At 49.9% G+C, this 106,711-nt stretch overlaps 3 protein-coding genes and 1 long non-coding RNA gene across 11 annotated transcripts; 3 read left to right on the top strand and 1 right to left on the bottom strand.

The window, feature by feature from the left end:
* The first annotated feature begins 5,675 nt into the window (after positions 1–5,675).
* On the top strand, positions 5,676–26,640 carry SGK2 (serum/glucocorticoid regulated kinase 2). Of its 3 annotated transcripts, none has more exons than XM_066234683.1 (15): positions 5,676–6,839; positions 8,699–8,860; positions 10,007–10,049; positions 10,646–10,695; positions 11,216–11,273; positions 11,440–11,523; positions 12,624–12,752; positions 13,785–13,897; positions 14,187–14,223; positions 15,134–15,220; positions 17,439–17,534; positions 18,444–18,599; positions 21,319–21,408; positions 23,748–23,953; positions 25,830–26,223. In XM_066234683.1, the coding sequence occupies exons 1-14, from the start codon at positions 6,778–6,780 to the stop codon at positions 23,910–23,912; spliced, it is 1,332 nt and encodes a 443-aa protein (XP_066090780.1). In that variant the 5' UTR covers positions 5,676–6,777; the 3' UTR covers positions 23,913–23,953; positions 25,830–26,223. The 3 variants fall into 3 exon arrangements, with proteins under 3 accessions (XP_066090780.1, XP_066090779.1, XP_066090778.1); XM_066234682.1 differs by lacking the exon at positions 25,830–26,223 and adding an exon at positions 26,339–26,640 and having other exon boundaries at positions 5,682–6,839; positions 12,621–12,752; XM_066234681.1 differs by having other exon boundaries at positions 5,685–6,839; positions 12,621–12,752.
* A 607-nt stretch (positions 26,641–27,247) lies between these two features.
* Positions 27,248–55,927, top strand: IFT52 (intraflagellar transport 52). 3 transcript variants are annotated; one of them, XM_066236347.1, is made up of 14 exons: positions 27,248–27,638; positions 31,095–31,219; positions 32,231–32,318; positions 33,635–33,764; positions 34,793–34,868; positions 36,223–36,291; positions 37,715–37,841; positions 42,332–42,418; positions 44,757–44,825; positions 47,517–47,671; positions 49,025–49,112; positions 50,111–50,219; positions 52,669–52,814; positions 55,479–55,925. In XM_066236347.1, exons 2-14 carry the CDS (start codon positions 31,101–31,103, stop codon positions 55,524–55,526), a joined length of 1,311 nt encoding a protein of 436 aa, XP_066092444.1. In that variant the 5' UTR covers positions 27,248–27,638; positions 31,095–31,100; the 3' UTR covers positions 55,527–55,925. The 3 variants fall into 3 exon arrangements, with proteins under 3 accessions (XP_066092444.1, XP_066092442.1, XP_066092445.1); XM_066236345.1 differs by having other exon boundaries at positions 27,248–27,665; XM_066236348.1 differs by lacking the exon at positions 36,223–36,291 and having other exon boundaries at positions 27,248–27,665; positions 55,479–55,927.
* On the bottom strand, positions 42,420–57,380 carry LOC136308717 (uncharacterized). Of its 3 annotated transcripts, none has more exons than XR_010726155.1 (3): positions 57,232–57,380; positions 55,949–56,139; positions 42,420–42,580 (listed from the first exon to the last, which is right to left on the bottom strand). It is a non-coding gene; the product is annotated as an uncharacterized lncRNA (long non-coding RNA). The 3 variants fall into 3 exon arrangements; XR_010726156.1 differs by having other exon boundaries at positions 55,949–56,128; XR_010726154.1 differs by having other exon boundaries at positions 55,949–56,029.
* Positions 57,381–60,839: 3,459 nt separating this feature from the next.
* MYBL2 (MYB proto-oncogene like 2) lies at positions 60,840–90,391 on the top strand. 2 transcript variants are annotated; one of them, XM_066234767.1, is made up of 14 exons: positions 60,840–61,060; positions 65,080–65,173; positions 71,881–71,952; positions 72,754–72,846; positions 73,081–73,301; positions 75,267–75,429; positions 77,371–77,658; positions 79,535–79,948; positions 81,613–81,752; positions 85,281–85,380; positions 86,670–86,783; positions 88,053–88,157; positions 89,198–89,347; positions 89,902–90,391. In XM_066234767.1, exons 1-14 carry the CDS (start codon positions 61,041–61,043, stop codon positions 90,028–90,030), a joined length of 2,103 nt encoding a protein of 700 aa, XP_066090864.1. In that variant the 5' UTR covers positions 60,840–61,040; the 3' UTR covers positions 90,031–90,391. The 2 variants fall into 2 exon arrangements, with proteins under 2 accessions (XP_066090864.1, XP_066090863.1); XM_066234766.1 differs by having other exon boundaries at positions 77,368–77,658.
* Positions 90,392–106,711: the final 16,320 nt, after the last annotated feature.

The raw sequence follows: 106,711 nt of genomic DNA, 5'->3' as shown, positions 1-106,711 counted from the left end.
TCTCCTTCCACCTACATCCATCCTTCCTTCTTTCCTAACTATCACAGTGGAAGAGCTGACTTTTCCACTCATCAGAAGCTAAATCTTCAACCAGCCATGGCTGCTATAAGAGGAAAAGAAACATTGAGAGACAAGAAAGGACTTTTGGAAATTTAAAATGTGATTGCAGAACTAAAATAATTGAACACAAGATTGAAAGATAAAGTTGAGACTATTACCCAGAAAATTGCCAAGTTTCAAGCTTTTCCCTCCTCTGCACCCTTCCTCAGAAGGCCATTGGAAGATGTACTCCATCAAAATGAGAGACTAAAGAAAGAGGAAGAGCCTGACCTGTGGTGGCGCAGTGGATAAAGCGTCGACCTGGAACACTGAGGTCGCCGGTTCAAATCCCTAGGCTTACCTGGTCAAGGCACATATGGGAGTTGATGTTTCCTGCTCCTCCCCCCTTCTCTGTCTGTCTGTCTGTCTCTCTCTCTGTCTCCTCTAAAAAGAATAAAGAGGAAGATCCAAGGAATACAGGATAGTTCACCATAAGAAAATCAATCTATATAATACACCACGTTGCTAGAATGACAGGAAAGAAAAAACCTCACAAAATCATCTCAATTGATGCAGAAAAGTCATTTAACCAAATCAACACTGTTTCACAATAAAAACACAGAAAACTAGAAACAAGGCGTCTACAAAAAAACCCAGAGCTAACATCATACTAAGTGGTAGAGGCTGAAAGCTTTCCACCCAAGATCAGGAACAAGACAAGGAAGCCTATTTACCTCTGCTGCTCAGTGCTGGCCTGGAAGTTCTACCCAGAGCAGGTAGGTAAGAAAAATAAATAAAAGATGCCCACATTTGCTTTTTTGTTTTGTTTTGTTTTGTATTTTTCTGAAGCTGGGAACAGGGAGGCAGTCAGACAGACTCCCGCATGCGCCCGACCGGGATCCACCCGGCATGCCCACCAGGGGGCGATGCTCTGCCCATCTGGGGCATCACTCTGCTGCAACCAGAGCCATTTTAGCGCCTGAGGCAGAGGCCACAGAGCCATCCTCAGCACCCGGGCCAACTTTGCTCCAATGGAGCCTTGGCTGCGGGAGGGGAAGAGAGAGGCAGAGAGGAAGGAGAGGGGGAGGGGTGGAGAAGCAGATGGGCACTTCTGTGTGCCCTGGCTGGGAATCGAACCCAGGACTCATGCACGCCAGGCCGACGCTCTATCACTGAGCCAACCAGCCAGGGCCTAGATGCCTACATTTGAAAGAAGTAAAAACTCTATTGATACATGACATGATCCTATATGTAAAGAATCTGCAAGAAAGCTAATAGAACTAGTAAATAAGCAGTTGTAGGATATTAGATCAACACAAAAATCACTTATATTTCTCTATACCTGCAAATCCAAAAATGAAATAAAGAAAAGAATTCCACGTACAATAGCATCTAAAAAAATAAAATACCTAGGAAGCCAATTAAACAAGGAGATGAAAGACACACACTAAAAGCTATAAAACATCGCTGAAAAGAAAGAAGAGCTAAGTAAATGGAGACACACGCATGCTCATGGGTAGAAAGACTTCATACTGTGAAGATGTCAATACCAAAGTGATCTACAGATTCTATGCAAACCCTACCAAAATTCCAATGGCCCTTTTCCTGTAGAAATAGAAAAGCTGATCCTCCTATTCATAGGGAATTACAAGGGAACCTTAAAACCAAAATAATCTTGAACAAAGTTGGGGGACTCAGCCTTGTTGATTTCAAAACATTTTGTAAAGATAATCAAAAGAGTGTGATACTAGCATATGGACAGACCTAAAGACCAATTGAATAGAATTGAGAGTTCAGAAATAAACCCATATGTCTATGAACAGTTGATTTTAGAGAACAGGGTCAAGTCCATTCAATGGGGAAAGACATTTTCTTCAAGAAATGGTGCTGGACCTGACCAGGCGGTGGCGCAGTGGGTAGAGCATTGGACTGGGTTGCGGATGACCCAGGTTTGAGACCCTGAGGTCGCCAGCTTGAGCATGGGCTCATCTGGTTTGAGCAAAGCTCACCAGCTTGGACCCAAGGTCACTGGCTCGAACAGGGGGTTACTCGGTCTGCTGTACCCCCCCGTCAAGGCACATATGAGAAAGCAATCAATGGACAACTAAGGTGTCGCAACAAAAAACTAATGATTGATGCTTCTCATCTCTCTCCGTTCTTGTCTGTCTGTCCCTATCTATTCCTCTCTCTGACTCTCTCTCTGTTCCTGTAAAAAAAAAAAAGAAAGAAAGAAAAAAGAAATGGTGCTGGGACAACTGGATGTCCACACACACACAGTTAAATGATGTTCAATGCCTACCTTACACCATATATAAAAATCAACCCCTAGCCCTGGCTGGTTGGCTCAGTGGTAGAGCATCGGCCTGGTGTGCAGGAGTCCCGGGTTTGATTCCTGGCCAGGGCACACAGGAGAGGCGCCCATCTGCTTCTCCACCCCTCCCCCTCTCCTTCCTCTCTGCCTCTCTCTTCCCCTCCCACAGCCAAGGCTCCATTGGAGCAAAGTTGGCCCGGGCGCTGAGGATGGCTCTATGGCCTCTGCCTCAGTCGCTAGAATGGCTCTGGTTGCAACAGAGCAATGCCCCAGATGGGCAGAGCATCCTCCCCTGGTGGGCATGCCGGGTGGATCCCTGTCGGGTGCATGCGGGAGTCTGACTGCCTTCCCATTTCCAACTTCAGAAAAATACAAAATCAAAAAAACAACAAAAAAACCTGGCTTTGGGAATGCAGGGGAGGAGGGGCTTGGTGGAGCTGAAACAGGACAGCTCCAGAAAGGGGCAGGCCCCGGGGCTCGGCCCTGATTTGCTTGGTGCGCTTGGGCCAGCTGCCACCCGTCACGTGCTGATGGGTGTGTGGAGGGGGGAGTGGAGCATACAGGGCCCCTTCAGGGCACATTTGAGCAGGCAGGTTTTAAAGCACTAGAATGACTGGGAAGTTGCCGTTTTAATGAAAAACGTAATCAGAGAAAGCAGCGAGGCGGTCAGATGGGGTTGCCTGCTGAGGAGGGGTCTCTGGCTGGATGGAGGTTTTCTTACCTGTCCAGCAGGCCCGATCCTGTCCCTCCCCTGAGTTAGAACCCTCAGCCTGGGCACCTTCAGCTCAACCGGGGAAACTCTTCCCTTTGTGAGAGCTGGGGAGGCTGAGCCCTGGTCCCTGGGTCTCAGGTCTCTGAAAGGCCGAGTGTGGCATGGCCTCTGCCAACTATGGTTCTCCCAGGAAGGTGCCCGGATGGTGCCAGCACAGGAGAGTTCTGGACGACAGGCTTTGGCTCAACACGAGAGAGCGTGGGAGGTGTCCGGCATGAGCAGCCCCTCCCTGGAGGTGTCCACAAAAGGGCTAATCACAGAGGCTGGTGGTCCTGTAAGGCAGTGGTCCCCAACCTTTTTTGGGCCACAGACCAGTGTAATGTCAGAAAATATTTTCACGGACTGGGCTTTAGGGTGGGATGGGTAAATGTATCACGTGACCGAGACAAGCATCAAAAGTGAGTCTTAGACGGATGTAACAGAGGGAATCTGGTCATTTTTAAAAAAATAAAACAGACCCTGGCCGGTTGGCTCGGCGGTAGAGCGTCGGCCTGGCGTGCGGGGGACCCGGGTTCGATTCCCGGCCAGGGCACATAGGAGAAGCACCCATTTGCTTCTCCACCCCCCCCCTTCCTCTCTCTCTCTCTTCCCCTCCCGCAGCCGAGGCTCCATTGGAGCAAGGATGGCCCGGGCGCTGGGGATGGCTCCTTGGCCTCTGCCCCAGGCGCTAGAGTGGCTCTGGTCGCGGCAGAGCGACGCCCCGGAGGGGCAGAGCATCGTCCCCTGGTGGGCAGAGCATCGCCCCATGGTGGGCGTGCCGGGTGGATCCCGGTCGGGCGCATGCGGGAGTCTGTCTGACTGTCTCTCCCTGTTTCCAGCTTCAGAAAAATACAAAAAAATATATATATATATATATTGTTCAGACTTAAATATAAATAAAACGGAAATAATGTAAGTTATTTATTCTTTCTCTGCGGACCTGTGTACCAAAATGGTCCACGGACCAGTACCGGTCCGCAGCCCCGGGGGTTGAGGACCACTGCTGTAAGGGACCAGCAGACAGGAAGCTGTGTGTGACAAGCCCATTGGGTGGTCAGTTCTCCAGGCTCTAAGAGAAAGAGAAACGGATTCAGCTGATGAAATCAGGGAAGGCTATGTGGGAGAGTTAGCAATTGAGCTGAACTTGGGAGGGCGAGGGTGAGAGTTCAGACAAAAGACATGTGACAGTCTTGAGAGGGACTTCAGAGACCCTCCCTGTGAGTCAGGACACACAGCATATCACCAATTCCCCTGAGGCTCAGGAAGCTGAAGTCACTTGCCCAAGGTCGCCTAATTTGTGCAGTAGCTTTTAAAAGTTCAGAGGGTCCCCAGAGCAGGGCCTTTGAGGAGCCACTGGGTGCAGCCAGCATCGTGATTCAGATCCGGTGGTTAATTAGTAACTGGAAGGCCCTGCAGTCAGCTGTCAGCTGGTAGGGCCAGGCGGTTGAACTTGAGCCGGTTTGGGAGTCTGAGTGAGTGAGTGAGTGACAGGTTGCTCCTGACTGGGAAGGTTGTTCCGGCAGTTCAGGACTGAGGGGACCATGCAGAGAGCCAGGAGGTCAGAGCGGTATTTGAGGCTGCTCCCCAGGACCTGAGCTGGGACCCAGAGTTTCAGGTGAGAGGCTCAGCTGTGAGCACAGCACCAGCCCGCCAGCCTGATGGTCCGCCAGATTGACTAACTGGTTACCTAGCTAACTTCCTTCCTAACTGCCTCCTTACTTCCTTTCCTTCCTAACACCCTTCTTTCTACTTCCCATTTTTTCTTCCTAACTCTTCTCTCTCTCCCTTTCTTGCTTCCTTCTTTCCTGATTTTCTTTTTTCCCAACTTCTTTCCCCCGATCCCTCTTTCCTTTGCCTCTCCCTTTCAGCTACCCAACTGTCTTCCTTCCTAACTCACCAGTCTACATCCTCACTTCCTTCCCACTCACCTCATGCCTTCCTTTCCTAAATTCCTAACTCGTTCCTGACATTCCAGGCTTTGGCGTCAGACTGCCTGGATTCCCGTCTCAGTTATGTCATTTACGCGTTATGTGGCTTTGACCAAGTCACTTCACTTCTCCAAGCCTCAGCGCCCTCCTCCTTCAAACAGGGAAGATGATAGCTTCCTAACCCAAGGCATTGTGGGAACAAAATCATCAAGCTGGCACTTGGGTCGCACTGTCACTGATGGGTCATTGGCGTGGCCTGGGCGGGCAGGGGTGTAAATGAGTCAGTCACAGTAGAGGGAACGCAGCTGCAACAACAGAAGCAGGTGCAGAGAAGGGGGCAAGAAGCCTTAGGAGCAGAGAGCTGCTCAGGTGTGGGGGTCACAGTCAGGGTGACGGGAAGGTGATGGTGGGCAAGGGGCACGTCAGAGTTCCCACCAGGACTTAGAAGCTTTACACAGAGGTACAGAGATTTAAAAGGGAAAATAACCTAAGCCACTATCACCTTGGGTCATGGTTCCTCCAGACCTTCTCCTGTACACTAATGTCTGTGTGCATGCTTTGTCTCGGCTTTCTGGGACTCCTGGCATTTTGAGAGCTGTTTTTATTGTTGTTTTGTTTCACTTGACACTGTAGCACATACGTGTGCCTGCTTCAACTTACATAGGCTCGTATATTGGTTTTGTTTGTTGCTGGGTAACTTTCCAATTTATGTGTGTGTCCTGTAATTTATCTTATCCATTTACTCCTTGATTCATTAGTCCAACATGTACAGCACCCTGGCTGTCTTTCAGGCCCCGTTCTAGTTGTTGGGAAATCAGAGGTGGCCCTCGTGGAACTGATGTTCTCCTTCCAGGCAGAAAGTAAAGTGTCGCATGAGAAGGTGACAAATAGTGATGAGTGTTACAGAGTAAAATGTAAAGCAGGACTGGCTTGGGAGAGAATGAATGGCCGTCCTGGCCTGCTCAGGACTGTACTGGTTTTAGCGCCAAACGTCCCACATCCTGACAAACCTGGAAATCCCTGACAAACTAGGACAGCCAGTCACCAGCAATCAGAAAAGGCCTGTCTGAGAGGTCACCTGTGGGCAGAGACCTCTATGATGTCAGTGGGAGGCAGCCGTGTGTGCCGATGGCTGGGGGACGAGCATCGTAGGCAGAGGAAACGTCGGCGCAAGAGGCAGGAGGCCGGAGGCCACTGTGTGTTTGGGGGCGGGGCAGCCAGGAAGCCAGAGAGGCTGGAGCTCCGTGAGAGGAGAGCAGTGGAGATGAGGTGGAGGTGGAGGCAGGCGCCAGGCCAGGTGGAATCTCGTAGACCTTAGTCAAGACTTCGGATTTTGATCCTCCAAATGATGGGAAGTCACGGGAGTTTGGGCAACAATATCACATGATCTGATTTACATGTTTAAAGAGTCACTCTGGCTTTTCATGGGGAAAGATGATATTGGGTAATGATAGAAGCAGAACCCCTGGGGCAGCCATCGCAGTAACCCATGCAAGCGGTGCTAGTTGCTCAGGCAGGGCGGTCCAGCAGTGGGTCTCTGGATGCATCTGGCAGCTAGAGCCTAGTGGGATTTCTCAGAGGCATGGAGGCGGGGTGAGGGTGCCAGCTTTCTAGGATAATCCAGGTTGCTGGCCTGAACTTCTGGGAAGGCGGCAGTGCTGTTACGGAGCAGGAGGAAGCGGCCGGGAAGAGTGGACGGAATGTAGTGGAGACTCGGTTTAGACGCGTCAAGGCTGAGAGGCCCCCGGATGTCTAACTGGTCAAGTGTCAAGGAAGCAGTTAGCATTGAGGAGGAATCCAAACCAGAGAGGTATGCTTGGGTTGGAGAGACCCAGAGGCTCCTGAAGTCATGTGGGAGACATGGGCATGTCCCATCCTTCCAAGATGCTAAGATGAGATGAAGAATTCATCTCTGGTTCTGGTACATGGAAGTCACTGTTTTGGTGCCGTTTGGGATGAAAGCCTGTGTGTAATGGGTTCAAGAGAGGAAAGAAAAGGCATGGAGACAGTCTAGACCACTCTTTCAGGGAGCTGAGCTTGGGGGACAGAGAAACGGACAGTATCTGGATGGGGATGTAAGGTCGAGAGAGAGAGAGCTGCTACAGCCGGCGGGCGATGTTCCGAGGTGCCTCATGGTGGCACATTTAGGTTATGATAATCACCGCTATTGTTTTCCTGTTCTCAACAGTGCTGCTGAATGAAGGGCAGTCAGGGTGTTGTTATTGAAAAGAAATGTCCTTGTTTTGGGTATGTGTTTTGTCAACACACATCTCGCCCATCTGTGTATTGGTTCAACATTTCTGTTTGGTTGGAAGATGGTAGGCTCTGATATTGTTCGCTTGGGTTTCAATGGCTGACACACCAGAGCCCACAGAGAATCCCCAAGGCCACTAGGCTCAAGTCCCCCCCGACCAACCCCCTTGGCCCAAGCCCCGTTGATCTCTCCACTGTGGTGAATTGCAGAGGTCTGGATGTGGCACGTGGTAGCCACTCAGAAAGTTCCAGAAGAACAGGGGCTGTGTCAGGCCTTGTAAACTGCATTTCTCAGAACACCCCTGCTGAGCTCCGGGGCAGAGGAGGGCCCCTGTGAATATCTAATTATCACACCAGGCGGCAAGCGCTTCCTGAGCCAAGTGCCCGCTGGGACCATGTTCCCTCCTCTTACATAGCCGGGGAGCTGTGGGCCAACTGGCCCTGTCCTGGGGTCAGCAGGCCAGAGCCCTGGAGAGGCCAGCAGGGAAAGGCCCAAACAGCCAAGTGCTCGGCAGTCAAAGGCCAAGGCCAGCTGGACTGAGCCAGACACCTGGGCTCCAGGTTTCTCTCGAACATCTGCAGATTCTCAGGAGGTGAAGGGCTCGCAGCTGCCATGGTTGAGGTCCTGGGACCTCATCTTCAGTCCCAGATGGTTTCCATCAGGCCTGGATAGGCCCCAGGGAACGTGTCTTCCTACAGACAACACCCCCCCCCAATGTTCCAATATGCACCAACATGAATATAAACACCCAGCGATGACATATATATATATATATATATATATACACACACACACACACACACACCTGAGGTTACACTGTCCCACACACGTATCCATAGACATTCACACTCATCTGCACACTCACACATGTAGACATCCACACGCAGACTCACATGTAGATACCTACATGCAGACTCACACAGGTAGATAACTACATGCAGACTCACATGCATACACACAAGCACACTAACACACATAACCATACACCCGGACATAGCAATACATTATGCAGAAACCCCCTGAAGCACACACACATACACACTGAGAACACATAGTCCCAGATGCACAGACGGACACACAGGAATATTATACAGACACAGTCACCATGACACACACTACCAACAGAACACAGGCAGTCATCTACAGGGACTCACATGCAGACACAAATACCTTGACATATAGGGACACACAGGTATACCAGACAGACAGACAGACAGACAGACAGGCTGAAACACATCTGCACAGGAAACACCTGCTCTCACACCCAGACCCACTCGCACGCACTCTGACAAGCCCGGAGTCTCCAGGGCCCTCTTGCAGCTGTTGCCCACCCCTGGGGGAGGCGATGTCCCGAGGGAACAGAGGTGTCTCCCTTCCCATCTTAAGCTCTGCTGGGGCCTGCGTGACATCAACAGCCCCCTGGATGCTGCTGGGAGCTCCGAGCTGGGATCGGGCCGGCGCCAGGCACAGACACTCCAGCCCTTGTTGGGAGAACAGAAAGAGGCTCTCTGTCCACTGCCCATCCTCCAGCTCCCACTGCTGTTTCTCCCACCCCCCCCCTCCTCGGGCTGGTGCAGGTACGTGGGGCCGGGGAGGCCAGGGCCTGGCAGGGGGCCACAGGGTCAGCACAGGAGAGCGGGTGGCAGCACCGCGGGCCCAGGCCGCGCACACCAGGCTGCACTCCCTATCGGGCAGTTCTGCAGCTTGCTGTTTCGGGACTCCGCAGAGCCGGAGGACCCTCTCCCTTCCCCTGTGGTCACTGTTTTGGCTCCCAAGGGGGCCAAGGGGTGTTGCTTGCCAGTGTCCCCTTGTAATGATGTGCAGTGTCTACCCAGAGAGGCCGGGCTGCAGCCTGCCTCACAAAGGACCAAGGCTGTGGTCTTGGGGTGCACAGTACCCAGCAGCTCCCGCAAGCAACCGGGATGTGAGGTGAGGTATCAGCTTTTGGCCTTGACCTTCCAAGCAGGGCTGGAGCCTGGGGCCCTGGACATCCTAAGCCAGGGCCTAGATATGCCAGACTCCTCCAGCCTGCAGGGTGGGGGCAGGAAAGACATGAATGGCTGCACAGACCAGCTGATCTGTTTAGTCTCAGCTAGACACTGGCCAGTCTGGGGTCTCTTCATGGCATCAGCCCACGGCCCCCAGGGCAGGTGCCCTTCAGGGGCACTAGGCAGACGTCCTTGTGGCAGACAGACGGCACAGAGCCTGTGCGGGGCTGTCTGCAGGGATGCAGGGTGGCACCAGGCCTGTGTCAGAGCCTGGGGGGCCCCGCCTGCCCCTCACTCGCCACGTTGTCCTGGCAAGCCCCTTTCTAGGCCTCGGGCTCCTCACCTGTGAAATGGGGGGAAGGATGCAGGCTTTATGCTCTGCTAGGCTCCTTCCAGGCCTGGCCATCCTGGACTTCGGGAGCTGCCCGGCCTCACGAGGATCTTGCTGCCCTGGCTGTCCCCAGCCCTTGAAGAAGACTCAGCCTGGGAGGGGCCACCCCCGATCATCCTCTCTCCCTCCCTCCTGAGCTGTCTGATTGGAAAAGCTGGGTCCAGTGGGTGTCATTTCTTGTCCCATGCAGGGGTGCTGGCTTCAGGGGGAGAAGCTTGGGCTGTGGCAGGTGCACGATGGGGCTGGGGAGGGTTGGGGAGGGCAGGGAGGGTGGGTTCCTGAAGCCCTAGCTCTCCTGCCTGCTCCTCCTGGTGCCCCCAGCACCCACTGTACCACTGTTATAGGATGGACTCGACTCCTAGCCCGACCGGGTCCCCCAGTACACAGGTGAGTGGGTCTTGGTTCCCCTACCCACCACCAGGGGGCTCACTTCCTTACATGGCTCAGGAACTCTATGGAAGCACCTGCCAGGCAGGTGGGCTATCACAGACAGGACTGGGGGGCCAGCAGGGGTCACTCTGAGCTCACAGAAATGGGCCATTTCCGGGGCAAATAGAGAAGAGCCTTGTGAAAGGCTTCAAGGAGTACATGGGGTGGGAAAATCATGGGATCAGCCCTGAGGACCCCTGGGTTCTAATAATGCCCTGGAGCTGCTGTGAGTCCTCAGCCTTCTCTGGGCCCCAGTTTCCTCACCTGCACAATCAGCACGAAAGCCAGCAGCCTCCCAAGGCTGTTGTGAGAAGCAGATGAGATGGTGGGTGGGGGTGGGTGGGCAGAGGGGTAGAAGGGAGGAAGGGAGGGAGGGAGGGAGGGAGGGAGGGAGGGAGGGAAGGAGGGGGAGAGGGGGCAGGGAGGGAAGGTAGGAAGCAAGCAGCCTAGTAGAGATGTCAGAGAATGGGTCAGGGCCTGGGCCAGGGAAAAGGGAGAGGGCCAGGAAGTAGGGACCTTTCACCTTAATCACCTCTTTCTGTAAACATCTCTAGGCCTCAAGGGCCAATGGAACTATCAACCTGGGGCCTTCAGCCAACCCAAAGTGAGTTCTGGTCTCTCCAGCAACTTCCATTCCCGGTCCTCTCATACCTGGCTCCCCCAGCCTTGGGAATAAAGTCCAAGTTCCCTGGTCGACCTTCAAGACCCTCTGCCATCTGGGCCAGAACCACCCCCCAGCTTTGCCTCCCACTAATTCCCTAGCCTCCGCCCATGCGGAGAAGAGCCCTGGGCCTGACACCCCCAAGTCTGCACTGTTCCCAGCTCCCCACCCTTCAGGCCCTTCTCGGGCTTTGCAGCCAGATTCCTCACCTTCTACTCAGTTGCGTCTGGTTTTCTCCCCACCTTATCTGTTGTTTACTGGATCGTGGGATTCCCCAGGTGCAGGGGCCGGTCTCGTCAGCCGCCTCTTGGCTGGAAGAGCGTGGCATTCTTCAGTGGGGAGGAGGCTTGGCTATAGGCCTGTATCCCCCCACCTTCAGAGTGAAAAAGAAGACTGGGTTTGATCTCAGGACCAGGATTCGCAAGCTTGCAAACGCTGACTCATGTTCTTCCTCTCCCCCCAGTGCCCGGCCCACCGACTTCGACTTCCTCAAAGTCATTGGCAAAGGGAACTACGGGAAGGTGAGTGGCATGGTGCGAGCGGGAGGCCTGGCTCGCTCCTCCTCCAGCCTCCTCCACCCCCGCCTGTCACTCGCATGTGCAAAGCGTGAGCTCACAGCCTGCAGAGTCAAGGCGGCCATCAGAGGAGTGGTCACCTGTGGGGCCCTGTGTTTCTGCTTCCGCTCAGGTCCTGCTGGCCAAGCGCAAGTCTGACGGGATGTTCTACGCCGTGAAAGTGCTACAGAAAAAATCTATCTTAAAGAAGAAAGAGGTACCAGAACTCAGGCATAAGAACTTCCTTTTTTTTTTTAAAGATTTTATTTATTCATTATAGAGAGGGAGGGAGGGAGGGAGGGAGAGAGAGAGAGAGAGAGAGAAGGGGGGAGGAGCAGGAAGCATCAACTCCCATATGTGCCTTGAGCAGGCAAGCCCAGGGTTTTGAACCAGCAACCTCAGCATTTCCAGGTTGACACTTTATCCACTGCGCCACCACATGTCATGCCAAGAACTTCCTTTCTTCCTCCTCAACCCCCAGGCTAAGGTGGCTTCCCAAGATGGGTCCCAGCTGTGAGGGGTCCATGGGTGCAGAGGGTGTCACAGCAGGGGGCCAGGTGATGTCCAGCATGCTGACCCTTCTTCAGGAAGGCAGGCCAGAGCCGCTTCACGCACAGGCCTGGAGGAGGGGCCAGTCCCAGCTCTGTGCCTTCCCCTGGGAAACTGAGGCCCACACGGTGGACAAGTCCTCCGCCCTGTCTAGATGCCCGCCTCCCCATCTGTGTAATCTGGGGTCACACTTCCTACTCTGCAAGGTCCTCCAAGCCACAGCCATCCTGAAGTTCCAGATGCTTTAACTGACTTGAGTCTTTAACTCCAACCCCTTTAGCGGGGAGAGCAGGCCCTGAGAGAGGGTTGAATGTCCAATCAGAGGACTCAGGAGAGGAAATGAACATTAACAAGGGCATCATGAGGGTGGATCAGGGAGGTCTTCCTGAGGGAGGTGGCCTGGCAGCAGACCTTGAAGGTAGGGTTCAATAGTCTGAAACGAGGGTGCTCACACAGGGGAAACAACATGTACAAAGGCAGGAATGTGGCCTCGTTAAGTCAGTAATCATATATGCTTTGCTTATCATCCCAGCTGGGGGGTGGGGCAGGGGTTTCTGATCTGGGGGCTGGAGCTGCACCCATGTGGCCTGGCTGGGGATGAGGCTGACCACACAGAATCCTGAGTTCTAGACAAGGAGCTGGGCCTGGCAATACGGAGCCAGAGAGGGTGTCTGAGGAGGGGCACGGGAAGGTCCTGGGCAGGGCGGCCCCTGCCCGTGGGGCCCGGTGGGCTGTGACATATCCCCCGTCTGTGTGACCCCACAGCAGAGCCACATCATGGCAGAGCGCAACGTGCTTCTGAAGAACGTGCGGCACCCCTTCCTCGTGGGACTGCACTACTCCTTCCAGACCCCCGAGAAGCTCTACTTCGTGCTCGACTACGTCAACGGAGGAGAGGTGGGTGGGGCGGCAGGGAGCTGCCCATCCCGCGTGCCCGGTGTACCAGGTTCCGGAACGACCTCGCGGCACCCATGCAACACACCCACTTTGTAGCAGAGGAAGCCCAGGCTCAGGAGCTGACGCCCTGGCTCAGGGCCCCCAGCCCGTACCTGGCAGAGCCAGGACTGGAATGTGGGTCCGCAGAACTCCCTCCTGCAAAGCTACCCAGGCTGACCCAGACTGGCCTGGGACAGACAGGTCGATGTCAGAGGAGCCCTGTGGTCAAGATTTGGAATGCCCCCGTTCTACACAAGAGGCTGCTGGTGGGGGTGACCTGTGACTGTGGCCAATGGAGACCTGAGGCCCCCTGGTGACCGAGAAGCTGGAAGCTGAGCTCCTCCTGGACTTCACTCTGGCTTTCTGGGCAAAACTCAGTGGGGCCCCTCAGTCGACCCAGATTTAAGCTCTGTGACCTCATGCCTTTTGGCTTGATGCCGAGAGGAGAGCTCTGTCCTGCATCCCTAAGTCCCCTGGTAGAGGGGAAAGGCCTTTCGAGCCAGCAAAACAGAAAGCAATTGGCCCATGGGCTGTTCTCACCTGGGCTGAGTTTGACTCAGCGGTTGTAACCTTTTCACCTGGGTTGGAGGAAAACGTATCTTTGAACCAGCACTTTCAAACCCCAGCTCGGCCGGCCCGTTGCAAGCTACCTGACCTTGGCAAGTCATTTGACAGCTCTGACCCCTCCCATTTCCTCTAAGAGACCAGCATATCTTTGATGCCTTGAAGGTGGTCCTGAGGGTTAAATGAGACAGGAGCTGTGAAAGCTTCCGGGTTAAAGCTTGGAACACAGTAGGTCCTCAAACCATGCTAATGACTCTCTCCTGCTGACGCTTTGGACACCCCCGACCTCTGTACAGGCTGGGGGCCAGTATGCCCTTGGTTGTCTGCGTACACTGCAGCTCAGAGAGGGGGTGCCTTGGCCAGCTCCTCCCCCCCCCCCCGGGAGCTGGAACCCCAGGAAACCCTCTCACAGGCGACCTCCCCCTCCAGCTCTTCTTCCACCTGCAGCGGGAACGCAGGTTCCTGGAGCCCCGGGCCCGGTTCTACACCGCCGAGGTGGCCAGTGCCATCGGCTACCTGCACTCCCTCAACATCATCTACAGGTGAGGCCTGCCTGTGGCCCGGAGCCAGGCCCGGCCCTCTGCCCCAACAGCCAGGCCTTGTGTGGGCCCCTACATCCTGATGGAATCCCGAGGAACCTGGTCCTTTGAGGAGAATGCCCCCAGTGGGCGGGGGCTCCTCCTTTCTAGGCTCAAGTGCCCATCCTTCCTGGGCTCCCCCGGACATCTCTGTGAGCCTCCATGAGCAGTCCTCCTCCAGGACCCTAGGTCCTCAACTGTCCCCACTAAGTGGCTGAGCCATCACAGCGTGCTTTTCTCTCGTGTCCTGCAGGGACCTGAAACCAGAGAACATTCTGCTGGACTCCCAGGTTTGTGTGTGTGTGTGTGTGTAGTGGCACGTGTGTGCTGTGTACCCACAGTGTGTGTGCATGGGTGTCCATGCATTGTGTAGGGATGCGTTCAAATGTGAGTGTGAACATGTGCCCACACCTGTGTACATGCATGTATGTGTGCATCACGTGCACACCAGACCATGTGTATAGGAACATGTGTGTGTACAGGAGGTTTACAGAGGGCAGGGGTGGAGCCAGGTGGAGGCTCAGGGATCGTGTAATCCCTCTTTGTATTAGCCTGGGGTCCCTGGAAACAGACCCTGAGATGAAGGCAGGACTGGGCAGAGGAGGAGGCTCATCTGCATTGAGGTTGCAAGTGCGACCTCCGTTGACCTTATAGGCTGGGGAGGGCCTGAGCTGGAGTGGCTCTTTTAGAACTGTTCCAAATTGAGGCGAGTAGGCGGGGCATTTGTGCCCTGCATGTTAGTCATTGGGAGGGGATCGCCCTTTGGGAGGGGCATAGCGGTGGGTGAGAGCAATGTCCTGGCATGGGGGGGATGGGCAGGACAGTTCCTAACAGGGAGATTCAGCAGAGCCCAGCAGTCTCCACTCGCTCTAACCACCTGCCCACAAGGCGCGGCTGCTCTCAGGGTCCTCAGCCCTCTGTGAAAGGGGCTGCTGCCACCAGGCCCCTCTAGCGAGCCCATTCTGGAGCTGCCAATGTCGTAGGACACGGACCGAGTCTGTGATGAGCAGGGAAGACGGTTGAAGGCCATCTCCCCAACTTGTTCCCCCGTGCTGCTCCCAGTCCAAAAGCCCCGGGCCCCTGAGTAAAGCCTCAGCCTGTGCAGGGACACCAGACCCACAGCTGCCGCCCTCAGGTGTGGCCTCTGGGCTCTGGGGTTAGGCCTGCCACCCCTTTATCTTAGACCACCCGCCTCTGCAGGGACACGTGGTCCTGACTGATTTTGGCCTCTGCAAGGAAGGGATGGAACCCGAGGAGACCACGTCCACATTCTGCGGCACCCCCGAGGTGAGCTAACCCTCCCAAGAGGAGGCAGGCCGTGAGAGGCTGAGGCCACAGCTCCTGATCAGAGGCGACAGGTTACACCTCAGGGGTTTACCCCTTCCGCCCAAGCACTTCCCTCGGGCTGCCTGGGCACTCAGCCATGTTTCCTCACCTGTGTAGTGAGGGCATCAGCTCTGGGGGCTGCTGGGACCCGGCCAGCTGCTGGTGACTCCACCAAAGTGATGTCCAACAGAAATAGAGAAATGCAGACCACATAGGCAATTAAAGGTTTTCAGCAGCTGTGCTTAAAAAGTAAAAAGAAACTTGTGAAATTAATTTTAATAATATATTCTAGTTAGGACAATATGTACAAAATAGTGTCATTTTAACATACAATCAAAATAAAGTTGTTGAGCCATTCTTTTTTTTTTGACAGAGACAGAGAGAGGGACAGCTAAGGACAGACAGACAGAAAGGGAGAGAGATGAGAAGCATAAATTCTTCATTGTGGCTCCTTAGTTGTTCATTGATTGTTTTCTCATATGTGTCTTTTTTTTTTTTTAACTTTTTTTTTTGTTGTTGTATTTTTCTGAAGCTGGAAACAGGGAGGCAGTCAGACAGACTCCCTCATGCGCCCGACCGGGATCCACCCAGCACGCCCACCAGGGGGTGATGCTCTGCCCATCCGGGGTGAAGCTCTGTTGCGACCAGAGCCAGTCTAGCGCCTGAGTCAGAGGCCATGGAGCCATCCCCAGCGCCCGGGCCATCTTTGCTCCAATGAAGCCTTGGCTGAGGGAGGGGAAGAGAGAGACAGAGAGGAAGGAGAGGGGGAGGGGTGGAGAAGCAGATGGGCGCTTCTCCTGTGTGCCCTGGCCAGGAATTGAACCGGCACTTTCGCACGCCCGGCCGATGCTCTACCACTGAGCCAACCGGCCAGGGCTCATATGTGTCTTTTTTTTTTTTTTACATTTTTTTTTTTTTACAGGGACAGAGAGAGAGTCAGAGAAAGGGATAGACAGGGACAGACAGACAGGAACGGAGAGAGATGAGAAGCATCAATCACCAGTTTTTCCTTGTGACACCATAGTTCATTGATTGCTTTCTCATATGTGCCATGATCGTGGGGCCTTCAGCAGACTGAGTAACCCCCGCTCGAGCCAGTGACCTTGGGTCCATGCCAGTGAGCTTTTTGCTAAAGCTAGATGAGCCAGCGTTCAAGCTGGCAACCCCGGGGTCTCAAACCTGGGTCCTTCCGCATCCCAGTCCAATGCTCAATCCACTGCGCCACCGACTACTCAGGCTCATATGTGTCTTGATGGGGGGCTACAGAAGAGCAAGTGACCCCTTGTTCAAGCCAGAGACCTTTGGGCTCAAGCCAGTGGCCTCGAGGTTTCTAACCTGGATCCTCTGTGTCCCATTTTGGCACTCTATCCACTGCGCCACTACCTGGTCAGGCTCTTTTTTTATTATTACTGTATTATAAATCTTTGAAATCAGGGTGCATTTTACACTGATGAGCCATCTCAGCTCAGACCAGCACATTTTAAGTGTTTGGGGGCCACATGGGGCCAGTGGCTGCTGTACTGGACCACACTGTCCTTCCTACAGGGTCAAGTCTGTGTGCAACAGAAGAGCTGAGCCTGACCATTAAGAGCAGGGCTTGCAAGAAACACTGTTCTTCTGCCCTCTTCTAGCCACCACGAGCCTGGAGGCTTGACGTTTGTGGGTCTCAGCAGTAACTCACACACCTGTCTGTCCTGCCAAGGTTTCCACGCACTGTCCTTCCACCAGTCATGACCCTTGGACCCGGGATGGAAGGGGTCACTAGTTGCTTGGACAGACATCTGGGTGGGGTTGTGGGCTGACGCTCCTCCCAACCTGGCCAGGGGCAGGACTTTAGCTGCTTTGTTTTTCTCCCTGTTCTAGATAATTGGGTTTCAGATCTCAGCTGGGCCTCCTCGGTTTGGTTTTAGGGTAGCTAATGGACAGATGACCTCTCTGGGCAGGAGCCATTGCATCTGGCAGGGTGTCTGGCCGGCCTCCCAAAGCCTGACAGCCCAGCCATCCCTTCCTGGGACATCACCAGGAGCAAAGAGCAGGGGATATGGCTCCCTGACTCGTGTAGGAGACATGTGGCCCCAATATGTCATCTCTTCCATGATTTTTTTCTCTAAGTGCCTTGTTTTCAAATGGGGAGACTGAGGCTGAGGGTCTTTCAGATAAGTGTGTTTCCCCTCAACAGTACTTGGCTCCTGAAGTGCTTCGTACAGAGCCTTACGATCGGGCGGTGGACTGGTGGTGTTTGGGGGCCGTTCTCTATGAGATGTTGCACGGCCTGGTGAGTAGGGTGCAGCTCTCGGCAAGGGACACCTGGCTCTGGGAGAGAGGGGGCGGGGCTCTCCCTGGCATCACCTGCTCAGGCTCCTGCATCTCGTCACTCTGAGCTAGAAAAGATGATACCACAGTGAACGTAAGGAGATATATATATTTACTCATGTCTGTTCAGTACTTTGTAATACGCTCTCTCCCATGTTACTCCTTTGGTGCCTCGAAATAGCCTTTGGAGGGTGGCTGCAAGAAATGGAGTTGTTCCTAATTTGCTGACAGGGAAACTGAGGCCCAGAAAGGTTGCAGCGCTGGCCGGCTGTGGACTCAGCCCTGGACCCGATCGTAGGCTGCCCGCTTAGGTGGAGGCCCGTGGAGGCTCTCCCCAGGCCAGGCTGCACCCTGGGGCGGCCTCACCCTCCGAGCTCGGTGGGTGCGAAGGAACAGGCTCTGAGAGTCTGGGGAAGGACAAGCTGGCAGAGCAGAGAGGAGCTGGGGGGCAGAGTATCAGGAAAGACGGGCTCTGGATACGGTTTGGGGCCCGGCTCTCCTCCTAGCCATTCCACCGGCTTTAATGTCGCTGAGCCTCGTCTTCTCGTCTGAAACATTGCTACCTGTCTCCAAGGATGGTTGTGAGGCTGGGATGGAAAGATGAAGGGGAGGGTGGGGACTTGGCAAAGTACAAAGTTGGTACACAAGCCAGAGTTAGAGGTGGGAGAGAGGATGCTCCTAGGAGGTCCACAGGTCTCCACTGTGCTGGGAGCCCAGAGTCCTTGTTCCTCTCCAGTCAGCCATGTGAGCCATTGTATGAGACACGGGTCTGGCTGGATCCCTCCAGTGACCCAGCTCCGCCCCAAGTCTCTCTGAGACCCGTGTCCACTTGAACATGGATGACCCTCCAGCTCTCTCCCTCTCTCCCCAGCCACCCTTCTACAGCCGAGACATATCCCAGATGTATGAAAAAATTCTGCACGAGCCACTGCAGATCCCGGGAGGCCGGACGGTGGCCGCCTGTGACATCCTGCAAGCCCTTCTCCACAAGGACAAGAGGCAGCGGCTGGGCTCCAAATCAGACTTTGTAGGTGACTTGCCAGAGGAGGACTGGCCCCTTCCTGCAGAGGCAGCTCAGAAGCACAGTGACACGCATCCAGCTGTCCTGTGAAACTGAGCACTGCTCATTCGTTCATTTGGAAATTCACAGCTGCTGTTGCCTGATTACTTCCTTCAGTCTAGTTCTTATAGTCAACCCATATTTACTGAGCACCTACTCTGTGCCAGATGTTGAGTTAGGTGCTAGGAATTCAATAGACTTGGTCTCTCTCCTTATTAAGTTTTATTGGAGGGAGGGCAGACAACTAACAAACATCATATATAATTTTTACAGAGTGTGACAAGTATCAGGAAATAAGTGGACAATGAGCTGAGATAGACAGTATTGAGAGGTGGTGAATTCCCACTGGCATGGTCAGGGAGGTCTTCTCTGAGGAGGTGACAATTAAGCTGAGACTTGAAGTATGTGAAAGAACCCCTCCTGCAGAGCTGGGAGGAGGCAACCCAGACACAGGGCAGCATGTGCAAAAGTCCTGTGGTAGGAATGAGGAAGAGAGTGATACGCTTTAGGGTATTTTGAGCAGGGGTGCAGTAAAATCCAATTTAAGAAATTCCTCTGCCTGACCAGACAGTGGCGCAGTGGATAGAGCATTGGACTGGGATGCCGAGGACCCAGGTTTGAGACCCCGAGGTCGCCAGCTTGAGCGCGGGCTCATCTGGTTTGAGCAAAAAAGCTCACCAGCTTGGACCCAAGGTCGCTGGCTCGAGCAAGGGGTTACTCGGTCTGCTGAAGGCCCGTGGTCAAGGCACATATGAGAAAGCAATCAGCCCTGGCCAGTTGGCTCAGTGGTAGAGCGTCGGCCTGGCGTGCAGAAGTCCTAGGGATTCCCGGCCAGGGCACACAGGAGAAGCGCCCATCTGCTTCTCCACCCCTCCCCCTCTCCTTCCTCTCTGTCTCTCTCTTCCCCTCCCTCAGCCAAGGCTCCATTGGAGCAAAGATGGCCCAGGCACTGGGGATGGCTCCGTGGCCTCTGCCTCAGGCACTAAAATGGCTCTGGTTGCAACAGAGCGACACCCCAGATGGGCAGAGCATCGCCCCCTGGTAGACGTGTCAAATGGATCCCGGTCGGGCGCATGCGGGAGTCTGTCTGACTGTCTCCCCGTTTCCAACTTCGGAAAAATACAAAAAAAGAGAGAAAGCAATCAATGAACAACTAAGGTGTTGCAGTTTGCAACAAAAAATTAATGATTGATGCTTCTCATCTCTCTGTTCCTGTCTGTCTGTCCCTGTCTATCCCTCTCTCTGACTCTCTCTGTAAAAAAAAAAAAAAAAAAGAAAGAAAGAAATTCCTCTAGCTTCTGTGCAGAGTGGACTGGACTGGCTTTTCACAAATATCTGAGTACTTTCTCTTCGCCAGTTCCCCGGCTGGGCACTCAGGATAGAGAGAGGAATAATTCACAGTCCTCTCCCTTAACAAGTTTATTATATATGTTTTTATTTAAGTAGCATTAAAAAGACAATCTTACATTCTCTACTCAACAAAAAATCACTTGGGTTAATGACAGGAAGCTCACAGTACTCTCTTCCCTAGAAGTCTATTTTCTCTTTGAGCATCATGGTTGAGATGCCTGGCCTAGGACACAGGCTGCCTGCATTCAGACCCCTCCTCCACCCCTTACACTTAATGTCTCTCTGTGAACTGTTTTCCCGTCTGTAGTAACAGCTCTGAGCTCGAAGCTGCTACAAAGATCAAATGGATTAAGATATGCAAAGCACTGAGGCCAGTGCCTGGCACATAGTGAGTGCTTTTTAAGTGTTTTACCAACAGCCCTACGTATTAGATACTATGAAGTGTAACAATATTTAGGGCATTTGCCTACCTATCCCTGGCCCACTTAAGGAATGGGGCTTTCATGAAGGCTGGTCCATGCCTTCCAGGTGGAAATTTATATCTTAAAAAATTTGTAGGATTTCAATAATAAGATATACTTTCACATAGATCAAAATTCAAAGAATATTCAGAAAAAAGTCCCTCCAGCTACCTAGTTCCTTAATTTAAAGACAATCAGTGTTAGCAGTCATTGGGTATCTGCAATATTTTGGATCTGGCTTTAACAAGCCCAGAAAGTGGTATTGTGATATAGAAGAATTGTCCTTGGAGAAACACAGATGGACAGAGGTCCTGCTGGGTGGGACATGAGGAAGTCGATGCTGACCTCGGTCTGGAGTAGGAAAGCAGTGCTGAGACACGCCTGGGGCCGAGTCCTAGGGTCTGGGACTCTGAAGCTCTTCTTGGGGCTTTCCTTCCTAACCTTCCATCGTGAGCTCCCCTGTCTGTCTCTCTGGGTTGCATTCTGGAAGAGTCAGAATGCACTAGGCAGCATGAGACAGGACCCCCAAGACCCTCCAGGAACCCCAAAGGTAGGGTTTGCTGTCTTGTTCAGTGATATAGCTCCAAAGCCTACCATGGTGCTGGCACAAAGTAGGTGTTCAGTCAATACCTGTGGAATAAACAGATGTCATCAGGGAAGAGGGTTTGGGTTCCTGACGATGGCAAAGAGGAGAAGACGGCTGCAGAATGCTCCATCGTCCCAGGAGGCCAGCCGGAGGTGCAAGTTACTTTCTCACTAAGTGTTTAGGACTGGACAGCTGGTTGCCAGTAGAGTTGGAGCTCGGGGTCAGGCGGGGTTGGGGTGGGAGCACCGAATAGTGAAGGCTGCTTCTGATCAGCACGTTCTTCCCGCAGCTTGAGATAAAGAACCACGTATTCTTCAGTCCCATAAACTGGGATGACTTGTACCACAAGAGGCTGACTCCACCCTTCAACCCAAACGTGGTAAGAGGTCACCGCGTTGCAGATCCTGGGTTGGCAGGGCTGGTGGGTGTTGGGAGGGTATCCGGGCCAACTCTCTACAGACGGAGAAGCCAGGGGTCCAAGAGGCTCCATGATTTGTCCAAGGCCACGCGGTGAGTCAGAGGCAGAACTGGTCCAGAACCCAGCAGTCCAGACCGCCAGTGCAGCACTGTGTGATGAGCCATCGTCCGCTCCCTTCTTTTTAGCACCAATAACTCTCAATGCACAGCCCTTTGCAGTTTTTAAAGTGCTCTGTGTCACATAGCACACCCAGACGGAGCCACGCCCTGTGAAGGCATTTTTTTCCCTACGGTTAGTTTTTTCCCTGATAATAAAAATGGCATGTATTCATTGTAGGAAGTATGTAAAACACAGAAGTTTAATGTAGCAAGGAGAAAATTATTATCTCACTACCCAAAAGAAACCATAACTGGCATGTTTCCTTCCAGTTGTTTTTCTTTTTTTTTTTTTTTTTTCATTTTTTTTCTGAAGCTGGAAACAGGGAGAGACAGTCAGACAGACTCCCGCATGAGCCCGACCGGGATCCACCCGGCACGCCCACCAGGGGGCGACGCTCTGCCCACCAGGGGGCGATGCTCTGCCCATCCTGGGCGTCGCCATGTTGCGACCCTCCTGGGTGTCGCCATATTGCGACCAGAGCCACTCTAGCGCCTGGGGCAGAGGCCACAGAGCCATCCCCAGCGCCCGGGCCATCTTTTGCTCCAATGGAGCCTTGGCTGAGGGAGGGGAAGAGAGAGACAGAGAGGAAGGCGCGGCGGAGGGGTGGAGAAGCAAATGGGCGCTTCTCCTATGTGCCCTGGCCGGGAATCGAACCCGGGTCCTCCGCACGCTAGGCCGACGCTCTATCACTGAGCCAACCGGCCAGGGCTCTCCTTCCAGTTGTTTTTCTACGTGTTTTTTATATGTCATATTTTATTTCTTTATTTTTAAAATTTTTATTGAATTTATTGGAGTGACACTGGTTAATAAAATTACATAGGTTTCAGGTGTACCATTCTATAATACATCATCTGTACATTGTATTGTGTTTACCACCCCAAACATAGGTCACATTTTATTTATTTATTTATTTATTTTAATTTATTCATTTTAGTGAGGAGAGGGAGAGACAGAGAAAGAGAGAGAGAGAGAGAGAGAGAGGAGAGACAGAGAGAGAGAAGGGGGAGGAGCTGAAAGCATCAACTCCCATATGTGCCTTGACCAGGCAAGTCCAGGGTTTTGAACCAGCGACCTCAGTATTTCCAGGTCGACGCTTTATCCACTGCGCCACCACAGGTCAGGCCATATTTTATGTATATAGATCTTCTCCCACCTCACCTCCATTTTTTTTCTAAAAAGTATGTTATTATTTTCCCAAGTCACATAAAATTTGATTAGGATCATTTTAAGTAGCTCATACTATTTCAACCCTATGTTGGTGACATAATTTATCCAACCGTGCTCCTTATGGTGAACTTTACGGTATTACCATATTTTATTTATCATAATATACAAATGAACACCTTTAAGTGTCTTTGTTTGCCTAAAGCTCTGATTATTTCCTTGTACGGATTCCAGATGGGGAATGACCAGGTCAAAGAATGTGCATGTTTCTAGGTTCTTGACTCATCCTGCCCTCGCTGTGTGTCAGGGGGTACAATCTACTTCTGACCAGTAGAATCTGCTGGAGAATTCTCATCTTACCCTCTGTAGCACATGTGTTGTTTTTTACTTTGCACATTTGTTAAGCATTAACCCATATTAAACGGATGGAGAAAGAGACTCCACTTCTGGATGGGAACGGAGAATTTGTGACCATCTTTATAGCACCTCCCTCATAGGTCTTCCTGCAGAATAGCTGAAGCAATCTCTACCATATGACCCTATTTGATGTTTTTTTATAAGATCTATCAACATCAACACCCAAAATTATCTATCTGTGTACATGCTTATTATCAGTCCTCCTACCCCCTGTATAATATAAGCTCCATGAAAACAGGGGCCCACTCTGTTTTGTCCTCCTGTATTCCCAGGGCCATGGACAGTGCCTGGTAGGCATTCTATAAGTACACATTGACTAGACTAGTCTTAGGGCTATTGTAGAGCAGGCAGGGAGGGGGCAGGGGGTTAGAGGAATTGATATGTGGTTATTGGACCTTGTGGAATAAAATAAGCGATGTAAATGCATGAGTAAGTGACAGTTAAGTAAGGGTATCCAGAAGGCACTCAGAGTGGGAAGCTAACGTCCCTCTCAGGGCTGGTGGGTTTCTTTGGCAGCCCTGACCCCAGTGCTCCCTTCTCATCATCGGCTTATATCACAGGCAGGACCTGCTGACTTGAAACACTTTGACCCAGAGTTCACCCAGGAAGCCGTGTCAAAGTCCATTGGCTGCACTCCTGACACCATGGCCAGCAGCTCTGGGACCTCGAGCGCGTTCCTGGGATTTTCCTATGTGCCCGAGGATGATGCGGTCCTGGATTCCTAGAAGAGAAGTGTCCGTGAAACCTCTGAAGACGGCGGGTGTCTGTAAGGAATGGCCTTCAGCTGCTGGAACAGAGACTCCAAGTGACGAGGGCTTAACTAAGATTGGTTTTCCCAAGCACATAAAGAATCGTGTTTGGTGGTCCAGGGCTGGTACAACGGGTCATCAGCTACTCAGGGGCTTTCTGTATGTTGCTCTGCCATCCTTGGCAAATGGCTTCAATTCAGTGGCTACATTACCATAAGGTGGTAACTGGAGCTCTAGCCACTGCTCTTGTGTTCTGGGCAGGGGGGAAAAAAGGGAGGAAAGGAGGGAAAAGCAAAAGGACACTTGTACAGAGTTTCCCAGAAGCCCAACCCAATGACTTCTGCTCATTAACCACCCGTGCCCACCTGGAATGGAGGCTGGGATGTGTGACTTACTAGCTGGCACAGCATTACCCCTAATAACATAGGCATTCTGACACTAAGGGAGGAGGGGCAAAACATTGGGTAGGCAACCAGTGAGCTTCTTGGCCTTTAGATTTTGATCTCGAATTGTAAAATGACAGAGAGGCGATCAGCCTATATATATAGGGCATCACCCAGTATCCTCTTATTACGCTATGCTGATGGCATCTTCCGTTGTTGTGGGAAGTACTAGACATTTGTAATCAGGTTTGTCTGCCTGGCATTGGAACCCGTTCCTATATTCAGGGAATTGCCTATGGAAGAGGGGCCATAAATTCCTCCACTTACAGTAGCTGAAAATCTAGTGACTTTTCCAGCCTCCCCTGTAGCCAGCCAGGGCCAGGCATGTGACCCAGGGATGCACCTGTGCCAGACTGTGACTCAAAGAAGGGCCGGGGAGCTCTCTTTCATGTGGTGGCTGTGGTGAGGGCACCCACAAAACCAAGTTCCTGGTGTCGAAGTGGCAGCAGTATAAACTGTAGTAGCTGAGACTCAGTGGCGGCGGCAGTGGCAGCAGCGTCTTCATATCAGTGCTGAGCTGTCATTCCCGTCATTCCTGGGAAGCCCTGAGTCTCTTCCTCTAGCTCTTGAATGATTTTGAGAGCTTCTGATCCTGTTAACACCCTCCTTTTGGGCTTAATTGGCCAAAACCAGCTTCAGAACCCCAGCCTAGCTGTACCAGTTTCTGTGCTAGACTCTTTCAAGTCTACTATCACTTTTTATCCAAACAGCCCTAAAGTAGGAACTATCACTGTCCCCTTTTTACCAGTGAGAAAACAGGGTCAGAGAAGTTGTTCCTTGCCTGAAGGTCACCTAGCTAATAAGGGTCAGAGCTGGGACTTAGAGCCACATAAGCCAACTCCAGGGCTCTCACATGGAACCTTTGTGCTTGTCTGCCTCTCACTTTATGAGGTGCAACAGAATGGCTGTCCAAATCTCTAATGAGAACCAAGTCAGGGATTGATCAGAATAAGCTAGGTGGTGGGAAATGGGGTGTTGAAGTGGAAACATTCAACTGGATGCTCATGGTCTGAGCCTGGCTGCCAAGTTCACGCTGTGCTCCACCTCACCTGCCCCTCTATGTTTGGCATGTCTAAGGCCATGGGGAACCCAGGCCTTGGACAGGGCTGGATGCTAGTGCAGGCTTGGTGACCAGAGCTTCCCAGCGACCCATGGAACCCCATATACTATTCAAGATTAGTCATTTTTCAAGATAATTCTGGACAGAACATGAGCACGTCACCTCATGAATTCAGAACACCATGCACTTGTAGGATGGGTCATGCTGCTTTATTTCAGTGGAAAGTGGTTTCTTTTGCACAAACCTGTGGTTCGTCACCTACTTTTGAGCGATCTTATCAGCTTTTTGGTTTGTGGATGAGAGAGGAACTTTCTTAACATCAGTGTGTGCTGTGGTTTTCGTTGCCTTTTCTCTTAACTCAGTCCCACTCTCTCCCTTCCACTTTTCCAGGGCAGCTTCCCTGCCCCAGGGATTATAGGGAATGAAGCCGGAGACCATGGGAAACATACCAACGGCACTGACACTGACAGTGGAGACCGAGCTGGGTCAGGAAGAGCTGTTCTTACCCTTTGACATGCACTGAGAACTCTAAAACACTCTGATTTGATTTCTAGCTTAATAGTGTCTGTTAACTGAGAAATATGGAACATTAAGGAGGGGCCAGAATTCCCCTGACTTCCTACAGCAAAAAGCAAGAGATATAATTATCTGAAACATGCTAGTACTGTCAAAAGTACACAGTCTGCTATGGATTGTGAAATGCACAATGGTTCTATCTGTTCTAAGACTGTAAGATCACACAATTTTCACAAGGTTAGAAAATAAAAATGAAGAAAAACTATGATATTGAATTGATCATGCTATGCTTATGTTTACTGAGCACATACTGAGTGTTACGTGTATTATCTACAATCCTCAAAGTAAGTCAGCACTTAGAAATTATTAACCTGTCTTTATAGATAAGAAACGTTTGCCCAGAGAGATTAAGCAACTTGCCCAGGGTCACCCAGCTGGTATAAGGCACAGTCAAGAACTGAACTTGGTGGCAGCAGAAGGATCCAGAGACCTGTCCCAGCACTCAAGTGGCACAGCCTACTCTCTCTATGGTGGAAATACATCGTTTCCATTTTTATCCCTCACTGAAGACTGTATTCACCCCATTTTGCACTAAAACATAGTATCCCCAGAAGAGAATTTTGAATCCTCTTCCACTTTTTAACTTTGCAATGACAATACTTGTGTAACGGCAGCAAGATTTGTGTGTGTGTGTGTGTGTGTGTGTGTGTGTTTCAAGATCCCCAAACTCCTACCACTCTGTACATGTTAAGATGCTAACGAACAGAAATTCAAATCGAAACTGTCCAAAGTCTTTGCTCTCATCGGGTAAGTGGCACTGCACAAACCCCGCACGCTCAGCGCACGGAGCTCTCGGCATCTGGTTTCATGCACAGGGCAATGGCTCTTTCGCATAAGCAGCTCCTCCAGCCAGGAACTCTCTTCCCAGCCCATGCCTTAATGAATACAACTCTTCTTTCACATCTGTGCTCATCGGGGGCGCCTTTCTGCCCAGCTCCGGTCCCTAGCTATTCCCTTAAGACAGTTTATATATTTACTTTTATGTAGGATCTGGACAGGTCTAACTCATCAAAGACAACTATCTAATGCCACCTTTCTCACCGCTAAATGTGCCCTCCCTACTTCGGGAAGTCATCCCCGACCTCCCAGGGACCCGAACCATTCCGCATCACGCTACAAATCTCTAATCTGGAGTTGTTAGCAGTCCGACCCCGCCTCGGGTCTCAGCTGCAAAGCTCCGCCCCTGCTCCCTCGCGCCTGCGCTGTTGAGATCGAGGCTGGGGGTGGTGCCTCACCCCTGGAACCCGTCAGTACTCTCCTCCGTTTCTTGGGGTCCAGCGAAGTTTAGGCCTTTGGAACCTACCATTTTTATTAGTCTCTAAAAAGAGTTGGTACTGAAGACACAATTAAGCCGGTTTATCCTTAGTTAAGATTAATCCACGTCTTGTTTAGATTTATCCCTCACCCAAAATAATGGTACTGTACAGTTCCGTATTAGCCCTGCCCCCTACCTCCGCCACTTTCCCTGTGCCAGAGGCGAACGGGCGACTTCCGTTCTGTGGTCGTCACGTGGCATCGGAGGTGCAGCCACGCCCGCATCCACGCCTTCCCAGCGCGCCGCTGGGCCTCTGCCGTTGCTAAGCGGCCTTGGATACCTGGCCACCGGATGCTGGGCGGCATCAGGTAAAGATGGTGGTCACTGGGCCTCAGGTAAGAAGAGCCCCAACTGTGATGGGCCGGCCGGGGCGTTGGGCGGCTTGGCGCTGGCGAGGACCTCGCCGGGCTGCCCTCGGGACCTCTGGGCAAGTCCTATGGAAAATAGAGGTCCACTGGGGTCAAGTAAGGTGGGCACGGATCTAGGGCTGAGTTCCGGACCCTGGACCGGGTTCGAGTCTCCAGAGCCTCCTGCTATGCCGATTTTCAGGGGCGTAGAGTATGAAGAGCATTGGGACCAGGACCCTTTTCCTAGGAATCCTGCTCTTAGGATTCTGTCCTAGGGCAGAAATAGTCGCAAAGCAGAAATATGTAAATTCCAGTAATATCTATGATGACACAGAGTGGAAAAGATGCCCATGAAGGCTCACTATTCAGTTCACTATTACATAACCGTGCAACAGATCATGCAGCCACTAACCTGATCATGAAGCCTTTTCCTGTAAGAAACGGGAGAAAGCAGAGCACAGTGTTGTGTATCACACTTGAAAACAAGCGCGCACAGGGATGGAGTGAAACAAAAGATCGCTGTGGTGGGCTCATGGGGGCTTTTTTTTTTTTAACCTGACAAAATGATTTTAAAATTAGAAAAAATAAATATGTGAGACTATCCAGGAAAATTTACACAGATTAAGAGTAATGCCCTGGCCGGGTAGTTCAGTTGGTTAGAGCATCGTCTGGATACACCAAGGTTGTGGGTTGGATCCCCAGTCAGGATACATAAAAAAATCAACCAATGAATGCATAAATCAGTGGAACAACAAATCGATGTTTCTCTCTCTCCCCCTTCCTCTCTCCCTAAAATTAATAAATAGCCTGACCAGGTGGTGGTGCAGTGGATAGAGCGTCGGACTGGGATGCGGAGGACCCAGGTTTGAGACCCCGAGGTTGCCAGCTTGAGTGCGGGCTCATCTGGTTTGAGCAAAAATAGCTCACCAGCTTGGACCCAAGGTCGCTGGCTCGAGCAAGGGGTTACTCGGTCTGCTGAAGACCCGTGGTCAAGGCACATATGAGAAGGCAGTCAATGAGCAACTAGGGTGTTGCAACGAAAAACTGATGATTGATGCTTCTCATCTCTCTCCATTCCTGTCTGTTCCTATCTATCCCTCTCTCTCTCTCCCTGTCTCTGAATAAAAAATAAAAAATAAATTAATAAGTAAATTATAAAAAAAGTAATAATGGGGATTAGCTCTTCAGTACCACCAGAAATTATAACATATTATAAAGTTATAATAATTAAAATTGTATGTAACTGAGCAGGAATTCACAGGCACATAGAACATATAGAATTCAGAATAAGAGGCAAATATTTATAGGAATTTGTTATATAGTCAAGGTGATTTTTTTTTTTTTTGCATTTTTCCGAAGCTGGAAACGGGGAAGCAGTCAGACAGACTCCCATATGTGCCCGACCAGGATCCACCCGGCATGCCCACCAGGGGGCGATGCTCTGCCCATCTGGGGCATCGCTCTGTTGCATCCAGAGCCATTCTAGCGCCTGAGACAAAGGCCACAGAGCCATCCTCAGTGCCCAGGGCCAACTTTGCTCCAATGGAACCTTGGCTGCTGGAGGGGAAGAGAGAGACAGAGAGGAAGGAGACAGGGAGGGTGGAGAAGCAGATGAGCGCTTCTCCTGTGTGCCCTGGCCAGGAATCGAACCCGGGACTCCTGCACGCCAGGCCGACGCTCTACCACTGAGCCAACCAGCAAGGGCCAAGGTGATATTTTAAGTCAGCATTGAGAAGTTAAGTTGGAGTTGGGCAGCTTTCTAGTAAAAAAAATACTAGAAATAAATAAATTCATTTTGAGTGAAATAAATTCCAAATGGACCACAATTTAAATTTTAAAAACTGATATAAGACTAAGATGAAAAAAACAATAAAATAAATAAAATAAAAAATGATATAAAGTACTAGAAGGAATCATTGTTGGGTGTATTCATAATCTTAGAATGGCAAAATTCTTCTAAATATGTCATGCAGTCCAGAAGTGAGAAAGGAAAAGGTTAATACTTTTGACCCTGTAAAACCTAAAACCTTCTGTATGGTCTGCAAAATTTCTTCAAACGAAACCAAAATAAGCTTCCATAAGTTATGTCTAAGGACAAATTAATTTGGGAAAGTATTTTTTCAATGATCAGAAAAATATTAAACTCAATAGAAAAATAAGGAGAGTCTATGAACAAGAAAATCAGAAGAAATACAAGTGTCCAATACAAACAGTGAAAGATGGCCATCTCACAAATTTTAAAGTACTAATTAAAACCATAAAGGGGGGGGGTTTGCCTATCTTATTAGAAAAGATGAAAAAGATTAGAAGTAGGATTGTATTGCTATTAGTGGAAGTAAAAATCACAATATTTTGGAGGGCAGCTTGACCATAATTTACCCATTTAATAGGTAGGAATTTATTCTGCAAATATGGAAAGTGCACAAAAACATGTCAAGGATGATTGATATTTGTGGCATTGTTTTACTAGCAAAAATTTTGAAAACAAAATAGAGCAATCTGTATAAAACAAATTAGTTATGATACATCCATAAAATGGAATGCTGTGCAGCAGTTTTTAAAAAAATGATCCCTGTGTACCAACATGGAAAGATGTGAAAGACCTTCAGTGAAAAAAGTGTGTTGTAAAATGGTGAATATGATAAGATTCTATTTTTTACTTCTTTTTTTTTTTTTTTTTTTTTCCAAAGTTGGAAATGGGGAGGCAGTCAGACAGACTCCCGCATGCGCCCGACCGGGATCCACCCGGCATGCCCACCAGGGGGCGATGCTCTGCCCATCTGGGACGTGGCTCTGTTGCAACCAGAGCCATTTTAGTGCTTGAGGCAGAGGCCACAGAGCCATCCTCAGCACCTGGGCCAACTTTGCTCCAGTGGAGCCTTGGCTGCGGGAGGGGAAGAGAGAGACAGAGAGGAAGGAGAGGGGGAGGGGTGGAGAAGCAGATGGGCGCTTCTGTGTGCCCTGGCCAGGAATCGAACCCGGGACTCCTGCACACCAGGCCAACGCTCTACCACTGAGAGAACCGGCCAGGGCCTAGATCCTATTTTTAAAATAAAACTATGTTAATGTATGTATTTAAAAAATCTAGAAGACTATACCTCACAGTTAGCAGTAGTGAGCACTGAGGAATCAGTGTCTCCCACAGGGGTAAGGTGTGGGTAGGGCCAGGGAGGGAGGCTGGTGGGAAGGCCAGGGCAAGAGACAGGAGGTCACCAGGATTGGCCTTAGGTTTTTGCAGCTACGATTATGCATATACACTCAACCTTTGAGAATTGCAGAGCTTTCATAGCTAGGTTGCAACTTTATACCCTTTCTCATTAAATTAGAAGTAGATGCTGTGTTCCTTTTGGGATCTTTCTTTTAGAATACTGTATTATTTATTGTTTTTCTTTTTCTGATCCCTTCTTTTTCCCGTAGGTGACCATGGAGAAAGAGCTTCGGAGCACCATTCTTTTCAATGCATACAAAAAAGAAATATTTACCAGCAACAATGGCTATAAGTCCATGCAGAAGAGACTTCGGAGCAGTTGGAAGATTCAGAGGTGACCTTGTGAATTCTTTTCCCTTCCAGATAATAATGGCCTGCCGGTAATATTGAAAGATAGATTGTTTAGGTGAGAGGAGCTCAATTTAAAGATCATTCAGAAGTAAATAAATTATTTTTTGTGATGTTTGATTTAATATAAAGTTATTTTGAATAAATAAGTTATTAAAGCATCTCTTTTGAAAATTGTCAATTAACATTAAGTTGTCCCCCAAATTAAATAAAAATTATTCTGATAATACATATACAACTTTTTCTTTTTTGTGTGTGTGTGACAGAGAGAGAGGGACAGATAGGGACAGACAGACAGGAAGGGAGAGAGAGGAGAAGCATCAATTCTTCGTTGTGGTACCTTAGTTGTTTATTGATTGCTTTCTCATATGTGCCTTGATGGCGGCGGGGGGAGGGGGCTACAACAGACCGAGCGACTCCTTGCTCAAGCCAGCAGCTTTGGGCTTAAGCTGTTGAGCCTTGATCAAACCAGATGATCCCGCGCTCAAGCTGGCAACCTTAGGGTTTTGAACCTTTGTCCTCCGCATCCCAGTCCGACACTCTATCCACCGCACCACTGCCTGGTCAGGCACATATACAACTTTTTAAGAAGTTACAGGCTTTTTCCATATTTTAACTTGGGTTAATACTTGAGTTTAGAGAAAGGGAAAGTGAGAAAATTCCTCTGCTTTTCTGGATGTGTAGTTTTTCTTAATGGATGAGGATGTATAATCATTCAAGCTAATGGTAGAGCTGATTGCATTAGTAATTGGGGGACTTCTTTCTACTCTCACATAGTTTAATTTGACTCATAGGAAGTATTTGAGTGGAGGCCAGAGACTCTGGTGCATGCTGTAGAGGGGATCCTCACTTGGGGAGAGAGGCTGGACTGGGTACCTCTAAATTCCTTCCTCTCTGGGCCTCTGTGGCCTCCGGTTCCAGGCAGTCTAAGGCTAAAATGACTTGTAAATTGGTTGAATTATGGGTCTAACACTTGCCTTTAAAATCCTATTTGTAGCTTAAAAGATGAAATCACATCTGAGAAGTTAATTGGGGTGAAACTGTGGATTACAGCTGGGCCCAGGGAAAAATTTACTGCCGCTGAGGTAAGACCTCCCCATAAGGAAGAAACACAACGGGATGGGGCGGAGCGTGGGCTCCGTGTCCTGACGTAAAGAGCAGACTCTTACTGCAGGCTGATTAAATATCAGCCACGCTTCTTTGCCATATTTTTGCTTTGAAAATAGGAAAATGCCATTTTAAGTAAAGCAGTTTTTTATTTTATTTCATGGAACAAAGAATGATAAATGTACAACCCAAAATACATATAACATAACAAGTGTTGAAAAGATGTAGAGAAATTGGAAGCCTTTTGTACTGTTGGTGAAACATAAAATGGTGCAGCCTCAAACATTATGGAAAACAGTGTAATGGTTCCTCAGAATTAAAACTAGAATCATCTTCTGAGCCAGCAATCCCACTTCTGGATATACACAGATCCAAAAGAATTGAAAGCAGGCTCTCAGAGAGTTAGTTACTTGTACACCCATGTCTGTATTACTCACAATAGCCAAAAGGTGGATGCAACCCAGGTGTCTACCAAGAGATGACTGAGGCAGTCCAAGGCCCCTGCTCGTACTTTGGGTGGGACCACGAGAGGAGGTCCACAGGAGAGCATTTCTGTTGTCCTTCGTTTCTCAACCCTACTGCAAGCCCACCTCATCTGGGAAGGCACAGAGAGAGACGTAGCTGTAACTGATCGGGTGAATGGAGAGGAGTAGGAATTACCATCAGGGATGTGGAGGTGACCAGCTACCTTACCCAGTGAGACTCTGAGGGAAGTGTTTACACAGCTGGTAGTGGCCTGCAAAGGAATGCTTTATTACTTGTTCGGCTTTAGCCTATCTCCAATGTAGTTTCTCCCCTCTTCCACCTCCCTTCACCACCTACGGAAGACAGAGAAGTGACAGGTCTTTGTCAAGGAACAGGAAGCTTCAGGAAAGGGAGAGCATCCAGAGAGGGTCAGAGACCAGTGCCTGGGGACACTTGGCAGTGTCTGGAGACGTTTTTGGCTGTCAGGAGAGGGTAGGTATAATTGGCATCCGCTAGACCAGGGCTGCTGCTGAATGCAGGAGATTGGTGAGCTTCCTTTAGTTAATAGTGTTCCACTTTCGGTTTGCTGTCTAGATAGTGAACTTGGAAAGTATCAGTTTTGTTTGAGTATTTTGGAGCTTTAGATTTAAAGACAAGCTTAGAATCCTACATAGAGAGTAAATTGTATAGTATCTTATACATATTTATAGTGAAGTGCCTTATAGATTTGAAGTGTTTATTTTTCAGGTAGTTATGGTCTGATTCGTAGTTATTTTGGACAAAAGTGTTTCGAATCTATTCATAGATTGTTTTTTTTTCCTTTGCGTAGTTTGAGGTCCTGAAGAGATACCTCGACGGCGGTGGAGATATCCTTATGATGCTGGGAGAGGGTGGGGAGTCCAGATTTGACACCAATATTAACTTTCTCCTAGAAGAATATGGAATCATGGTTAATAATGGTAATTATTATTATTATTAATTTAATAGAGGCAGTTAATTTCCTATTTATTATTTGTATTATAGCCCTCTGGGCCTAAGAGTCCTATGGAAATGCTGTAAGGGTACATGGTCCAGCATTCTGGCCTCACTGGAGTCTGAACCCCCTAGGCCAGGTGTCGGGAACCTATGGCTCGCGAGCTAGATGTGGCTCTTTTGATGGCTGCATCTGGCTCGCAGACAAATCTTTAATAAAAAAAATAATAACATTAAAAATATAAAACATTCTCATGTATTACAATCCATTCATTTCCTACCGCTTATGTTCATGGTAGAGGGTGGCTGGAGCCAATCACAGCTGTCCTCCGGGACAACACCAGATTTTTATTGGATAATGCGTAACGTACACGGGTCGTTGTATGGCTCTCACGGGATTACATTTTAAAATATGTGGCGTTCATGGCTCTCTCAGCCAAAGAGGTTCCCGACCCCTGCCCTAGGCCTAGGCTCCTGTTTATAAAGTGGGAAGGATTGGAACAGAGCACCAGGGTTCCTTTCAGGTCAGAGTTGTCAGTGTCTCTAATATCAAACTCACTTCTTTTTTTTTTTCTTTTCATTTTTCTGAAGCTGGAAATAGGGAGAGACAGTCTGACAGACTCCCGCATGCGCCCGACCGACCGGGATCCACCTGGCACGCCCACCAGGGGCTACGCTCTGCCCACCAGGGGGCGATGCTCTGCCCATCCTGGGCGTCGCCATGTTGCGACCAGAGCCACTCTAGCGCCTGGGGCAGAGGCCACAGAGCCATCCCCAGCGCCCGGGCCATCTTTGCTCCAATGGAGCCTTGGCTGCGGGAGGGGAAGAGAGAGACAGAGAGGAAAGCGCGGCGGAGGGGTGGAGAAGCAAATGGGCGCTTCTCCTGTGTGCCCTGGCCGGGAATCGAACCCGGGTCCTCCGCACGCTAGGCCGACGCTCTACCGCTGAGCCAACCGGCCAGGGCTCAAACTCACTTCTAATCTAAAATATGCCTTCCTTTCTTTTCCCCTTAAAGATGCTGTGGTTAGAAATGTTTATTACAAGTATTTTCATCCTAAAGAAGCTTTAGTTTCCAATGGAGTCTTGAATAGGTAAGCATGTTGAAAGTAGAAATGTCTTTATAAACGACTCTCATCTTTCCTACACGAATCTCCCCTCATCTCTTCCCACACTTTTATTTCACTGACACTTTTCAAATTTGATTTTATTGTATCATAACTTACAACTTACTTTACCATGCCTGACCTGTGGTGGCGCAGTGGATAATGCTGAGGTCACAGGTTTGAAACCCTGGGCTTGTCTGGTCAAGGTACATATTGGAGTTGATGCTTCCTGCTCTTCCCCTCGCTTCTCTGTCTTTCTCTCTTCTTTCTAAAATGAATAAATAAGGTAAAAAAAATTGTAGAACAAACAAAAACTGTATTACTTTTCATCCATGAATTTATATTCCTCCCATCTTTTTTTTTTTTTTTTTTTTTACAGAGACAGAGAGAGAGTCAGAGTGAGGGAAAGACAGGGACAGACAGACAGGAACGGAGAGATGAGAAGCATCAATCATTAGTTTTTCGTTGTGCATTGCGACACCTTAGTTGTTCATTGATTGCTTTCTCATATGTGCCTTGACCGTGGGCCTTCAGCAGACCGAGTAACCTCTTGCTTGAGCCAGCAACCTTGGGTCCAAGCTGGTGAATTTTTGTTCAAAAACCAGATGAGCCCACGCTCAAGCTGGTGACCTCGGGGTCTTGAACCTGGGTCTTCTGCATCCCAGTCTGACGCTCTATCCACTGTGCCACCGCCTAGTCAGGCTATTCCTCCCATCTTTTGAAGCCTTGCTCCACATTCACCCTTGTGTCAGAATACATTCAGTTGCAAGCAACAGGAATCCCTAGTCAAATGGGATTAAACAATAGAGATTTTATTGATTCATATAATTGAAAAGCCCACAAATAGGGCAAGTTTCTTTTTTCTTTCTTTTTTTTTCTGTATTTTTCTAAAATGAGAAGCGGGGAAGCAAGAGACAGACTGACTCCCACATGCGCCCAACTAGGATCCACCCAGCATGCCCACTAGGGGGCAATGCTCTGCCCACCTGGGGCGTTGTTCCACTGCAATCGGAGCCGTTCTAGTGCCTGAGGCGGAGGCCTTGAAGCCATCCTCAGGCCAACTTTGCTCCAATGGAGCCTTGGCTGCGGGAGGGGAAGAGAGAGACAGAGAGGAAGGAGAGGGGGAGGGGTGGAGAAGCAGATGGGCGCTTCTCCTGTGTGCCCTGGCTGGGAATCGAACCCGGGACTTCGCACGCCAGGCTGACGCTCTACCACTGAGCCAAACGGCCAGGGCCAGCAGGTTTCTTTTTTTTTTTTTATTTATTGTTTGCTATTTAGAGAGAGAGGAAAGGAGAGAAACATGGAGTTGTTGCTTCACTGGATTTTACTGTTTGTCTTCGAGGGCAGTGAGCCAAGCCGCAGGGAAGGCCGTGCCGGGGGTCACTGAGGAGAGCAGCGGGAACGACGCCCAGTGAGTGTGTTCTGAGGCCACCCGGAGATGACGGCTTTGTCACTGTGAAGAGTTTTCTTTTTCAAAATGCAGAGCTTTTGATTACAAAAGTAGTTCTCACCAAAAAAGCAGTTGAACAGTTCAAAATATATGATTGTGTAACTACGATGTTATACACCTGGAACCAACACAAGATAATATTAGCTATAAAAAAAAGAAAGCAGAAGCAGGTATAAAAATGTAGCTTTTCAACAAGCCAAACATTAAAGGAATTGGATGAAATATTAAAAAAAAAATTCTTCTGAAGAAAATTTTAAAAAAGGAAAATAGATGTCTTTCACTGTAAATCTATGCCAAAGGTAATTGGTCTTAACAGTATGGCATTTAGACTTCTAGATTTCTTTTCATATATAAAAAATTTTAATGACTAGGTAATATTGGATTTATCCGAATTTATCTGACTAATCTCCTATTATAGAACATTTAGGTAATTTATAATATTTTGCTTTAATAATATCACCTGACATTTATCAAGCATTTGCTGTGTGACTGACATGTATTACCTCATTTAATCCTCAAAGAAATCCCTTGCGGTCAGAGACAGGTTAGCAGAGGCTAGTTACCCAAACTCACTTGACTAAGTGTCAGAACTTAGTTTCAGACCTAGCCGGTCTGCTCTTGGGCCTGCAGTTATTATTTATTTATTTAAAGCGAGAGAAGGGGAGGCAGAGAGACAGATTCCCACATATGCCCCAACCAGAATCCACTCGGCAAGCCCACCAGGGGGCGATGCTCTGCCCATCTGGGGCCCTTGCTCTGTTGCCACTGGAGCCATTCTAGCTCCTAAAGCGGAGGTTATTTAGCCATCCTCAGCAAGTCATTTAGTCATCCTCTGCGCTGGGAGCCAACTCGCACCAGTGGAGCCCTGAGGGGAGGGGAAGAGAGAGAGGTGGAGAAGCAGATGGTTGCTTTTCCTGTGTGCCCTGGCCAGGAATCAAACCTGGGACTTCCTCACACAGGGCCGACGCTCTACTGCTGAGCCAACCGGCCAGGGCCATTGGCCTGTACTCTTTAACTTAACTTCTGGTGTCAACATTCCTGTTTTTCCTCATTGTGAGAGCACGTCCTTCAAACATCTACCTTTGCAGAGCTCCAGCTTTCTTTCAGTAAAACCCTAGTCCCTCCTATGTGGGTTGGCCTTACCCCATGATCTGTACATTCATTTGCACATGATTGTAAATTGTTGATTTACATTCTTATCTCTTGAAGTGCTTTATTAAACTTTAGACTCAAGTTATCCCAAATAAATTTAGGCTCAGATTTCCTCTATTTTTAGAGGAAATTTTGTGTTTGATGATAAATTGCTGAAGAAATACTGAGATTATCTTCAAATAGTTTTTATTCATTATTTTTAAACCTGGAGTGTTTCTTTAACGTCTTACAGGGCTCTCACCTTTGTGTACCCTTTCGGTGCCACCCTGAGTGTCATGAAACCCGCGGTGGCTGTTCTGTCCACGGGCTCCGTCTGTTTCCCGCTGAACAGGCCCATTCTGGCTTTCTTTCACTCCAAGGTACAGCCTTTATTACTCTGAGTGGATATGTTCTCCTTATTATTGAAATGTAAAAACTGCTTTACTCTTCTTCCAGGGATTTCATATATTTCCTCCTTGGCCTTCACAACAGTCCTGCCAATTAGATTTTCAATTATGTATATTTTACTTATCTTAAATCCAAACCTTTTCCACTATAGCAGGTGGATACTTGTAACTCTTTATTTTATTTTAATTTATTGTGTTTACATAGATTCAAGTGTCCCATCAAATATCTCTCCCTCTCCCCCCACCCCCATGTTCCCCTTGGTACCCCTATGTCCCCTCCCCCCAACGCCCTCCCCGCCTCCCTCCAGGATTTACTGTCCTGCTCTCTTTGTCCCTGTGGTATGTATACATAATTTCACTAATCCCTTTCCCCTCTCTGATCCCATCCTCTCTTCCCCTTTCCCTCTGGTCCCTTTGACCCCGCCTCTGCCTCTATTCCATTCCTTAGTTCACATTGTTCATTAGATTCCTCATTATATAACTTTTTTTTAATTTATTTTTTATTTATTTTAGAGAGGAGAGGGAGAGAGAGAGAGAGGAGAGATAGAGAGAGAGAAGGGGGGAGGAGCTGGAAGCATCAACTCCCATATGTGCCTTGACCAGGCAAGCCCAGGGTTTCGAACCGGCGACCTCAACATTTCCAGGTCGACACTTTACCCACTGCGCCACCACAGGTCAGGCAGATTCCTCATTATATAACTCTTAAAATAACTTTTCATGCCTGACCTGTGGTGGCGCAGTGGGTAAAACTTCGACCTGGAATGCTGAGGTCACCGGTTCAAAACCCTGGGCTTGCCTGGTCAAGGCACATATGGGAGTTGATGCTTCCTGCTCCTCCCCCTGTCCTCTCTTTATCTCTTCCTCTCTCTCTCTCCCCTCTCTCTCTAATAAAAATGAATAAATAAAATCTAAAAAAGTAAATAAATAAAAAAAATAACTTTTCATCCTTTCTGTGACAGACTACATCAAATTGCATAGAATTAAGGGGGCGGGGTGGGAGTGACTTCACTTATATGTAGACTCTAACGAATGAAATAAACTAACAAATGAAATAGAATCATAGATACAGAGATCAGACTGACAGCTGTCAGAAGGGAGGGGGCTTGAGAGGCTGAGTGGAAAAGGTGGAGAAAATAAGCAAAGAAAAAAACTCACGGAGACACAGTATGGTGATTATCAAAGGGAAAGGGGGCGGGAGAGGTGAAGAGGGTCAAGGGGGATAAATGGCGATGGAAGGAGACTTGACTTGGGTGCTGAACACACGATACAATACACAGATGATGTATTATATTATAGAACTGTACACCTGAAACCTATAGAATTTTATTAACTAGTGACACTCCATTAAATTCAATTAAAAAATAAATTTTAGCCTGACCAGGCGGTGGCGCAGTGGATAGAACGTCAGAGTGTGATGCAGAGGACCCAGGTTTGAAACCCCAAGGTCGCCAGCTTGAGTGTGGGCTCCTCTAGCTTGAGCGCAGGGTCGCTGGCTTGAGCATGGGATCATAGATATGACCCCATGGTTGCTGGCTTGAGCCCAGAGGTCGCTGGCTTGAGTAAGGGGTCACTCGGTCTGCTGTAGCCCCCAGGTCAAGGCACATAAGAGAAAGCAATCAATGAACAATAAGGTGCCACAACAAAGAATTGATGCTTTTCATCTCTCTCCCTTTCTATCTGTCCCTATCTGTCCCTCTCTTTGTCTCTCTGTCTCTATCACTAAAAAAATAAAAAAATAAAAAAAATTTTTAAAGAATGCACAAAATTGTGTTGCTGTTATTTTAGTTTATCCCAGGAAAACATATCAGAAGACTGCTTGGCCAGCACTCATCCTGGGAACCCTCCCAAAATGTGGGAACTGGTAGTCCCAGAGGACACAGCTCTCCTCATTTTTTTTTTTCCAGAGACAGAGAGTCAGAGAGAGGGATAGATAGGGACAGACAGACAGGAATGGAGAGAGATAAGAAGCATCAATCCTTAGTTTTTCGTTGTGACACCTTAGTTGTTCATTGATTGCTTTCTCATATGTGCCTTGACTGTAGGGCTACAGCAGACCGAGTAACCCCTTGCTCGAGCCAGCAACCAAGCTGATGAGCTTTGCTCAAACCAGATGAGCCCCGCGCTCAAGCTGGCAACCTTGGGTCTTGAACCTGGGTCCTCCGTATCCCAGTCCGACACTCTATCCACTCTGCCACTGCCTGGTCAGGCACCCTCCTCATTATGACTGAACTTTTCCACTGCTTTTTTTTTTCTTTTTCTGAAATGAAAAGCAAGGAGGCATAGAGACAGACTCCCACATGTGCTTGACTGGGATTCACCTGGCAAGCCCACCAGGGAGTGATGCCCTGCCCATCTGGGTGGGGTATTGCTCCTTTGCAACCGGAGCCATTCTAACACCTGAGGCAGAGGCCATGGAGCCGTCTTCAGTGCCCAAGCCAGCTTTGCTCCAATGGAGCCTTGGCTGCAAGAGGGGAAGAGAGAGACAGAGAGGAAGGAGAGGGGAGGAGTGGAGAAGCAGATGGGCGCTTCTCCTGTGTTCCCTGGCCGGGAATCGAACCCGGGACTTTCACATGCCAGGCCGACACTTTACCGCTGAGCCAACTGGCCAGGGCCTCCACTGCCTTTTAAATCATATTTTGCTGAATTTATCTTCATCTGTTCACCAACACAGAATTCATCAGTTGACCTTTCATTTTTTCTCCAGAGACATTGATGTCTCTAGTTTCTCACAACCCCATTTTCCTTTGTGGGATGTAGGTATTTCCTTTGTGTGCCTTCTTGTATTTACTTATATACATAGATTCAGATCATAGCACAGTTCATTCAGTCACTTGCCCTTTCTGGAGAATTCCACCCAGTTCACTTCTCATTCTTGGTAGCATCTATTTTCAGTGGTTATGGTCTAGTAATAGTATTACTTTTCCTATGAAGCATTTGACTTTAATGTGGTATGAGTTTATTTTGCAAAATTTGTTTATGGAATTTATATATTTGTATCTGTTGACATCTCTAGCTTAGAGCGTTACAACTATGTCTTTTCCGTGTATGTGATGTTGCTAGAAACACTGATTTTGTTTTGTATTTTTAATATTATAATGTTTTTCTTATTATAAAAGTAATATATGCTCATTGTAGAAAAATTGAAAAGTACAACGATGAAAAACAGAACGCCTCCGTGTACTAGCCGGAGGCTGCAGGCTGATGTTTTGATCATTTTCTTCCACTCCAGCTTGGGCCTCATTTCTAAATGTTTATTTACCCCCAGGCTTTAAACTAGGACAGCTGTACAATTTACGGTACACTTTTTTTTTTTCAAACCTAATGTTATGACAGAAGCATTTTCCCCTGTTACTGAAAACCCTTCATAATGCATAATTCAACAGTTGGAGCAAGTTTCATTATTCTTAACCATTTTTTAAGGTTGAATATTTAGATTTATTTCTAATTTTTTGTGATTACTGACTATATAAAGCAGTGTGCATAGTTTTTGTATATTTCAGATTGCTTTGTTGCGTGTTGACAATTTCAGCAGGAATGTGTGAAAGAACATACCTCACTGAAACCTGACCAACACTGGTTTTTGTCATTTTGTAGTATTTATTAACCTGATGAGTAAAAATATTTTATTTTGATTTGCTTAAAATTACTAATATTGAGATTTTTTTTTTGTATTTTTCTGAAGTTGGAAACGGGGAGACAGTCAGACAGACTCCCACATGCGCCCGACTGGGATCCACCCAGCATGCCCACCAGGGTGTGATGCTCTGCCTATCTGGGGCGTCGCTCTGCTGCAATCAGAGCCATTCTAGCATCTGAGGCAGAGGCCATGGAGCCATCCTCAGCGCTCGGGCCAACTTTGCTCCAATGGAGCCTTGGCTGCAGGAAGGGAAGAGAGAGACAGAGAGGAAGGAGAGGGGGAGGGGTGGAGAAGCAGATGGGCACCTCTCCTGTGTGCTCTGGCTGGGAATCGAACCCGGGACTCCTGCACACCAGGCCGACACTCTATCACTGAGCCAACCGGCCAGGGCCTATTGAGATTTTTTATTAACCATTATTTCATCTGTGAATTTTTCATGCTCATGGCTTAGTTTTCTGTTTGGATCTTAGTTAACTAAATAATATTTTTGGTACTTGAAAATGTCTTCAACTATCTTTGGATTTATCTTTTCCTTTAAAGTCACGAGATCTTAATTTATAAGGTAACAATGGGAAGATGCTGTAGAATCAATTCACAGTGTTTTTTGTTAAAATCAAATAATATAGAAGTGTCCAAAAGGAGAAGCAGATTGGGATGCAGTTGTCTGTCATAGTTGATATTTCCAGACTGTTAAAATTCTGATGAGAATTGGTGATTACTTGTATATAAAACAGTTGCTTACATAATTTTGGTCAGTGTTTGGAAACCAGGAAGCATGCCCTGTGTTTTGGGATTTGAGTATCTGACACTGCTTTGTCATCCACAGAACCAAGGTGGGAAGCTGGCAGTGCTTGGCTCGTGTCACATGTTTAGTGACCAATATTTGGATAAAGAAGAAAACAGCAAAATCATGGTAAGCTTTTCTCTTTCATCACTTTAATGTGTAGTGTGTAAGTGCGATTTCCATGTCACTTAAAACAATGCTACCCAAGTTCTTGGTTCATCGAAAACCAGCTGTTCAGAGCCCATCTGTGCCGGGCGGAGTGGAGTCCGGTGTCGTCTCTGCTCTGACACTCTGTAATACAACAAGGCGGCATGAGAGACCAAGAATAAACCCAGAGGGGCACAGAAAGCATTGGTAAGCCTGCCAGCTGGGAGTGAGAGGCGACCCTAGAAAGTGGTAAGGGACAGATCCCGGTCAGGGGCTCATGTATAAAGTTCAGGGGCTTTAACTTTCTGCCAAAAGCTTTGGGGAGCCCTCATAGGGTGTTGAGCAGCCTTGGGTATTGTCAGACCCGGGTTTTAGAAAGACCTGTCTGCCAGGCGTATGGAAAATAGAAAGGAGGCCTGACCAGGCGGTGGCGCAGTGGATAGAGCATCGGACTGGGATGCAGAGGACCCAGGTTCGAGACCTCAAGGTCGCCAGCTTGAGCGTGGGCTCATCTGGTTTGAGCAAAAAGTCTACCAGCTTGAACCCAAGGTCGCTGGGTCCAACAAGGAGTTACTCGGTCTGCTGAAGACTCGCGGTCAAGGCACATATGAGAAAGCAATTAATGAACAACTAAGGTGTTGCAAGCGCAATGGAAAACTAATGATTGATGCTTCTCATCTCTCTCCGTTCCTGTCTGTCTGTCCCTGTCTATCCCTCACTCTGACTCACTTTCTGTCTCTGAAATAAATAAATAAATAAAGACTTAAAAAAAAAAAAAAAAAAAAAAGAAAATAGAAAGGAGGAGGCAGCCTGGAGCCAGTTGGGAGGCTGGTGGAGTCAGCCAGCTAACGGGATGAGGGCCTTAAGGAAGGCATTGAGGTGTGCATGAGGGGCAGGGCTGGCGGACACCAGTGCTGTTTAGGAGGGGTTATGATAGGACGGTCACTGACTGACTTGGGGAGTGAAGTTACAGGCATGGCCACTGCTTGTCAGAATAGTGTGAAGGAAACCTGTGAAGGGTGACAGACCGTGTGTGCCAAAGCTGCACATTGATGCGTCTCCCGTGACTCACTTGCCAGAGGACGAAGCTCCCACTGAGCTTTTTTTTTTTACAGGGACAGAGAGAGAGTCAGAGAGAAGGATAGACAGGGACAGACAGACAGGAACGGAGAGAGATGAGAAGCATCAATCATCAATTTTTCGTTGCGAGACCTTAGTTGCTCATTGATTGATTTCTCCTATGTGCCTTGACCGCGGGCCTTCAGCAGATTGAGTAACCCCTTGCTCGAGCCAGTGACCTTGGGTCCAAGCTGGTGAGCTTTTGCTCAAACCAGATGAGCCCGCGCTCAAGCTGGTGACCTCGAGGTCTCGAACTTGGGTCCTCTGCATCCCAGTCCGACGCTCTATCCACTGCACCACCGCCTGGTCAGGCCCACTGAGCTTTTTCATTAATGAATTGAAGTCCTTCATCTTGGAGACCTTGAGGCCTGCAGGACTGTGTTGGGAGATAAAGTGGGGTTTTTTTTGTTTTTTTTTCTGTATTTTTCTGAAGCCGGAAACGGGGAGAGACAGTCAGACAGACTCCTGCATGCGCCCGACCGGGATCCACCCAGCACGCCCACCAGGGGGCGACGCTCTCCCCACCAGGGGGCGATGCTCTGCCCCTCCGGGGCGTCGCTCTGTTGCGACCAGAGCCATCCTAGCGCCTGAGGCAGAGGCCACAGAGCCATCCCCAGCGCCCGGGCCATCTTTGCTCCAATGGAGCCTCGGCTGCGGGAGGGGAAGAGACAGAGAGGAAGGAGAGGGGGAGGGGTGGAGAAGCAGATGGGCGCTTCTCTTGTGTGCCCTGGTCGGGAATCGAACCCGGGACTTCTGCATGCCAGGCTGACGCTCTACCACTGAGCCAACCGGCCAGGGCCTAAGTGTTTATTTCTGTGGCATCCATGTGAGGTTTGAATGTCACCAGACACATTCTGGGGAGATCTGTATATATTCTGTTTTAAATTCAGACTGTTATTAGCACATTAGGTGGGGATTGCTCCAGGTCTGGGAACATATTTTAATGACTCCTGGCTTGTGGTTAAAGGTCAGAGTGGCCTAAGATAAAGTATACATTTCCAATCATAAAATGGCATTACAGTGAGGAAAACTTAAGTTTTTATGATTTCACAAAGAGGAGGGTGGCTACCCTCATGTGAATCACTGGTGCATTCTTTTTACCTTTATCAATTTTTCTGTATTGACTTAATTTTTTTTATTCCTGCCTTCGGCTTTCTCAAATAACCAAGTGTTTAATTCTGGTTTATGTTTTAAAATCCAGGATGTTGTTTTCCAGTGGCTTACAACAGAGGACATTCACCTAAACCAGATTGATGCTGAGGACCCAGAGGTAGGAGTTTGTGACTCATTGAAAAACTTTTAGCCCGACCAGGTGGTGGCGGAGTGGATAGAGCATCAGACTGGGATGCAGGGGACCCAGGTTCAAAACCCCGAGGTCGCCGGCTTGAGCATGGGTTCACCAGCTTGAGCACAGGGTCACTGGCTTAAGCAGGGGATCATAAACGTGACATCATGGTCATTGGCTTGAGCCCAAAGGCTGCTGGCTTGAGCAAGGGGTCACTTGCTCTGCTGTAGCCCCCCGGGTCAAGGCACATATGAGAAAGTAATCAATGAACAACTAAGGTGCCGCAACAAAGAATTGATGCTTCTCATCTCTCTCCCTTCCTGTCTGTCCCTCTCTCTCTCTCTCTCTGTCAAAAAAACAAACAAAAAACAAAAAAACCTTTTAAATGAAAAATGAGTTCACCTTCTCAGCACTACGTTTAACAGTTCCAAAGGAATATATACCTCTTACTTTATCTGTAAGACAGATGGCAAGATGTGGTTTTTGGGGAGATGAAGGCTATGTTATAAAAAATAATAATACATTATATAATTAATTACAGAATTTATTGGCATGGGAGCCCCTCCTGATATGTGTATAACAATTGGAATTTAAAATATGATCCCTAGCCCAAACTTTCAAAATCAGTATCTATAAATACTTCTTTCAGAAGTATGAAGAATATGAAAATAATTTTTTCATGGAAGAAACAGAGATCATCCAAATTGAAGTTTTCAACTGTTAATTGTGTTGCCTTTGGGAATAACAGTCCTTAAAGGAATTACGATAGTATTTATCAGACGAGAGTGGTAAAACCAGCTCTGGTCTGGGAACTATGACTTCACCACCAGTCCTTGGACCTTAAACAGGTTGTATTTGTCCTTTTTTCCATCCTAGTTTTCTAGGGGACACTAATACCTGTGCTGTCTGCCTCACAGGATGATTGTGAGGCCTATATTCATAGATGTAAATTTGCTTATTAAACTAAGTGTAAAAGGTGCTATATATTCTCTGTAAGACTTTTTAAAACTTTTATAATTACTGTGTAACAGACATTGTATATAGCAGTGGTCCCCAACCTTTTTTGGGCCACGGACTGGTTTAATGTCAGAAAATATTTTCACAGACTGGCCTTTAGAGTGGGACGGATAAATGTATCACGTGACCGAGACAAGCATCAAGAGTGAGTCTTAGACGGAGGTAAAAAAGGGAATCTGGTCATTTTTTAAAAATAAAACATCATTCAGACTTAAATATAAATAAAATGGAAATAATGTAAGTTATTTATTCTTTCTCTGCGGACTGGTACCAAATGGCCCACGGACCGGTACCGGTCTGTGGCCTGGGGGTTGGGGACCACTGTTATATAGTATACTTCCATATAAATTATCGCATCTGAGTCTCACAACAGCCCTTGGAGGTAGATGGTGTTACACTCATTTTATAGATGAAGAAACTAAAATTCTCTAAGATTGTAGTGTTCTCAAAGTTTAAACAGTGTAGAATCAGGACTCAAAGAGGTGAGGCTGTTTGTCTTATTTCTGTGGTGCTTGGCTGTGTCTCCTCAAGTGCTGGTGCTCAAGAGGGTGGGACAGGACGGACAGGTGACTTCAGAGGACTGATTTTCAAACTGGTACCAAGTTGGCCTTGTTAGAATCAAGGCTAAATGCAGCTCCAAGGGCAATTAGTTCTCGTTGCCAGCATGTATTTATTTAAATTTAAGTTTTGAATTGGTAATGTGTTCACACAGTTTGGAATTCAGTAGCATATATAATAAAGTCTTCCTTCCGTGTTCCCCAGACACCTCGCTCCCTCCCCAGTGCCGGTGATATTAGCAGTTTCTCACATGTGTATATTACACTGACCAGGGCCTTACTTTTTAAATTTATCATTATGTCTTGGAGATGTTTCCGTATTTATACATACACATAAAGAGCTTTGTTTTTTTGTTTTGTTCTGTTTTTAAAGACTGTGTTTTCCACTGTTTGTACTGTAGTGTATCTAGCTGGTCTCCTATTGATGGACATTTAGGTTCTCCTGATCTTTTACTGTTACCAACACACAGCACATGTCATCACTAAGGGCTCTCAGCAATGCAAGAGGCATGTCCTTGGGCAGGTGAAAGGGCTGGGGTCTAGTGTCTAAGTGGAGGGCTGTCTGTGCTGGGGTCACCAGGGCTCGCACATGCGACAGGAAAGGAAGCAGTGTATGCCCCAGATGCTGGTGGGTGGGTCGATGTTGTAGTGGAAGTTTTTGGACTTTTATGATTGCATCTGTTTTCTCACTGAAATAGGAAATAACGTCATCAGCTAAAATTAAGAAAGGAAAAGTCGCCGTAGATGGTTGAAGTGACAAAAGGGAAGCAGGAGAATGGGAAAGGGAGTGGACTAGGGGATGGTGTCGGGTGCTGAGCACCCAAGGTCAGCGATCACGAAATTGGAAGCAGACCAGTCAGCCTGGCAGTGTTTCTTCAGCTGTGCTCAGTGCTGTGAACACCAGCGTGGGTAACTGGAGACTTGGCCGGCACTGGGCTTGAGCCAGGCAAATTTCATTCCTTTCCACAAAAGAGGTTTAGTTGTCAATGATCATGAAGAGTGAAATCTCTTGGTGAGAAGGTAAATATTGTAGATTTAGACTTGAGCCATTGGAGACTTGACAGATTAATTCTTGCTGAAAGGAACCCCTTGTGGCTTTCAGATTTCCGACTACATGATGCTGCCTGACACAGCCACCCTGTCAGAACGGCTCCGAGTGTGTCTCCAGGAGAGCGACGAGAACCCCCGGGACTTTACCACCCTCTTCGACCAGTCTGTTTACCAGCTGGATATCAGCTCCTTCGCCGAGGTCCTCAAGTCAGTACCTGTGGCTCTGAGCTGCACTGCATTGCATTCGGAGTGTCTGGTTTGGAAATATGAGCCTGGGCACGGGAGTTGGGTTCACGGCAAATGTGGGATGCAGAACACACTCTCAGATATATGGGGTCGACAGAGAGAGCTGGGATATTGGGGGGGGGGCGTTGATGCAGAGCCGTTGTTAGCCCTTACTGTGTCTTAGGTGCTGAATCAGGCACTTAAGGAGACCAGCTCATTCTGGTTTGCCCAGGATTCCCTGCGGTTAGCACAGAGCCCCACGCGGCAGGCATCCTCTCAGTACAGCCAGGAGCTTAGTCACCCTCTGAGCACTCCGCATTGTTACTTCCTTAATGCTTTCTGGAGGCCTCTGTGCTACCTGTCCTGTTTCCAGCTGAGGAAACAGGTTTAAAGAGGGTAGGACTCCTCCCAGGTGGGAGCCCAAACGATTGTCCGGCCAGGGCTCTACCCCGTTTCACCGCTTGCTTTGCAGTTTTTCATCCCTAATGTCAGGGACAGGGACTCACACTTCTGAGTGTCTTTGGCCTGGCATGAGATTTACGTCTGGATACTCCAAAGGCTAAGGGTGCAGCTATAGAGATAATTGTCTAACTTCCTACCTCTATACTTATGTTCTCAAATTAAACAAAGCCTTACAGAGCTCCTACTCTGCCAAGCACCATACCTAAAGTGTATGGTTTATGGAAGAGACAAAAACTAGGATACAAGGTTACTATAGTAATGCTAAATGTGAAACATAAAACTGGGGAAGGCCCTGGCTCAGGTAGCTCAGTTGGTTAGAGCATCATCCTGACACGCCAAGGTTACAAGAATCGACCAATGAATGCACAAATAAGTGGACTCGTAAGTTGAGGTTTCTCTCTTTCTCACTCTCTCTAAAATCAATCAATAAAAAGTTTTTTTAAAAAGAATCAGTGTTCAGCCCGAATGGTGGCGCAGTGGATAGAGCGTCGACCTGGAGTGCTGAGGTTGCAAGTTTTGTAACCCCGGGCTCGCCTAGTCAGGGCACATACTAAAAGCAACTACGAGTTGATGCTTCCTGCTCCTCCCCATTTCACTCTCCTCTCTCTATAATCAACAAATAAAATCTTTTAAAAAAAGCATCAACGTTCATTGGGTAAAAATGGAAAAGCTCTTTAGAAGCACGATTTGAAACCTGACAGAACTTGCCCTTTCGGGTCTCAGTCCAGTGGCCCTGGGACACAGTAAAGACTCACGGGGGGTTTCCATACACAAGTGCGAGCGCCTGCTTTGATGGAGAAGAGCAGTGTGATCAGCTAGGGGGTCTTTCCAGTGTCTCATCTTGATCCCTGCTCTTCTGTCTTCTTAACACAGGGCTTATGAACAGCTAAACGGGAAGCATGAGCCTCTCCAGCTCATCCAGCCTCAGTATGAGACGCCGCTGCCTGCCCTGCAGCCGGCGGTGAGTGGGTGTGCTCGGGGTCCCCCTGCAGGACCCCACTGTTTGCCCTGCCCTTGCCCACCGGGCCCTTCCTGAGGATGCCATTTGTGCCACTCCTCGTGGAGGCTCATTTCTCTGGCCTTCAGCAGGCACAGAGACCAAACCTGCTAGTATTCTACAGGGACTTCCATTTGGTGTAGTTCTCAAACGGGATTTCAAGGGCATGGACCTTTTTTGGCTGCTCAACATTGCCCATCTGTGGGGCTGGAGGGCACATGTGGCAACTCCTGGGCAAGCAGGAGGAAGAGCTTTGTGCTGCAGCTTTCTGGGCAGCAGCCCCCGAGTCAGCACATGCTGACAGCCCAGGGCATCGCCATGTGCAGAAAGTGACTCCTAATGTTCTAGCCCAGCATTTATCAACTTGTCTTCAAAATGTTCTTATCACACCACACTCTGGACTTTATAAACCATTTGGTTTCATTTTGGTAGTGTGAAGTGGGCCATGTGGAAGTATTTCCATCACAGGACTCACAGATGCTACAAATCATGCCTTCTGTTCCGAGAGCTGAGTTAAACATTTGTCAGCACACCACTGGTTCATAACCTGCGAATTCTGGCTCCAAGTTCAGCACTTCCTACACTAATTTACATCTGCTTCCCCAATTTCTATCCCTAAAGAGCTCACGATTAAATGGGAAACAAGTTTTACAGTCAAGTGTTCACCACAGATAAGCCTAATGACCTGTACACTGTGTCCTTGCATGAGCTAATGGGCACTGGTATGTCGGCGTGGTCAGCTCAGTGGTGTAGATATTGCTGACTCTGCTCCGCTGTTTACAGTGGCCTAGTTGTCCCGCTTAATCCGGTCTGATGGGTTAGGACAGGAGGAAGTGACAGCGTTTGGGTGGCTCCTCCCAGGGAAGGGCAGGGTTGGCCTCTCATTTCCCTTACGTGTCTCATCACTGTCCGTTCGGCTTTGGACACGCTCCTTCAGGACAGACCCTGTTTTTTCCTTTTAGGTTTTCCCTCCCAGTTTCAAGGAACTGCCGCCGCCTCCACTGGAGCTGTTTGACCTGGACGAGACGTTCTCCTGTGAGAAGGCACGGCTTGCTCAGATTACCAATAAGTGTAAGTTCCGCCCAACTGTTGTGTTCTTTTGTGAGTTTTATTTAATTGTGAACTTCTGAGATTTGCCATGAGAGAAAGCTTAACATTTGTTTACGGAGAATAAAATATGAATGGCAGTATAAAGTTACACTTTTGTTTACTTCATGTAATTGATGTTATTTCTCTGCAGGCCACTTAGCTCAGTGACTTAGAACAGGGGTCCCCAAACTTTTTACACAGGGGGCCAGTTCACTGTCCCTCAGACCATTGGAGGGCTGGACTATAAAAAAAACTATGAACAAATCCCTATGCACACTGCACATATTTTATTTTAAAGTAAAAAAACAAAACGAGAACAAATATAATATTTAAATTAAAGAACAAGTAAATTTAAATCAACAAACTGACCAGTATTTCAATGGGAACTATGCTCCTCTCACTGACCACCAATGAAAGAGGTGTCCCTTCCAGAAGTGCGGTGGGGGCCAGATAAATGGCCTCAGGGGGCCACATGCGGCCCGCGGGCCGTAGTTTGGGGACCCCTGACTTAGAACATGGTGGTGAGCAGAAGCCAAGGTTTCAGCTGTCATCCCTGTCGGTCCCTAGTTTTGACCCACTGAGTGACAGTGGAACGAATTCTGAGATGGCTACCACACAGCAAATCTAGGTCACTAATCAGAGGAGCAGTTAAATAGGAAAATGCAGTCAGGGCCAAAAGAATTATAGAGACTTGAAATGGGATCCTTCAGAGGGATCCTAGAGAGGTGAGCATGCGTTCCTCGATCTGTGGATGAGGAATGAGGTGGCCACATGGCCACACAGGGAGTGGTACCCGACTCTCTGTCCAGGGCTGCCCCTCACAGGCACTGCCCGCAGCACAGCAGAGAGGCATATAATTAACCTTTTTTTTGGGGGGGGGTATTTTTCCGAAGCTGGAAATGGGGAGAGACAGCCAGACAGACTCCCTCACGCGCCCTACTGGGATCCACCCGGCACGCCCACCAGGGGGGCATCGCTCTGTTGAGACCTGAGCCACTCCAGCGCCTGGGGCAGAGACCAAGGGGCCAACCCCAGCGCCCAGGGCCATATCCACTCCAATGGAGCTTCGCTGGGAGAGACAGAGAGGAAGGAGAGGGGGAGGGGTGGAGAAGCAGATGGGCGCCTCTCCTGTGTGCCCTGGCCGGGAATCGAAGCCGGGACTTCTGCACGCCAGGCCGATGCTCTACCACTGAGCCAACCAGCCAGGGCCTAATTAACCATTCTGAGGCAGAGACACCACTCTGAGACTAAGGAGATAAGCTAGGGTATACAGATGACTGCTACATTATTTACTTAAAAAAATACAACTGGGAATGTCTTAGTGTTCACCTGCAAGGTAATGGTAGTAAATTTTGCCCCATTTAATCGATAGGACAACATGCAATCATTATAAAAGAGGTTTACAAAGGCCAGGGAGTGACACTGGTAGAATTTAAGTGGGAATCCTAACTGAAGAGAACAAGAGAGAAACTGCATGTCCACTAGGATCCCAATTATGTGAACAACATCTTATGTTCCCAGAGACCAGAAAGGAATATGCAGCTGTAAGGTTTGAATATTTTAGTTAAGAATGTAATTTCACCTGACCAGGCGGTGGCGCAGTGGATAGAGCGTCAGAATGGGATGTGGAGGACCCAGGTTTGAGACCCCAAGGTCACCAGCTTGAGCGCGGGCTCATCTGGTTTGAGCAAAGCTCACCAGCTTGGACCCAAGGTCGCTGGCTCGAGCAAGGGGTTACTCGGTCTGCTGAAGGCCCACAGTCAAGGCACATATGAGAAAGCAATCAATGAACAACTAAGGTGTTGCAATGAAAAACTAATGATTGATGCTTCTCATCTCTCTCCGTTCCTGCCTGTCCCTGTCTATCCCTCTCTCTGACTCACCCTGTCTCTGTAAAAAATAAATAAATAAAAATTAAAAAAAAAAAAGGCTAATTGGAGGGGAAATAAAGCAATTATAGGCAAGAAGGGCAGTGATGGCTGTCCATCCTTGAATATGGGGCAGCTGGGGATGGCTTCACAGAGATATGCTGTCGATGGAATTATGGGTGATCTTTCCTTCTTTCATTCCCTTTTCTACATTGCTATAATAAATTCCTATTTAAAATACCCATATGGCCTTCTCCTAAGGTCCTTGCTGCATTCAGAGAATGGTAATTTGATTTCCTACTGGCTGCTGTTCTTTGTAATACAGGAATGCTGGATCTGGGAATAGGAGAGTCAGGGTCAGTCCAGCTTTATTCTAATTAGGAGTGTCATACTTTTGTCCTAATTTATAAAACACCACACCTGGGATCTTACAGTGTGTCCTGGGTCACATGGAGTGATCTTGAGGGATGCAGGAACCTGACCAGGGTACCTAGATCACAGTAAGTTTGTACTTAGGGAAGGACAGAAGGTAAGGGTTAACCTAACTGCCCAACTGTACTTAGGTACTGAAGAAGACCTGGAATTCTATGTCAGGAAGTGTGGTGACATTCTTGGAGTAACCAATAAACTACCGAAGGACCAGCAAGATGCCAAACATATCCTTGAGCACATCTTCTTCCAAGTGGTGGAGTTCAAGAAACTGAACCAGGTACAGAGCTAGAAGGGCCCACTTGATGTGGGAGCCCTTCAGGTGGGGTGTCATCATAAACTGAGTTTATACCATTCATTCACCCTGCAAGTATTTAAGTAACTACTAAGTGAACAAAACAATCCCTGCACTCGCAGAACTTCTATTCTGGATGGAGACAGTAAACAATACATGTAACGTGAATGAATACAAAGTATGCTAGAAGATGGTAAGTGCTGTGGTACAGCAGAGCAGAGCCGGGCCGCAGCTCAGCCGGTTGAGCATCTTGCCGACATTGCGGTTCAGTCCTGGTCAGGGCATGTGTAGGAATCAACCAGAGTACATAAATAAGTGGAACAACAACTGATGCTTCTCTTTCTCTCTCTCCCTCCCTCCCGCCTCTCTCTCCCTTGCTCTAAAAATTAAAAGAAAAAAGGAGCAGTGTGCTGAATGTGGCAGTATTAAAAAGGGGGTTTGGTAGGCCTCACTACAAAGCTGTTACTGGGGCAAAAGCTTGAAAGTGTTGAAAGATTTAGCCATGCAGATAGCTGGGGAACGAGTGTCCCAGGCAGAAGGAAGACCTCTGCAAAGTCCCTAAGGCTGGCTTTTGCTGGAGTGTCTGAGGAACAGTGATGCCAGTGCGGTTAGAGGGAACTGAGCAAAGGAAAGAGCAGCAGGTGTGAGGTCAGCACTGTGGGTGAGAAACCATCTTCCACCGGACTAAGGACCAAGAACCTTGAAATTATACCTGGCCTCTTTTCTTTATGCCTTGACAGGATTTCTAACATTAAATGCCAACCACCTGTTAAAAGTGCATTCATACACTACTGATGCGAGAATCAATTGGTCCCACTTTTCTGGAGGTATTGGTTTATAACAGTGGTAGTCAACCTGGTCCCCACCGCCCACTGGTGGGCCTTTCAGTTTTCATGGTGGATGGTAGCAGAGCTACCAAAGTATAAATAAAAAGATAGATTTAACTATAGTAAGTTGTTTTATAAAGATTTATTCTGGCCTGACCTATGGTGGCTCAGTGCATAAAGCGTCAACCTGGAACGCTGAGGTTGCCAGTTCGAAACCCTGGGCGTGCCTGGTCAAGGCACATGTGGGAGTTGATACTTCCTGCTCCTCCCCCCTTTCTCTCTCTCTCTCTCTCTCTCTCTCTCTCTCTCTCCCTTTCTCTCCTCTCTCAAATAAATAAGTAAAATCTTAAAAAAAAAATAAAAAAAGATTTATTCTGCCAAACTTAGCAAAAATCTGACATAAAGTACTTGGTAAGTAATTATTATTATATGCTTTAACTTGCTGTAACTCTGCTTTAGAAATTTTATAAAGTAAAGTTACTTCCCTACTTTATAAATCACCATTACTGTGGAACCGGTGGACGGTCAGAAAATTTTACTACTAACAGAGATACAAAAGTGGGCAGCAGGTATAAAAAGGTTGACTACCTCTGGTTTATAATATTGTTCAAAATCCCTAAAAATGTGTATGCCTTTGATCTAGCAATTCTAATCCTCAGAATTTGTTTTAATGATATAATTCTGAATGTGAATAGATTCAGCCATCTGGGTTCTCAGTGCAGCAGCACCGTTCTAATAGAATAAAATCATCAGTAGGTCACCAGGCTGCATCCATAAGATTAAAAATGTTTAGAGGGAGTGTTTAAGGAACTGGGAAGACATTCATGATACAGTAAATGGGGTGGCAGGTTAAAAAACAGCATAAGTGTCCATTTTTCTTCATTTAGGAATTTAGATGCTGAATTGGGAAGTCTAGTCACTTTGAGCCTTGACTGGCAGGGCCTGGTGCTGCTCAGTGGTCATACTGTATACCTTGTATGTGCCAGGTATATGCTAGATGTTAGGGTTATGTCATTGAGCAAGATGAATACAGTCCTTGCTGTCTCTGAGTTACATGTAATTGGGCAGATGGGAATATATATTTGCATTTACAGGGCTCTGAGATAAATGCTATCAATGGAATCTAGAGGTGAGGTGTTGCTATATTGTAGCTGCTCAGCACTGAAATGTGGGACCGGGGCTCAGGTAGAATTCCAATAGGACTTTCCCTGGTGGCAAGGCAGGGACAGGCCCCCAAGGCCCAGGGAAAAAGTCTAGTGGGTCTGCCTGACTGGTGGTGGCACAGTGGATAAAGTGTCAACCTGGGACAATGAAGTCCAGGTTCAAAACTCCAACGTTGCTGACTTGAGCACAGGCTCATCAGCTTGAGTGGGGTCGCCGGCTTGAGCATGGGATGATCCCAAGGTCGCTGGCTTGAACAAAAGGGTCACTGGCTCAGCTTGAGCCCCCCAGTCAAGGCATGTATGAGAAGCAATCATTGAACAACTAAAGTGCCAGGACTATAAGTTGATGCTTCTCATCTCTCTTCCTTCCCCTCTCTCTCTTATGTGCAAAAAAGGAGAAAGAAAGAAAAAAGTCTGGTGGGTCTTTGCATCAGTGCCTTCAATGGTAATTTGCTCCCTATTAATCATGAGCAGTGGTCAAAAGCCCTGACCTGGTAGTGAAAGCTTCACCCTTGGGTTAGATTCAGTCTTAATGCCAGAGATTACCTATGTGTCCCAATTTATGATGTTTCAAAATCTGATCAAAGTCCAAAACACTGAAGAGTTCACAGTTCAGACTCTACTGAAATACTAAAATTCTGCTTTATTCCCTCATCTAGGAACAGGACATTGATACAAGTGAAACTGCATTCCAGGACAATGTCTGAGGATCGTGCCTCTTGAAGCATTTTCTGCCTCCTGATTTATAAACTCTTTTTCAGTTGTTCCTCAACTCCTTTATCAAAATTGTCTATTCTTTTTTCTATGAGCTGTAGAAGGTTTTGTGTATCCTCAATAGTGCCCAGATAGGTATAACATTTCTAAATTAGATCCTCATGTAAGATATTCAATTTTTAAATTAAATATGATTATATCTGTACTTTTATAATTTATGAAATAGTCTCTCACTGAAGTCTTTTCCTTCAACAGCAGGTCTGGATTTGAATCTATTTTATCAAAGGCACAAATAATTTTCAAGCTTGTGGATACTGTACAGCTTTTGGACTAGTTCAATGGACACAGTCTTTTTGCCCCATTGCACCTAATGAAAAAATAAAATAGTAGATACCTTCTTACATAGATCACTCACCCCTTCATCTCCCGGCTGCCCACAAGACACAACTTTTGGAGGCTCTTGTCTCTGCCCACAGATGTCTCCTCTTCTAAGTTCCTGAAGCACGCAATTCTTTCATCATTTGAGGTTATAATGCAGGATAAATGTGATTGTCCTGAGGACAATGGGAGAGACTCTTCCTGCTTGAACTCCGACCTAGTGCAAAGCTTTCAGAGTAGCTAAGTGAGAGCAGGAATACTGGGGGAGGGGGAGGTCCCTTTGCTCACAGGGCACGATCTGGGGGCCAGCAGAGACAAGCTACTTTAGAACAGGGTAGTGCTGTGGCAATGTAGTATTTGCAATGCATTCCCAAAGAGTCCCAGCAATTCTCTCTCAATCTGTATCCTCTTCTCTTCCACTGTGGGTTTGATGCTCCTACCATCCAGAGGTGAGGTCTTAAATTCCCTCCCTCTTAATCTGGTACTATGGTGGAAGTGACACACTGACTCTGAGACTAGGTCATAAAGGGCTATACAGCTTCCTCCTGGTTTTCTTGGGACACTCATCTTTAGAGCCACAAGCCTCCATACAAGAAGTATGAAGCCACTTAGACCACGTGGACAGGCCATGTATCGGTGTTCTGGCTGACAGCAGAGGTCCCAGTCTGTACCAGCCAGCATCACCTGCTAAACACGTGAGTGAAGATGTCTTCAAATTGATTCCTGCCCCAGCATCAAGTCTCCCGTAGCCTTTGAGTAGTCCTGAGGCCCCAGGTGTCACGAAGCAGAGACAAGCTGTCCTTGCTGTGACCGTTCCGAATTCCTGACCCACAAGATCCAGACATAATAAAATGGCAGTTTTAAGCCATTAATTTAGAGTAATTTTAATGTAGCAGTAGGTAACTAGAACATGTACCAAAGAACTTTTTGGATCTATCTAATTATGACCCAATACTTCACTTTCCAAAGGAGACAACGCAGTCCAGGGGAAAAGCCTGCCTAACCTAGAGCTGCTCCCACCACTCTCAACTAGAGTAGGCATCTCAGAAGGTCAGCAATACACTTTAAAGAGAAAGTTCTTGCTTACACTGAATTTTAACATGAAGCCTACTCATGTTTCATCCCAGGGCTGCGTTTGTGCAGCACACGATCTAATCGAGGAGAGATTAACTTCCTAAGAGTCTCAAACGGTTACAGCCCGAAGGAAACCTGTAGGGCTAGGAGCTTGTCCAGGCTGCGGACTCACACCGGGAGTCCCAAGACCGCCACGTTGGCGGCGGCCGGTGGACCCGCCCTGCCCCTCTCATTCCCTGGGCTTGCCTTCCTCTGCACGACCTCACAGGGCAGCCGTCAGGGGACGCCTCCCAGCGACGATGAGCCCGTAGATGCGGGGCTGTAGAGAGCAGTGGGGGTTGAGGCTGCCGGAACCCAGAGGCTGCAAGCCGAACGGAGAGCAGGCGCGGTTCGGCGCTCTCTGATGACGTCAGACAGCGGAACTCCCGCGATGCCTCGCGCGGCTCCTGAGTCTTGGGCGCGCGGCAGAATTGAGTGCTTTGTACCCGGAAGCGTTGGAGCTACGGGATCCGCAGTCAGACTGCGGGGTCTTAGGCGTCAGCTTACCCTGGGGTCCCTCGAAACAGGTCGTGGTACTGTCCCGGGTCACCGCGCATAGCGAGAGACTGATAATGTGCTGTGTGCAAGGCAGTTTACTGGACCTCAAAGGACAAACATGGGAGCAGCTGAATTGTCACAATAGTAAGCTGAGGAGTCGCAAAAACAACCTAAGACTATATTATTTATTATGTACCAGGGATTGTTTTCAGAGGTTTACACGTTTATTTAATCCTACAACCACCCTACTAGAAAGCCCAGCTCTGAACGCCTGCTTTGCCACTTACCAGCATTGTGACCTAGGGAGGCCTTTGTCTGTTTCCTCATTTGCTAAAAGAGGATAACCCTAATGCTACCTCATAAGGTTGTGATGAGGGTTAAATGAAATATAATTTGTAAAGCATACATAACAGTAGTTGGGACACTGTAAAAGCCATACAAGTTTTTATAAATCTTATTTTTACAGATGAGAAAACTGAGGCTCAGAGAAGTTAGGTACCGTAGTTCCCCAGGTATAAGATGCTCCCATGTATAAGACGCACCTTAATTTCGGGATCCGGAATTTGAAAAAAAAAGTACTACATAAAGTTATTGAACTCAAGTTTTATTCATCATAAAATTCATACAACTCCTCATCACTGTCAAAACTCTCATCCATTAGCTTGTCCTCATCTGTCTGATGACAATTCACTGTCTTCAACAACGAGGACAAAAACAAGTGCGAAAAAGCGGGAAATGCAAGTAAAAAAGACTACAACCACTGTATAAGACGCACCCAGTTTTTAGACCCCAAGTTTTTTCAAAAAAGGTGCGTCTTTTACATGAGGAAATACAGTAATATGCCTAAGACCTCACAACTACTATACGACGGAGCTAGGAATCAGACATCAAGAAGTGTGGCCTCAGAGCCGGCACTCTTAAATATTGTGCCCTACCAATGAAGCCGGGATATCCGTATGAATTACTTTAGCAGGGAGGTGGGTGGGGCAAGCCCTGAATGAATGGGGAAATTTCTAGCACTTAAGATGTCAGTGTTTCTTCTGCTGTGGGAAATTAAGTTTTCACCAGCTGGCTAGGCTGTACCCAGGTGTCCAGAAGTTTCTGGAAGAGGAGTCTGAGGCATAAGCAGGGTCTAAGAAGGCTAGGTTGCAGCCAGGCCTCTCCAGGCTCCTGTTCCTTCACCTTCCTCTCAGCATGCCTCCCAGGGAGCTGCTGTGTGGGAGGTTATTGGTAAATGGCAACTTAAAACGGAAAATCCTTGCTAAGCCTCTAGGAGTTTGTTTAAATGGAATTCAACTCAACAGTTGATTTTGGGGCTTTGGGAATACTGCAGTGAATTCAGGGACTTCTTGGACCTCTGCACGCCCACAGTTTTGTCAACATAAGAAATGTTCAAACCTGTAGTGAATTTTTATGTTTATTTGAGCCAAACTGACAATTGCAAAAGCAAAATCTAAATGGATTGAGAAAAATACTACAGAAAATGGCAGTTCTTACCAGTTATTTTTATACATCAGAATCAGAGAAGCTGTAAAGGGGATACTACTGGAAATCCATTGGTGACAGATTAGGGAGACTGGAGAAAGTGGGGAGATCTGTGGGACTGGATAAAAAACACATTTCACATTTGTAGGTAGTCAACAATTAACATGATACCAATAACAACGAGGGGATTTGTGGTCTCTGCTCTGGAGCAGAGTGTTGGAATCCATGGGAGTCCGAAAGATCAGAGTAACAGGCTTTATTGAAAGGAAGAAAGGAACCCTGCCGGGCACTTCTCCTGGGGGAGAGGAGCACTGGTTACAGACTAGGGGCGAGTTATATAGTGTTTGGGAGAGCCTGAGGGGATACTGAGGCAAAAGTCCTGGTATTTCCGGAATGCTCCTCCTTGGGGGGCTTCGAGCATGTGGGTGTTGAATCAAAAGTCCTGGTGTGTCCGGAGCCCCTCCTTGGGGCGGGTTGTCAACTTTTTGGAATTCCTTTGTCTCAGGGTCAATAGTCCAGTAAGGGTGAGGTCTGACAGATAAGCGGAACATCAAGAGGGCAGTTTGGAATTCACGTATCTATCACAGAGTTTGTGCCCTGAGGGGCCTGGAAGAAAAAGGAAATTACCTTGAGGTATGTTATTATAGATGCAAGAGGACAGGCTCAGTTAAGGTAAATAAAGACTGACCTTTGTCAGGGAAGGTATCGGCCTTGGAAGAGACAGCATAACTTTTTAGTTAGAACACCCTATATGGTTACCTTTGGATAGGAGTTGGGAAGGTTGCTCTGAAAGCTTCCCTTGGGAGTGTCAGGTTTAGTATGTGACTCTTTCCCCCGCCCCGTTCAAAGACAGAAATGCAGGAGTCAACAAGCAGATTATGGGTAGTGCACCCTAAGAATAAATAGAATAGGTGGGAGGGGCCCTGGCCAGGTAGCTCAGTTGGTTAGAATATGGCCTGATACACCAAAGTTCAGGTTTCAATCCCAGGTCAGGACACAAACAAGAAATAATCTGTGTGCCTGACCTGTGGTGGTGCAGTGGATAAAGCTGAGGTCACAGGTTGGGAACCCCAGGCCTGCCCACTCAAGGAACATAGAGAAGCAACTACTATGAGTTGATGCTTCCAGCTCCTCCCCTCCCCCACACACCCTTTCTTTCTCCTCTCTCTCCAAAATCAATAAATAAAAGAAATAAAATAGGCGGGAGGGGCGTGCCCCAGACCCAAACAGGCTAAATTTCTTTTGGCTCAGGGTGGAGGTAGAGATGTGGCAGAATCCTATAAAGCTGACTATGGAGTATTCTGCCCTGAGGGAGAGGACGGAGGTTTTAAGATCTGGAGAAGCTAATCAGGTTTACAATTTTGGGGGTTTCACTGGGGCTCACAGGCAGTAGAGCAGAGGAACCAGAGCCACTGTGAGGCTGAAGAGGAAGCAGGTTGGAGGACACAGCCCTGGTCTAGGGAGGGGAAAGGGGACCGCTTTAGGGCCGGCGGCTGTAGGCCCAAGGAAAGGCTTGGACTAGCCCTGGGGTCTCTGCATCCGGCATAGGCAAGTTTCCCCGACCTGACTCTCCTTGTGGATCACTTTCGTGGCGCAGTCTGCTCTGCGGGCTACTCCGGGACTGCCCTATTCACACCTGGCTTGAGCCGGGTCTTAGTCTCGTGGCGACTGGTTTGGACCGGTAGCTACCCGACCCTCCTAGCCCTGCAGCTTCTGGGCAGAGGCTGTGCACGTCCCCGGCGCGGCGCGGCCCCGCCTCCGCCAGGCCCCGCCCAGAGCCCGCCCGTGGGCCTGCGCGCCAGGCCCGGGCGGTGCCGAGGCGCTTGGCGGGAGATAGGAAAGTGTTTCTGCGCGCGCTAGCGGCTGCTGCAGTGCCTGCGAGCGGCGGCGCGACCTGCGGACACGCTGACGTCTCCCCGCGCGGCCCCAGGGCCCGGAGCGACCCGAGCAGCCCGCGCCCTGACCCCGGCCCGGCTCCCGCTCCGGGCTCAGCCGGTGGGCAAGCGAGCGCGGCGCGGCCCGGGCCGGGGGGCATGTCTCGGCGGACGCGCGGGTGAGCAGAGAGGGGTGGCTGAGTCCCCCTCCCCCTCTCCAGGACCCACCTCCCTCTACTCTGACCTCTTTCCCCACCTTCTCCGTAGCCCCTCCGAGTGGGGCGGGGGTCAGGGGTTCCCGCGGGCAGTGCTGCTTCTTGGGCCGCCCTTTGCTGGGCCTGTTGGGCCTCGGAGTCGGGGCAAGTGGGTCTATTGGGACCTGGGCCAAGCCCTGCGTGATGTCATTTTGTCTCCCGCCTAATTGCGGAGTGGGTGTGGGTCAGCGCTGGAAGAGCCATTACTGGTGAGGGAGGCGACCCCTGGGGAGGGCAAGTGCTTCTCCAAGTCAGAGTGCGTAGAGGCCAAAACCGGGAAGACACATCGTTGAAGCTTAATAGCGTTCAGATTTGCCGGTGGGCATTTCTTCTCAACATTCGGGGAAACGCAAGAGCACCCTGAGTCCTGTCCCTGGACTGAGAAGTGTGCGGGGGTGGGGTGAAGGATGGGGAGAGCCTCTTTGGTTTCCCAGCACCTGGGTTCCGGGACACAGCTGGCTTTAATTTCAGAGACCTGTCTTCCTGTTCCACTTGAAGTTCTAGGGCAGCTGGAGTTGAAGGTTAGGGAAACAGAAACTGATGTTTGTGAAGTTACTGTTTGTTCCAGCAGCCCCTGGGTGCAAGGGAGAATGCGGTTACTTATTCCCCCAGAGAATAAGTGGCAGGGTTGAACCCGAAACGCAGTGTCTGCTGGTCCCTTTCTTTTCTTTCTTTCTTTTTTTTTTTGTGACAGAGAGTCAGAGAGAGAGAGAGAGACAGACAGGAAGGGAGAGAGATGAGAAGCATCAATTCTTCGTTGCAGCACCTTAGTTGTTCATTGATTGCCTTCTTATATGTGCCTTGACCAGGGGGCTACAGCAGAGCGAGTGACCCCTTGCTTGAGCCAGCGAGCTTGCCAAGCTGATGAGCTTTGCTCAAACCAGATGAGCCCGTGCTCAAGCTGGTGACCTCGGGGTCTCAAACCTGGGTCCTCGGCATCCCAGTCCGATGCTCTATCCACTGTGCCACCGCCTGGTCAGGTTCTGGTCCCTTTCTTAACACCACTAGCTCTGGGGCCTGAGCTCTGGGCTTTTCCGCTAGTCTGGGAGGCAGGGTTGACAATGGGGCCCTCCCCTTTTTGCTCCCTGGATTTATGCAGCCCAGCCCAGATAACCTTAAAGCCTCTGGAAAGTGTTTGCTTTCTGTGATGGGAGGATATAGACTTGAAAAGCTGTGGTTGCTGGCTTCCTTTGGAGTTGCTCTCAGTAGGGAAGCATCCATCTGATCCCTGGGCAGTTGTCAGGGTACTTGGCACAGGGTCTCTCGTTCTCACACCACAATTTCCCAGGTGAGCCCCAATTCCCAGGAGTTCTCTGGTCAGGCACTCATCATACTCTGTCCTGATTTTTGGTTCAGGAAGTATTACTCCAGGGAACCACAAAAGCCCTAGACTACCCCCAGGCCCTCCGCCACTTCTCCCCTGGGACTCGATGGAGGAACTCCCCTCCCACAGGAGGGACGGTTTCTGCACACCGGCACCCACCAGTTCTCAGCTCCGTTCTTGGCCACTCAATGGAACTTTCCCCTTACCAGTGCCCCACTTCCCGCCCCTTCTGAGTCACCCCCACCTGGAGCAGAGCCAGCACATTGAAGGGCATAGAAAGGGTGTGTTGGACACACATGTGGTTGCCACCATTGACTTGGCCTCTGCTTCTTTAGCTGGGACGAGGTGAGGACTTGAAGGTGCAGGTCTTTTTTTTTTTTTTTTTTTTTTTTCCATTTTTCTGAAGCTGGAAACGGAGAGACAGTCAGATTCCCGCATGCGCCCGACCGGGATCCACCCGGCACGCCCACCATGGGGCGATGCTCTGCCCACCAGGGGGCGATGCTCTGCCCATCCTGGGCGTCGCCATGTTGCGACCAGAGCCACTCTAGCGCCTGAGGCAGAGGCCACAGAGCCATCCCCAGCGCCCGGGCCATCTTTGCTCCAATGGAGCCTTGGCTGCGGGAGGGGAAGAGAGAGAAAGAGAGGAAAGCGCGGCGGAGGGGTGGAGAAGCAAATGGGCGCTTCTCCTGTGTGCCCTGGCCGGGAATCGAACCCGGGTCCTCCGCACGCTAGGCCGACGCTCTACCGCTGAGCCAACCGGCCAGGGCCTGAAGGTGCAGGTTTTGAATCTGGCTCTGAACTTGGCAAATGGCATAACCCCTGCGAGCCTCAGTTTCCACAGCTATTATATTAAATGAGGATAATGAGAATACTTGGGAAGGGGACAGTCAGCGCCCTGTTGGTGATGGCATGGCTTATCAGGACAACCCTTTAACCAACTGAGCGCCACCTGGCCAGGGCTGGGGAGTAGCAGATTTTAAAGCCGGCTTCCTTTGGTCATTAATATCTTATAGAATTGTTGTCTTCTACCCTGAGATGATGGGGGGATCCCACCATGAATTGGATCAGGAATTACCAGGCAAGGCTGATTTCTAGCTACTTATGTGACTGAGATTTTGCTAGGTTTAGAGGTCTTTTATCCTTCTAAAAAATTTGTTAATTGGCATTTCTTATCTACTAATAGGCAACATTGTGTGTTTATGCATTCATTCCTGAATCTGGTCATTCTCTGAACAAACATTTAGGGCCTTTTGATCTCAACCAAAGGCCCTGCAGATAATGGGGGTGGAGCTGATCTCTGTCATTGACGTCAAGGAAACAGGAAGCCTAAGGGCCTACATTCTGAGATGGGAGAATTTCCAAGGTGCCCCCTGGGGAGCATAAGAAGATGGTGACTTTAGGAAAGATGTTGAGTCCTGGAGGAGGGAGAAGGAAGATGGACACATGATACTGGCCTTTCAGACTATGCCTGTACTTGCCTTGCTTGCTTGTTTGGAGAAGTGTAGGCTCTTCCCACTGCGAGTGCCTGACTTAGGAATGTACTTGGTGGAGGGAAACTGTTGCAGGTCCCACCACGAGGAGTTGGGAGCACCTGACATCCCGGAAATGGAAAGTGTGGTCTCCATTTTCCTAACTGATTTAATTCAGCCTGATTAAATATGGAGATTTGTGGAACAATTTGGAAATTTAAACTGTTAGAGAATAAAAACATCCAGATTTCAAAGCTGCTTGTGCTTTTTTTTTTTTTTTTTTTTTTTGTATTTTTCTGAAGCTGGAAATGGGGAGGCAATCAAACAGACTCCTGCATGCGCCGACCGGGATCCACCCGGCATGCCCACCAGGGGGCGATGCTCTGCCCATCCAGGGCGTAGCTCTTGCGACCAGAGCCAGACCAGAGCCACTCTAGCGCCTGGGGCAGAGGCCAAGGAGCCATCCCCAGTGCCCGGGCCATCTTTTGCTCCAATGGAGCCTCAGCTGCTGGAGGGGAAGAGAGAGACAGAGAGGAAGGAGAGGGGGAGGGGTGAAGAAGCAGATGGGCGCTTCTCCTGTGTGCCCTGGCTGGGAATCGAACCCGGGACTTCTTCACGCCAGGCCGACGCTCTACCACTGAGCCAACCGGCCAGGACCCTGCTTGTGCTTTTGATTATTCTTTCCATAAACTATGCCGGTGTGCAGGCAAGGATTGAGAAGACATGCAAAAATATTTCCACCAAATAACATTCTGGTGCTTCACATTTACATATATCATCTGCTTCAATCTTTAAAATAGCCATGCACATTTAAAAAGTTATTGAAAATATTAAATGAGTATCTGGTATTGAATATCATAATCTTAGTGAAATCTCAACTTCTTATTTCTTGTAGCTTTTCCGATCTTTATGGTGTTCCTGAAAATAAAAGAATATAGAAGAAAAAGAAAATAGGTTATAACCCTGTTTCATTAAAATTTTTAGAAAGAGAAGGGTAGGAGTACCTATGTTTTGGGAAGCAGAAAGTAAACACCTAGTTCCCCCGAACTTTGCCCTAGAGGTCACTGGCCCCTGTCCACACACTGTCCGTCTGTCATGTAGCAGGATGTGGAGACACGTCCTTGACCTGTAGCTTGCTCTGTCTGCAGTGAGGAGCTGGATGAGCTACACTACCAGGACACGGATTCAGACGTGCCGGAGCAAAGGGACAGCAAATGTAAGGTCAAATGGACCCACGAGGAGGTGAGTGACATTGAGGCAATTACAGCGCGGGTGATGACAGCTGGGGGGTGTGCCTGATGCCCCGCTGGGTGCTATGAAGAGGAGCTGATGAAAGAAGTGGACGGGTCCTCTGGTTCTCCCTGGTTCCTTTCCTCAGCGTTCCTGGGGACCCTCAATATTGAGGGCTCTTGCGGTGAGGGGCAGGTTGTGTCTTGGGACCAGCAATCCAGCAGTCACTGTTGTATCTCAGAAGCTGGTGTGTTCCACATTGTGGACTATAATTATGCTTCTTGCCCTTTAATTGCTTTGGGCTTTAGCCAAGTCTGCAACCCCCGCTTATTATTATTGTATCTTGTGATATCAAGTTCTGAATTAACTTTCTTTTTATTCTTGAAGCAACTTTATGGAAGCATAATTCATATATAACCAAATCCACCTTTAAAAAGTGAATAGTTCCGCCTGACCAGGTGGTGGCGCAGTGGATAGAGCGTTGGACTGGGAAGTGGAGGACCCAGGTTCGAGACCCCAAGGTCTCCAGCATGAGCGTGGGCTCATCTGGTTTGATTAAAGCTCACCAGCTTGGACCCAAGGTCACTGGCTCGAGCAAGGGGTTACTTGGTCTGCTGTTGCCCCCCCCCCCCCCCCCCCGTCAAGGCACATATGAGAAAGCAATTATGAATAGCTAAGGTGTCGCAACGAAAAACTGATGATTGATGCTTCTCATCTCTCTCCATTCCTGTCTGTCTGTCCCTATCTATCCTTCTCTTTTTCTCTGTCTCTGTAGAAAAAAAAAAGTGAATAGTTCCAACAGTTTTAAGATTATACCCATGTGAACACCACCCTATTTATCTCAAAGTGTTCCCTTTGAGCCCGACCCGGTGGTGGCGCAGTGGATAGAGCATTGGACTGGGATGCAGAGGACCCAGGTTCGAGACCCCGAGGTCGCCAGCTTGAGTGCGGGCTCATCTGGTTTGAGCAGGGCTCACCAGCTTGGACCCAAGGTCACTGGCTTGAGCAAAGGGTCACTCGGTCTGCTGTAGACCCCTGGTCAAGGCACATATGAGAAATTAATCAATGAACAGCTAAGGTGCCACGACAAAGAATTGATGCTTCTCATCTTTCTATCTTCATGTCTGTGTGTGTCTCTGTCTCTATCAAAAAAAAAGTGTTCCCTTTGTGGTTCGTCTTCCCCATCTCCAGGCAGTCACTAATCTAATGATACTGTCTGTTAGCTTGATTCATTTGGTCAGTTTGATCAGTTTTTTTGAGGACTGTTTTCTCTGGGCAGGATGCATAGGTGTAGTCCTGGGGTAGGTGTATATTTAGTTTTGTAGAAACTGCCAGGCCTTTTTCTAAATTGATTGTATCATCTTAGGCTCTTGCGGGCCTTCTTTTTATTCTACCTCTGTTTGCCTGGATGTGTTTAGTGTTACGTCTTTGTTTACTTATTTATTTATTTACTTTTCTTACTGGAAGAGTTGTGTTAAGCCTAATCCGGAGGAACTTGAAACATTGAAGACACCAACAAAATCTGTCGATTCCACACCAAAGCTTTTTTTCTTTTTTTACACAGGTTTTTTTTGTTTTTTTGTGTTTTTTTTATTTATTTATTTTTATTCATTATATATATAGAGAGAGAGACAGAGAAGGGGGAGGAGCAAGGAGCATCAACTCCCATATGTGCCTTGACCAGGCAAGCCCAGGGTTTTTTTTTTAATTTTTAATTTTATTTTATTTATTCATTTTAGAGAGGAGAGAGAAAGGAAGAGAGAGAGACAGAGAGAGAGAGAGAGAGAGGAGAGAGAGACAGAGAGAGAAGGTGGGGAGGAGCTGGAAGCATCAACTCCCATATGTGCCTTGACCAGGCAAGCCCAGGATTTCGAACCGGCGACCTCAGCATTTCCAGGTCAACGCTTTATCCACTGCGCCACCACAGGTCAGGCTTTTACACAGTTTTTAAAAATGGTTTTATTTAACAACCAGCTCACAAAATTCCTAAAAATCTTCACAATCAGTTCTGAAATGATATAAGCCAATGCCAGCACACTACTGATTGGAGGGAACCAGGAGAGAGTCACACTGACCTCTACACGTGTACAAAATATTTGGAGATGGGAGGTAGTGATGGCAGATATTTGGATCAGGTCGTTGAACTGCCCACAAAGATGTACATTCACACTTAATCCTGGATATTAGACGGGTATGGCTGCCCAGGTCTGAAGCTCTCCAGCTCCTCACTGACTGTGAATTTGACCTGTTGAACATCCTCAACGATATACCTGGCTGGACAGCTTGGTTGGCTAGAGTGTCATCCCGAAGTGCAGAGGTTGTCAGTTCAGTCCCTGGTGAGGGCACACACAGGAACAGATCGGTGTTCCTCTCTCTCTCTCTTTCTCCCTCTCCCCCTCTCCCCCTCTCTCTTTCTCCCTCTCCCCCTCTCCCCCTCTCTCCTAGAGGCCTCTTTTTTTTTTCTTTTTTTTTTTTAATTTAAATTTATTCATTTTAGAGAGGATAGAGAGAAAGAAGAGAGAGACAGGGGGGAGGAACTGGAAGCATCAACTCCCATATGTGCCTTGACCAGGCAAGTCCAGGGTTTTGAACCGGCAACCTCAGCATTTCCAGGTCGATGCTTTATCCACTGCGCCACCACAGGTCAGGCCAATCTCCTAGAGGCCTCTTTAGGGTTCTTGTTCATGGGCACTTCAGTCTCAGAACAGCAACAGGACAGCAAATCCTTCTCGGGCTCGGAGTCTCCCTGCCTACCTTGTCCTCTGCACCTCTCCAACTCCACACCAAAGCTTTATTGTCTAGCTTGGCCAAGCGGCAGCAACTCTGACAGAAATCTGAGGGAGAGCGCGCCGGCCCTTTGTTCCACCTAGTTTTTATAGTTTTACAAGTGGGAAGTATTGAAGCAAAAATTGCAATTAGGTGCCCTTCACCATTATTGGTTATAGTCATATGCCCTTAAACATGATAGGACCATGTTCAATTTGCAAGCCATACATTATTTTGGAGAAAATAAAATTTACAAGTCAAGACAATGATAGAAAGATGTCTCTTTATATATTAAAAGACATTTCTATATTTTTCTCATGTTTATCAGCCATCTCTTTGTCCAGGGTCACACACATTAACTATATGCATTCACATGGGAGAGGTAGTTTCTGTGGGGACAAATGTCCGCAAATGGCTCATTATTATAAGAAAAGGTTTATTTTGGCTTTTTTCTTCCTGCACCTGGCTAGCCATTCACCCCTTTCCCCGCAGGTGTGGTGGAATGTCAGGGAATCCATGTTTTCCTCCCCTTTGCATTTATTATGCCAAGGGCCATCCTGGTTTTATGCCAATCACACAGTACAGAGATTATTTACAAAATTTCTCTGCACACCTTAACCCAAATTAATAAAATGTTTTTAAGCCTCTTAAAATATTAATATCGATTCTGTAGCTTTTACAACACCTGCGGGTGAGGTGGCGCAGTGGCTCCTCAGGGCTCCTCAAGTTGTATATCCCTCATCATAAAAGGAGCTTCTTTAGAGGAGTGCTGAGCCAGCCTTAGCTGTTCATCCCACGTGGTCCAGGGATTTGAAGAACAAACCAGATGTTTGTTCTGCCTGGGAGGGAGAGAGAAGACTGCACGGGCCTGTGGACCTGCCGTGCTGTGTCATCCACGGCACCAGCAAGACCGGTGACCCTGTGTTGCACCAAGTCTCTTAGCACATAGGAGGCACTAGTAATTGTTGAAATACTTTTAGGAGGAGAGGTTACTGTTCTCTAAAGAGATTAGGGGAAGTTTCATGGATAAGGGTTTGGAAATTCAGCAACCCAGGAGGTAGTTGTTGAAATACCTTTAGAAGGAGTGGACACTGGTCTTACAAGGTTAGGGGAGGTGTCGTGGATAAGGATTTGGAAATCCAGCCGTCAGGGAAGTGTGCAAAAACGGTAGGCAAGCGAGAATAGGAAATGGGTTGGAGGTGGAGTGGAGAAAAGCCAGTAGAGAAGCCCGTTTGGCTGGAGTGAGGCGTTGTTTAGGGGAAGAGTGGTTGGAAAGGACCGATCACATCCTGAGGGCTCTGAATGTGTTGGGCTATTCAGCTGGCCGTGCGGAGCCATTGAAACCTTTCAAAATGGAGGAGTGACATGTAGCCAGTGTTCAGAGGAGCTGACCTGTGTGTAGGGCAGTGTGGGGCCCAGACAGTGCTGGGAGCGGGCGCGGGCACTGCCTGGGGCAGGCAAGAGAAGATGGCTGTGGAAAGACCGGGCAGTGCAGGGTGCCGTTAACAGGCCTAGGAGGACCGGAGGGCCCGGGGGAGTTGGAGAGGGAGAAAGTATCCATGCTAGTTGTCGGGAGGGTGGTGGTCCTGGAGATGGACATGGGAGGAAGGCGGGCTGCCAGGGGCTGGCTGGGTGGGTGTCAGCTGGCTCAGCTGCAAGATTTATGGGGACTTGGTCCACCTGGTGCTGGACTGTGGCCAAGCTGCAGCTGAGAGTCTGGGTTTCTGTGACGGCCTTTCTTTCTGTCTAGGGGCAAGAGGGAGTGGGGAGAAAGTGAGGGAGAGAGAAAGAACACATAACCTTACATTTATCATTGTACTGCCTTTTTTTTTTTTTAAGTTTTAGATTTTTATTTAATCTAATCAGCCAACAAATCTTTGGGCAGCAAACAGATGAAGGAAGATCAAAAGAATCTTCAGTATACTAATCTAGAACAAATCTAGACCAACCGGCTCCTCCTTTGAGCCACTTGATACTTCTGCCCCAGTTTCTCAGTGTCGCCCATTAGACAGTCAGTTATACAAAGGGATACACTTGGCATAGTGACAGCCCATCGTTGACTGCACGAAGTTCAGTTTGGCCTTAATGGAAAAGCTGGTAATGTTGATATCAGCCAGGATGTGCTAAGGTGGGCCACGTTGGAAGAAGAAGCAGGAAGACTGTTGGGGAACGTCTCTTTCCTTAAGTGCACTGGGATCTTTCTTTTTAGGTTTTAATCTGTCCTTTTCTTTAAGCTTCTGGTCTCTGGGACCAAGCATTTAGTTCATGGTCACCTACTTCTTTGTTTTCTTTTGCTTTTCCATGTTCACGCCTGCCCTGCTCTTGTTTCTTCTGGAATCACCACCTTCATTGTAATGCTTTTTTTTTTTTAAGATTTTATTTATTGATTTTAGAGAGAGGAGAAGGTAGAGGAGGGAAAGAGGGAAGGGGGGTGGTGGGAGAACAGGAAGCATCAATCCATAGTACTTGGCTTCTTGTTTGTGCATTGACCGTGCAAGCCCAGGGTTTCAAACCGGCAACCTCAACACTCCACAGATTGACAGTCTGTCCACTGTGCCTCCACAGATCGGGCTCACTGTACTGCCTTTAAGAATACAGATCAGTATTGTTCCAATACAGAAGTGTGTTCCAATGTGCAGCTGATATTTAGAACTTTCTCATCTTGCAAAACTGACTCTCTCTGTACTTTTTTGTGTGTGTGACAGAGAGTGACAGGTACAGATAGGATAGAGACAGATAGACTGGAAAGGAGAGAGATGAGAAGCATTAATTCTTTGTTGCAGATCCTTAGTTGTTCATTGATTGCTTTTTCATATGTGCCTTGACGGTGGGGGGGGGGAGTTCCAGCTGAGAACAAGTGATTTTAGCTACTTTGTATGGGTGGAGTCATACAGTATTTGTCCTTTTGAGACTGGCTTGTTTCGCTTAGTATAATGTCCTCAGTTCTTCTATATTATAAGCATGGGTCTGAATTCCTTCTGTTTTAAGGCTGAGTAATATCTGATTGTATGGCGATACCACATTTTCATTTTTCATACAAATTTTAGAAATCAATTTGATGGAGAAATACTTTGCATACAATCAACTCCAGCCACTTAAAATATAATTCAGTGAGTTTCTACAGATGAGTTCCTGTGAAGCTCCCAGTACCTTCACCCTGTAGGACTTGTCATTACCCAGGCATCCCAGCTCCCCTTTGCTGTCTGCCCCTCCTCCCTCCACCGCTGGCCTCAGACAACCACTGACCGACCGACTGCAGTTTTGTCCCTGTGGGTTAGTTTGCATTTTCTAGGATTTCATCCGCATGGAGCCACACAGTGCTTACACTGACGTCTGGCTTCTTGCACTTGTCATAATGATACTGAGATTCCATGCTGTTAGGTGAATCAGGAGTCCTTTTCAGGAGAATGTTTCTGCAGACACTGTTCTGCCTTCTTACTGCTCTGTATTCTGCCCATGTCTCCCCGTCTCCAGCCCTTTTTTTTGCAGCTGCCCAAGTGACCTCGACAACGGGCACGTTGGACCATGTCCACCCAGTGCTCAGATGTATGGGGCTTTGCACGATAGAGCATGCATGTGGTCTGGCCCCTGCCAGCCCCTCCGGAGCCAGCTTACGTCCTTCTCTCCTTTGCTTCCTGCCTTCTGGCTATACTAGACTTTGGGCTTATCTCCCCTGCCCCTGCCCCGAATAGGCAATCCATTCAGGGACTCTCCGTGCTCCCCTCCCAGCACAGGGGCTTTACTTTTGTTTGTGGGAGACTTGGCTTAACATCCGTTCCCCCTCTGGACTGTAAGTCCCACAAGGTCTGTTGTTTCCTCATCTGTAGCACCTGGCGCTTGGGGAGGTCATGACTGAGTGGGGGAATGAGACCGTTCCTGGAGAGGGCCCCGTCCTAAACAGCTGCTTTCTGCGCCCGTGTGAGCTGAGCCCCCTTTCTCTCTGGTGTTGGCAGGACGAGCAGCTGAGGACCCTGGTGAGGCAGTTCGGACAGCAGGACTGGAAGTTCCTGGCCAGCCACTTTCCGGTGAGTGCAGCCCTTCTGTGACCTCCTCCCCCAGGGGTAGGGTTCTGAGTGACCAGGCAGCAGTCTGGGACAGAAGAAAATGGAGTTCCTTACCAACCCCTGCCCCCCGGCCCTTCCTTCTCAGCTGGAATTTGAGGCACCTTTAGGCTCTGACATTTGTAGCATGTGATCAGTGGCATATTGGCCTGTTTTTCTGGAAGTCAGGAGTAGATTGGTGCTCAGTTTCTCAACACAGACTGGAACTGAGGGGAAATGGTACTTCCAGAAGGCTGCACGGTCAGCCCCCCTCTGGGGTTTCCCTCAGACCCCCACTCCCAGGACTGCATGTGACTGCTTGGGAGGGCTGTGTAGCTGGAGCTGCTGTCTGGCTCTTCTTGGGTCACTCGGGGAGCTCAGGGACCAAGTCCCCAGGCCCCTTCTGTCCCATTTTTCATCTCCCTCTCCCGCGGGATCTGAAATAACACGGTCAGGGAGATCACGCTGTACCAGAAGCAAGCAAGGGTCCTTGACACACCCCACCAGCTTTGACAGGGGTTTTAAGGCTCCCAGGAGCTGCCCCCTTCCATTAGAATGTCGGAGACGCTTCCCACGGGGTTCTTAGTTCGCCCAGTTCTATTCACATCCTCTGTAGCAAAGAGGAACCACATGTGTTCGGGCATGTGGTCTGTGTGTCATGTGGTTGGTGCAGGAACAAGACAAAACCCATTCAAGGTCGGCCTGGCCCCGGCCACAGTCCTGAGCCCAGTGATCCAGCAGGATCCAGGGCCACCTGCCCAGTCCTCACGGTCCCTGTCCTTCCAGAACCGCACTGACCAGCAATGCCAGTACCGGTGGCTGAGGGTCCTGAATCCTGACCTTGTCAAGGGGCCATGGACCAAAGAGGAAGACGAGAAGGTAACTATGGGGACAGTGCCTCAGACCCCGTGGCTCTTTACTTTCCCAGTGAGTTGGGAAGGGGACTGCCAGGCTGCCCTTGCGTTTGGCGGGGGTCAGGCCGAAGGTTCAGTGTGTGACCTCGCTGGTCAGGGAGCTGAGCTCTCGGGCTGCCGTGAGGCTGGCTTGCGTGGAGAGCAGGTGCCGTGGTGCAGCATGGCCAGGTTCACTGGCTTCACGAGCCTTGTCCCCAAGGTCATCGAGCTGGTTAAGAAGTACGGCACAAAGCAGTGGACACTGATTGCCAAGCACCTGAAGGGCCGGCTGGGGAAGCAGTGCCGTGAGCGCTGGCACAACCACCTCAACCCCGAGGTGAAAAAGTCCTGCTGGACCGAGGAGGAGGACCGCATCATCTGCGAGGCCCACAAGGTGCTGGGCAACCGCTGGGCCGAGATCGCCAAGATGCTTCCGGGGAGGTGAGCCGCCTTCCGGAGGCTGGGGGTGGGCACCAGCAGGGTGAGGTTCCTAGCTGAGGCAGAGCCCTGTGGGTCAGTATTCCTGGGGTCTCTGCTGGGGTTGTTCACTTCCTCCAGAGCTGCGTGTGTCCTTCAGACTCTGGCCCTGGGCCAGGCAGGGAGAAGGGGCGCTGGGGACCTCCCATTCACAGTGCAGGTTCTCATTCAGTCTCCATCTCAGCTCTGTGTGCCATCCCTGGTTCCTTTTCTAGGGAACGAACCTCCCTCCTGCCTGTGAGGTCAAGGCCAGGGAGCTGGACATCCTAACCACTGCTCCGTGTTCACCCTGCTCCTCGCTGGGCCTGGACCCTCTAGGCCCTTGAGCCTCTTGGGGTTTGCAAGGAGCATTGGGAAAACATAGCTCCATTCTTTTTTTTTTTTTGTATTTTTCTGAAGCTGGAAACGGGGAGAGACAGTCAGACAGACTCCCGCATACGCCCGACCAGGATCCACCCGGCACGCCCACCAGGGGCGATGCTCTGCCCACCAGGGGGTGATGCTCTGCCCCTCTGGGGCGTCGCTCTGCCGTGACCAGAGCCACTCTAGTGCCTGGGGCAGAGGCCAAGGAGCCATCCCCAGCGCCCGGGCCATCTTTGCTCCAATGGAGCCTCGGCTGCGGGAGGGGAAGAGAGAGACAGAGAGGAAGGAGGGGGTGGGGGTGGAGAAGCAAATGGGCGCTTCTCCTATGTTCCCTGGCCGGGAATTGAACCTGGGTCCCCTGCACACCAGGCCAACGCTCTACCGCTGAGCCAACCGGCCAGGGCCCATTCTTTTTTATTTTTTATTTTTCTGAAGCTAGAAACCGGGAGAGACAGACAGACTCCCGCATGCACCTGACCGGGATCCACCCGGCACGCCCACCAGGGGGCGACGCTCTGCCCACCAGGGGGCGATGCTCTGCCCCTCCGGGGCGTCGCTCCACCGTGACCAGAGCTACTCCAGCACCCGGGGCAGAGGCCAAGGAGCCATCCCCAGCGCCCAGGCCATCTTTGCTCCAATGGAACCTTAGCTGCGGGAGGGGAAGAGAGAGACAGAGGGGAAAGTGCGGCGGAGGGGTGGAGAAGCAAATGGGCGCTTCTCCTGTGTGCCCTGGCCGGGAATCAAACCCGGGACTTCTGCACGCCAGGCCGACACTCCACCACTGAGCCAACCGGCCAGGGCCCATAGCTCCATTCTTGCCAGAATTTTCCTCTGGGTCAACTCCCAGTCTTCTGAGTTACTGACTGCTCCGCTGCTCTCCATCTTCTGGGAGCTTCTAGAAATCTTTTGTTTGCTGTCGTCTTCTACCCTGTTCTCTTTGCCCTTGTGCCTGCCACATAATAGACATTTCATAAACATAGTTGTGAGTAAAAGAATGAGGTACATTACAGCTTGGAGCACCCCAGATACGAGCGTGGTGGGTGGGAGGACTGGGACGTTTTGGGTTAGGTTTCTTAGAAACGGAACCTGAGATGCAGAGATTCAGGTACAGGGAGTTTATGGAGGACGAACTCCCACCTGTGAGAGGTGGTGTGGAGAAGAATAGGGAAGGGTCCACACTGGGGACGCAGTCTGGCCTTGACCTGGGGCATGCTCTGTGTTTCCTGATGGTCTGCGGTGGGAGTGACCAGAGTGCAGGACGTCCTTAACCCTCGGCCAAGCTGTCGTCCTCTGTTCACAATTCAAGGGGAAGAGCACTGGGCCTGGAGCCGCAGAGCAGTGCTGCTGTGTGTTGGCAGTTCCGCACTAACTGCGTGCTAGCGCTGCGCCGAGGTGGGCGGCACACTCCGAGTCGTTCGGGGCGAGAAACGTAGTGCTTCATCTTGGAGCTAGAGAGACCTCTGGGTCCTTCAGGTTGAATCCTCATGGCAGAGATTAGGGAGGTGAGTGACGTGTTTGGTGGCACACGGGCCACAGGGTTCAAACGTTTCTCATTTGACCCCACAGGACGGATAATGCTGTGAAGAATCACTGGAATTCCACCATCAAACGGAAGGTGGACACGGGAGGCTTCCTGAGCGAGTCCAAAGACTGCAAGCCCCCTGTATACTTGCTGCTGGAGGTTGACGGCAAGGAGAGCCACCAGAGTGTCCCCCCCACGGAAGCCCAGGTGAGATGGCGGCACGGGGGGGGGGGGGTGAACACCTGCCCCTTCCCGTTTCACCTTCCCCACTGCTGGTCATCAGTTCCTGCGGAGGGTCTCGGGGTGGCTCGTGTCTCTGACTAGGGCCTTTCCTCGTCACACACGTCACACGTACCTGTCGCTAGTCGGCCCCCAGGTGAAGCAGGCAGAGCAAGCCGACGGATAGAAGTGGGATCGTCCTCGGCCGACCTCTGGCCTGACCAGCAGCTCCCTTCCTGCCTGCTGCTCTTCCAGCCTTTCACACTGAGAGCATGTCCGCAGTTTTTAATAATCAGGTTTATTGAGGTATAATTCACATACAGCAAAATTCATTGTGTTTAGGGATATAGCGCTGAATCTGATAAAAACATAGCCATGCCCTGGCTGGATAGCTCAGTTGGTTAGAGCATCCTCCAAAGCGCAGAGGTGCGGGTTCGATCCCCGGTCAGGGTACATGCTGGAACAGATGTTCCTGTCTCTCCTTCTCTCTCCCTTCTCTAAAATCAATAATCATTAAAAAAAAGTGAAGTGACTTTGTCCTCCAGACTGGACTCCAGTATGTCCCCTACCCAGAGGGGTCCTATGTTGCAGTCCTTTCACTTCTGACTGAAGAAAAAGCGTGCATGCCACAAAGAGAACCCGTGGGCATCTGCAAACACAGAGCAGCTGTCTCTTAGGGTAGAGCAGAGTGGCCAGACCTTCCTTCGTCTCTGAACATCCTACTTGGCTTTCGACCCCAGCACTCTGTCTGGAGGCTGGCCGCGCGGGGCCGGGATGAGCCCAGCCTTGACCCTGAGCACAGGTCCTCTACTAACCTTCACCGGATTCTTTAGTGTTTTAACAGTTGCCAGATTTGCTTTATCTTTCTTACATATATGTGTGTGTGTGTGTGTATTTTTTTTTTTTTTTTTTGTATTTTTCTGAAGCTAGAAATGGGGAGAGACAGTCAGACAGACTCCCTCATGCGCCCGACCGGGATCCACCCGGCACGCCCACCAGGGGGCAACACTCTGCCCCTCTGGGGCGTAGCTCTGTTGCGACCAGAGCCACTCTAGCGCCTGGGGTAGAGGCCAAGGAACCATCCCCAGCGCCCGGGCCATCTTTGCTCCAATGGAGCCTCGGCTGCGGGAGGGGAAGAGAGAGACAGAGAGGAAGGAGAGGGGGAGGGGTGGAGAAGCAGATGGACGCTTCTCCTGTGTGCCCTGGCTGGGAATTGAACCTGGGACTTCTGCACGCCAGGCCGACACTACCACTGAGCCATCTGGCCAGGGCCTATATATTTTATTTTATCCGAGCTATTCGAAGGTCTCGGTTACATACATTGTGCCTCTTTCTCTGTTAATATTTCAGTGTGTGTTTCCCAAGAACACAGGGATGCACTTTCCTAACCACAGTGCAGTTCTGTCTAATGCAGGGAGTTTAGTACTGACTCAATTTTCTTCTCTGCTTCTGTCTGATCTATAGTCTGTGCTCCATTTTTAAAAATTATTTATTTATTTATTTTAGAGAGGAGGGGGGAGATAGAGAGAGAGAGAGAAGTAGGAGGAGCAGGAAGCATCAACTCCCATATGTGCCTTGACCAGGCAAGCCAGGGTTTTGAACCGGCAACCTTAGTGTTTCCAGGTTGACGCTTTATTCACTGCGCCACCACAGGTCAGGCTGTGCTCCGTTTCTCCTGCTCCCGATCCCATCTAGAACTAGACATTGCATTTAGTTGTCGTATCTCTTTTGTCCACTTAGAACAGTAACCAGCCTTTCATCGTCTTCCACAGTATGGCTGATTTTTGAAGTCTGTAGTGAGGGTAACCACAGTTTGGGTTCATCGGGGTTTTCTTACCCGATTCAGGTTGTGTGTTGTCTGGCTGGCATACGGCACAAGCTTTATGTCCTAGCAGAAACTCCAAACTGTCTTGCCCTTGTGTCCAGCAGGGAAGTCTTGTGGCTGGCTGGTCCCCGGTGCTCCCTGCCATGAAGGAAGAAGAGAGCAGTGAGGAGGAGGCCATGGCAGCCACCCCTGCAAAGGGGCAGGGGGCTGTCCCTGCAGAGCTGGATGGAGTACGCGCACCAGAGCCCTTGGACGGCACCCCGAAGCAGGAAGAGGAGGAGGGTTCCTCGCCAGGAAGCAGCCTGCCCTATAAGTGGGTGGTGGAGGCAGCAAACCTCCTGATGCCAGCCGTGGGGTCCAGCTTCTCGGAAGCCCTGGACTTGATCGAGTCGGTAATGTTGGTCCTTCACAGCGGGCCCAGAGCACCCCCCACCCCAGCAGGGATCGTTCTGTCGTGTGTGGGCATCCTTCTGTTCACTCACTGTTCCAGTGACGTTCGCTGAGCTGATGTCAATTGCCCAGCCTGGGCCTGGGGATGCTGAGACAGTTGCTGTCTGGTCCCTGCAATCCGGGAGCTCCTGACTCCTGTGTAGCAGGGGTGAGCTGAGGGAGGACTCCCCAGAGGAGGTGGCGTTACACTGGGTCCTCCCGGATGATGGGGCGGTGGGGGGTTGTGTGAGGCCAGTAACAGCGCAGTTGAGGGTGATGTTTGCGGCACCACAAGTGGTTGGGTGTCACTGGAGAAGGGCCTGGGGACCAGTGGGGCTGACGTGGTGAGTGGATTCTGATGACTCGGGTTTTATAGTCCCCGAGGCCGAGCTGGCTGTGGATTGTGCCCCTGGGGAGAGAGCTCCGTGGTGGGGGCCGCCCCTCCTGATGTGATGTCCCCAGCTCTTAGCTGCATCAGCCTGGTGTGAAAAGTGTGTCAGGAGGTGATGGGCAAGAGGCCTGGCCACCAGAGGCAGCAGGGTTCAGGGGAGGCACCCCAGTTCACCTTCCACTTGGCCTTCCCCTTCTGTTGGTAAAAACAGTGACATTTACTGAACATCTATCAAATGCCAGCCTCTGAGCTTAATGTCCAGTCCACCCAGTATTTATTTGGTGAGGAGTATCCTTTCCCTGCTTTATAGATGAGACCGAGGCTCAGAGGTCAAGCCCTTACTGGCTACCTACAGGCACGCTCTCTGTTAGTCCTTTAACTGCCCTGAGAAGTGGGTGGGAGGCTTCTCACCAGTTGGGGAGCCCCAGGCTCAGAGAGGTTAGGCTGGTCCAGCACCACACAGCTAGTGAGCCAGGGCTGGGAGTCAGGCCCAGCAGTCCATGAAGGAGCCGCAGTATTTATAGAAACAGCTGTTCTCGGCCGTTCCCCTGAAGCACCTGCAGGACGACCTTGCAGGATGTGCCACTATGAGATGCCATCAACTCGGGGCTCCCCCCACGTTGTGGGGTTTGCTGCCAGAAGTGTGAGCCTGGGCCATAGAAAGGGAAAAACTAAAAATGCGGGAGAAGATTATATCCAAGATGTTCATAAAGATGGTTTTTTAAATGGGGGGGGGCGGCTAAATATTCAACAGAAAGGATAGTTAAATGGCTGATAGTCATACGATGGAATATTTTCCAGTCATAAAAGTTATTATAAAAGTTGGAAAAATTTCATCATACTAATAATTTATAGTAGACATTTACTTCAGAGGCAGTAGAGTTGGGCACTGTTATCCTGCTTTGCAGGAATTTTAAATGAAACAAACAGTAGGATGTAGAAGTGATTTATCCTAAGGTTAAAAACATGCAAAATACCGAATGTCGTTTAGGGACACGTCTAAGTGGTAACGTGATACAGGGATGCCTGAGCGTGGTCAGTTCTAAATTCCAGTCGTTGTTCCTTACCCAAACACAGTGGACGTGAGCGGGCCGGTGGACGTGGGGCTTCAGTGATGAGGTTTTATTTTTTTTGGCTTATTGATAGGTATCTGGGTTTTTCTTATTAGTATTTTTGTTTGTGCTTTTTTGTGTATCTTAAAATATTGCATAGAACATTTGTTCAATAACAAGCTAGCATCCATATGCACAATATGTCTTCCATTTTATTTACAAACATAGATATGCAGACATAGGAGGAGGTGGGAGGAAGTGTTAACGCTCATTGTTCCTGGGCTGTGGGATCACACTTGACACGCGTGTGTTTTCCTGTAATGATGGAGTCCTCTTGCATCCGCTGGAGGAAGAGCAGAAACAGTGCGGTGATTACTAACCCGTCCTCTCCGGCAGGATCCAGACGGCTGGTGTGACTTGAGTAAGTTTGACCTCCCTGAGGAGCCGTCCACAGAGGGCAGCAGCAGCAGCAGCCCAGAGCAGCCGCAGCCATCGCAGCAGCGACAGGCCCCGCTGCCCCGCCATCCCGCGGCCCCCGGGCCCAGCGTGACCGAGTACCGCCTGGACGGCCACACCATCTCAGACCTGAGCCGGGGCAGCCGGGGCGAGCTGATCCCCATTTCCCCCAGCACTGAAGTGGGGGGCTTGGGCATCGGCACCCCGCCCTCTGTGCTCAAGCGGCAGAAGAAGAGGCGTGTTGCCCTGTCCCCTGTCACGGAGAACAGCGCCAGTCTGTCCTTCCTGGACTCTTGCAACAGCCTCACCCCTAAGAGCACACCCGTCAAGACCTTGCCCTTCTCACCCTCCCAGGTGTGTGGACCCCACCCTGACTGCTCACGGGGTTTCGTTTACAAACTCCCGGTACCCAGTGCAGGGCCTGGTGTGCCAGGCACACATCATTCATTCCAAGTACTCATGGACTGTCTGCTGTTGAGTGAGGTCTGGAGATGAAGGGATGATGAGCCGAAACAGGCCTGGCCATGCCCTCCGGAAGGAAGGCCATTCTGGCAGGAAGACCAGTTAATTGAAAAGACCCAAATAAACATAATAAATGGGAGTGATGGAGAAGGGTGATAATGCATCTAGTCTGGGGGGAGGGTGTCATCCAGGAAGGCTTCCATAAGGAGGAGGAGGAATTACTTGAGCTGAGGATAGTAGATGATAACTGGGCAAAGGAGGGAAGGGACTCAGTATTTGTTAAAAGAATCAATTGATCGGGCATCTATTTCATGCTGGGTTTATGATCACGGGAGCAAACGTGAAGAGGACAGCAAGTGTTGGGGCCAAGCGTGTAATGAGGTGACCCAGAGCGCAGTGTTTGAAGTGCTGTGATGATAGCAGCTGGGAGCTTACAGGGCTTAGGAGGGGCCCTGTCTCTCCTAGAGGTCGGGGGAGGACCTCAGGCTTTCTCTAGGGGTGTCTGAGCTGGGTTCTATTGGTCAGTTGACTTGAACAAAGGTGCAGAGACAGGAGAGCAGAGTGGTGTGAAGTCCAGAGCCAGGAAGGACTGGTAGGGGGCAGTATGGGGCCTTAGGTGTAACGGAGGGGTGTGGACTACCCTGGGAGCTGTGTGTGGGGGGGAAAGAGTCAGGTCCCTTGTCCCAGTCAGGAACAGGGTGGGTGGAGGCTCCCTGAGAGAGAGAGGCCCAGAGGTAGCACATTCCAGTAGGCGATTCCATCATTGGCAGTAGACGGAATGAAGCCGGCCCAGGTGTTGGGTGTGGTTTTCCCAGAGGGATGTCCCGTGTTAATTTGCTGGGGCTGCCGAAAGGAAGTGCCACACGCTGCAGTGCTGAGTGGAAATTGGTTCCTTGTGAGGCGTCTCACTCTGGCTTGCTGGTGGCTGACTTCTCCCTGCATCGCATGCGTTCTTCCCTCTGCGTCTGTGTCCTCATGTCTTCTCGTCATCTCTTATCTTTTATACGGGCCCAGACTTACTGGATTAGGGCCCACCTCATTTGACCTTAATTATCTCTTTAAAGGTTTTATCTCCAAATATAGTCATGGGATTTTGCACATAAATTTTGGGAGACCACAGTTTAGCCCTTAAGGGACCCCTAGTGAGGTCTACGGGTGAGAGAAGGAAGACTGGAGATTTGAGCTGCCCACACAGCAGCCCGAGGTGATGGCCACTCTGTTCCCAGGATCCTGCATTGGGCAGTGGACCTGAGGGCCTCAGACAGCCCTGAGCCCCCAAGAGCAGCTGCAGGGCAGAGACAGGAAGAAGGGAATGCTTCAGCCTTGGCTCAGATCTGGATTTGAGTCCCGCCTCTAGGCCCAGTGATCCGCATGAACCTGCTTGGTGGGTTCCGGCTGATCTGTCTCGACCTTTGTGCTCTGGTGCCTGCCTGGTGGGAGTCTCCTGTACGAAGAGGGGACCTCTGTCAGAGCGGCCGTGCTTTGGGGAGAAGGGCGGGTCCCGCCGCACCCCACAGGTCACCGCTTTGTCTTGCTTCCTTTCTCTTCCCTGCCAGTTTTTGAACTTCTGGAACAAACAGGACACACTGGAGCTGGAGAGCCCCTCGCTGACCTCCACCCCGGTGTGCAGCCAGAAGGTGGTGGTCACCACGCCCCTGCACCGGGATAAGACACCCCTGCACCAGAAGCACACTGCGTGAGTGCTGTGCTTCCCCAGCCACCCACTGGCTGCGGGCCCTGGGGTGGAACCAGCTCCTCCCCCAGCAGGGGCCAGCCTGGCAGGGTTGGGGCCGTAGGGTTGCTGCCAGGAGAAGAGACAGGCTTGGAGAAACACCTGACACTGTTACGAGAGAGCAGCCTCCTTGCTCCCACCCCTCTTCCTTTGTGTCGGTGTGGTCTGGTTGTTTGGGATTTCTATTTTAATATGGGGGCTCTCTAATCTCAGGGATGGAAAGTCCAATATGCCGTGAAAAACTTAAATCTCAGCACAGATGCCCTGTGTGTGTATAGCCTTCTGTGAAGGAGGGAGTTGCCCCCATTCTGTCTGGGGCTCATGCGGGAGTGAGGGCCGCATCCTGCCTGCCCAGCTTCTGAAGCCTGTGCAGGCTGTGGGCTTCCTTGCATAGTTGTGGGGGGGGGGGGTTAAAAAAATTTTTTTATTTATTTACTTTTTTAGATTTTATTTATTCATTTTTATTAGAGAGAGAACGGGGAGGAGCAAGAAGCATCAACTCCCATATGTGCCTTGACCAGGCAAGCCCAGGGTTTTGAACCGGCGACCTCAGCATTTCAGGTCAATGCTTTATCCATTGTGCCACCACAGGTCAGGCCTAGTTGTTTTTTGTATTTTTCTGAAGCTGGAAATGGGGAGAGACAGTCAGACAGACTCCCGCATGCGCCCGACCGGGATCCACCTGGCGCTCCCACCAGGGGCAACGCTCTGCCCACCAGGGGGCTATGCTCTGCCCCTCCGGGGCGTCGCTCTGCCGCGACCAGAGCCACTCTAGTGCCTGGGGCAGAGGCCAAGAAGCCATCTCCAGCGCCCGGGCTATCTTTGCTCCAATGGAGCCTTGGCTGCAGGAGGGGAAGAGAGAAACAGAGGAGGGGGGGGGGTTGGAGAAGCAAATGGGCGCTTCTCCTGTGTGCCCTGGCCGGGAATTGAACCCGGGTCCCCCGCACGCCAGGCCGACGCTCTACCGCTGAGCCAACCGGCCAGGGCCTAGTTGTGTTTTTTTAAGTGTTAGAAATGTTAATGCCTGACCAGGCAGTGGCGCAGTGGATAGAGCGTCGGACAGGGATGCAGAGGACCCAGGTTCGAGACCCCGAGGTCACCAGCTTGAGCATGGGCTCATCTGGTTTGAGCAAGGCTCACCAGCTTGGACCCAAGGTCACTGGCTTGAGCAAGGGGTTACTTGGTCTGCTGTAGCCCCACAGTCAAGGCACATATGAGAAATCAATCAATGAACAACTAAGGAGTTGCAGCAAAGAATTGATGTTTCTCATCTCTCTCCCTTCCTGTCGGTCTGTCTCTATCTGTCCCTCTCTCTGACACTGTCTCTGTCACACACACAAAAAAGAAAGATCCCATAAGGTCACGTTCATACAAATCAAACTGAAGAAAATTCCAGGCGTACAAACTACTGTCTCTGTTAATATGCCATGTTCCATCTCCAGATGTTAAAAATGGACTTATTTATTTATTTATTTATTAACTAGAAAGCCCGGCGGTCATACAAAATGACCGCTGTTCTAGATATTATAAATTGTAATTAAAATGATTTGTGCAAAGGTGTCTGCTAATTCAAACTGAATTACCCAGGGCAGGCGGCGAGGACGTCCCTTTGCTTAGTGCCCCACGGGGTTCCCCCCTTCTACTTTCTTAATTGCTTAAAGTAGAGTGCAATGAAGGAAACCACTGGCGGTACATTTCTTAAGATCCACCGCTAGCTCAATAAATGTGATTTAAATAATAAAATGTTAATTCACATGTCAAAGATCTCTTTGTACACAACATTTCTTGTGTAGATCTTTCCATCATTTTTAAGCTCGCCTTGGAGAGGACCATCAATTATTTTTAATTTTACATTCATGTCACCAGAGGAATGCTCAAAAATTAAAGTTTCTCCGTTTGAAACTATTTTAATCCTTTTTGTGTTTCGGTCAGCATTACTCTGTCGTTTTTTTGCATTTCTCTCCTGCCTTTGTTCAAGGGACTCATTTTGTCGAGACAGGCTTTTTTGTCTTGCATCTGAAGCAAGCCTTGTTTCTCTATGCTCATCAGTCTCATTTTGCCGAGAAAGACGCATTTGCTCTGTGACTGAAGCAAGCCTTGTCTTTCTCTGCTCAGTGGTTTCTTTTTGTCGAGAAAGCCGTTTTTGTGCAGCTTTAGCTCCTTTTCTCTCCTCTTCAGTGCTGTATTTTGTAGGAGGCATTCTTAAAAGAAATTACGTTAAGACGTAGTTTTTATGTAAAACAGATGATTACCAATGCAAACAAATGTTCACCTTCCCCTGACACGCTCAATATGTGTTCAGCCGTGGCAACTTCACCCCATTGGCTAGTACAGTTACGCAAACAACCAATAAGCTATCGGCGACAAACAGACACTTAAGCCGCATATAATAAAGAAGATACAGAGAGAGTCAGAGAGAGGGATAGACAGGGACAGACAGACAGGAACGAAAAGATGAGAAGCATCAATCATTAGTTTTTCATTGCAAGACCTTAGTAGTTCATTGATTGCTTTCTCATACGTGCCTTGACCGCAGGCCTTCAGCAGATGGAGTAACCTCTTGCTCAAGCCAGCGACCTTGGGTCCAAGCTGGTGAGTTTTTTGCTCAAACCAGATGAGCCTGCACTCAAGCTGGCGTCCTCAGGGTCTTGAACCTGGGTCCTCCGCATCCCAGTCCAACGCTCCATCCACTGCGCCACCGCCTGGTCAGGCTGGACTTGTTTTAATGATACAAAAAGGCTTTAGAAAGTTGGCCCTGGCCAGGTGGCTCAATAAATAACGCACTGACCCCGCATGCCAGAGGTTGTGGATTCAACACCTCACCCCTCCCTTTCTGTCAGGGCATATAGGAGAAGCAGTCAGTAAGTACACAACTAAGGGAAACAGAGTTGATGCCTCCCTCCCTTCCCCTGTCTTCTCTTAAGTCAAAATGGAGAAAAAAAATTTTTAAGAGGCCTATACAAAGTCCAATGTCCCTTTGAGTTGGGTAAGAAAACCTATTGTCTTAGTCATTTCATGAAACCCATGTTGAAAGAACCCCGTGTTGGTTGTGAAGTATCAACACTTATGACTCCATTTGTCTCTGTTCCCCGTAGAAAACTTACTGTCTTCCCTTCGCATTAAACCTGTGCATTGGCCTCACTGCCTCACACCTACCGTCTGCCCCGCCTTTCCCCAATGACACAGCTTGCTGTGTGGGAGGTCCTCATTTCTGATGACCCAGCAGCATTCTCAGCTGATCTTTCCTTAACCTGGGTCACTAGGACCTGCTTAGACTGGATCTTGTTTCCGAAGATGGATGGCCCCTTCCTCTCGGTCCCTGATTAGGACCCTAGGGTGGGGAGGTGGGTGGGCGAGCGCTAGGGGACGAGAGCCCGTGTGGGGTTTCCTCCCTGCTGCCAAGGCCAGAGGTCCAGGCTGGGGGCTGGGAGAACAGCTGATGTCTGTCCTGTCCCCAACCCTGTCACTATGTGTCCTCTCTGGCCCTGGCAGGTTTGTAACCCCAGATCAGAAGTACTCCATGGACAACACCCCCCACACGCCAACTCCGTTCAAGAACGCCCTGGAGAAGTACGGACCACTAAAGCCCCTGGTATGTGGTGTGGACGGGCAGCTCTGTGCCGGGGGCGTCTCCTGGGTTCGTCTGTCCATTGCAGTTCACAGAGCCCTCTCTGAGGTCTGATTGGGCTCTTCCAGCATCCCTGAGAAGTTGCAGATGATATACCCTCATTTTATAAATGGGGAACTGAGCCTGAGTTCCTCATCAACCCATCCGACCTTTCCTGAACGCCTGTGTGCCAGGCAGGCGCTGGCTGGTGTTGGAGGTACAGATTTCCAGCATCGTGGTGGAACTCTGAGTGTAGGGTGGTGCAGACGGACACAACACACACGAATGCATAAATTACGAAACCCGTCCAGCGCATCGGGAGTGCTGGAGGGAACGGGCAGGTGCCGGGTGGCAGACCTGCGCGGAGCTGGGGCTGACCCGGGAGGAGGTGGCTCCATCCTCAAACAGAAGCCCATGCCAGGCTGCTGGTTCCTTACGAGAAGCAGGAAAGCCTCTCCCAGGCGAGCTGGCGATGGGCGGGGAGGACTTGTGCAAACCGCCCGCTCTCTGCTGTTCCCAGTTTGTGACCTGGTCATGCTTTCCCAGTGACAAAAGAGGCCTGGCACCCGAGGTAGAGGCAGCTATTTTAGATACCAGTGGAAGGAGAGAGAAAGGCTGACCTTCCTCTCCCCTCACTGCATAGGGTCCTCATGATAGCCTGGCTGCGGTGCTGGGTGTCCCCTCCCGGTCAGGCAGCTGATTGAGTTAAACGGGCCCAGGCCAGTTGTCGTTGAGCACTGCCCTTCCCTGTCCATGGGGCAGGTGGTGCCGTTACCCGCGTGCTCTTCAGACAGGTGGGAGAGGGCAGATCTCATGCCAGTCTGTAAGACAGCACGCAGGGGCTCTCAGTGACTTCTGAGGTGTCAGTGTACCCTCCGCCTGGAGCCCCCAGGCAGTGAGAAGGGGGAGTGGAACCAAGTGTCCCCATTAGTGTCCAAGGGTACGCTTTGAGCATGTCCAGGTTCCGATTCCACAGCGGTGTGACTGGGCCAGGCTCTTGCTCTCTGAGCTTCTGTTGCTACCCTGTGGAAGACGACAGCTGTTGCACGGGGTTGTAGGGAGGGTTGCTCTGGTGACTTGGGGACGCTGCTGGGCCATGGTGGCCCTCAGCACGGTGAAGCCAGTGTCTGCTTGTCCAAGGCGGGTCAGTTAACCGTGTATGTGTGAGGCCAGCATCTCCCGCACTGCACCTCCTACGTGCATTTTCCGGGGCGGCCAGGGTGCGGCTGGGCCCTGGGGCCGACCGCCGGGAGCCTCACCTGCCCTGCCCGCAGCCCCAGACCCCGCACCTGGAGGAGGACCTGAAGGAGGTGCTGCGCTCCGAGGCCGGCATCGAGCTTCTCGTTGAGGATGAAGTGAGGCCCGAGAAGCAGAGGAGGAAGCCGGGGGTGAGTGGGGGAGGCCGGCGGGTGGCGGCAGGCGTGGGGGGGTGAGAAGGGGCAGGGCTGGGGAGTGGGTATGGGCATAGCTGGTGAACGTGAGATGCCAGGGGAAGTGCAGCTGCCCCAGGCCCGGGTTCCCTCACAGTGGTCGTTCATGGAACTGGCCAAGGTGAGGCCCTGGTGTCTAAGACCCTCCCCTCTTTGAACTGTCCCTTAACTATTCAGTGTTGTGTCCCTTGTGAAGTGGGCTGTGGGCTGGGTGCGGCGGGTAGAGCAGAGAAGACCCTGATGTGGTCGCTCCCTCCCGGAGTTCAGTGGCAGGGACACACTGGTGACTTAGTAAGTACACTGGCAGGAGGGGCACAGGGTGCCCCGAGGGAAACCCTTCGGATGGCGCGGCCAGGCATTGGGGCCCTGAGAGCCAGGCAGCGGGGAGTCGGGTGAGGCAGAGAGCTGGCAGGGACACCTGAGCGCAGAGGACAGGGCAGGGGCTGTCCCAGGCCAGCCGCCCTCGTGCCGCCCTTCCTGTGCTTTCCCAGTAGCAGGAGGACTTGGTGTCTCTTTTTCTCTGTGCCTCCTTTTCCCCGGACTCTCTCTGGGGAGAGGCGGGAAGATGGGAATGGGCCAGGGTGGCAGGTGCCGGTTTTGGGGGCGAGTGAGGGAAGGTGGGCAGTCAGGCTGGGAGGGACCGGCTCCACTGGCAGGGGCCCCTGGGGGTGGTGGGCAGAGAGCTTGACCCCAGGTCTTCCTGGGCCTCTCCTCCATGTTGGATGGTGGTTTTGAGCCATGACCATGCCTGTGTGGAGCACACGGCTGGGTTGGGGGTGCTGTTCGTCCCAGAGCCCCTCACTGGTATTGGAGCTGATCCCAGACCTGTGGGTGGGAGGTGTTGGGGGAGAGCCTGTTCGTGGGGTTTATATCTCCATGTTACTGCTCATTGGTGAGAGTTTGAGGTCTAATTTCGGTGATTTGGGCCTGTTTTGGGGGTGTTAGTGACATGGCTATGCTGGTCCTTTCAGGGAAGAGGAGCGGGTCTCTGGGTGGAGGTTGATGCCTGTGGCCCTGCTCCCTGTGGTGGCACCTGGCAGGAAAGGCTACCCTGGGCACAGTCTCATCTGGGGCCACTATTGCCGGGTCCTTCTGACCCCTGGCCCAGCCTCCCCAGCCAGGCCAGGCTTGAGGGCTCTGCTGCAGTGCCAGGTTCTGTGAGGGCTGCCGGGCCCTGCAGGAGTCCCCAACCCCGCCCTGACCTCTCCTTCCTTCCCGCGTCCCCAGCTGCGGCGCAGCCCCATCAAGAAAGTCCGCAAGTCCCTGGCTCTTGACATCGTGGATGAGGACGGGAAGCTGATGGTGTCCATGCTGCCCAAGGCTCTGTCTTTGGTAAGGGGTCTGGGAGAAGCTGTCCCCACCCAGGATCAGGGGCGGGGGGCACTCTCCCTGGAAGCCTCTGCCTTTGGGACCCTGTAGCCGTTGGGGGTACCCTGGAGGTGGGACAGTCTGGTGGTTCTTGGAAGTGGCTTCTGTGAGCCAGGCTCTGGGCTCAGCATGGAGGGGTTAATGGGAGGTGGGGGCTGGGCACCCGCCCAGCTTCAACCAGAGCAGCTCTGCTCCTGTCCTTCCTGAAAGTTTCACTTGGCAGGAGTTGAGTTTCTAGAATACTTTGGAAAACCAGGGTTCTGGGTCCCCAGCACCTTCGTTGGGGCCAGCTCAGAGGGGCGACTCCAGAGAGGGTTGATGACATGTCTCAAGTACAGCCAGGTGGTTGGGGCACATCAGCCCTGGTGCTGATTGCTGTCTGGTCTGGTGCTGTCCGGTTGCCAGGCTGACCTCGGGAAGGGGGCAGTTACCTACACACAGACTAGGTCCCCAGAAACCATGCCACAGTGTTGGTCCCTTGATGACGGGGCAAAGCGTCCTTCATCTGCTTGTGGTGTTTCTGGTCCCGGGAGGAGCCAGTGCACCCCACCCCCCCAGGCTGTGGGGGAGGAGCCAGCTTCACATTAATAAAAGACCCACCATTATTGAGCATTTACTAAGTAAATGGCCCTTATAAATACTTTCTTTTAAAGATTTTTATTTTGGGGGGGGGCAGGGAATGAGAAGTAGGTGCTTCACTCATGCTGTTTATTGGTTGCTTGTCGTATGTGCCTTGACTGGGCAAACCCAGGGTTTCGAACCAGCGACCTCAGTGTTCCAGGTCGGTGTTTTCCCACTGCGCCACCACAGGCCAGGCAGTATTTTCTTAATCTTTAAATGGTCTTCCCATCTGGAGGAGAAAACAGGCTTAGAGGAGTTAATGTCTTGCCCAGGGTCGCACCAGCTGGGAGGTGGGGGTGCTAGGACGTGACTGCTGGGTTTTTTACATTTTATTTCTTAGCGTGTGGCACAATGGTGAGTTTTTAACTTGGTTTTGATTTCAGCCGACACATGTCCCATCAAGCTCCTCCAGCCTCACCCCGCCAGGCGTCAAAGGTGACAACAGCCTGCTCAACAAGGGCTTCCTGCAGGCCAAGCCTGAGAGGCCTCTGTCATCCCAGAAACCCCGAAGCCACTTTCCAACGCCTGCGCCCGTGAGTGCTAGCCAGGAATGTGGCAGCACCCTTAGGGACTTGCTCTGTCACCCTTTACACCTCAGGGCCTTTGCACAGGCTGTTGCCTCTGCATGGAGTCCTAATCAGTTTAGGTTTCGGATCTGTCCCGATGCCACTCCCTCAGGGAGCCCACATACTGGAGACACCCACTCCATACACCTCTCTCTGTGTGGCAGGGGTCTCATTTGTGATTGAGTCGTCTCTAGTTGCTTGGCAAATGTCTGTTCTCCTGCTGTGGTGGGGGTTGCCCTGGCTGTTTGGGTGTGAACTCTTCCCCACCAGCCTCCCTAGCTGTAGCCTTTTCTCACCTGGAGGCTGGTGACAGAGGGGTTTGGCCACGTCTTCTAGCCCAGCCTCCATGCTGGGAAGGGAAGGGACTTCCCCAGGGCCACCAGGAAGGTGGAGGAAGCACAGGGAGACTGTCTTCCAGAGGGAGGGTCATAGAAATGGGCCCCACACCTCCTGCCAGGCTCACTAGAGCTCACAGGGAGCACGCTGCCCGTCTGGATGGTAACCCTCTTGCCTCCCCCCAGATGACCAGTGCCTGGAAGACAGTGGCCTGCGGCGGGACCAGAGACCAACTTTTCATGCAGGAGAAAGCCCGGCAGCTCCTGGGCCGCTTGAAGCCCAGCCACACATCTCGGACTCTCATCCTGTCCTGAGGGGCTTGGCAGTCTGAGCCTGTTCTCATGTTTACAGGGGGCTGTTTACAGACCGAGGTGGTCTGTGCATTGGAAATTCACACTCAGGTGACCGCCTGCGGGAAGCCTTCTGCCTGCCTGCTCCATATCTCAGGTGGAGACGTCAGGGCCACCACTGTCCTGTCTCTGCAGCTGTGCCTGTGGCAGTTTCTGGTGCTAACAGAACAAAGTCCCACCCCAGGGCCTACCCGGGTCACAGGGAGCCCCAGCTCTGGTCGGGCCGCTCGGGCTGGGCCTCACCTCAGACCCCGGCTTAGGACTGGGCACGGTGGGCATGCTTTCTCCTCACCCTGTTGGTGTTTTCTTAAAAGAATAAAATTGTTTTTCCTTGTGCTGTTTGGTTCCATCTTCCTACTGGGCCTTACTCAGTGACTGTCCTTGGTCCCCAAGGGATGTGGGGCCCTGGGCCCTGAGGTATAGCTGTGTCTGCACAGCCTGGGCCTGGGGCTGTGGACACCCTCCCCCAGAGGGTCCCTTTCGTCTCAGAACCCAGTGGGTGTCTCCAGTCTGAGGACTTTGGCTGTTGGGTGGGGATGGATGGATGGATGGTACCTGAGGGCCTTGCTTGGCTCTTGCCGTGGATGACTGCCCTGGCCTGTGAGGATTCTAGTCCCCAGGTCCGACTGATAAAGGTAATTGGTGGCAACTGGGCTGTAGCCTGCCCTGGCCATGGCTCAGTGGGCAGACTGGTTCTTGGCTTATCCCTGGGAAGATTATCTGGGGGTTGAAGAGGGGCAGGTGCCAGGTCCAAGGCCTAAAGGGGTGATGTTTCCACCGGTGGGATTCAAGGGGCCAGCCCTGTGGACTGAGGTCTCAGTTTGCTGCAGGACAGGCACCAACCTGGCACAGGCTCTACAGGCAGACTTGACTGGTCCCTTTTTTTTTTTAAATTGTATTCATTTGAGAGAAGAGAGAAGGGGGGGAGAAGCAGGAAGCATCAGCTCCCATATGTCCCTTGAACAGGCAAGCCCAGGGTTTTGAACCAGCAACCTCAGCATTTCCAGGTCGACGCTTTATCCACTGCGCCACCACAGGTCAGGCTTGGCTGGTCCTTTTACCTGGGGATGGTGGCTCAGCATGTGGCAGGTAACTTGGCCCAGAGTAGAAGGTGAGAAGGGTTAGAGGCATAGATGCTGAAGGGGAGTATTCCGGGAGTGGCTCTACCCTCTGCAGCCATGCTCTCAAGTCACATGACTTGCTTTGTGCGATGTGAAGGACAATTTCCAGTGGGAGGGCCTGTTGGAGGCGAGACTTCCCAGGGGTTCCAGCTGATTCCAAACAAGAGAGGCTGTCCCAAGCCATCCAGCCCAGTTCAGAACTGTCCAGCTGAGCAGACTTGTGGAAATATTGTTTTAAGCCACTAAGAGTGGCATTCTTAAAGAGGGAGCTGTAGGGGGAGGGGGTTGGGAGTAGGCTGGCCACCTTGGTGAGAAGGAGTGGGGGAGGTGGACATTCAGTTGGTCTCAGACTTGTGGAAATATTGTTTTAAGCCACTAAGAGTGGCATTCTTAAAGAGGGAGCTGTAGGGGGAGGGGGTTGGGAGTAGGCTGGCCACCTTGGTGAGAAGGAGTGGGGGAGGTGGACATTCAGTTGGTCTGTGGGGAAACATTTGGGTACAGGACATTTATTTGCAACAGTAGAGATATGTAGTGAACATTCGAGTTTTTTAAAGGAAATTGTTTTCGCCTGACCAGGCAGTGGTGCAGTGGATAGAGCGTCGGACTGGGATGCGGAAGACTCAGGTTCAAGACCCCAAGGTCGCCAGCTTGAGCACGGGCTCATCTAGTTTGAGCAAAGCTCACCAGCTTGGACCCAAGCAAGGGGTTACTTGGTCCACTGAAGGCCCACGGTCAAGGCACTAATAAGAAAGCAATCCATGAACGACTAAGGGGTCGCACGCACAACGAAAAACTGATTGATGCTTCTCATCTCTCCGTTCCTGTCTGTCCCTGTCTATCCCTCTCTCTGACTCTCTGTTTAAAAATAAATGAATATGGCCCTGGCCGGTTGGCTCAGTGGTAGAGCCTTGGCCTGGCGTGCAGAAGTCCCGGGTTCGATTCCCAGCCAGGGCACACAGGAGAAGCGCCCATCTGCTTCTCCGCCCCTCCCCCTCTCCTTCTCTGTCTCTCTTCCCCTCCCGCAGCGAGGCTCCATTGGAGCAAAGATGGTCCAGGCGCTGGGGATGGCTCCTTGGCCTCTGCCCCAGGCGCTAGAGTGGCTCTGGTAGCCGCAGAGCGACGCCCCCTGGTGGGCAGAGCGTCGCCCCCTGGTGGGCGTGCCGGGTGGATCCCGGTGGGGCGCATGCGGGAGTCTGACTGTCTCTCCCCGTTTCCAGCTTCAGAAAAATACAATAAAAATAAATAAATAATAAATAAATAAAGGAAATGTTCTTCTAAGATGCTTTTATTAATATTTCTTTTAATCAGAAAAGATCCTGCTTTCAACCCTTTTGGATATATACCCAGAAGTGGAATTGATGGATCATATGGTAATCTTATTTTTAATTTTAGTTTTGTTTCAAATTGGGTTCTTGGTGTTTACAGGAAAATGGTCTGCGATACTAAAAAGCCTTTGCAATGATGGTGCAACTCTGTCACCACCTGGTGGTCATTGGTGTGTTTGCAGCAGCAGGTAAAGCAGTGCTCAGTAAATGTCTCATCCTACCCTGACATCATGTGGGGGAAAGAAAACGCTAGGGCAGCGAGGACCAGCGGGGTGAGGAGGGCTTTGTCATAAGCTGCTGATTTCTAGCTTAATCCTCCTGTGTTCGGGGACTTCGGTCTGTGTGGTTTCAAATCTTTGAAATGAGTTGAGACTCACTTTATGATGGAGCATCTGATCAATTTTTTTTTTCCTGTATTTTTCTGAAGCCGGAAACGGGGAGAGACAGTCAGACAGACTCCCGCATGCGCCCGACCGGGATCCACCCGGCACGCCCACCAGGGGGCGACGCTCTGCCCACCAGAGGGGTCGCTCTGTTGCGACCAGAGCCACTCTAGCGCCTGGGGCAGAGGTCGAGGAGCCATTCCCAGCGCCTGGACCATCTTTGCTCCAATGGAGCCTCGGCTGTGGGAGGGGAAGAGAGAGACAGAGAGGAAGGAGAGGGGTGGGGTGGAGGAGCAGATGGGCGCTTCTCCTGTGTGCCCTGGCCGGGAATTGAACCCGGGACTTCTGCACGCCAGGCCGACGCTCTACCACTGAGCCAACCGGCCAGGGCCGCATCTGATCAATTTTGTAAATGTTCCCCTACAGCTGAAAAAATAAAAAGTGTCATTTTCAGACATTGCTAATCCTATTGTCTAAATATTGAATATCCTGGTTTTTTCTTTGTTTTTTGTCTGCCTTCCATGGACCTAAAGTAACTAACTCCTAAATGACACAGCATAAGACTGTTGTTTCAAAACAGTCACTGAGTGTTAGGGTGTTTGTGACTCAGCATTATTGTGGCAATGACCAGCTGGTAGAGAGATGAACGTGTGTCCACTAAAATACCCTGAGGAAAATGAGCATTTTGCACCGTGGGCTCACCAGGGGGAAGGAAGGACTTACAGGGTTCAGAACTTTGCTGGACAAGAGTGGATGAAAGATTCTGGAATCCAGAGCCGTTGTGACGATGCCTGTGCCTAGCCTGTTCCCCAGGACACCTGCAAGCTGTCCCCGGCTCTCCTGCCAGCCGTGGATACAGCTCTGATTTTGGATCAGACAGATGTGAACCCGGCTTGGCTGTTACTAGTTGTATCTCTCCTGCTAGGAGTGTTGGAGCCCTTGGCTGTGAAATGGGGAGAATCCTTCACCTTTTGGAATTGTTGAAGGGACTGGAGAGGATGTATTTAGGACTCAGAAAATATGGGCTCTTATGATAGTTCCAGAAAAGCTTTTTCATTCTTATGCATAGAACACCCTGCAAAGATGTCGTGTCCATGCTTCGGTCGAGTGCTGCGACTGGAGGTTACTAGGTGGTGGTCCGGTCAGGACTTGAGCCCTGTCTTGGACTTCAAGGCTGCACTGGAAGCATCTGTTTCATATTATAGTTAGCTAGGGAAGCTGGGTGGTGCAGAAGAAAAAGCATAAGCATTAGATGTAGGTCCAGTTTTTAAAGACTTTCCATGAAAGTTCAACACAAATCCCAACTGAACAGCGGGAGGAATTTCCACAAAGTGAGCACACCCATGTGACCAGCACCCAGATCAAGAAATAGAACATGACCAGCAAGCTAGAGACCCCCCTCTTATCCACGGTGACTGTCCTCCTGACTTCAACTTCAGACACCACGGGTTTTTTTAATGTGCAAACTGCATTTCACGTCACGCGAGATCGACTCGTGTTGGTTTGGATAGTTAAGGTGTGTTGGTTCCCCTGACCGCATGGCATTCCACTGGGGGGGGGTCTCCCCCAGTCTCCCCACTCTCCTGCAGGGCACGTGGAGTGCTTCCAGACTGGCTGTGACAAATCGTGCTGTTAGGAACGGCTTGTCCTCACCTTTTAGCACGCGACGAGTTGAGTCTATTCTGGGGTCTCGAGCGGGAAAAAGTATGCAATTCAATAAATGATAGAGACTTAAAGATATTTATAATACATACAGATGGGTTCGGGAGGATGGCATGGTGAACAGTCTCTACTGTTCCTCAGCTGTAACATGGCTGCTCCCACAAGCTTATCTGTCTTTATTCAGGGAAAAAAAATGGTCTATTAGCAATTCAATTGTTTCCAAGACAACTCAAAGACAACCCCTACCATACCATTGAAATCTAACAACACCAATAAGAAGCTAGCTTCTAGTGTCCTCCGGAAACATGGGTGGGACAAGCGAGAATCAGGTGTAGCTCTTTGTTAACTAGGCAGGTGAGGTGGGGATTAGTTTAGGCCCAGCACCTCTGTCCCCATGATATCCAGATTGCAAAAATACCCTGTTTATAGTTCAGTCTCCAACAACATGTACCTTGACCAGGCAAGCCCGGGGTTTTGAACCAGTGACCTCAGCATTCCAGGTCAATGCTTTATCCACTGCTCCACCAGTGTCAGGTCCCTGGCTTATTTTTGTCTAGAAGTTTTATCATTTTAAATGCAAAATTGATGATTTTCTCAGTTGATTGAATTTGTTGACATATTTTGTAAATTCATGGTTTCTCTTACTCCGTTCCATTTCCATTTCGCGGAGCACCACTACCACCATTACTTCTCGCTGAAGAGAACTTCCTACGTATTAGACACCCTCTGAAGTCCTAATAATCCTACACGTGTTAAGTCCCTTAACCCTCCACACAATCATAATAAAACGTTTTTAAAATTATTGCAGCCCTGGCCGGTTGGCTCAGCGGTAGAGCGTCGGCCTAGCGTGCGGAGGACCCGGGTTCGATTCCCGGCCAGGGCACACAGGAGAAGCGCCCATTTGCTTCTCCACCCCTCCGCCGTGCTTTCCTCTCTGTCTCTCTCTTCCCCTCCCGCAGCCAAGGCTCCATTGGAGCAAAGATGGCCCGGGCGCTGTGGCCTCTGCCTCAGGTGCTAGAGTGGCTCTGGTCGCAACATGGCGACGCCCAGGACGGGCAGAGCATCGCCCCCTGGGGGGCAGAGCACCACCCCTGGTGGGCGTGCCGGGTGGATCCCGGTTGGGCGCATGCGGGAGTCTGTCTGACTGTCTCTCCCTGTTTCCAGCTTCAGAAAAATGAAAAAAAAAAAAAATTATTGCGTTGACATGGTTTCAAGTGTCCCTTTCAGCATCACACCCTTTACACTCTGCATGGTGCCCCCCACCCTGAGTTATTTTAAATTTTGACCAGATGGTGCATTCACATGTGTTCACATGTAAATGGTACTAATGGAGTAGAAACCCATACCTGTTTTGAGTAAAAAGATCAGCATACTTTCTGTAAGGGGTCGGACAGTGGCCATGGTAGGCTTTATGGGCAGACCCGTTCCCATAAACAGTCAAAGTTTGAGTGTGTCCTCAAAGAGAAATTTTATGCAAATACAAGCACATGCCTATATGTGTCCTCTCCCACCACTTGACAGAAATGGTGGCATAATACGTAGCGTGTTCTGGATTTGGCTAAATCCAGCTCGTTTATTGGAACCTATGTTCATGTCCATATGTTGTGGCTGCTACCAAGGCAGAGCCAGGTAGTTGTAATGGAGACTGTATGGCTCACAAAGCCTGAAATACTTCCTCTCTGGCCCCTTGGAGAAAAATTTTGCTGGTCTCTTCTCTGAGTTAATAAAATACGCCTTTTCCTTTTCGTATCAGTACAGAGAGGGCTTCCCCACTCTTTTTCAGGGCACCATGCTATTCCCCGGCATGACCACACCATCACTGACTTAATCTAACCCTCCTGGTGGATGTTTAGATCATTTCTGACCTTTGCTGCCACAAATAATGCTGCAGTGAAGAACCTTATACTTACCTCACTTTCCTCAAGTGTGACTGTATTTACAGGATGAATTCCTAGATGGGGAAGTGCTCAGAGAAAGCAGAGTGCCTCGATCACTTTGATAGCTGTTGTCAGATTGCCCTCCAAGGAGGTTTGTTGACTATCTTCTCACCAATGTTATCCAAGTGTTCGTTTTGCCAGCAGAATGTTTATAAGCCTTTTGATCCTTACCAGTCTGCTTAGGTGAAAAAACAAAAACACCAAAAAGCATCATTTGCTCTGCCTCCTTTTATTCTGGTGACCTGTACCTGCTCTCATGCATTTAAGAGCCTCCACCCCCACCCCCACCCCAGCTCCCCTCAGCTGCTGCTGGCTTACTCTCCTAGGGGGGGAGGAGGAACTTTTGGGACATGGTCAGAGATGCGTAGGGGCTGTCCTGTCTCTGTGTTGGTGTCACAAGCGTTTGGGGGAATGAAAGTCTTTTTTTTTTTTTGTATTTTTCCGAAGCTGGAAACCGAAGGCAGTCAGACAGATTCCCACATGCGCCTGACCGGGATCCACCCGGCATACACACCAGGGGGCGATGCTCTGCCCATCTGGAGCATTGCTCTGTTGCGACCAGAGCCATTCTAGCGCCTGAGGCAGAGGCCATGGAGCCATCCTCAGCGCCCGGGCCAACTTTGCTCCAATGGAGCCTTGGCTGCAGGAGGGGAAGAGAGAGACAGAGAGGAAGGAGAGGGGGAGGGGTGGAGAAGCAGATGGGCTCTTCTCCTGTGTGCCCTGGCCAGGAATCGAACCCAGAACTCCTGCACGCCAGGCCGACGCTCTACCACTGAGCCAACCGGCCAGGGCCTGGGGAATGAAAGTCTTAAGGACAAACACGGGGTGGTTGTTGGCATCATTGACATTCCAGACGTCAGGGTTGGGGACTCAGGGTGTCACGGGAGGGGCGTTTCCACGCTGCTCCGGACTTGGAACGCTCACTTTCAGCGGATCTCCGCTGTACTCTGGGCTTCTATTGACACAGGCTGCCTCGTGCTCCGCCAGCTTCTGAATGGGAGTCACGTGGCAGGCGTTCTATCTGCAGCTGGCCATCTTCCTGGCTTTCTGGGGGTTCTTCCTGCACGAGGCCAGGTGCTCTTGGAATCTGCTGAGACGGATGCGGGGTGAGGATTGTGACGGCACATTTCTAAGGTTCCTGCCTCCGTGATGGGTTGTCCTGGAAGCGGAGCCGCTCACCGCCCCTCCTGGAAAAGTCCTTCGGTTCGAGGGTGGAGCGGTTCTCTGCCCGGCGTTGGCCCTCGGACTTCTGTGGCCGAACGTCTTAACTCACATCCCCTGTTCTCTGGGACCACGTGCGGTGGGTTAGAAAAGGGACGTGGCACTGTCACGAGCTGCTGGACAGAGGGCAGCGCTACCAAATGGTGCCTGAGCCGGAAGAACTGTATGAAGCAGACACGAGCCGAAAGCCACAGCGGCCCGGCACAGAGGTGAGGAAGGAATGTGCCCGCCCTGCTCGGCACTGAGAGTCACACTGCGATGTCAAGCGGTCGGTTCGCACGGTTCGCACGGTCACAAAGGGCAGCGCAGTCACCAGGAACCGGCTACTCGTCCTTCACTTTCGAGGGTGGGGTGGCTTTGAGGAGGCTGCTATTTAAAACCCATTGCCATTTATCTGTCTTTCAACTTAAATATTTAATATAATTTCCAATATATTTAGGTTTAAATTAACTGTCTTATTTTGTGCATTCTAACATATCCTTTGGCTTATTTTTCTCCTCTTATTTTTTTATTATTTTATTTTTATTTTTTTGAGAGAGAGAGGGACAGATAGGAAAGGAGAGAGATGAGAGCATCAACTCATAGTTGCAGCACCTTAGTTGTTCATTGATTGCTTTCTTATACGTGCCTTGACTGGGGGGCTCCAGCCAAGCCAGTGACCTTAAGCTTCAAGCCAGTAACCTTGGGGTCATGTCTATAATCCCACACTCAAGCCGGATGAGCCTGTGCTCAAGCTGGTGACCTTGGGGTTTTGAACCTGGGTCCTCAGCATCCCAGGTAGATGCTCTGTCCACTGTGCCATCACCTGGTCAGGCTCTTATTTTAAATAGTTATGAAAAAAAAACCTTTACATTTCCCCTGTATTTTGTAAGTTATACATTCATCATTTAGCAGTTACAAAGTAAAGCATTCATAGATAACTTACGAAGATTTCAAGTTAATTAATAAAAGTTTTACCCTCTTCCTAAATTACACAGGGCTTTTTCTTCAGTTACTCCCCTCCTGACTGATGTTGTTACTCCCTGTACAGGGGTGGGGTAAAAAGAGGTTTACAGTTGTTCATATGGTAATACAACGATTAACATAATAGAAGAATAAATTGTGTTTCCCCATACTCACAACTGTAAACCTACTTTTGCCCACCCCTGTATTTTTAAGCCTAAGGTTTAAAACTTGACAAGGTCTATGGCTGTTGTCATTTTACATGGTCAACATTTGTTAATACTGGTTCTGTTGACTGCCCTCTGCTTGTATCCTGGATCAACCACATGGGATCAGGTGGTTTCTGTTAGAAGCTTACCTTTTAGACTTTCCTTTGGACAACTCTTTTTGGTTTTGTTTGTCTGGAAATGTCTTCATTCCACCCTCATTCTTAAAAGATACTTTTGCTGAGTACAGTGGAGTTCTCTCCTTTCTTCGCATGGTCGCCGAGTTCAGCTTCCTCTTACTTCCACTCTGGCCAAGAATTCGGAATTCCACTGACGCCTAACTTCTTTGGAAGGTAATCTCTTTTCGTACATCTGTCTTACAGGCTTTCTCTTTGGTTTTCCTACAGGGTTGCACTGGTGTTGAACGGTGCATTAAAAAAAAACAAAAAAAACTTGTGCTTTCTTTTTCTTTTTTTAAATTTTTTAATTTATTTTTATTTTTTCAGAGACATAGAGAGAGTCAGAGAGAGGGATAGACAGGGACGGAGAGATGAGAAGCATCAATCATTAGTTTTTCGTTGCGCATTGTGACACCTTAGTTGTTCATTGATTGCTTTGTCATATGTGCCTTGACTGTGGGGCCTTCAGCAGACCGAGGAACCCCTTGCTCGAGCCAGTGACCTTGGGTCCAAGCTGGTGAGCTTTTTGCTCAAACCAGATGAGCCTGCGCTCAAGCTGGCGACCTCGGGGTCTCGAACCTGGGTCCTAGGCATCCCAATCCAACGCTTTATCCACTGCGCCACCGCCTGGTCAGGCTCTTTTTATTTTTTTATTAGGCCTCTTGAATCTGTGGATTAGTGCCTTCCATTGGTTTTGGAAAATACTCAGCCATAGTATCTGCAAATACTGCTTCTTGTCTTATTTTCTAATTTCCCCTGCAATAACAGATATCACTTCTGCTGACATGGCAGGGTCCAAAGCGGGTCTCCTGGCCACGTCTAATGTCAAGGGTCCAGAGAAGTACAGTCTTTTCCCATGTGCAGAAGGAGGAAGATAGGGACTTTGTCAAGAGTGCTAAGGACCTCCCCAGCCTGTCCCTTTCGTCACTAGCATTCATTTCTCTTCTCTCCACAAGTACAACGTGCTTCCTCCTCCTTGTGGGAGAATACCCAAAGTCTTAGCCATGGGGCATCCGTGGCTTGGTCAGTGCTCACTGGGGTTTCTTAGGTTCAGACAGGACCTCACTGTGGACTGGTGGGAATCCTAGTGTCTCCAACCAAGCTGTCTCCTGTGAGGAATGAGAGGCCCACGCAGTCATGTTCACTGTACCTCCCCCTTACACACACCTCCGCAGCCACCCACTCCAGGGATATTTCCTGCCATACTTTGCCAAGGGGTTGTATCCTTGGTAAATTGTAACTTCCACCCCATTTATGGTGACAGAGAGCCTGTTTTCTCCAAAGCTGCGATTAAGATTAAAGGCACTGTGCCATTGGTCCTCCCGGGAGTGAACAGGTGATTTGGCATCTGCTCTTACATACCCCAAAGCCCAGCACCGTGTTTGTTGCTAACAATTCTAGCCCCATACCTTTCTTCCTGCTCACAGCCAGGGCTGGCCCAGGCTAGTATTTAGGCATTTGTAAGTCTGTGAATGGAGGTGATAATGAAAACACTGCATCTGTCATTGAAATCCACACAGTAAAGAGGAGGGCATTAGCTGTTGTCAGTTTCTTTGCGGCCAAGCACGCATTAGTGTGGCAGGCCAACACTCAGTCCATTATGGGGAGAGGGAAGGCCGGGCTTGTTAATGCTTCTAATGGACATCTTGAATGGTCCTCAAGCCTGCAGCCTTCTTTTAGTATCTGCTCTGAGCCTGAGACCTGACAGGTCGCTCACCATGGCAACCAGAGGGGAGAGGCGGATGCAGACAAACCTGTCTGCACATACATGACCGATAATGCCAGTGAGGTCAGGCCTGCTCTCCGCTCCCTCCCCACTCACACCAAACATCTTGAGGGACTGCTGCCGAAAGACAGTAATGCGGGCGTGGAGGGGAGAAGGCCACGCAGTGTGCGGAAACTGTTTTCTGGAAATGGAAGGTTGTGGGTCCTGGCCAGCCAAGTCTGCAGTTGCCATTATGGGTTAGGAGAGAAGGCCACGCAATGTGCGGAAACTGTTTTCTGGAAACGGAAGGTTGTGGGTCCTGGCCAGCCAAGTCCGCAGTTGCCATTATGGGTTAGGATGGAGCGCTGGAGGATAAGAGTCTCTGTGAGTCTGAATCCTTCAAGCTTGGAGAGACTTATAACGAGCTTCTCTCCCGGTGCTGGTGTCCCCCGCCAGAGCATCTCTAGAGGATGGTCCCACAGTGACAGGGACTGCCTCCACCTCCCCCCCAGGAGGCCCATTGTTAGGTTTCTCACACTGAACTGAGCTGAGCTGCCTCCTCGTAGCCTGTAGCAGTTAGAATCAACTCTGCCCTCAGCCCCGGGGGACATCTAGGATATAAGGCTATCCCAAGCCTGCCAAACTCATGCAGTGTGTACGTGGCACTGGGGTGGCGGGTGTCCTCTCCATTTCCGACTCCTTGTGTCTCCTTGCATGTGCAGCAGATACGGGTGGACAGCCTTGGGGTTCTGGCCCAGGGCTGCCCCACGCTTTCCTCTACGGGCCACTTGTTCAAGGCTGCCCTGGTCTCAGCCTCTTTGGGCTCCTGCTGGCTCCATCGATTAGGTCAGGGGTCGGGAATCTTTTGGGGTGAGAGAGCCATGAATGCTACATATTTTAAAATGTAATTCCGTGAGAGGCATACAATGACCCGTGTACGTTACGCATTATCCGATAAAAATTTGGTGTTGTCCCGGAGGACAGCTGTGATTGGCTCCAGCCACCCGCAACCATGAACATGAGCGGTAGGAAATGAATGGATTGTAATACATGAGAATGTTTTATATTTTTAATGTTATTATTTTTTTTTATTAAAGATTTGTCTGCGAGCCAGATGCAGCCATCAAAAGAGCCACAGCTGGCTCGTGAGCCATAGGTTCCCGACCCCTGGATTAGGGCTTCATTTTGATCACCTCCCATGTTGTGTTGTGTTGTGTAGTGCTTCTCAAAATGTACTGTGGGATCTCATTAAGGTGCCAGACTGAGTGGCGTTCAGGTTCATGTGTGAATCAGAACGCAGTCTTTTTTTTTTTTTTTTAAATGTGGTGCAGTTTTTATCTTCTTTTTTTTATTTTTTATTTTTTATTCATTTTAAAGAGTGGGGAGAGAGAGAGAGAGAGAGAGAGAAGGGGGAGGAGCAGGAAGCATCAACTCCCATATGTGCCTTGACCAGGCAAGCCAGGGTTTTGAACCGGCAACCTCAGTGTTTCCAGGTTGACGCTTTATCCACTGCGCCACCACAGGTCAGGCAGTCTATCTTTTTTTTTTGTTTTCTGGACAGTTTAAAGAGTCTAGACACATTCTTTGACAGTTGGAAAGAACTTTTAACTGAACTCTCTCTGATCCCCCACCCCCTTTTAGGAAATAGTTCTATGTCTGTTTCAAGTTGGCTCATGGTTTTCTACTTGTCTTGGCAATTCTTGTTTTTCTAGAAAAGTATGCTGTTATGGAATGAATTGTGTCCCCCTGCCAAGTTCAGTGTGACTCTATATGGAGAGGCATTTAAGGAAGTAACTGAGGTTATAGGAGGTCATAAGGCTGGGGCCCTCATCCAATAGGACTGGTGTCCTTATACGAAGAGGAAGGGACAGAAAAATTTCTCCCTCCATGGACAAGTGATGTGTGGACACAGTGAGAAGGTGACCACCAGCAAGACGGAGCGATAGGTCCCACCAGAAACCAACCCTGATAGCACCTGGATGTGGGACTTCAGCCTTCAGAGCCGTGAGATAATGAGCCTCTGTTGGTTAAAGCACCTCGTCCGTCTGTGGTATTTCGTGATGGCAGCCAGAGCTGACTAGTACACAGGCATTCTCCACTGCACATGCACAAATCCACTAGCATACCATGTGTATTTGGTATTCTCTTAATCTGAGAATTCTCCTCTGCATCGCTGGTTACATTTTCCTTCTCTACTATTGTGTTTTTTAAATATTTATTTATTTATTTATTTATTTATTTTTTACAGAGATAGAGTCAGAGAGAGGGATAGACAGGGACAGACAGACAGGAACAGAGGGAGATGAGAAGCATCAATCATCAGTTTTTCACTGTGACACCTTAGTTGTTCATTGATTGCTTTCTCATATGTGCCTTGACCGTGAGGCTACAGCAGACCGAGTAACCACTTGCTCGAGCCAGTGATCTTGGGTCCAAGCTGGTGAACCTTGCTCAAACCAGATGAGCCCACACTCAAGCTGGCGACCTCGGGGTCTCAAACCTGAGTCCTCTGCATCCCAGTCCGACGCTCTATCCACTGCGCCAGCGCCTGGTCAGGCTCTACTATTGTGTTTTTATATTCTCTCTCTCTCTCTCTCTCTCTCTATCTTGCTTCCTTCCCCCTCCTTTTCTTGGGCTTTTATAAGTCTAAGATCTTACAAATAGCCAATTCTTAGATTTATTCTTTCTACTGATTTTTCTGTTTTCTATTTCATTAATTTTTACTTTTAGTTTCAATTCTCTCTAAATTTTTTTTTAATTTTTAGAGAGAAAGAGTAAGAGCGAAAGAAAGAGAGACATCGATTTGTTATTCCACTTATTTATGCTTTACATTGATTCTTTTTTTTAAGTCCTATCTCAATACTTTATGTTTTTATTTTATTTATTTATTTATTTATTTTAGAGAGGAGAGAGAGAGAGTCAGAGAAAGAGAGAGAAGGGGGGGAGGAGCATGAAGCATCAATTCCCATATGTGCCTTGACCAGACAAGTGCAGGGTTTTGAACCGGCGACCTCAGCGTTCCAGGTTGACATTTTATCCACTGCGCCACCACAGGCCAGGCCTACATTGATTCTTGTACGTGCTCTGACCGGGAATCAAACCTGCAACCTTGGCTTGTCAGGATGACACTAACCAACTGAGCTACCGGGCCAGGACTCTCCATAGGTTTAGCTCATGGCTTGTTGTCTAGCTTCTGGAGTGGGATGCTCAGTTCACTGGCAGTCTCCCTTGTTAATGACAAAAACATCCAGAACCACGGGGAGTGCTCCGGTTCCATTCTGTGAATTTTGCAATGTGGAGTTTCAGTTGTCACTATGTTCTAAATGGCCGATAATTGCAGTTTTCGCCTCTTTCTTTGACTCGAGTTGTTGAGGGATTACATTTCACAACGATTTAATTTTTTGTTTATTCCTTGGTTTTTAATTCCTGCTCTGATTGCTTTGTGGTCAGATCATGGCGGCCTGAGAAGGAGCGCTTGCCAGTCCCGCTGAGGTTTTCTTTGTGGCCAAGAATCCGTTTCAGTCATTTCCTTACAGAGGTTTGAATTAAACATCGTTTCTGTTTCTGTATTCATTAAAACGGAGCTTGTTTTTCCGAGCTGACATTCCTTGGAACAGAAGTTCTACAAAGTCACTTGGGGAAATGGTCGCTCTGGTGGCTTCCGCAACAGTTGTGGAAGCTGGAGGCCTCCACCTCCCTCTGGGGGGTCACGGTGCCCATCAGCGTGACCTAAGAAGACCTAAGGGTGAAACGACCCGTGTTCCTTTGTTTCACTCAGTGTCTCCTGAGTGTGGGCTGGTTTTCCACGGAACATGGCCCCCCTCAGCCTGTCGTGGGCTCTGTGCTCTCTGTCACCATCGGGCCTTGGCCCCTCCAGGTGTGCTAGTCCTCTTTGCCTAGTGAAGCTCCAGCTGTGCTGGGGAGCTCAGCCCCCTCTGGGCTCGCTGTTAGGTTACACTCTACATTCATTATCCTCTGTCTTTGGTGGTGAGTGTCGGGGCCCCCTGGTGGACCGAGCTCGGCAACGGTGTGGGCCCTGTCTGCTTCAGCTTCCTGCCGAGTCCTCTGTGCCCAGCACAGCACCCGGTCTGTAGGGGGCACTCAAAGAGGGATCTGCTGGCCCTGGCCGGTTGGCTCAGTGGTAGAGCGTCGGCCTGGCGTGCGGAAGTCCCGGGTTCGATTCCCGGCCAGGGCACACAGGAGAGGCGCCCATCTGCTTCTCCACCCCTCCCCCTCTCCTTCCTCTCTGTCTCTCTCTTCCTCTCCCGCAGCTCTGGGCGCTGGGGATGGCTCCTTGGCCTCTGCCTCAGGCGCTAGAATGGGCTCTGATTGTGGCAGAGCTACGCCCCAGAGGGGCAGAGCATCGCCCCCTGGTGGGTGTGCCAGGTGGATCCCGGTCGGGCGCATGCGGGAGTCTGTCTGACTTGTCTGACTGCCTCCCTGTTTCCAGCTTCAGAAAAATACAAAAAAAAAAAAAAAAAAGAGAGGGATCTGCTGACTGGGTGAGGAAGCGAGTGACTCAGAGCTGGTCTCAGCTAGTAGTGCCAGTGAAGATGATCGGTACTGTTAATGACAGGCCTCCAGGCTGAGACCCCAGGGAAGGGAGGACCCCTGAGAAGCCTGGAGGGCAAGAGGCAAATGTCAGAATTTTGAGTTCCAAGGTGCTCTGTTTAAAAAAAAAATTTTTTTTAATTGAATTTATTGGGGTGATATTGGTTAAAATTATGTAAGTTTCAAGTGCAGTCCACAGGGCCAAGCTTCCAGGGCACAGAGCAGGGCAGGAACATGGGCGAGGCGGGGTTTGGGACAAAGAAGTGCTGGCACACCCTTCTGCTTGACTAGATGGGGAGACTGAGGCCCGGGCAGGGGAAGGACTTGCCGAGGGCCCCGGAGCAATTGGGGGGCAGAGTGAAGACTTGAGACCTCATTCTCCATAATGGAGCTTGTTGTCCCAAACCGGGCTGCTTTATTTCCTTAACACGCAGCTGGATTTTCTCATTTTCAAACCTTATTATAAAAAGAAATCAGAAAATGCAAACGTGTATGAAGAAGACAATAACACGTCGGTGTCTCTTCTTCCAGATTGCCTCTCTACGCATGGACACACACCCCCTCATAAAACTGGGGGTGGGAGCAGCGAGCTGGGGGGGCTGTACCAGCGAGTGAGCAGCAGGGCTCCTTGGAGGAAAGGCACACCCCAGGGGGCGGGGGATGCAAAAATGAACAAACAGAAACGGCGGAGGGAGGGAGAGAATGGTTAGTGCTTGGGTCAGCCTCAGTTTCCCCAGGTGCTCCTTGGGAGGGTGGTTATGAGGACTAAACCGGAAACACGCAAGCAGCAGAGCTCTGGGAGTCCGCGCGGGGAGTCCTTTTAGCCTCTCGGCCTCGGCATTGTCATCTGTACCGGGACCGAAGCAGCTCGTTCTGGACGAGGAAGCACCAGTATTAACCATGTTTCTTCGTAGGGGCTCAGCGCTGGTGACAGCCCTGCTGTGAGGTTTGGGTTCTCAGAGTCGCCCTGTAGGGACCAGGTCATGCCTATCAGGTCCTGAAGCTCACTATGTGCCTGGCCAGAGGCATGTGTATCGAACTCGGTGGTGTTTTAGTAGACAGTTTTTATGCTAATAGTTACATACACGCAGGGCTGATCATAAACATGTTGGATGACAGGGATGGTACAGAGGTCAGACAGTCAGAATGGGTGCTGTCAACAACACGTGCATGTCTCCAGTTGCCCCAAACGGAACCTGAGCCGCGCGACTTTCCCCATCTGCCTGCTGACTGGGGGGCTAATGGCCCCCTGAGAATAGGTTCATGCCGTTTTCACCACACTGGCCCAGGACACTCGGGCGTGGCCTGACCACCACAGACCCACCCCAAGTCGAGCTTCAATCATGGGGGTCCAAGGAAGGAGGGTTGGGGTGTGTTGGGGGGCTGCCTGGAGCCGGACCGCCTGGCAGGACA

Source organism: Saccopteryx bilineata, chromosome 6 (assembly GCF_036850765.1).
Source record: "Saccopteryx bilineata isolate mSacBil1 chromosome 6, mSacBil1_pri_phased_curated, whole genome shotgun sequence".
In the NCBI taxonomy this organism is placed as follows: domain Eukaryota; kingdom Metazoa; phylum Chordata; class Mammalia; order Chiroptera; family Emballonuridae; genus Saccopteryx; species Saccopteryx bilineata.
This window is presented reverse-complemented; position numbering and strand designations above follow the sequence as displayed.

Excerpts from the sequence above, each read along its gene's own strand:
- SGK2 (XM_066234682.1), top strand. The coding sequence starts at position 6,778 with ATGTCTAACTGGTCAAGTGTCAAGGAAGCAGTTAGCATTGAGGAGGAA. Across the intron at positions 17,535-18,443 it reads ATGAGATGTTGCACGGCCTG|CCACCCTTCTACAGCCGAGA; the intron begins GTGAGTAGGGTG and ends CTCTCTCCCCAG. Across the intron at positions 18,600-21,318 it reads TGGGCTCCAAATCAGACTTT|CTTGAGATAAAGAACCACGT; the intron begins GTAGGTGACTTG and ends TTCTTCCCGCAG.
- IFT52 (XM_066236345.1), top strand. The coding sequence starts at position 27,645 with ATGGTGGTCACTGGGCCTCAG. Across the intron at positions 31,220-32,230 it reads AGCAGTTGGAAGATTCAGAG|CTTAAAAGATGAAATCACAT; the intron begins GTGACCTTGTGA and ends TCCTATTTGTAG. Across the intron at positions 36,292-37,714 it reads AGCAGCGGGAACGACGCCCA|GGCTCTCACCTTTGTGTACC; the intron begins GTGAGTGTGTTC and ends AACGTCTTACAG.
- MYBL2 (XM_066234766.1), top strand. The coding sequence starts at position 61,041 with ATGTCTCGGCGGACGCGCGG. Across the intron at positions 85,381-86,669 it reads ACGGACCACTAAAGCCCCTG|CCCCAGACCCCGCACCTGGA; the intron begins GTATGTGGTGTG and ends CCCTGCCCGCAG. Across the intron at positions 89,348-89,901 it reads ACTTTCCAACGCCTGCGCCC|ATGACCAGTGCCTGGAAGAC; the intron begins GTGAGTGCTAGC and ends GCCTCCCCCCAG.